The 144,179-nt window shown below is 47.7% G+C and overlaps 1 protein-coding gene across 3 annotated transcripts; it reads left to right on the top strand.

Moving 5' to 3' along the window:
* Nucleotides 1-38,967: 38,967 nt before the first annotated feature.
* LOC142311399 (protein-glutamine gamma-glutamyltransferase E-like) lies at nt 38,968-109,069 on the top strand. 3 transcript variants are annotated; one of them, XM_075349784.1, is made up of 14 exons: nt 38,968-39,078; nt 41,500-41,586; nt 53,619-53,792; nt 55,957-56,181; nt 70,566-70,684; nt 76,019-76,147; nt 81,824-81,995; nt 89,483-89,618; nt 94,175-94,278; nt 94,973-95,215; nt 97,014-97,328; nt 102,584-102,741; nt 103,222-103,355; nt 108,516-109,069. In XM_075349784.1, the coding sequence occupies exons 1-14, from the start codon at nt 39,060-39,062 to the stop codon at nt 108,664-108,666; spliced, it is 2,166 nt and encodes a 721-aa protein (XP_075205899.1). In that variant the 5' UTR covers nt 38,968-39,059; the 3' UTR covers nt 108,667-109,069. The 3 variants fall into 3 exon arrangements, with proteins under 3 accessions (XP_075205899.1, XP_075205900.1, XP_075205901.1); XM_075349785.1 differs by lacking the exon at nt 41,500-41,586; XM_075349786.1 differs by lacking the exons at nt 53,619-53,792; nt 55,957-56,181 and having other exon boundaries at nt 38,969-39,078.
* Nucleotides 109,070-144,179: the final 35,110 nt, after the last annotated feature.

Here is a 144,179-nt window from a genome sequence, read left to right as displayed (position 1 = left end):
CAGACAGCAGATAGAGTCGCACGCTGAGAATGAACTCGGGTGAACTTCACCCGACTTCATCCTCATACCGCAGCTCTGTCTGTGTCGCATACTGATTAGCGGTCACCCGTGAAGGACTCACCGGTGACCGCTAATCCCCTGAGTGACTGAATTGAGCAGCGCGATTAGCGCTGCTGTCACTCAGGTTACCCGCGGCTAGCTGGATCCTCCCCCCATGACTGCAACTCACCTGTGACTTCATCGCTGTCACTCGGGCGACTTGCTGTCACAGTTGGAGGATCCAGCGGTGTCCGCGAGTTACCTGAGTGACATCATCGCTGATCGCAATACTCACCTCAGTTGCTGCGTGGAGCTGTCAGGAGCGGCGGTCTTCTTCTTCCGCTCCTGTCACCTTCATGTAGCAGAGCTGGAAGCGACGCGTGACCTCCGTGGATTACGCCGGACATGGATGGGTATTTGGGGCATAATAAATTGGTGAACAAGGGTTTTTTTTAGTGTTTATTATTTCAAATAAAAGATTTTTCGTTGTGTGTGTGTTTATTTACTGTAATTTACAGATTAATCATGAAAGGTATCTCGGAGAGACGCCTGCCATGATTAATCTTGGACTTATTGGTAGCTATGGGCTGCCAATAACTCTTTATTACCCCGATTGTCAACGCACCAGGGCAATTCGGGAAGTGCCGGGTAGAGTCCCAGAACTATCGCATCTAATGGATGCGGTTATTCTGGGCGGCTGCTGGCTGATATTGTTAGGCTGGGGGCCCCCATAATGTGGAGCTCTCCATCCTGAGAATACCAGCCTTCAGTCGTGTGACTTTACCCTGGCTGGTATCAAAATGGGGGGGAGGACCACACGTCGGTTTTTTTTAATTATTTATTCATTTTTTTACTGCACAGTATAGACCCGCCCACCGGCGGCTGTGATTGGCTGCAGTGAGACAGGTGTCACTCAGCGTGGGGGCGTGTCTCACTGCAACCAAACATAAGCGCCGGTGGGCGGGGAAAGCAGGGAATATGAGATTGTTTAATAAGCGGCCGGCTTTTTCAAGAGAGGAAAAGCCGCCGGAGTTTAACGAACAGCCGTGCGGCGCCGCGCTGGTGATCGGGGATCGGTAAGTATGAGAGAGGGGGGAGGCTGACAGACAGTCAGAGAGAGGGACAGACAAGACAGAGAGAGAGACAGACATACAGAGAGAGACCGACTAACGGACTGAGGGAGATTGACCGACATACACAGGAAAAGAAAGAATGACCGACATTGCTAGAAAAATGCACAAAATGTACACGGAGCATACGGAGATGCATCCCTGTCACATACTTGTGCGCACATAACCATTGATTTTCATGGTGTCCGTGTGTGCGTGTTCCATGCAAATAACGGACATGCTGCCGTGCAAAACGGAAACACATACGGATCACGGACACGGACACACGGACATTATGAAATAACGCACCTGTGCCCTCAAACATACATTAACATTGGTGCATGTTTGTCCGTGTCTCCGGTATATACGGAAACGGAGCAAACACGCACGTGTTTAACGGATGTGTGTTTCAGGCCTTAGGCTGGTTTCACATCAGCGTTTTTCTGCCGGTCAGCAAAAATCTCAAAACGCATGTTGCCGGATCCTGTTGAATTTGACTTGAACGCATGCAAAGGCAAGTGTTATTTACTGGATCCTGTGACTTGAAGTTTATGAGTCATGTGGTCGGGAATGAGGGGGGGGAGAGAGAGAGAGAGATTCAGCCCACGTTTTGTAGAGAAAACCGGATCCTTCAAGCCGCATACAACCGCAACTGTGAAAAACGGATTCGGCACCCATTGAAATAAATTACTACTGCCGAAATGACATGCAGTTTTTGAACGGAGGTGAAAAACTTAACATGTTGCGTTTTTGATAAAAGGTAAAAAACTGCAACTCACCGGATCCTGACACTACTGCACGCAAACACATGCAAACGCATGTTGCCGCAAGTCCATTGAAAGTACATTGAGCAGACAACTGATTCGACAACATGTGTTTTGCGTTTTAAACTATTAAAACTATTATCTAAAAAATAACTAAAAACTATTATTAACTATTAAAAAAACCCTTATAAAGATGGTCTCTAACGCATTGCGCACACGCACGGTGTGTATTAGAGCTGGCACTAGGAATGGTGCCTTTGGCTGCCGCACTGATGTGACAGCGGCCACGTCATCTGCCAGTGTCTGGTTTGTCAGGGAACACATTATCGCATACGCCATGTAGGTATACTTCGGTTATTTCGACTGAATCCACGCACGTCAATGGGTGTGTGGCGCAACTGACATCACTCACAGTGCCTCCATTGCTTCCGCTCTGGCATTGCCTTGGCTGCATCATCTGCCCATGTATTGGCAAGGGTTAACTCTCCCACCTGCACAGTATTCCCTAATTTCCTTATACCTTATATAGCTGATCTGACCTCACCTCACCACTCCCTAAGGAAGCATTGCTGGGTGAGGTGCATGGGCAGCAGTGTGCAATTCCAAAAATGGGTTTGTAGCCAAATTTTCATCATTTTGGATTGTCATTGCGCTATGGATTGACGTTACATTTATTATTCTATTATGGATTGATCACTACATTGTTTATCATGCTCATTGACTCTTAGACAATTACATAAATGGACAACTATCTGTGCGCACTCTATACAACCGCTACCTGTTTAATTTCAATCTCTAGACTGTCAGTGGCTGTTTTTTGTCCTGTGTTGCAAGTCTCTGTGGTCTGTGTGGGTATCCTATTGAGGCTGGTGAGGAGCCACTATACTGTGGCGGTAACACACTGAGGAGCATACTATGTGGAAAATCTGACAGTATCATACTGTGAGCATTGCGCTATTCAGAGCACTGGGGGCTGCATACAGTTTTGGGGCTCTGGTAGCATCATACTGTAAAAGCTTACAAAAAACAAATATGTAAATCATTTAAACATTTGTTTTACAGTAAATCACAAAAGGTTAAACCAGGAAGGATTCCAGTACAAGAGGGAATTTGCTATGGGGGCCAAGAAAGGGCTATTGTCGTCAGTAAGAACAAACAGGCCTTCAGTAGTAGAAAAAGCACTGTGTGCGGCAATACATTTCCATAGTTTTTTGGTTTGTTTTTTTTTTGGGGGGGGTTGGAATTTTTTGAGGTATGACTTTGTTATTGTGCTTATATGTTCACTCCACATACTTTGCTAGTTTTTGTGCCCTTTTTTTTTCATATACAGTACACCGATTTGAGGCTCAATTAAAGGCCGCTTTACACACTACAATATATCTTACCATGTGTCGGCGGGGTCATGTTATAAGTGACGCACATTTCGGCATCGTAAGGTACATTGTAGTGTGACAGGTACGTGCGATTGAACGTTAAATCGTTCATCGCATGCACGTCGTTCATTTTTCATGAATTGAACGTCCGATTGTTTCCGGGGTAGCGCACACAGTGTGTGACACCCCAGGAACAATGAACAGATCTTACCTGCGTCCTGCGGCTCCCGGCCAGCTATGCGAAAGGAAGGAGGTGGGTGGGATGTTTACGTCCCGCTCATCTCCGCCCCTCCGCTTTGATTGGCCGGCTGCCGTGTGATGTCGATGTGATGGCGAACGTCCCTCCCACTCTAGGAAGTGGATATTCACCGCCCACATCTAGGTCGTATGGACGGGTAAGTACGTGTGACGGGGGTTAATCGTTTGTGCAGCACATTCAACAAATTGAACGTGCCGCAAATACGATGGGGGCGTTGCAAATCGCATACGATATCATATGTGAAATTGCAACGTGTAAAGCAGGCTTTACTTTTATGGGACTTGTGAAAGCGCCGGTTGCTGGTGCGAAACAGCTGTCTGTGTGGGGTCAGTCCCTCTCCCCTCTGTCCTGTATTTTATGCCTACTCCTGACAATCAATAAAGTGAGTTTTTTACTGCTTATATACGGTAAGTGCCCTCCGTTTTTCTACTGCTCATTTTACATGCGTCTTTGGCTTTTGGCATGGAGCACCCCGGTTAGCAGTGCTGTACTACACTTTTTTCCCTGCCTTGCTGACAGGCGTTTCCGTTGACATACTCTGCACTAATCACCACCTGGAGGCTTTAGTGCCCGGTTTATTTTCCTTCTCCTTATGTGGTATCAATTAAGACTTTGATTTTTCTTTGCTCATTTGTTGCAATTCCTTGTTAGGTACCCTTGCACTTGCGTTGGTTTTCCTTCAGTTGCAATCCGCCGTTTTGGAAAACAGCGGAATCCGTTATTGATTCCGCTGCTTCCCATAGACTTGTATGGACGACGGATTGCGAGTGATGGACCTGCGTTGCTTCCGCTGGCCGACGCTGTGTTGCTTCCGCTGGGCTGAAGGAACGCAGCATATAACGATAAATGCTTGCGTTAAAATGACGCCGAGCGGCGGATTCCGTTACATCCGTCAATAGTTATAATGGATCCCTATGGTGGCAGATTCCATTGCAAAGTGCTTTACAACGGAATCCGCCGCTAGATTTCGCTAATTTCTACTGAGCATGCCCAGAATGAAAAAATGAGAAAAAAAAGCAAAAAACTGAGCCGACACATTCCGTTAGACGGACGCCAAACGGATGCAACGGGTCCGTTATTTCACAGGAATCAGCTAATGGATTCCTGTGAAATAACGGACCCGTTACATCTGACAACACAAAAATAACGGATGCGTCAAAATGACACAGCAACGGACCCAGCGGATTCAACCCAACGAAAGTGTGAAACTAGCCTTAGAGATGGCCGTCCTAACTAGCAATAAACTTCTGTGACTCATGCACTTATTTAACTGTCATATTTGACTTTTATCCTAGAAAGGTATTTGTTACATAAATTTTCTATTCTACATTCTCCTTTGCATTCCAGAAATGGGTGACTTTTTTTAAGGAAATCCTTTTACATTGTGGTTTTGAGTTGATACTGATTTAGGTGGAATCAGGTGGGTCGTATAGACAGATCTGTGACAATGTCGCGGGTGGGGAGGACGCCGCTGCCGCGCTCGCAAACGCTCGGGTCCGGTGCTGCTGCTCGGTGGCTCGAGTGGTGGGCCGGGTCCGGGGACTCGAGCAGCGCTGTTCGCCCGTGATTGAAAAGGGTGGTTGGTTTGGGGGAATTAGTCAGTGTCGACACCCACGGGTTGTGGTGAAGATAGGCACCACCGCTGCTGGTGACGGGGATCCCGGGAGCGATGGTAGGGAGCAGCTGGGATGTTGTTTTCCTCCTCCGTGGGTAGGGGTCGGTGGTCCCGGGGCCCGGTGGTGTGACGGGGAGGCAGGGTTGGTGAGGTGCAGGGTTGCAGGGACAGCGCGGGGCGGTGCCGGATGGCACGGGTGTACTCACTCAGTAAGAGATGCACAAAGTCCTCGGTAAACCAAACTGCTGGATGGACGGGTCTCGTAGCCAGCTGCAGTGTCTCTCCCCGGACAGGTGATGGCGGCTGTCTTTCCCTGCACCTTTGTGTACTTGTTTGACTACGATGGATCCCCAATGGTAGTCCGCTCCCCGGTGTATGGATGCCGGAGGAGCCAGTTTGCCCGCAGGCGCTGGCCCTTGGGTCTCTAGCCTTAGGTGGTAGCTGTATACCCTCACGGTGTGGGCGGTTGCCTTCAGACGGGTCTTTGGCTGTTAGGAAACCCCTGGGGTTCCTGTCACTCGGATTTGACTGTTGACGGTGACTCCAAGCCTAGTCGGGGTACGATGGCCCTGCCTGTGTGCTGGCTTCACTTCGCTCCCCGGTCGGTGCCGGCGGGCCAACGCCCGACCCCGGTCCTACGGTTCCTCGTTGATTCACCACTCCTGCAGAAGGCCACCACCGTCTGCCAACCTTGTTGTCAGTGCCTGGGCCCCAAACCCAGACACTTTTCACTTCAACCTCCTCCACTGAACTCCTGAACTCCACTCTCACTTTTCCTGCCTCCAGGCCTGTGAACTCCTCGGTGGGTTGGGCCAACCGCTTGGCTCCGCCCCATCTGGTGTGGACTTCAGACCCTGGAGGGAGGCAACAAGGGTTTTATGTTTGGCTAATGTTACTGTCGGGTGGGGGTGTGTGCGTGTGTGTGTGTGTTACCTGTGACGACCTGGCTTGTCCAGGGCGCCACAATAACTCCTCTACTTATTGACAAGGCCTTTGTCATATCAGAGACTATTAGTTTATGGATTAATGTCCTCGTGTTTCAGCGTAAATGGCATCAAAATTAATAGTGGCGAATCTATGTTTTCTTATACTGGGGCAAGTTACTTTTTTGCCCACCCCCATACCTTTAACTAGTGGCTAATGAAAGTTGCATCTGAGTGGTGATCACTGGAACAAGCGAGCAGAGCCAAAGCCTGACATGAAGTAGGTTATGATGTTAGGACTTGGCATACTAAAGTGCTTAAAGGTAATGTCAGCACTCCGAAGGCTTTTTCTTTGTAACTGGAAAGCAGCAGTGTGTAGGGGCAGAGACTGATTAAAGTCATAAGGCTGCTTTCACATCAACAATTTTTTAACTGCGGCATGAATGGATTTTTTGTCGCAAAACCGGATCCTTTACAAATGCATTGTCACTTCAATTTATTTGCAATGGAGTCGTGGCAAGATGCGGTCACATGTGGTTGCGTGCATCATACACTGGATCTGTTTTGCGGTAGCTTGTCTTTTTTCAAAACAGATGCTTGTCTGCATGTCAAACTCACTCACACACACACTCCAGAAGTATGAGTCCTGGCTTCAAAGCCATGTAGTGCGTATGACCGAAAGTCCAGGATCATGCACACTGAGCAGAATTCCAGGACTTGGACGTGACAGCAGAGAGGTGAGCGTGACCATCCTGACGCTGCGCATTCATTAGCATGTTAGTACACCCGTGTGGGCATGCTAAGGGGCCGACTAACCATGGTAAATCATGCACTTGTCACAGGCCTCATTAGCATATCCCATGGGATCTTTAGGCTACTTTTACACCAGTTTTTTTCCATCAGGCACAATCCGGAAAAAAACATGAAACGGATCTGGCGCTGGATCAGTGTTATCCCCATTGATTTGTATTAGCACTGGATTGTGCTGGATGGCATTGCGTTGCATCTGGCTTTTGCCGGATCCGGCGTAATTGGCTAATGCAGCGGCCGTATGGAACGTCTCTTGTATTTTTTTTTTTTTTTCTCTCTCAAAAAAACGGATCCAGCGCGATTTACAATAGAAGCCTATGGACGCCGGATCCGGCGTAATGCGGCAAAAAACGGATGCAGGCACCGGATTCATTTTTTAAACTGAGCTCCAATTTATTGTAAAAAAACGGATCTGGCATAAAAAGACGAAACTGATGCAAAAACGGATGCACCGGATCAGTTTTTGACGGATCCGGTTTACCGGATCCGTCAAAGGAATCGGTGCATCCGTTTTTGCATATTCTGCGCTGGATCCATTGCATCAGGCACACTGATGTGTGAAACTAGCCTTAGAAATACTTTTTCCAAAGAGCTCTTTATGTATGCTACTATAGGTTGAGACAGTTTGGCAGAGATTAGCAATATGCACCCAGAACTGCTTGTGGTCCTGTGTGCATATTGCACCTGACAGGCTCCCTTTAAGTGATGTTACGGGGGCCGTGGTGCTTACTCGTCAGCGGGACGGTGTAGGAAGGGATGGATGTCAGTGGCCAGGTCCGGTTCTTTGACCCCGGCGGTGTCAATAAGGTCTAAAACACACTTCCGCATAAAAACGTCTGTGTGACACTGTCCGTTTTTTGGGTCCGTGTTCCGTTTTTTTGGGGCGTTTCTCCGGTACGTATGGCATCCGTGTGATGGCATATGCGAGCTGTGTGTACATGTAAAATGCCCGTGTATGTGTACGTGGAATGTCCGTTTGTGTGTTGCACAATGTCATTGATACATGTCGGCTGACAGCAGACAGAGTTGCGCGATGACAATGAACTCGGGTGAACTTCATCCGACTTCATTGTCATGCCGCGGCTCTGTGCCGCGTACTGATTAGCGGTCACCTGTGAAGGATTCACCAGTGACCGCTAATCCCCCGAGTGACTGAAGTGAGCAACCCTCTCTCATACTTACCGCTCCCTGATCACCAGCGCGGCGAGAAACAACTGTGCAGAGAATACGCAGCAACAATTACTTTGATTAATGAGCGGCCGGCATATTCAATCTCGTATTCCCTGCTTTCCCCACCCACAGATGCCTGTGATTGGTTGCAGTCAGACACGCCCCCCACGCTGAGTGACAGGTGTCTCACTGCACCCAATCACAGCAGCCGGTGGGCGTGTCTATACTGTGCAGTAAAATAAATAAATTAAAAAAACGGTGTGCGGTCCCCCCCCAATTTTAATACCAGCCAGATAAAGCCATACGGCTGAAGGCTGGTATTCTCAGAATGGGGAGCCCCACGTTATGGGGAGCCCCCCAGCCTAACAATATCAGTCAGCAGCCGCCCAAAATTGCCGCATACATTTTATGCGACAGTTCTGGGACTGTACCCGGCTCAACCCGATTTGCCCTGGTGCATTGGCATTGGGTGATAAGGAATTTTTGGCAGCCCATAGCTGCCAATAAGTCCTAGATTAATAGTGTCAGGCGTCTCCCCGAGATTCCTTTCATGATTAATCTGTAAATTACGGTAAATAAACACACATACCCGAACAATCCTTTATTAGAAAAAAAAAAACACTAACACATTGCCATGTTCACCAATTTCATAAGCCCGAAAAAGCCCTCCATGTCCGGCGTAATCCAGGATGGTCCAGCGTCGCTTCCAGCTCTGCTGTTTGAAGGTGACCGGAGCTGCAGAAGACACCGCCGCTCCTGTCAGCTCCACGCAGCTAATAAAGGGAATAGCGCGATCACCTGAGCTGTCACTGAGGTTACTCGCGGCCAACACTGAATACAGCTGATCGCGCTATTCCCAATATCAATAGGAAATGTAAAATAGAAATCAAACAAGCAAAACTAGCTACTGAAACAAAAATCACCAATGACATTAATATAAATCCCAAAATCTTTTATAAATACGTTAATGCCAAAAGGAAAACAAAGAATAGTATCGGCCCCTTAAAATATATTATGTTAGTTATAGAGGACAAACAAAAGACTGAGATTAAATAGGCATTTCTCATCTGTGTTCACCAAGGAACTGACTGTACCAGGGATCATTCAACAAATGAAAAATCAAAGTTCACCAGATGAAGTACGCCTACATCTAAGTAAATTAAACATTGACAAATCCCCAGGGCCAGATGGCATTCATCCACGAATATTGAGGAAATTGAGCTCCGTAATCGACAGACCGCTGTACCTCCCCTTTTTAGCTTTGAATGTAACTAGGTTGGTGCCTCAGGATTGGAGGATTGCTGATGTGGTACCAATATTTAAGAAAGGTAAGAGGGTAGATCCAGGCAACTACCGTCCAGTAAGCCTGACATCAGTATTATGCAAAGTTTTTGAGGGCATTTTAAGGGATGAAATGCAAAAATATATTGTAGAAAATAATATAATTGACAAACAGCATGGATTCATGAAAGATAAGTCGTGTCTAACCAACCTGTTGGGGTTCTGAGGGGGTAAGTGCAAACCTGGTTATCGGTAATGCAGCTGATGTGATTTATTTGGACTTTGCAAAGGCATTTGATACTGTACCACATAATAGCCTTATACTAAAGCTCCAGCAGCAAGGGCTAGGGGAAACTATATGCAACTGGGTAAGGAATTGGCTAAAAGATAGGAAACAAAGTCAGAAATGGTAAATTCTCTAAATGGGCTATAGTCAGCAGTGGGGTGCCGCAGGGATCTGTGCTAGGACCGATACTTTTTAATCTTTATTATTGACCTTGTGGATGGGATTCATAGTAAAGTGTCAGTCTTTGCTGATGATACAAAATTATGTAGGATATTAAAAACTGACCTTGATAGTACAATATTACAAAAAGATCTGGATAAGATGTCAGAATGGGCAGATACTTGGCAAATGAGATTTAATGTTGATAAATGTAAAGTAATGCACCTAGGACATAGTAATCCTATAACTGCGTATACATTAAATGGAAGTAAACTTGGGACTACAGAACAGGAGAAGGACTTGGGTATTCTCATTACAAATAAGCTGAGCAGCAGCACTCTATGTCAAGCAGCAGCTGCTAAAGCAAACAAGATTTTAGGGTGTATAAAAAGAGAGATTAGATCCCGTGATCCCAACGTATTGTTGCCCCTCTATAAGCCACATCTGGAATATGGGATCCAGTTTTGGGCTCCACATTTTAAAAAGGACATTCAGAAGTTAGTCAGTTCAAAGGCGGGAAACTAGACTACAAGGAATGGAAGGCCTCCCATATGATGACAGGTTGAAAAAGTTAGATATGTTTAGCTTAGAAAAAAGATGTCTCAGAGGAGATCTCATTTATATGTATAAATACATGTGTGGTCAATATTAAGGACTGGCACATGACTTATTTCTTCCAAAGACAATACTAAGGACCAGGGGGCATTCACAGCAAGTGGAAGAAAAGCAATTCCGACAGCTAAATAGGAAAGGGTTCTTTATACTTAGAGCAGTAAGACTGTGGAATGCCCTACCACAAGAGGTAGTAATGGCAGATACTAGAACAGCTTTTAAAAAAAGGCTGGATGATTTCCTCAGTAAACACAACATTGTTGATTATAAACGACTTGGGGACAAAATGTAGAACTGGTGGAGGAAGGTTGAACTAGATGGACCTGTGGCGCCCCAGGATCTGGTTGCCACAACAGTGTTGCCCCTCCAATGGGTTAATGCTAAGCCTAGAGGTAATTGGGGAAGTCTATTGGCCAGTAAGTACCAACATTCAACACCATTTCTCCCTCTGGCCAGCAGAGGGAGCTCTAAACCTGGAGTTCCAGGGAGCACTTCCTTAAGCTCTGACCTGAGGGAGGAATTAGGTAGTCTGTGAGGGAAGTTCAAAGAGATGAGCTGAGTAGTACGGTCTTGTGAGCTGGGGTTTGGAGCTAGGCTAGCTCAACCCAGAAAAGCAGGAGCCGTAGCGAGGCACGTAGAGAAGAGTCTAGAGGACCGGTCAGAACCTGTTCGCCTCAGAAGAGCACGCAACAAAACATCGGACGTCTGAGTCTGTGGCTGCCAGGGTGTAAAACCCTTTCCTGGTAGCCGAATCCGAAGGGCAGGAGGGCTGTAGGTCTCCTCGCCCCCAAAAGAACCCAAAGGTCCAGCTGCATCACAGGGGCTCGGTGTGGAATCCAGCAGAGAAGCACCAGAGAGGGCCTGTGCAGCTTACCACATGGGGAAAGGGACGTACCACAAGTCCCAGCAGCAAGAGGGCCATTGCTAAACCAAGATTGCAGGGTCCTGTAGAAGCAGAGAAAGAGCAGGGAGTAGGCTTCATTACTCGACTGGCCAAGGGGATCACCCCAGGTACTTCCAGGCCGACCGGATCGCCTTACCACCTGTGACGGTCTCCTTCAGGCCAGTATGCATAGGGAAGCTCCCCTCCAAATGGGTTCTTAAGCTCCCCCCTACTGGCCTTGAGTTAGGAAATGTTGTGTGTTGGTGAACCCAGCGTGGGAGACCCCCTCCTTGCTTCCAGGCATAGCATGACCCCCGGTGAAGAGGGCAACACTACTGTGGCTCCCGGACACTGGAGTGCCACACGTTAACCTACAACTACCAGTAAATCCTTAACAATGATGAGGAACTATTGGGATTTAACAGCCATTATCTGACTGAGGACCATACAGGAACACAAGCACTGATACTTGGTCTGTCAAAAACGTATATATCCAGGTACCTTTAGAGATTACTTATTTTCTGTTGGAATAGTTCTTTCTTTAATTCTCCAACTTGTATAGCCCATAATGTCTGGTTTTCTGCAGTAGATCCTGGCATGGTGCATTTAAAAATGTGTGCTGCTTCTCAAAAAAATCTGCCCTGTTCTGTTCCTCAAAAGTAAATGTCTCCCTGAGCTCCTGCACAAAATGACCCCATATACTGTTCCTGTGTATGATTCATGACCTACACATTTTCATCTCCAATATAAATACTGACACTGTCTGCACTTATGAACTATAAACACCATTATCTGTCCTTTATTAGCTGTAACCACTGTCCAGATCTAGTGGCCTCTTGCTGTACTTGGTCCTCACACTCACTTTGCCTATCCTAGCTAATCTGCTGTCCCCTCCTCACATTTCCTTTCTCTCTGCATGTGTCGCCCACCGCACACCCGGGACATCTAGCCACCTGCAGGGACGCCGCGGGGACTCACCCTGTGGTGCTTCTGGCGACAGGCAAGTCAGGTTTGTATGTAGGAGTCGTGACTCCACTCACGGTTTGTGGTCAGTCTTTGGGTGACAACCGCTGCTGTTTGTAATGAGCTTTTGGGGCTGATGGTATCAACTGGATGTTATGGCCTCCCATGAGTGAGGCAGGCCCCAGGACTCAGACGTGTATGTGGAACCACAGGTCGCAGAATAACTCAGTCTCAGTCCAAATTGTATTTTCAATGTTTACTCACTTTCAGTTGGGGTTGTGAGGTAACCCGGGCGATGCTGAGATGAACCAGGTATCTTTCAGGCTGATATAAGGGTAACCGTTAGTTCGCCTTCCTAGCACTGTTTGTTTGGGATAACACCTGACTTGAAGTACTGTGGGGTTCATCCAGGGAAGTCGCTGCTGCCTTTTCTCCCCTTGCTGGCAGCGTGGACCAAGGTGAATAGCTTCAGGCTCAATTCTCCTTATGGGCCCCTTGTTGCTGCGGATGCTAGGACTCTTGTTGGTTGGTGTGGTACTTTTGGTCCCGTCCCCACACCGGCACGTTTAGTAGGTAGTTAAACTTGAGCCTACTTCGGGAACCTGTTTCTGTTTTCGTGCCTAGTTCCCAGGAGTCTCCATACACGACCAGCTGATTCTTCAGTGTCCTCTTGACCAACTGACTTTTCAGCGTCTTTCTGACCGACTTTCTGACAACCGTTCTCCCCCGCACCTGGCTACCACACGTGCAGGGTCTGACTAGTGACACCGTGCACGTCCCCTTCTGCGACTGCACACTGCACTTGCTCACTTCAGACTGGCTCACTGCTCCTTTTCCTTTCAGTGAAAGCCTCTGCAACCTAGCTTCCAGCTTCTCTGCAGCAACCCTTGGTTGGATGTGGAGGCACACCCCCTCCTGGGTCTGCCCAGGGGTCCCTGCAATTTGTGTGTGTGTGTGTGTGTGTGTGTGTGTGTGTTTCCTGGTTGCTATGTGTCTGTGCGTACACACCCTATTAAGCCTTTTGGATTACCTGTAGGCACTGACCCAGCATGGATGCAGTACCCAGTGGCACCTGACCAGGTTAGGGGTGCCACACATACTGTCCCTCTCCTTCCTGTGCCCTCTAGCTGCCCCAATCCTGCATGCTCACCTTTCCCTCATACTGTATCTTCACTCTCCCCCATAATGTCCCCTCACCTTTCCCTCATACTGCCCCTTCACACTCCAACCCCCCAACCCATATTTTCCCTTTGTATGATTTCCTGCACTAAAACTCCTGTGTCCAGATTGTCCCTCAAGAGTGCACCACAGGAGGTTGCTCTTATAGAGACAGGAAGCACGTGAGGTTAAGTCCCCACCCACACTGTTTTTCCTCTTCCTTTGCAGGACAGATGCAGGAGGTTGTGCGGCAGCGTGAAGCAGCTACCCATGGATCAACGAGAGGATTGGAGGATTCACCTCTCCTTCCTCCTGCCAGGGGTCTGACACCTCTCTAAGGCTGTGTGCGCACTAGAAAATGACTTTTTCTTAAGGATAAACTGGAACCTCTGAAAGAATCCCGCACCTGCGATAAAAAACGCACCAAAACCGCAACGAAATCCGCATGCGGTTTTGCAGAGGTTTGGTGCGGATTTGCCCTGGTTTTTCCGCAGGTTGGTCCCTGCAGGTTTTTACCATGATCTATGGCAAAAACCGCAGGTATCTGCAGAAGAGTGACATGCTCATTAATTCTGCAGTGGAAATTCCGCAGGTAAATCCGCAAGTATAAAAAAAAAACGCAGTGTGCGCACAGCATTTTTTTATACCCATAGATTTTGCTGGGGAATGACTGGAGAAATGTTAGAAACCTTTTCTGCAGCAAATCTGTGGCAAATCCATGGTAAAAGCCTTAGGGAGGTCCCTCAGACTACACCAGTAGAGCTGGATATGATATGATGCTCCTGGTGCCAGCTGATTGCCTCACATGGGGGCTCTCAGTCATTCTCTGCCTGAAGCCCACAACAGGCGTTTGTGTTCTGTGCTTATGTGCTCCCACTTCAGATGTAGCAGGGCTGGAATCGTCATGCGACCTCATGTGGATTGTCGGACCTGGGTGTTTTGAGGGTTAATAAAGGAGTGAGAGAGTATGTATATTTAATTTCAAATTAATAATAATAATAATAATAATAATAATAATAATAATAATAATAGTTAGTTTTTTTGTTTTTTAATTTCTGGGGTATTTGTGTTTCTTTTCATTTACAGAGTTAATGCGGGGGGAGGTGTTCCTCACATTATTAATCTAGGTCTTAGTTGCATCTGTGAGCTGTTATTAATCGCTCATTGCCCTGATTGCCACAACACCAGGGCAATTGGGATGAACTGGGCAAAGTTCAAAGATTGTTGTAACAATTGTTCCGAGATGCAACAATTTGGGCGGCTGCAGGCTTCTATTTTTAGACTGCTGGGGGGCCAATAGACATGGGTCTCCCCAGCCTGAGAACACCAGCCCCAAGCTGTTGGCTTTGTCATGGCTGGTTATCAACAGTGGGGAGGGTAAGGGGGCTGCATGCCTTATTTTTTTTTTAAAGGAAAAAAAAAATTACTTGGGCTGCAAGAAGCTTTTTTTATATGGATACGCAGCCAAGATAAGCGCACAGCTGGAGGCTGCAGCCATATGCTTTCTGTGCTGGGTATCATATGGGGGTACCCTACGCCAATTTTTTTTAATACAAATATCGACAGTGTCTGAAAGCGGTCCCACATGCGGTCATACAGGGTGTGGGTGCCTCTGACTGCCACCAGAGATGCCAGGACTGCCGGTGGGAAGAGGAAGCAGTGCATATGCATGAAAGACTTATATCGGCAGTGGCGTCCAGCCGTATCTGTGTGCCCGGTTGGACCTGCTGATCTGGGGATCTGAGTGTCCACCCATTACTAAACATTACTTTCCTTTAGGTGCATCATAAACTAACAAAAATCAGATCTCCTAAAAACTACCAGCAAGACCTTTCTGGGTATCCAATTGGATTCCTGCAGGAGATTCTGATTTGAGGAATAAGGTACACAAGATTTTTCCCTTTCGCCCATGACTGCACCACCTGAGAGGTTCCGCCCACATCATGACAGGAAACCCACTGATAAAAAGGCGGTACCTCTCCTCCACATCAGTTTGGTTTCCTTTCCTGATGGGACAACCCCCGGATTCTCCCAGGTCTGACCCGGTGTGGAAGTTTGGTTTCTTACCAAAAGCCGGCATTCGGGCCTGGATGCACCTCCCAGCGCTTCGGCTGTCTGCGGTGGTGGGGCGCGGGCCTGGAGCAGGAGCTCTGCTCTGCGTCGCCCCAGGCTATGTGATCCTCACACGGAGACTCGCGAGACGGGCGCCCTGCTGACTGAATGCCAGGGTGAAGAGGAAGTGTCGCGGAACTCGGAAGTTCATCACCTGCAAATGCGCAAGGTGTTCCAAGATGGCGGCGCCCAGCGAACGGATTTCGGGCGGGAAATTTGAACCAGGGAGGTACGAGGAGTCACCTTCGCTGCATTCTGGTGAGTATGGCTTCTCCCCTATTCAGGATGGAAGAAAACTCTCCTCCAGAGCATGATGTGCTTGAACAGCATACAGATTCCCAGGGCAGCAAGGGGATTAGTGATTTCCATTGGGGTTCAGGTAAAGTACGGGTCCCAAAATGAACTTTAGAAAGTCTGGCTAAAGCAGCACAACTTGACTTCATGGGTTTGCTAATCTCTAAACATGAGGGCTTTCTTCTTGTTGAGATGCATTTTTTTAATATAATTTTACCACATAGTGTACGGCAGGATTGGCAAACCTTTGTCCCATGGTCTGTATTCATTAATCTTTTCTGTGGCCCCCAGGGCAGATTCTCAGGAACTCCAGTGCTGGGGCCAGCAGCCGTTCTAAACATTTTAAATCAACATATATGTGCAGTGATAATGAGCATGCAGCATTCACTACTGAACGTGGTGTAGACATAACATTGATCCTCATGCTGGCCAATGTGCTAAGGACATACTTTCTGGGAGTGGTTAGCACGCAATGCACTTCCATCCCACAGAAGAGCAGCAGCATCACTTTTTCCATTGCTGTAGGTTTCCCCTGCCACAGTGCTATGACAGTGCTATTTTTTCACAATTTTTTCCTTGGTTTCTCTTTGTCTCATGGCCAGTGTGAACATGGTCTCACAAGTACCATGTATACCATCTCATACTCCGGCTCACTTTTTTGTTTTTTGTTTTTTTTTGTTTTTACTTTTTCCATTGCTGTAGGTTTCCCCTGCCACAGTGCTATGACCCCCGTCTCCTGTGACGTATGATTCACCAATCTTATTATCCAAAGTTGACTGTGCTCCAAGCTGAGACAATCCTGCAAAAGCAGTTTAGAAGCAACATGATAAATATCGCCTAATATAGCTGCACCAAAGAGAAGCTGCTCCAACCACCACAGTACAAGTGAGGTTAAATAATTGATTAAATATACCAGGATAATTTCAAAGTTGACGGTGTGGCCTCCCACAACCGAAGGTGTGTGGAAAGTCCAAATGGCACTTCAAATTCTCCACCTCGGCATATGGTAAAATGGGGGGAAAAATTCCAAAAAAGGAGAAATTGTGGAGGAGGAAAAAAACACTTGACATGGTTATTTGGGTCCTTATGGTGTGTATATATGACCTCACAATGATTCACAGCAGTACAATTATGGCAATAAAAAATGTCATGTTAAAGAGATTTAAGGTCCTCATACCCCCCTCCCCACTATCAGCTAGCACAGAGATGGAGATCGCCATGATGACTATCTGATCAGCCTGAGGTTTTTTCGAATTTGCGACCTGGGGGAGGGAAGCAGCTAGGGTAAAATGTACGGAAAGACATCTTTGCTCTTTTGGAGCGAAATACTATTAACAGTTTTTACGTGCCACGTTAACGCTAGAAAAATTAAAAACATATTCCCAGAATTCATGCGGAGCGCTGAATCCAGCACAACGTTTGGCTTTGTTAGGAGATCGCTGTTATCGCGACAAATGAGTATTTACCAAAAAATCATGCTAGATGTGGTGTTTGGCATCTATACAAATGAAATATCGACATATAAAATACGATGCTAATATCTCACCTTTGAGGCCCAGGGGCAAAGATATGCGAGACACTAGAATTACAGAACTTTCTGACAATTTTGTCACATCCCACAAGAGATCGTAAAATGAGGTCACAGATGGGAGGGTTACCTGAGGGCATAAGAGCGATAAGCTAATTTCTGGAGGTTGTCAGTTCCGGAAGGCACAAACTGTGGTGCTGCCCATTGCATCTTATTCTGGGGACCTTTGCTCCATAAATTTGGAAGTCACATCTATGGCACGAGTTTAGTAAATGTCAAGTTTATCCCTTTTTCTTATAATTGTCTACACTGTATTTGTTTTGTTCCCTTTTGTGAAATCTTGTATATTTTATTAACACTGCTTATTTTCGGATTAAATATATAAAAATGAATAGTTTCCTCCTGTTCTATATCCGAATCCAAACCCGAAAGGCCGTATGCTATCTGTAATGGGTGTCTGGACTACCTGTGGCATTCATTGGTGGCAGCGGAATTGTGTAGAATTATTGGGGTGCAACCAGCAAGGGCTACCAAGGTGCATATATATTCCATTAGCGGGAATTGGTGATATATACATTACCCATGCTGGCAGACCTTCAATATTTGGCATTAATAGCTCAACAGCCTCATTTGTATTTGTCCGGCAGTACCAAAAGTGATCTGCCAACAAGAGGGGTGCTATAGAGTAGTCTGATTTTGACAAATTTGTGAACAGCAGGTGGATCTTGTTGTATCTTTTGGACTATAATGGCCGATTTTTGGCCAAATCCAAAATGATTTGGCTATGTGAAGTATTCTGGAAAATGGGAGGTGGGGGGACAGGGTTTAAAAAGTAGATGGTAGAAGGTTCAGTAAGGAGAAGCCTCCACAATACGGTAGTCCATGGGTGTAACTCATAGCCTATTATGGATATTGAAAAGCAGTGAGGTTAATTTCAAGACTACCATAAATGCCAGTACTAACTGATTCACTGTTCTGGGGCGGACATTATTTGTGCAGCTGCACAAGGGCCCAAGAGTTAAGGGGCTAATTTCTATCTCCAAACAGGTGGAACTGTCCATTTTGGTGAGTACTTTGACAGAAAAAGGCCCATGTACTGTTCTTGCACAGGGGCCCTTTTTTTGTCTGTGTCCGCCAGTGGTGGTTATGATCATATAAAGCCCTACACTTTCTAGCACTTTCAGGGATGCTGATGTTTATCTTCCCTTTCCTAGTCCAGTAGAAATGTTGAGCTTTCACCTAGACCAGGGTAAACTATTTTTTTTTTTTATTTATTTTTTTTTTAACTCATGTGCCCTAGACAAGCATGTCGGGGGGGATGTTGACTTCACTGTCCTGCACCAGCCATAGATGTTTGTATTAACTCCTTTCAATACCTCAGACTATTAGAAATTATTAATTTGCACAGTTTCATACTCAGTGGTTTACACTGGTAAAACAGTACATACTTGTAGTTTTTAATAACCATTCTACAACCTTAGATCTAGAGATGAGCGATGTTCGAGGTTCGCTAATTTCATGTTCGAGTGATTTTGGGGGTGCTCGAGATCGAACTCTGTGAGCTTTTTGCTAAAAGCTCAATAGCTCGAGTTACGATCGACAACGGCTTGATCAGCAAAAAGCCTAGCTAGTTACTAGCTGGCTTTTCACTGTAATGGTGTGAGTCACTGTGATTCACACTATTATCAAATTTCAGCGTATAGTGTGCGGGGGGGAACGCGGTTTAGATCTGTGATGCCGCGTGCTGTGGGGCGGGCCAGGATGTCAGCCAATCCCAGACACAGTGGAATTTTTGCCAGACAAGCAAGGGCATGTGTCATAGGCTGTGAATGTCACATGTCCTTGCCTTATAAATACGGCCATTTTCCCTCACGTCGCCATTATCTGCTTTCTGCGTGTGGGTGACCATCACCGCTCTCGCTGCTCCTGCCGCCGCTCCTGCTGTGTACGCTATACACACAGCGCTGTACAGATCAGGGACTACATTTTTCTTCAGCCCTTTTCAGGGCTGATTTCCAGGCACTCAGAGCCATATCTGCTAGGCAGGTCCGTGAAAACGCTGTATACAGCTTCAGATAACGTCTGTGTACCTCAGCTCAGGGAATTCCTTGCTGCATTTCATCATTAGGAGGGATAGAAAGTGAGGCTTCCTTTCCTGTCCTGGTACCCACAGAACCCGGCCACTGTACCCACCTGCACATTTTTGCCAAGCTATTTTTATAGCAAACAGTGCTGACACTTAAAGGCATCCACAAAGCGTCTGCAATACTAATTTTGTGTCCCACTAGTGCCAAGCAAGTTCCATCACCTCTGCTTTCTACCCTCCTGCACATTTTTGCCACGCTATTTTATTTGCACAAAGAGCGGACACTTTTTCTGCCATCCTAAGTGTCTGGAATACTAAGTTAGTGTTCCTTTTCTGCCAAGCAAGGTACACCACATGTGCATTCTACACTCCATTTCTGCTACGCAATTAACTGCAGGTAGTCCAGCCAACCTGTGACAAAGGTGCAGGTGTGGATATAATGTTGCATTCATCCAATGGTGGTTCTCTGTCTGACAGAGCTCAACAATACCATCTGTTTCCACTTCCAAAACAAGTGACGACCTGCAAATCACACTCCCTGTTGCGGGTAAAGGGGTGGAAGTTCAGCGTGAAAAAGCATGTGACTACTGTCCCCACAGTCAGAGGATGAAGAGCATGCAGATGCACTTGATGGGGCAGGCGGTGGTTGCACAACCCCGCTAGGCGGCATTGTAGCACAGTGAAATTCCCATTGCGACTTATGCTTCATTTAATGTCATGTACAGGGTGGGCTCCCCAGTATGCAGCAAAACCACGCAACAGGAAAAGGACTCTAGGCAGTTGGGTTGATTAACTCTCCCAAAACAAACAAGGACCATGCATAAAACTGAAAGAATAGAACAATCTGGCGCATAGCAAATGTGGTGCCAATATTCAAAAAGGGGACAAAAACTGAGCCGGGAAATTATAGGTCTGTAAGTTTAACCTCTACGGTTGGTAAAATCCTTGAGGGTTTCTTGAGAGATGCTATACTGGAGTATCTCAAGAAAAATAACCTTATGACAGAGTATCAGCATGGGTTTATGAGGGATCGATCCTGTCAAACTAATTTGATCAGCTTCTATGAAGAGGTAAGTTCAAGCCTGGACCAGGGAAATGCATTGGATGTTGTGTATATGGACTTTTCAAAAGCTTTTGATACGGTGCCACACAAAAGGTTGGTACATAAAATGAGAATAATGGGGATAGGGGAAAATATGTGTAACTGGGTTAAAAACTGGCTCGGTGATAGGAAACAAAGGGTGGTTATTAATGGTACGTACTCGGACTGGGTCTCTGTTCATAGTTGGGTACCACAGGGGTCAGTATTGGGCCTGCTTCTTTTCAACATATTTATAAATGACCTTGTTGGGGGCATGCGGAGTAGAATTTCAATATTTGAAGATACTAAACTCTGCAGGGTAATCAATACAGAGGAGGTTAATTTTATATTACAGGGAGATTTATGTACATTGGAGGATTGGGCTGAGAAGTGGCAATTGAAGTTTAATGTAGATAAATGTAAGGTCATGCACTTGGGTAGAGGAAATAACATTTATGATTATGTACTTATGTAGAACACTGGGTAAAACCGACACAGAAAAAGACTTGGGTGTATGGGCGGATGGTAAACTTCACTTTAGTGGACAGTGTCAGGCAACTGCTGCCAGGGCTAATAAAATAATGGGATGTATTAAGAGGTATAAGTGTTCATGAAAAAAATATAGTTCTACCTCTGTACAAGTCACTAGTGCGACCGCACTTAGAATACTGTGTACAATTCTGGTCACCGATATATAAGAAGGACATAGCTGAACTGGAGAGGGTGCAGAGAAGAGCGACCAAGATTATTAGAGGAATGGGTGGGCTGCAATACCAAGACAGGTTATTAAGCTTGGGGTTATTTAGTTTGGAAAAACGAAGGCTTAGGGGGGATCTAATCACAATGTATAAATATGAGGGGACAGTACAGAGACCTTTCCAAAGATCTTTTTACACCTAGGCCTGCGACTGGAACACGGGGGCATCCGCTACGTCTTGAGGAAAGAAGGTTTAATCATAATCACAGACGAGGATTCTTTACTGTACGAGCAGTGAGACTGTGGAACTCTGCCGCATGATGTTGTAATGAGTGATTCACTACTAACATTTAAGCAGAGCCTGGATGCCTTTCTTGAAAATTTTAATATTACCAGTTATGTATATTAGATTTTATGACAGGGTATTGATCCAGGGAACTAGTCTGATTGCCGGATGTAGAGTCAGGAAGGAAATTTTTTCCCCATTGGAACTTGTTTGCCACATTGGGGTTTTTTTGCCTTCCTCTGGATCAACATGTTAGGCTACAGGTTGAACTAGAAGGACTTAAGCTGGGTTTACACACTGAGACTTTCTAGCGATCCAACCTGCGATCTCAACCTAGCCGGGATCGCTACAAAGTCTCTGGTGAGCTGTCAAACAGGCAGACCTGGCCAACGACCTAACAGCGTTCCGGACCTGCAGAGCGACTAGCTGGTCGTTGGGGACGTGTCAAAAAAGCAGGTGAACTTCACCCGACTTCATTTAATGCTGCGCGGCTCTGTGTGCCATGTAAATAAATAATTAAAAAATCCGGCGTGTGGTCCCCCCCCCATTTTAATACCAGCCAGATAAAGCCATACGGCTGCAGGCTGGTATTCTCAGGATGGGGAGCCCCACGTTATGGGGAGCCCCCCAGCCTAACAATATCAGCCAGCAGACGCCCAGAATTGCCGCATACATTAGATGCGACAGATCTGGGACTGTACCCGGCTCTTCCCGATTTGCCCTGGTGCGTTGGCAAATCGGGGTAATAAGGAGTTATTGGCAGCCCATAGCTGCCAATAAGTCCAAGATTAATCATGTCAGGCGTCACCCCGAGATACCTTCCATGATTAATCTGTAAATTACAGTTAAAAAACACACACCCGAAAATACCTTTATTAGAAATAAAAAACACTAACAAATTCCCTCATTACCAATTTATTACCCACAACAAAGCCCTCCTTGTCCGGCGTAATCCACTGTCCTCCAGCGTCTCATCCAGCTCTGCTGCATGCAGGTGACAGGAGCAGCAGAAGACACAGCCGCTCCTGTCACCTGCACGCAGCTAATGAAGAGAGCCGTGTGATCGGCTGAGCTGTCACTGAGGTTACCTGGATCCAGCGGTGGATGCAGCGGTGGCCGCGGGTAACCTCAGTGACAGTTCAGCTGATCGCGTTACTCACCTCATTTGCTGGTGATTTCCCCCCCTCTCTCATACTCACCGATCCCCGATCACCGGCGCTGCACGGCGTTCACACTGCTCCGGCGGCTTTTCCTTTTTTGAAAAAGCCGGCCGCTCATTAAACAATCTCTTATTCCCTGCTTTCCTCGCCCACCGGCAAATGTGATTGGTTGCAGTGAGACACGCCCACACGCTGAGTGACAGCTGTGTCACTGCACCCAATCACAGCAGCCGGTGGGCGTGTCTATACTGTGCAGTAAAATAAATAAATAAATAATTAAAAAATCCGGCGTGCGGTTCCCCCTATTTTAATACCAGCCAGATAAAGCCATACGGCTGCAGGCTGGTATTCTCAGGATGGGGAGCCCCACATTATGGGGAGCCCCCCAGCCTAACAATCAGTCAGCAGCCGCCCAGAATTGCCGCATACATTAGATGCGACAGTTCTGGGACTGTACCCGGCTCTTCCCGATTTGCCCTGGTGCGTTGGCAAATCGGGGTAATAAGGAGTTATTGGCAGCCACTGTCTGGGCCCAGCCTACCGTACCCGGGTACTGTGGTGTCCAGTTTCCATAAATACAGACTTTATTCTCCTCTCATGGTAAACAGTATAGACAGCACCGGAAGAATGTCTCTGTGGCACAGGATGCTGCTCACAGGCGTTACAGTCCTCCTCACCAAACTCCGACACGACTCCCCTCACAATTGACGAAGTGTTTCCGCGGTGGCTCCTTGCTGTAACACACACCTTTTTAGCTTTTCCTTCTGTTCATAGACAGCATCTCCAAGTCCACAGCCGAAGACAGTTTTGCTATTGCTATAGTGACCAAACCAAGGCAGATGCAAAAAAACCAGCAGCCCCTTGTCTGTAGTCTGCAACAATGCATGCAATGAACGTCAAGCATGTTGCATTGACAGTGGATAAAGCTGAGCAATACACCCTCACGCTATCAATTCATATCCATGTGACACTTCATGGACGAAGTAGTAGTGACTCTTTTTCCTTCTACTTAGAGATTGTTGACAAATCTTACAGATTACATGATTTGGGTGATACTTTGCGATGTCAAAAAAGCCCCAGGCTAGGCAAGGCTTAGAGCCCATGTGACCTGCATAGCCAACACGATGTCTGCTCAGAGGCAGAGTTGTGGCCGAGGATTCAGTTGTTGACGTGCTTCCAGTACTTTGTCTCTGTCCAGGAAGACGCAACGTGACCTCGTTGTTAGTAGCATCCTCCACCTCCTCTGCTGACCTCGTCGACTGGGTGACTTTTTGGTTTGACAGTAAGTGGGGTCTCCAACCTCATCACCCTGTGTTTTCAATCCCTTCGTCCTGAGTCCTCCTAGACAACCTCTTGCTGCCCTAACAGAATAGTAAAGTTGTCATTCCAATCAGGTATGAGTCTCCTCATCATGTTCCCCATTGTCTCCACCAGGAGGATTTACAGTTTGTGACTGAGGGTGTAAATTATGCTCAGCACCTTCTTCATTTGGGGCCTGGATCTGACTCACAAAGCTTCTGGGAATCTGTGCAGATCATTTCCCCTGTCTCCTAGAACTCGCTGCCTCAACACGTTGGATTATCTGCTATACCTGCAAGCTTCAAATGGAACCTGAAATATCTGTTCAGAAATGACTATAACCTTCAATGACACCACCACCGTGCGTAGCTGCCGCCCAACCTACACCCCACCTACTGTCTCCTCCCCAAAATCCTTTAGAATGTAATCCCGCAAGGGCAGGGCCTTCTTCTCTGTACCAGTCTGTCTATTGTTACTTGTATATGTAACCCCCCTTCTCATGTACAGCACCATGGAAACAATGGTGCTCTATAAAAAAAATAGTAATAACTTCCTTGTCTGTACTCACTGCAGCTTTGGAGCAGACCTCTGATTCCCAGGCTATAGTGTGACTGAACAGCTTTGCAGACTCAACCATCTGTTACTCCATACTCTGCAGGGCTGGTGGAAACTTAAGAGCTGTTAGGAAGCAAGTGCGATTGGGTTGACACCATTGAGGAATGTAGTATTTGGGATATTGAACTTGAGGTGGAAGAGATCTTCAATGGATCTCAAGTGCTCCACTTTATGGAGCACTTGAGATCCATTGAAGCAGCTACTGTTTTGGTGCCTCAACTACATTTGTTAGCAATGGTTGTGTCCGGGAAAAAAGGGATCATATCAGCTTATCCACAGGAAGAAGTACACCTGTTATTTTGGCTGGTAGTTGGTGTTACGAATCGGGCCGCCTTAAACGCAAGCAGCCTGCTGCGGTTTCAGTTGCGCACAGGCGTCCGCTTCCATTTTGGGCTGTGCCTGGGGTCGTCCAGATGGCTGCTTTCTCCTCCATGTCTAAGTGTGGAGAGGCGGCTAGTGCGCATGCGTGTGCTGATTTAACCCAGCAGCAGCCCAAGTCCAGTGTTTCGCCTAGTGAGTATGCTCAGCCTGACTGTGCCATTCCTGAGGCAAAGTCCTCAGTTCGGGCTACAGCGCATGCTCCCACACTTAGTGCGAAAAGCCTCTTTGCACAGGTACTTGGACTCCGTGTGTGTGTGTAAGTCCTGTATTGTGCCTAGACAGCATGCTGAAGCTGATGGTCTTTTTTCTGAGACTGTTGTTCATGCTACTGAGCATGCTCAGGCACTGCATCAGAGGCTAGGTCCGGTAATTAACTTTTTGGCCCTGCCCCTGACGTGGCAGGCCCATATAGACCACAGGACATCAGGTGTCCTGACAATGTGGCCTGGCCACTCCGGACTGTCTTTCAGAGGCCCGCACCTATGACTTGTCACCTCATTATTGTTGGTCAGTCGACTGGTGAGGTGTTTGGGTCGTGGCGGCCATGAGGTAATCATTGAAGTGTCGGTTCCGAATAGGCCGCTGGTTATGCCACTGATGACGTCACTCTGCTTTTGTCTCCAGGAGGTCCATTGTGGTCCACCCTGGGTTGTGGCAGACCCAGGTTATAAAAGCGGCTGCAGCCAACAAGGAGGTGCGCAGTCTTCTATTATGCTCAAAGAGCACACCTCCATGTGTTGAACCTATTGCAGCTTTAGGCCAGAGGTAGGCAGGGATAGGGTGTCTGTGCAGGCCGCCACCACAGTTGGTAACGCAGAACGGTTAAGACCAGCTCCTGTCCTACCAGTCCTGCTAGTGCAGCCCAGTGGCATCAACTGGGCTGCTGCTGCTGCTGATGCTCCTGCTGTCCACAGGTGTGGCCTCAACGCACACGGACAGCGTACCCAATGGTCCCTGTTAACGGAGTTCCTGGGCTGGGTGTGTGTGTGTGGACCCTGTGACGCTGACAGGGATCCTAGTCTCCAGATCAGAGTGTCGTCTAACTCTGTTCAGGCTACTAATAGTTTCAGAGCCACCCAGCTCTGTATCCTCCGCCTAACCTTCGAGTTACCAACATCTCCTTTTCTATCTGGGAGCACAGTGGACACCGACTGGCGATTGGGATATATACCTTTCTTTCTTTTCTTGTTTTATTTTTTATATAGCGCTAACATAGTATATACCACCTTATCCAAATCTGCCAGTCCCCCCGTAACAGATGGTTTCTTCAGCAAATGTTACTGGTGGTTTCTTCAGCAAATGTTACTGGTGCTTAACCACCAAACCCACGGACACAAACTTTTTTTCCCCTTTCCAACACACCTGTTCCCCTTTCCACCAGCATCTCTCCTTTTTTGAACTCATTTTGTATATGACCAAATTTGCAACTCTGCAGGGCCACCCTATTCAAAGCCGTCTCAGCAGCCAGCCCTCGGTCCCTCAGATGTGGACAAGTAAATGACCCTTTCCTCCTATCCATGACAAAGCGTTGAGATTCACTCTGTGCAGCACTGGTGTTTAGTGGAAAAGCAGATCTAAGATTGCGTACCACCTTCTGCTGATACTCCTGCATACGTGCGTCCCTTTCTATGGCAGGACTTATTTCGCCAAATTTTGTCTTGTACCGGGGATCTAACAGTGTGGCAACCCACTAGTCAGTATTACTTCGAATTCGGTCAATCCAAGGGTCATGCTGTAGGTAGTGCAGCAAGAAGACGTGCATGTGTCTTGCGCATCCAGGAGGACCAAGTCCTTGCTGTGTTGGTGGCGGAGAGGTGAGAATCATGCCTCCTTCCTCTGCCCTCTCCCCCCAACCTCGCACAACCGAAATGTGAGCAAGCTCTCCCTCAACTGCTGAGTCTTCCATGCCCATCGCCAGTTCGTCCTCCATTTCTTACTGGGCTCCTGCACCTTCCTCAACAGTTTTGCTGATTACTATGCACCCTTGTTAATCCCTCTCCCCCACCGTCCCATGCCTGCCGCCTTGGTGCCGCTGACCGTCTGGACCTTGTAGATCTTGTTATCCCTTCCGCATATGACTCCTCCTGTACTTCCTCCTCTTCCTCTTGTCCCACCTGACTCCGAATAATGTTTACAGTGTGCTAAAGCATGTAGATGACCAGAATTGTCATGCTAATGGCATCGCCAGTGCTAAACATCTTCGTCGACATTTGTAAACTGTGAAGAAGCCTGCATAGGTCCTTGATCTGACACCACTGCAGCAACACGTGAACTGCAGCACCACCTCTGGATCTAGTTAGCCCAGGCTATACGTCATAATTTATTGCAGCAGGGGTCGGCGGGGCTGCCACAGACGCTGCAACATGTGCAGATTCAAATTCCTGCGTGTCGGCACATCGCATTTCAGGCGGTGAACCGGCAGACCAAAAGACTTCTGGAGCAATGCTAGTTGTTGAGCTGCTGGGTGTGAACGGTGGAAGTGAGCGCACAGCGAGTGTGCCTGCTGCAGAAGGCCATGTAGGCCGTGATGGTGGTTTAAAAATTGCTGGCGAACCAGGTTCAACATGTGAGCCATACAAGGCACGTGTGTCACATTGCCCTGACGAAGGGCCGCAGCCAGGTTTGCATTGTTGCACACTGCAGTTAAGTCGCCACCGGAGCCCGCTCCATCAATTTGTACTCCGGTCCCCAGGTGAAACATGTTCCTTTCGTGCATAGTGCTGATGATGGGAGAGGAGTCTATGCCAGCGCCGCCGGTGGACGCAGGTTATGCTCACCCACTGGGCTGCGTTACCTTGATATGCAGAACGACTGGCTAAATGTAGGTGGTGGGTGTCTCACAGATGAAGTACCATCATTCAGCTTCAACCAATGGGAAGACACCACACCGTTTTTTAGGCCCATCCTGTCTGCTGACCACTGCCAGACATGGCTCTCTGAACCTCTCTGGTTCCTGTTCCCCCCCCCCCCCCCCCCCAGTTCTGTTTTGTGATTGTGTGCTTGTTTCTTGACTACGTCTCCTGCCTGCTGTTTATGTACCACGTTGCCCGATACGCATTTGACCTCTGCTTGTTTTCTGATTTAAGTCCTGGCCGTCCCATTCTGTTCCTGTTCCTCAATTCATGGTTTGACCCTGCCTGACTGCAGCTTTCCACAGGTATTTATCACCTTGGGCCCTGTGTAATTCCAAATCCCTGTATAGGGGTTAAAGGGTTTCAGGGTTCTGGGGGTCCTGCTTGGTGAGTGGCTTCCCTGTAGCCTATCCTTTACAGCCTGTCTGAATGTGTGGATTCAGGCAGGTGAAACACCGTGCCCTCTGCAGAAGGCCATGTAGGCCGGGATAGTGGTTTAAAAATTGCTGGACAACCAGGTTCAACACGTGAGCCACAAAAGGCACGTGTGTCACATTGTCACAGCGAAGGGCCGCACCCAGGTTTGCATCATTGCCGCACCCGGCCTTCCCTGACTGCTGGTTGAGTGGAGACAATCATTGATGAAACTCTCTCACTCTACAGAGCTTACCGTCCACAAATCCTCAGCGGTGTGACTCACATTTCGCAGACATTTAAAAGTAGTCGACCGCCTGATGCCGTTGAGCTCTGCTGCCAGCATAGTAAGGAGGTGTGTGGCATTCCTTGTGCGCAGTTACAATGCGGGTGGCCTGACCACACCGGGTTTGGGCGGAAGTGGAGGACCCAGACGAGGTTGAGGAGGCAGAAGCGGTGTAGGAACTTCTACATACAGGAGAAGAATTGACACACAACTCGTGGGGACGGCAAGACTTGCACAGCAGACCCTTCTCCATCTCTCCCCATAGTAACACAGTGCCCAGTCAGCGACATGTAACACCCCTGTCCATGGTGACTGGGTCAAGTATCTGTGGTGAAATGCACCCTGTCAGAGTTTCTCAAAGAAGCGGTGATTTTTTTGTGCGACATGCTGGTGTTGCGCAGGCACGCCTTTGTTGGAGTGGCGACTGGGCATCGGCTCTTGGAGCACTGCAATGAGAATAAGGTCTCGCAAATCCTCTCTCAAAAGGGTGGAAAGGCAGCATTTCTGTAGCCAACAAGTTGCAGATGCTGAAAGTCATCCTCTTAGGCATGCCATGCCCTTCGAAAATCAGGTAAAACCCAGCGAGGGGACTCCAACCACAGTCTCCCTCGTTTCCAAAAATTGTGCCACACACACCACTTCACTGGAATCAGTTGTCCCCCAGTTGCAATCTTACAAAGATGCTTTGCATGAGGCACTCTCAAAAATACACCTGCCTTTTTGCCTCCCCAGGATGACACGGGGGAAGAAAAGTCTGCTGTGATCCATGACTTGTTCATCTTGAACGTTAGTCTGTCCACATTGTAACTTTACAGACGCGTGCGCTAATCTGTAAGCACACCCAGCAGCACTGAAGACACGTTCCAAGAGAACGCTGGTTCGGGACATAACAAGATCCCCAAGGCATAAGTGGCGAGCTCAGGCAATTTATCGTGATTGGAAGCCAAGAATGAGAAAGGCTCAAGTTGCACAGTAATGGCATCGATGTTCACTTGCATATACTCATATCTGTCTCCTCCTCTTTTTCCTCATCCTGCTGTTTTGTTTTCGCATGAATATTTGTCCTTGTCACTTTCCCACATGTGTTTTTGTTTTGGGAGTTTTGTCACCTTTTTGACACCTTTTGAGGGTGTTTTTGTGTTCGTGATTGCCTCTCATTGTTTTCAATGGGGTTTGAGAGGTTCGTCGAACGGCTCACTGAACCCGAACTCTGCCTCTGTTAAACGAACCGAGTCAAACTCGAGCCTCTAGAGGAGAGGTTCGCTCATCTCTACTTAGATCACTAGAACCCATTAAATTTTATTTATATTTTTTTACCCACAGGATCACCTTAGACAGATGAAGGCTTAAGGTTAACTTTTCCAACATTGAGGCTTTGCCTTTTTTTTCTCTTTCTAGGTGTCTTGACTCAAAGGCATTTTTATTTATTATTTTTAGGTGGAAATCTGGAATCTTATCAATTCAAGCTTTGTAACTTAAAACCTAATAGGACTTTATACTATAAAATTTTGTTTTCTTTTGGGTGTTAGGTTATACTCAAAGCAAAAATGTTTAATTGCATCAATGTTACTAGCCACACATTAGTGCATGAAAGTTTTACACCCTGAAATTAGAAACTTACATGATTGTCTGCCACCTAAATGCAATTAAGGTATACATTACTTAATCTAATTGTTTAATTAGGTAAATGCTCCCAAGCCTTGTGAATAAAACATGCAATTGTGTTATTGCACGTCTGTTCTTGCATCTGTCTTTTCAATATTGTTTAGTTAATTTTAAAAAACAAAATTTCCTAATTAAATATTTTGTAAATGCAAAATAGTCAAATTAAGTGTAGAAAGTTATTGTTGACCTGTTGATATGCAAGAGGATATTTACTGATCATTGTGACCCACAGTGATCCCAAGAACAAGGCTCCGCAAGATGCGTACTTCTACATTTTCTGTGGGTCCCAATGAATGGAGTAGAGGTGGGCATGCTTCATTCATTCATTCATTCATCTGTGAAGCCCCACTTTAAGGGTTGCTTGCAGTCCCAACTTTCAGCCACCCAGTGATCAAAAGTTATTCCCTATGCTGTGATACAAGACTACAACTAGGGATGCACAAACCCGAACTGTAAAGTTTTGGGATTCATTCCGAACGGGGTTCCAGGTGTGACCCAAACACGTACTTTTAACTGTACATCTGTTTCCTGTATGGGTTTGCTATCAGAATAAAGCTTATTGAAAGGCTATGCTGCGGCAAATCACCAGGCTTTTAACCTGTGGGCACTTTCAGAGTTATCGTAGCCATGTCAAGTAATTCTCCAGCTCAGTAAGTAACCTCTGGCTTGTATAAAGGCTGGATCATGGATTGCACAGCCATTTTGCTATTAATAGTGCAGGGATAGGATTCTATTGGCATGAAGGCCAGTGATTGGTTCCAGAGGGGTGAACTGTTACAAAAGGCTCTGTATGGTGAACCCACAAAGCTGGGTGCAGTCAATATCTGAAAAAGCTTTTAGTGCACTGCACCAGGCCCTGCGTGGCTAATCTATAAAAAGCTCTATTTGACCACTGCACCAGTTTTGGTGTGCTTGATCTCCAAAAAATGTGCTTACACTACTGCAGCAGCCCATGTGGGTACTCAGAAAAAGGTTCTGGTGTGTGTGTGTGTGTGTGTGTGTGTGTGTGTGTCTGTGTCTCTTTGGGGAACTCTACCGATCTTGGCTGTGTTTGTCACCCGTGGTAAGTCTGTGGGCATTTTGGAAAATTAGAGGAACTCTTAATATAGGCTATGGGGGACGTGTGCCGCCTTCCACTGCTTGTACTCCACAAACATGGTCAGCGCTGAAGATTCGCATCGGATGGTAATCTCTCATAACTCAAACAATAAGCTTTTTAAATGCAGCAGCTATATTGTAAGCTTCTAGAGCTGAAAACTTGGTCCTGTGGGGGAACCGATAAAATAGAAAGCCTAAGAATCTGTGCCCTGCTGAGAGCACGGAGTTTGCACCTAAGGATCATTCATGAGCATCTTTAACTTCACCCCTTTTAAGTGCAAACCTAAAGTCAGGCACTAGTCACTTTGGCATTTTGAGTACTCTGGGTGGTGGTCTGTGGTCCATCTTTGTTAGAATTTGGTGCTCGGTGGAGGAACATTAGCAATATTGGCTGTGTGGGAAAGCTCACATTCATTACAATGAACCAGCCATGCATCCGACCATACCTGTCCATACCTTTTTTGGTTGACATGACACCTATACCAGCCACACCCACACATTGGAATAGCAAAGTTTTTTTGTGGCCTAGCCCCCAAAAAAAAAAAATTACAAGTGTTGGCTACCTCTTCCACACACTGCCTTGTCCTCCTCCTCCTCCATCTGGCCCTCTGCCTTCTGAGTCAACAATTAGTTTAGGGTTTATTCGATCTTAGTTTAAAGGTGTTCTGGGCTCTGTAAGGGCAGTCCTCAAATGTGGTCTGACAGAACTGTCAATTTTTATTGTGCAGGTGAGTTAATAAGAGGCACTATAGGGACATTCTTAAAATTATTGCTCTGTTGGAGACTTCTTCCAAGCCTTGTAGCATAATGCCAGCTTGATCACAAATCTAGCTATATAAGCTTATTAACTATAGAAGCTGTAGTGTGCTCTTCTAGAGCTGAAATTTTGGATCTGTGTGGGTGGTGGGGGGGGGGGGGCGCGGTGAAAATGGGCAGTATACGAAGGGTGCGCTCTTATAAAGGCTGTAGAATACTTCTGCACTTTTTTTTGGGAGGGGGGTAAAACCATGTTGAGAACATCAAATTTGGGACGTGGCCATGCTGGTAGTGCAGGTGTAGCTTGCTGCAGGGAGAGGACGTGGTCAGAAAGCCATGGAACCCATAGGGTGTAGGGGCGACATGACAGCCCGGAGGGTAGGGAGTTGATGGGGTTAAACAGTGTTGGTTCATTTAGGAATGAGGAAAAGAAGGCGATTGGTTAGGGGGTGGAGTGTGGTGGTAGGAAAGGAGGGAGCTTCATGGTGTATATAATAGGAGGTGGGAGTCAATTACCTCCTCTTGCACTTCCTGGATGACAGCTTGGACGGGCTGGGGAACCTCAATCATGACATCCAGCCTGATGGATCCGGACATCGCAGATCTGCAGCTTGGACGGGCTGGGGAACCTCCATCATGATGTCCTGAGGAATCCTCGGATCTGGTCAGCATGGCGGTGCAGGGCGCCCAGGCAGTGCAGTCACACACCCAGGCTGCCTGGGTGTATCCTCGGCACCTTCCCCTCCCCCCACCCCCCTCTTTGCTGTAGTGCTGGCAGTTTCAGGACTCACCGGGGTCTTTTGGGGAAGGTGGGGGTGAGGAGGACAACGTGAGAGCCCCCACTCCTGTGGGGACCCTCCGCAGCTGGGCGGGCGGCGGTAGCTTGCTGCGCCCGCCTCTGGCTGTCGGGAGGAATCTCCTGCAGGGCCGCGACGGCCGAAAAGGGGGCGTGTCCAGCCTGGGGGCCTACTTCCAGTGTGAGGCCTCGGGCTGGATTTTGGAGCGATGCGGCCGCTCCCGGCCGGGAGCGCACCCAGCGGCGGTGGATGGACAACACCCCCCCCTCCCTCCACGGGGGGGGGGCGGAGGACGGCTGCCTGCAGGGTCACCTCACCTGTGTGGCTGGATTATCGGGACCGGAGGACTGGGCGCAGCAGGTGGCGACGAGGAGACATGAGGCCTGCTGTCTATCCTGGAGCAGGCATTGGGACAAGGGTGCAGCTCTCATTAGTAGCGGCTTCCCCCAGGAGGGGAGTGCCCAGCATTGTGGAGGCGACAATCGGCCCAAACAGGGCATGTGGACATGGTGCTCCTGGCGTCAGGGGGCGAACTAGGCGGGCATTCGGTGGCTGCAGCTTGAGGGACTGTCCCGGGATCCGCGACGGACGACTGGCAAAAAGGACGGTGATGTCTGATCTGAGGGCGTCCTCTGGAGGCAGCCTGGCGCGGTAATCAATTTAAGTTTCAGCCTCTTTGTAGTGGTGGGGGCAAAGTCGCTATAGTGTAGTGTCTGGAGATATGGGTAGCAGCTGGGGGGGTTTGGAGCATGTGGTTAGTTCATAGGTCGGTTGGTGCCGTGGTCCCTGGGGGGTGTGGGTTCATGTTCTGGAGGCCAGGGGCAGAGTTACGGATGGGGTGGTCTCATGGCAACGGGGCCGTGAGGGTGCAGGTGGCGTCAGGTCCGGTGGTTACAGTTTCAGGTTGGGGATGGCGAGGTTTGGCGTTTGCCGCAGTTTAGGTCTTGTGAGACTTGGTTAAGGGTGCTGATGATTGCGGCACATGTGAGCGGGTGAGACGGCACAGTTATTGAAGGTTTGCTGGGGTGTTTCATTATTAATCTTCTGATGCATGGTGGTTCTTATTGGAAGAATTATGGTGGGTAAGGTAAAGGGGCGAGGGGTCCCGCGGTACGGTGTGTGCGGGAAGTTTTCAGGGGGTTTTTCTGAGTGATGTGTAGGTGCGGGGCCCCGGTATAGTGCGAGGGTTGTTGTGGATAAGGGAATAAAGGAGAGTGGAAATGTAGGAGAAGGTGAGGTGTTGGTTGCTGTAATGGGTTTGTAGGTTTTCAACCGCATCAATGGTAACATGGGATTAATTTGTGGCTAGTCAGCATGTTATCCCATTGAGGAGGTTGGTACTAGGAGGAATATTGAGCCCAGCGTGACTGAATTGGTGTTAATGTAGGTGCTGGGCAGCTTTGGGCTGCTGTGGGTGAACTCTGTTAATCAGCAATGGTGGGCTGCGGATGGAATAATGGAGTTCTTCGGACAGGTGGGGACTATGCGAGGTTTGGTTTGGACTAGAGGATTGGGTACTTGTGGTGCATAGTGTAAGTCGGATAGCTTAGGGCCATCTGGTATTATTGGGTGTTTTGCATGGGTGGACTCCTGGTATCTGTGGGCTGGTGGAGTCTATTTTATATTCATATAAAATTTAAAAAACAAAAAAAAGGGAATGCTTGGCCCGGTGGTAGGTATGGGCATCTGGGTAAGGGTTTGCTTAGGGAGTCGTGGTGCTCCGGTCTCACGGCACGAAGGTATTTGGTTTGAAGGTGCAGTTGTGCGTTACGGGAAAATAGTGGTACGCCCCTCGGTGGTCTGCTTTGAGCGGATACTATGGTGTGGCCAAGGTTTTAATTTATCTTGGGGTGTAATATGAGAGCTCAAAGGGGGTTGTGTGTCACAAGGTTTTTCCTTGAGATCGAAAGGCCCGGACATGATGTTTGGTAAAGTTGTCTCCTGATGCCCATAGTTGCATAATGGAGTCAATCGGGCCAGTGGTGTGGCTGCAATTTTCCGGTGGGCATTGTAGTACAGGGAGCTTGTCGTGGTCCAGTTTGCGGAGGCAAGCGGACTATGCATTATGGTTGGAGGTGTTGTTGGGGACCTTGGGATCGAAGGTAATGCTTCAATATCTTCGCCTCAGTAAGGGGTACAGGGCGATGGTTGTGGTTGTTTTGTTTTTTGAGGCCGTGTTAATTTTGGGGTGGGGCATGGTTCCGTTACGCCGTGTGGGCATCGAGGAAATTAAGTGGGCCTGATTTCGGATGAAGGTCAATTAGTGTGGTAGTTGAAAATGTGGGAAGATTTTGGGATTTTCTGGGGAAGACAGCTCGAGCTTCTGTTGTCAGAGGGTGTGATGGCAGAATAAATCGGTCAGGGGAGACCGGTAGTGATATTTGGCTCTGGGGAAGCTGCAAGGTCAGCTATAGGGGAAATTTCAAGGCTATGGATTGCAGTCGTTTTACAGCGGGGTTTCCTTTTAGCGGTTTCCTGGGAGAACTAGGTTTGGGGTGCGAAGTGACCCAGTAGCATAAGCAGTGTGAGTGTCATCCTGTTGTTGTATCTCAACCCCAGTGGTGGTTGAATTCAGCTGGAGACAGGAGGAGCAGCAGGGTGACTACAGTGGTTCTTTGGTCGGTACTGGGGAGGACGATGGTACAGTCGGTACTGCATTTAATTCGTTATAATAAGGCCAGTGGGGCATGGTGTGGATTCCGGTATAATTTGGGAGCTTGTGGCATGGTGTGCCGGTGGGCCTGAGTGGCCGTCAGAGGGACCCGGTGGCTCCTGCCACCAAGGATCAGGGGAGTGCGGTGCAGTAAGGTGGACTGGGTACGCTGGCTGGTGCATATATTGGATGCTCAGAGTTTAAGTGATGGATGAAAAGGTTTTAATGGTTGGTTTGGCTTGCAAGTTGGGGGAGCAAGCATTGGGTGTGTGAGGGTCCAGGCCATGCAAGGTGTTCTGTGGCGTGGGTAGGTCTGGTCCAGAGTCGGTTTAACTGATAATGTTATTTGATTGAAGAGTCACTTGTAGGATATAGTGGCTCCGGTTACAAGGAACTTGCAGGCATGGGTCCTGCAAGGTGGGAGGTATTGATCCGTAGGTGATTCATACCTCATCTCCGGCCCGGTGTGTGTTGCGGCCAGGGATCATGTTTTGGTGGTGGAAGGTGGTTTCTGGACCGGGCCTACCCAGGGTTACGTATTCTATTATGTACTGTATTATTATTATGGTATTACCTATTGTTAAATGTTGGGGACACCCGTTGGACGGCGCCCCCTTGTGCTAGTGTGTAAATAGGCAATAAAGGGCTGCTGTGGCCATTTTTTTACCAAGTCGCAAGCAGTGTCCGTGATATTATTGATACCAGGGAGTCACAGGTGGCTACAGTGCCCCAGGTGATAGGTAATTGAAAGTACGGGAGTTTTTGGTTTGGGTAAGGGTATTACTCCTTTGACTTTTACCTCATTTAAATATGGGACCATTGTTATGGTCAGTGATCCATTTTGGTGAAATGGTAAAAGCAGGAGGAGTCATTGGTTGGGGTCATGGTTCTGGATCCAAGTGCAGTGCAAGCACGTGGTTCTGCAAGGCATAGGGGTTTTGATCCGTAGGTGATTAATACCTCTTATCTCCTGGCTGGTTGCAGCCGGGGATGTTGTTGGATTAAAGTCGCTAACGGGCTTTAAGGTTTTTGAGGTCACAGTTACTGTTATGCACATGGGGGATTGATCCGTAGATCATTGATGCCTCATATCTCTGGGCTGGAGGTTGCAGCCAGGGATAATATTGAGTTGGAGGTAAAGAGGAATGTAAGGTTTTGAGACACTGTTGATACTTGATGCTTCTTGGGGGGGGGTTTAATCCGTAGGTTATTAATGCCCCCATCTCTGGGTCGGTGTGTTGCGGCCAGGAATCGTGTTTCTGACGGTTGTGTGATTGAAGGGTCACTTGTAGGATATAGTGGCTTTGGTTACAGGGATCTTGCAGGCATGGGGTCCTGTAAGGTTGGGGTATTGATCCGTAGGTGATTAATGCCTCGTATCTCTGGGTCAGTGTGTTGTGGCCAGGGATTGTGTTCTGGTGGTGGAGTATGGCTTCTGGACCGGACTTATGGTGGGGGTAGGTCTGGTCCAGAGGCGGTTTAACGGATAATGTTATTTGATTGGAGAGTCACTTGTAGGATATAGTGGCTCCGGTTACAAGGATCTTGCAGGCATGGGTCCTGCAAGGTGGGGGGTATTGATCCGTAGGTGATTCATACCTCATCTCCGGTCCGGTGTGTGTTGCGGCCAGGGATCATGTTTTGGTGGTGGAAGGTGGTTTCTGGACCGGGCCTACCCAGGGTTACGTATTGTATTACGTACTGTATTATTATTATGGTATTACCTATTGTTAAATGTTGGGGACGCCCGTTGGACGACGCCCCCTTGTGTTAGTGTGTAAACAATAGGCAATAAAGGGCTGCTGTGGCCATTTTTTTACCAAGTCGCAAGCAGTGTCCGTGATATTATTGATACCGGGTAAGGGTAATTGGGAATAATACAGGAATCAACGACCGGAAAATACCTCCTGGAAATGTCAAGTCTGTGTACATTTCATGCATGAAATTACATAAGCTATCAACAAGAAAAAGCATTATTGTAGTCAATGTACATAATGCATAACTTGGCCATTAATTCTACAACTTCATACCTTTTTCTTTTATAGAAGCTCTGCAAATCTTCTCTGAAGCATCCAGCAGTAGTCCCACCTCCACCCATCATGTTCATGTTCAATCTACCTTTGTATCGCCGTTCTATCTCCTTAATATCTTGCTAAATCTTTTCCTTGATCTTTGTTAACAGCACCAAGATTTCAGGACAGTAGTCCAAATTGGAATGTAAAAAAACTTCAAATTCATCAGGTAATCCAAGGCATTGAGTATGTTCTCCGCAATGGACTTAAATTTTCAATCCTTGTTGCCTAGAAATTTCTTCATGACTTCTTTAAAAGAATCCTAAACCTTTTTTCTCAATTGCTTTTATTTTTTTGAACATTTCGTCCTTCATGAGTTTCCAAATATTTAGACTCAAATAGTTTTCCTTCAGGGTTTTTTTTTTTTTCTTCCAGTCCCTGAAATTTATTACACCAGGTACATAAGGACTTGGCCACAGTAGGGGACCGGCCTCTCCAACTAGTGAAGAACTCAGCTAGCTAACCGGAGGGGCAGGTTACTTCAAGTGCCGAAGCCAAATCCACACACCATCAGTGAAAAGGTGACCACATAGGGCGAAAAGGATGGAACTTCACGCCACCAGAGAGGGGCCACGGACACCGGCTCGGGGCTCTGTGTGTGAAGGCGCGTGAGGTCAGCGCAGGAAGACTACCAAGAAAGGGACACAGAAGGGTGTACCGGGTTGTGCCTCCAAACTATCCGGGATCGGCTGGAGCCCATCACAGCAGGACCCGGCACTCCAAAGGCAGCATTTGTCTGGACATGCTAACCTGGAACTCTAAACTGTGAGTAAAGATCTTGACTGCATTCATGTGTTGTCCGGTTATTTCCTGCACCTCTGGCCCTGCGCCCCGCTATTAGACTATTACTCCCGGCAGCCTTAGGGCGCAACTCTACCTGTGCAGAGTTATTCCAACTCTGCTGCATCATTGACCACCCCAGGGGAAAGCTGAACAGCGGCGGCACCTATCTTGCTACATACCACAGGTGGTGTCACGAAATCTCCCCTGTAAATATTCCCCTCCACCACAATCTGTTTTGAATGAAACCGCTGGGGTCACGGAACCGGGCCTTGCCACCACAGCATCCCAGAAACTGATCCGCAGCCCGGTAATGAGTAACACCAGGCCCTGGTGCAGGCGTGTCCCATCCACCAAAGGTCGCGCAAAGTATTGTGCAAGAGAAAGCTGGAGTCAGTGTTTGTGAAAAAACTGTAATGATGTAATTTTTTAAATATTCTTAGAATTGAGCAATTGAAAGGATAGAAAAATCACCAGCTTTTTCAGACAATTTTGCCCTTGGAGATCTGTGTAATAATTAATGACTTCTGAGTAATCACAATTTACAAACTGTCAAGCTTTATACTGCACACACCCAAGCTTGTGAAATCCTAAGTCAAGACTTAAAATGATTAAGGTGAGCCACAGCGATCGCATCTACATATTTGAAGGAGGATGCTGATGATGCTTGAGGATTGGGATATTAGAACACTGATAAACTGAAGAACCAGTCATTTGATCCAAGTCACCATCTGAACGCAATCATGGGAGGATGGTCGTCAAGTAAGTCTCGGTATAGTTCACTTCTTTATAAAGCATATTGCAGAGACCATGGATTATGGACAATGGCAGTTGCTTACACTTGCTATGGACTGTAGAAAATGTTATCTTTTAGTAGCATGATATTCTAACTACTACGCTTGTAAACTTTAGTAGGTGTAGGTGCGAAAGAGGGCTCCAGTGCTAAAATATTACTGTACCTTAACCCAGTCTTCTAATTTAATGTGATAGCCATAGCCATAAGTCATCTCATTCTGGCCTCTATAGACCACGCAATTGTCAATCTGCCAGTAATTATGGGGAAAGGATGGGAGTACTCCGTCCCTAAAAAGCAGAAAATTGTGTGTGGGGTTTTTATTGTCATGAATGGCTTTTCTCTGCCTGCAAATCCCTTATTCACCTGCGTATAGAATATGGTCTGCCTCTGCACTAGACCTTCAACTCGCCCATCGCCTGATGACTTCCATTGATTGCCATGAAACCAATGAATGGTTGATTCAAGTGGGGTCTTTGGATCAATGTCATTTTGTGGTATTTTTGAGTAAAGTCCTGAAACAGTGGATATGAATGTCATTCCTTTAAAGTTAACCTGTCAGGTGCAATATGCACCCAGAACAGTTCTGGGTGCATATTGCTAATCCCTAACTGTCCCAGCATCTAGCAGCTTAGATAAAGAGATCTTTTTAAAAAAAAAAGTTTCTAAAGATCCTTTGATATGCTAATGAGCATAGGGCTCACCACAAGTGCATTAGTTCCTGTACTCATTCTAACCTCTTGGCAGGTTAGCACACCCCTGTGGGTGTGGTGACGCACATACTGGTATCCGTTGTCACTGCCTCAGATTTCTGGTTTAGGGTCAGTGCGCATGATCAGAAGTCACCACATTTCTTGTCATGCGCACTAGACTGCTCTGAAGCTGGGACACATACACTTGGCTTCACAGTGCGCATGACTGGATTTGCACTGCGTTCTGATCATGTGCACTGACACTAAGCCTAGCGTCTGAGGTGGTGACACCGGACACTGTATGCGCGTCACAAACGATGACTCCAGGCAATTCTGCATTGAATAGCATGTTGGCACGCCCATAGGGCTGTGCTAAGGGGGTAAAATGAGCACAGGAACTAATGGCCTTGCGATTAGTCCCTGTGCCCCTTATCATATCAAAAGGATCTTTTAGAATTACTTTTCTCGAAAGATCCCTTTATTTTTAAGATCCTTCTGATATCCTAATGAGCACAGGGACTAATCTCAAAGGTGTTAGTTCCTGTGCTCAAAAGCCCTTGTGACTAGTCCGTGTACTCATTAGCATATCCTTTGGGATCTTTAGAAATACATTTTTATAACGATCTCTTAATGTATGGTACTATAGCCTGGGACAGTTAGGCAGGGATTAGCAATATGCACCCAGAACTGCTCGTGGTTTTGGGTGCATATTGCACCTGACAGGTTCCCTTTAAAGCTACATAATGGTATACTGCCCATTGTATAGATCATTGGTGCAGATCACAATTCTGCTTAATATACTCAATCTTCTATAGGAAGTCTATTTCTCTGTTCTGTAATTGAAACTATTAGTAAGTTATTATGCACACTCAAACCCTCAGAAAAGGGACAAGCCTCTAATAAATGATCATTCTAGTAACACTGTTAACCAGGTCTAAATGTAATTCCATGGCAGTATAATCTCATAATGACAAGCATTACTAATGTCAATAAAAACATGTGAAGACATAACTCCATGCAACATACTGTAGAAAATATCCTTTACAGACCAGGCTGAACTTCCTCAGTGCTTGCCCACAGAGACCCAGTTTTTATGCGAACTCTTCTTTACCCCATAGTGTGGGCCACCCACCACCATCCTCCATGGTTTTATGACTTTATATAAATCTGGTCTAAATACACATGTTGTGGACTAAACTTTGTTAGAACAGCAGTCTATCCAGACTCTCCCATACACTATGCACAAGAGCTCTCAGGTTGGAAGAGCAATCGTGTTTGCAACTGGGTGATGGGAGAAAATAAAAGGAAAGAATTAAAATATAAAACTGTTTGAACACTCTCTTCCCTGATGTCATTCCTGAGGGAATAGCCTGACGTCCCACTAAACATCAGTTGGCAAACTCCTCTTTTTTATGGGATACTTAGATGTAAATGATGGAGGACATTGTCCTGAGCACCTGTCACTGCCTATTTTTTCATTCTTGTATTCTACACCCAAGTGAAGGTATTGGTCATTTTAAGTGTCACACGAATCGCACACTGGTATGATCCATGTGACAGTGTGACACATACCGGAGAAAATGCGGGTCTTTTAAATATAAATATCTATATTTACCTGTATCCAGTGGTGCTGTCTTCGGCTCTGCTGCCTACCACTTCTGACCACTGCTCATTATATTCATTGATTATTCACTGTAGAGGAGCTGGAAACCAGAGCATCGCCGGAGACTTCAGTGCTGGGGACAGCATCGGAGACCGCATCGGAGACCGCATCGCTGGGGACAAGTGAGTATCCAGCTGTGTGTGTGTGTGTGTGTGTGTGTGTGTGTGTGTATGCTTGTTGTATCCATGTGTCTGTGTGTATGTGTGGCGCCCCTGAGGCTTCAGGCGCCACAGGTTATTGCACCTCCATGAGGGTGTAGTACTTATCCTGGGTCCAGGGAAGGTCGGTACCGGTTTACACACACATACAGTAACACTGGGTTGCCCTCCCCAAATGGAGACCGAGCCAGGGTAGGATCACAGTAGGGGGTCACTATAGCAGTAGGTTTACAGGACGCTACCACACCAGGGGCTCCCTGGATCCACTGGACCAGGGACTCAGGGACAAGTAGAAGCAACCACCAGGGGTAGTCAGGAGCACACAGTGGGAAGAGCATGTTGACCTGGTGAAAGCTGTGAACTAGCCAGTGGCAGAGGCTAGGGGCCAGGGGCAACAGCTTGGAACACACAACACCACATAAGAGAATAGCTGCACACACAAAGCAGAGCGGACGTGCCGCAAGCGGCTCTGTGGGCCAAGGCATTTAACACTGTCGCTGGGGAGAAGCGGGCAGCTGCTTCCACAGGACCGGCGCGGTTGGAATACAGAATCCTAGGGCAGATACACTTCACGTTGTCTGCCAACTGTGCAAGGGTCGCGGGGAACAGCTAGAATAGTCACCGGACCCATCCCAATGAATCTGCAGCTAAGTAGCATATAGGATCTGGGTTTGAGGACCGGCCCCACAACGGAACCACGCTATCTGCATACAGAACAGGACACTTTACTGACACCGGGATCCCCAAGTGCTTCATGCTACGGGGGTCCGATACTTGGCACTTCAAAGGAGGAAAGGGCTCACAAGCTGACACACACACCGGACTTGACCTTTCACGGATCCGGGATCGGCTGCAGCCCATTGTGGCAGAGAATGGTACTCTGGGGCAGCGCCTGAAAAACCTGTGAGTAAAAAGACCTGTAACCACAGACCCTGTCTCTGCCTCTCCAGTGGGGCGCCAATGGGGACTACCACCACCCCCGTCCTCAATCATCCTCCTCGGGGTAATCCCGCTACACCTGTGGGGAGTGACACCATCCCGGCTGCACCCCAACATCTGTCCCAGCAAGGGACACTGCAGCGGCGGCCGGCTACCTGGCCGCATACCACAGGTGGCATCACAATCATCCTAATAGACTTTCCTAACTGTCACCCCTGTCCTCCACCTCAAACTACCACCTTCATCCTCCATTCCTGCCCCCCATTCACCGCCATCCTTCCCTTCCTGTACTCCAGGGTGCAACAGAACATATACGTGTTCTACGTGTGTGTGTGTGTGTGTGTGGTGAGAAGCTGGAGCATTGCGGGGACAGTACCGCTGGGGACAGCGCCAGGGATGGCATCCTGGAGGACACAATTGCTGGTGACAAGTGTGTGTGTGTGTGTGTGTGTTTGTGTGTGTGAGACCTGGAAGCCGGATCATCGCTGGGACAGCATTGGGGACTGAGTTCCCAATGAACTCTGATGAACCAGTGAGGCTGTTGTGGGGGTGTCATCAGGATGTCATCAGAGTTCATTGGGAGCTCCAATGTTAGCCTGATTCAGCACTCTGCCCTAAAACCAGGCTATGTCCATTACCATTCTTAGCAGGAGTCTAGCTGTCCAGATATGGAGATTTTAACTTGGCATTTCGATCAAGGCATGGAGGGTTTTTTTTTCCAGTTAGTGGCAGTTTAGAGACGCACCTCACATGCATTGGCCAATACATAAGCGAAGTGTCTTTTTTTTTTTTTTTTTTTTCAAATATTCCTATAGCTGTAAAGCAATACTAGAGTTTCCCTTTTTCATTGTTAGCATTTTAGTGTGCAGCTGTATATATTTTGTAGTTATAAATGGCAGTCAAAAGCGGGAGGCAACAGTCGAAGAAAACCGCGCTGGATACAGGTAAATACAGAATCTTATTTCAGACACGTGTTTACTCCAGTACGTGTCACAAGTATGCAAACACAGATGTCACACACGTGACCATAACCATGCATGTGACTTATACCTGATTAAACACTGACATCTGAAACCGGCCGAACTCCAACTTAAAGGTTTACTGTTTGTTTCTGGCCTCTAATGGCCAGCACAGAATTAAAATAAGATGGTAGTCACAACCCCTTAGTTAGCAATGCCTCATCACTGCTCCAATCTGTCTACTGGTTGTAGTGGTGACGGCAACACTATTGCCCACTCTACTGCTACAGCTGCTTGCTGAACTTAGCGGCTCGTTCCATTTACATTCTCAAAACCGCTCAGCTTGCTGATGGGTTGCCATGGTGATTTGCGCTACAGTTATGGCTTAATCACTGCAGCCAATAAATTTGTAGACTCAACGCATAGGCAGTGGTGGACTGGGGGTGGGTAAATAACATCTGACTTATTTTAACTCTGTGCTGGCCATTAGAGGGCAGAAAACCTGTTTAAATCCAATTTACTCATGGCACATGTGTTTATAGCTTTTCTACTGCTGGATAACGTGGAGAAAAACAACTTTTGTTACTTTCTGTGACTCCCAAATTTGAGAAACTAAGTTTAACAGGTTTTCTTATTCCTAAAGTGAAAGGCAAAGATAAAAGCAGTCCCATGTAACAGCATACAGGAGTTCAACTGAGCCGTCAAGGCTCATGGTTCTCGATGGCAAGTTATCACAGGAACATATAGCTATTGTATAGGTCTCCTCTGCATGAGCCTTGAGGCAAATGTAATCCCCCTGGTTAAATATTTTAAGTGGTCATCCCGACTCGAGACCAAATTGATTAGACTGCTGAGTTGTGACAGAGTACATTATACAATAACCAGCGCAAATAGGTGGTCAAGTCACCATATATGCGATTTTTCATATTTGTAGTCACGTGACTACTAGTTGCGTCGGCTTCTTTCAATTTTCTTCTATAGAAATGAATTGCATGTGATCACATTCACTAGTTCAAGTGAACCACCGCTCATGCCAGTAATACTGGAAAATCCTGACCGCAGTCTGCAGAATTTTTTTTCTTCCAACCTAAACAACCCTTTAGGGTGAGGAGGCCATAAAGCAATAATCTAATATAAATTCATCAATCCATTTTGCTCTTTCATTTTCTATAAATCCAGACATGTCAAGGTCACACCCAGAAGCTCCATTAAGTTTCTGCTTAATAAGTAATCAAACTGTGTAACTTTCTTTCCTTACATTTATAGGGCAGTCGCCTCTAAGGCTGTGTGCCCAGGGTCAGGGTTCAGTGCTTTGGAGTCAGTGTGTTTTCACTGAATCTAAAATGCTGCGTTGTACAGTAGAAGCGCAGAAAATGGGATTTCTAGAAATCTGCCCACTGTGCTGTTTTTCCCGCAGAAAAAACTGAACTGGGATGCGTCTTCCCGAGTCACAGGTCAATTCTTTTGCTGCAGAGACATAAGCATTCTCCAGGGAGAACAGGGAGGGACCGTATGAGTCTGGATTGTGGGTACGAGCAGCTGTGTTCTCCTCTGGAGTAGACTTGTGGCCCCGCAGGTCAGGACCTAGCGGGTCCTGATTGTGTGCACATACCCTAAAACTCAAATCTACTTATACCGTCACATAGATTATACTTTTACTGCTGCAGTAAATTTTGCTTGCAAACACCACCACCGCTACTCCCCTAGGACTGTAGACGTTTGAGTTTTGGAGGTGACTCACTTTTTTAATATAGATGCATCAAAAATAAACTTGATCTGTACATTCTGCATAGAATTGTAATTACTTGTTTTGTTTAAATTTTTATCGCACATGTACTTTCAATGACATTTTAGGTTGGGTTCACATACCCAGTATTCATCTGTTAGAACATATCCTGCAGGGATCCGTTAGGGGAAAAATGTTTTGGAAACACCACTTTTGTCCATTAACTGCCTGCTGGTTCATTTTTTTTGGGATGGCAGGAAAAGTGTTAAATATCTGCACTGTTGATGGACAAGATGCAGAGTATGTGAAGAGGATAAGCCAGGTAGGTACGGTATAATCCAAGTAGTTTGTCTATTTTGAAGTCGCTGCTCAGGCCAAAAGACTACTTCTACTCCAGCAGGATACAGCTAAACCCCCACTAGGTGGAGCCATTCACACTCACTTTCAAATATGGAGGTGTGTCGCCCTGGGCAAGCCAGGGGACACGGGTCACAACACCACCACACCCCACACTCCAGGTAGGCACATCAATGCTAACCAGAAATCCTTGTTGCCTTCCTCCAGGAGTTTGATGATGCACACCAGGGGGTGGGCCAGGCGGTTGGCTCCGCCCACCGAGGAGCTCAACTCTGGAGGCGGGAAAATCAGGCAGTTGAAGTCTAGCTGAGGGCTAGCGTGGAGTCAGCTCAGGGAGGAGCAGGAGTGAGGAGCTAAGTGAAAGTAGTGAAAGTGGAAAAGGAGGAAAGCAAGTGAAGTGACAAGAAGGAAGGAAAGCCTGAAGGGTCCAGCTTTGTGTAGGGCCAGGTCAGCAAGGTCAGCAACGGCAGTGACTGTCTGGAGGGGGACCGTTTGGAAGTTCCTGGAAGGACCCCGTTGGCTGTGTGCCCGGTGGTCTGGAGCAGTGTTCCGAAGGACAGTCAGCACCAGGGCAGGGGCCTCTCGGACCCCGGCAAGGCTAGGAGTCGCCCAATTTGCCGAATCAGTCAGTGACGGGGACGCAGATCCCCCAACAACCAAGTCCCGATTGAAGGCAACAGCCCAACCTGAAGCAGAGAGACACCGCCACCGCCAGGGCACCAGTTTCTCAGGGCCAGCGCCTGCGGGCAAAGTGCAGAGCTCCTCCGGCCCAGATTGCAGTCGGGGAGCGGGTAACCGGAGGGAATCCACCGCTACCACAAGTCAAACAAAGGTGCAAGGAAGAGGGACATCACCGTCACCTACCGGGAGTGCAGGTGCAGCCATCTGTGGGACCGTCCTACCAGCCGTTTGGTTTACCGTACAAACTGTGTCCACGTCTCAGGCTGAGTGAGTACCACAGTGCCGCAAGGCACAGTGCTGCCGCCGCGTCCCTGCGCCCACCAGGCCCCGCATCTCACAAACCTTCACCGGGCCCCGGGATCACCAACCCCTACCCACGGAGGGGCAACATAACAACTGGCTGCTCCGCATCACCATCCCCGGGATCCCATATTGAGCAGCGGTGGTGAAATCACCACAACCGTGGGTGGCGTCACGAACTATAACAATCCCCACACCCAACCACAAAACCCCCTTTCACTCACGGGCGAGGAGTGTCGCTCGAGAAACCCCGGGATCCGGCCCACAGCTCGAGCCACCACTGAGCAGCTGCCGGACCCGAGCAGAAGGGGTGAGCGCGGTGTGCTGACACCCTTTTCCCCGCCCGCGACAGAGGAGGTGATGGCTGGATGGTAAAACTTCACACTAGTGGCTTGCATAGAGCACTGTTCACACTAGCAGACGCACAGTCACAAACCCGCAGCCTATTAGGTGACGCCCATACTATTAGATCAGGTGGGCTGCCAAGCCGTACCCCCACTGCGCGCTACGTAGGGACAAACACTAATAGCAAGGCCTAACAAAAAGGGGCCTGGCTGTATCCTGTACAAAAAGAGGGTTTTTGTTAGAGCTGTGGCCATAAGACGTAAGCCTACAACCCTCGTCATGGGAACCTCATGCTTGTAGGTCCCTACACTATATATAGTATAAAAAAGCAAAAAACATACATATACACACACTATATAATATATAGTGTGTGTGTATATGTATGTTTTTGCTTTTTTATACTATATATAGTGTAGGGACGTACAAGCATGAGGTTCCCATGACGAGGGTTGTAGGATTACGTCTTATGGCCACAACGCTAACAAACCTCCATATTTTTTTTTTTTTTTTTGTACAGGATACAGCCAGGCCCCTTTTTGTTAGGCCTTGCTATTAGAGTTTCTGTCCCTACGTAGCGTGCAGTGGGGGTACGGCTTGGCAGCCCGCCTGATCTAATAGTATGGGCGTCAATAGGCTGCGGGTTTGTGACTGTGCGTCTGCTAGTGTGAACAGTGCTCTATGCAAGCCACCAGTGTGCAGTTTTACCTTCCAGCCATCACTTCCTCCATATATTTGGAAGTGAGTGTGAATGGCTCCACCTGCACCTGTGTTGCCTCCACCTAGTGGGGGTTTAGCTGTATCCTGCTGGAGGAGTAGTAGTTTTTTGGCCTGAGCAATGTACAGCTGCAATTCCATCTTGCTGTAAGTAATGATATTCTTTTGCTTTTTTATACTATTTCGAACTCTAAACCTTCAGGATTTTTATAACTGACAACCATTAAGCAGTAACGCTTGTCATTTATAGCAGTTATTGTGTTAAGTGGAATATTCCAGGTAAATCTCAAAACATCTGATTATCTTGCTCATGAAGAACAAATATCTGAATTATACCTCACTTTGCCTTACTTGAGACTAGTTGCATAATACTTGTTGAACCAGTTTGTGAATGTTCATTTTGTAAATATTGTGTGGGTACTGAACATTGTTCACCTTTAAAATTGCCCCAGGTATTCCTTTTTATTTAACCATTTTTACAATGAAGCCTCTATAGATTTTATTTGTAATACCCGCCCCCCCTTCCCGAGCTTTGAATTGTTTTCCATGAGAAATGGAGACACTGCGATGGGTATCTTTGCCAGCTTCACCAATGGCTGTCTTTGAAGATGCATATATTTTCTCAGCAGTATCTCATTCATACAGTAAATCAGATCTATGCTATATGGATGTTCATAACGTGGGCAGATTCAGAAGAGCGATTCCACGGGCCTCTCTTCTACAATGTATAGAATAGTGTGACTATAAAGTTTAATTCTCTGGGGATCAGCAGTTATGGGAATATAAAAATGGAGACACTGGGCCGATTCATCAAAGCTTTTATGCCAGAACTGCAATAATAACATTTTGGTGCAGAGCAAGGCTGTGCTAAAATTGTGATTTGTGCCAGAACAAATGGCATATTGATTTGTACGTCAGATAAGGGTCAATAATTTGAAATGAGTTCTTATGAGAGCTTATTCCTCAATGATTATACTACAAAATCTGATCCACACATCCAACAAGTGTGACTAGGTGCTACCTGTAAAAAACAAAAAGTAACTTCAAAATGCATACAGCTGCACACTAAAAAGCCAACAATGTATAAGGGAACTCTGGTATTGCATTACTGCTATAGGAATATATAAAAAGATATTTTGTTTATGAATTGGCTAATGCATGTAAGCCCGGTCACCACAGCAAGGTATATCTGTGCAAACCGGGAACCTAACTTGAAATGCTACTATCTGGGTTAAAAACATCTGTCTGGGCAGCTAGACTATAAATCTAACTTGGAATGTGCCTAGCTGGGTTACAAACCTCCATTTATGGGCAGCTAGCATACATGGAGGATATAGCAGTAATGCAATACCAGAGTTCCCTTATACATTGTTGGCTTTTTAGTGTGCAGCTGTATGCATTTTGATATTCCTCAATGATTGACCTGACCAAACAAGTCTTTAGTTCCTAGGGCAGTATGAGATGTAAACACTGTCCTGCAGGTAAGTTGTTTTGTGTTGAGTCAACATGTAATTATTTTGTCCTTGGCTTATTACAACAGTGATGTGGTTACATTCAGTCAGTATTTTTCCCTTTATTTGATTATTTATTATACCAAATGCTTACAGACCACTATATTCCACCAACTCTAATTGATATTTTGCAATAGCCACAGTCTAGTTTAATACGTGAAGTGATGGTGCTGGGGGTGATAGTCATAGGCGAGGGTGGAAAGTTCAGCTTGCTGCTTTTAAATGAGGTTTGGGTGTGTGCTGGGGTTGTTTCTTTAGTTACCTCCAGGGCAGTCTTGTTACTCCTCACCTGGTCCATGGGGGTCACAGATAACAATGACACTCTTAACAAGGCAGACTTGCAGCAAGGCAGTACACTTCATTGCGTCCTCTACGTAACAGAGGCACCAACGTACTGGTTACTGGCGACAGCACTTTCTTATGAACGGTTTAATGGCTAGTGAGTTAAGCTAGTCCTACTTCCAATGGAAGCCATGGGTCAATATGTTGCGCAGGGTTCCCTGCCCAATACCAATATCCTTTAACACCTTCACGAACGTCCGATTTTTTATGCTTTCCATTTTTTTAGACCTTCTTCCGAGAGATACGTAAAAAAAATTTTGATTCAATGAATCTGGTCATTTGAGGGCTTTTTTTTTTTTTTTTTTTTTTTTTTTGCGGAACAAGCTTTACTTTTAAATGCAACCATGAGTCTTGCCATATAGAAAAACTGCAAAATTTAAAAAGCAGAAAAATTGCAAAAAAAGTGCAATTTGAGATTTTAGTCACTGTTCACTATATGGTAAATCTGATGTGTCGGTGTGATGCCTGAGGTCGGATTGAGTTCGTAGACACCAAACATGTAGAGGTTTAATTTTATCTAAAGGGGATAAAAAAAAATCAGAAGTTTGTCCGAAAAAAGTGGAGTACGTTTTGCACCATTTTCTGCGACCTGTAGCATTATCATTTTTTTGGAGATCTCTGGCTCAATGACTGCTTATTTATTTGCATCTCGGGCTGCCTTTTGTTAATGGCACTATTTTTGCGCCATTCCTACGTTTCGATCGCCTGTTGCATTTTGCGCAAAATATGCGGCGACCAAAAACGTAATTATGGAGTTTGCAATTTTTTGCCGATTTACGTTCAGATTAATTGATCTTATATTTTGAGTGGGCATTTCTGAACGCGACGATACAAAGTGTGTATTTTTATTTTTTTAACACTATCTTTCAATGGCACAAAAGAGGGGTGATTTGATTCGGGTGTCCATCTGCAGAAAGTGTGTGTGTGTGTGTGTGTGTATATATATATGCAAAAATGGTGCAAAACAGAGCACACGCTAACAGTGTGCTCCATTAGTCAATGGCCCTGCCGGCGCATGCGTCCGAAACACTCTTTGCAGAGTGGGGGAGGGGTGGTTCGGACGGATGCTCCGACGAGAGCTGTGAACGTAAGACAAAACGCAATCTGAAAGGAGCCTAAGCTCAGGACTTCTGCAGTGTTTTGAGTGACTGGTAAGTATCTTGGTATCCTGACCGCCACAGTTTTTAAAGTTCTTCACTCGACCAGTTTTTTTATGGTTAGTTATTCATATATTGGCTGCAGGTCTCAACCTGAAAAGCAAAGTTCAGGTTTGCTATGAAAATCTGCAGTCCTAATGGCTACACATGTGAATCCTCACAACATGTACACTGTGCAATGGCAGGATTCTCTGGTGCCGCCACTGAGAGCACCAGTTATGTGACCACAAGTATGGGATATGCATACTCCTGACACATTCCGACTAGACATACAGACCCTAGCTCAATACGCCTGAATTGATCAAGGCTGTGCACGTCTAGTCGGAATCCTGGCAGAAGTATGAATATTGCAGTCTCCTGACCCAGGACCAGAGAATGCCATCCATTCATGTGATATGAGGATTCACAAGTCTGCCATCAGTGACTATAGACTTTTGTACCAAACCTGGTCAGCCTCTTAAACTGAACAGCCTCACAGGCATATGAGGCTGTCTGGCTGCAGGTCTCCTGACCAGAACTAATCTGTGCATCACGATCTTACTCAACACAGTTGAGTATCGGGTCCTACTCTTTAACAATTTTAACCTTGCAGTCAGAACCAGAACAGAATGACAAGCTAAACAAAGTGAAATAAGGCTCTATATTGTATAATGTAGAGGAATATAAATGATGCTCAACTAGTTTTATGTAAATTGTGACTACATGATAGGACATGGCAAGAGATTGATAAATGAGATACTGATATTTTCATTAGCTTGTTGGGTTGTAAATTAAGATGTTTTTGATATGCAAAATAAAAACTCTTAAATTCATAAAGGCAAGATCAATCAGTGTTGCTTAAATAAGCTGGAAAATTCCAGATCAGAATTGTATGCTAGACTTAAGTGACTGTCCAGTCATTGGGTACGGGAATAAAACAAGCCAGCATGTGTGATTGAACGGCACCAGTATTTTACTGAGTGTGATCATGCTTGCTTTTATTATAAAAAGAAAAAAATATAGATATACAGATATATATATAAATAAAATATATATATTATATATTTATATATTATGCTCTTCACTACTGTATGAACTCCTTGACCAAAAGTGATCACGTCCATGGTACCTTACCGAGAAGGCTCAAAATCTGTTTGCATCCACTCCCCGCACTACTAGGTTCTAGCTTGGTGTTTAATAATTGCCCCGGGGTAAAGTCCTTATCGCACTCAAGTAGACTATCTTTAATACTTCACTCCAGCATGAGTGTCTTTTACTGCTGTATAAATTGAAGTCCCCAGTCATATGCTCTCCTTTCATTGGCTTCACATTTTATAGACATTGCTCTGATCACGCTATGCCATCTTGTGACTGCAATTTTTGACTTGCTGGAAGTCGGAAGTTGTCACAAGCTCCCAATGCATCTCTGTGAAAACCAAAATGAGTTGTGACCTCGGCACGCTCTATGAAACATCAGAGCTGCAGTCAGGTCACAGACTGACAGGAGCGCAATGATAGGTGAAGATGCCGGAAGGGGAGTGTGCCTCCCCCGTGCCAGCAGCCGTGCTGCTCTGATCCGGATCTGCGGTATGGCTCGAGGGACTTTACCGGACCTGGGGGTCACGCGGGCACTTTGAATAAAAGGGGAATGTATTTGTATTGGGGTTGTTGAAAACTGTGACGCCACCTACGATGTGTGGTGAGATGTAGTACCACCGCTGCTGCTGTGGGGTCCCCGGGGGCGATGGGCTGGCAGCTGGATGTTAACCCCTCCGTGGGCAGGGATGGATGCCCCGGGGCCCAATGTCTGTGCAGGGGATGATAACGGCAGGGGCCGGCGCACCCGGTTGGGCCGGGAAAGTGATTCAACAGTGAGTAAATCACACAAGTCTTTTGGTAAACCAAGGTGATGGTGGTATCTGGTCCCACACCCGGGCTGGTGGTCAATGCCCTTTTCCTCTGCACTATGTGTTTTCTTATGTAGACTTCCCGGTGTGTAACGCAGGAGTCCGCTCCCGGTCCTCTGGTTGGGAGCTGTGCCAGTCAGACGCTGACCCGTGGAATCTACTGGGCCCTGTTGGATGCCCTATCCCTCTGTGGGTGGTTGTCTACTTTTCGGGACTTAGGTTGGGACAGGACCTGGAATCCTGCCCTCAATCTGTTAATTAGCTAGGCCGTCGGTGCCGGTCCTGGCTTCAGTGTCAGAGTACCCCTTCTGTTCACGGTTTCTGGGTCAGTTCTCCGGTGTCTGTACCGGCGGGCTACAACCCTGCCCCGGTCCACCTCCGGATCTGCCGAGCAGTCTTCCTGTCTCCTACTGGTGGTGACCACAGTCTGCCACCTAGCCTATGTGTCAGGGCTCCGACCCTGACACCTGTCAATTGGCACCTCCACTCCAGTCTTAAACTCAGACTAAACTGACTGTTTTCCCGCCCCGGGCTCTCCAAACCCCTAGGTGGTTGTTTCCTTCCCGCCTGTTCATGCCCACTGGTGTGCCTATCCTTCCTTGGGGAGGTAACTAGGGTTTTGTTGGCCGATTTAACCCTGTGGGAGAGCAGTGTTATGCGGGGGCCTATTCTTTGTGGCTACCTGGTTTTGCCAGGGAGTCACAGGAGTATAATAAAGGAGGCAGGGGACTTGCATTTAAAGCACCAGTGGTGCTTTAAAATAAATTTTGTAAAGGATTACATTAGGTTTAAAGCTAATTCCTGCTGCGAAGCGTATCTTCCAGACTGTATGCTTGAATTGGAGCACTGTAAATTTAAAGAAAACTACAGACAAAACTGGTTAGGCCAAGTATCAATTCCTAAGGGAATCATATTTGATAAACGGTCATTCATGGACCCCTCAAGTCCTCTACAAATTATAATTATAATGCAGTGTATCAGTAATGTCCAAACTTTTAGCAAACCTACTCAACTTGTGTGTTTTTTAACTGATCTGTAAAATTGTAATGTGGTTTTTATTTATTTTTTTTTTTGCCTAGCAATCCATCTGGAAAGTACCAATCTCCATAAAAAAACAAATGCGTTTGCACACCGAACCAGCAATTATATTAGCGAAGAACTCATTGTAAGGAGAGGTGAACCATTCTCTATGGACCTCACATTCAACAGACCGCCTCAATCTTCAGACAATCTCAAAATAACAATCAGTTCAGGTATATTTTTTTTTTCCCATTATTTTGAAGGTTCAATTCTGTAAAGCCACATGTCCTTATTACATTTTATAAAAATATAGCAGCTTTACAACATAAATTAAAACCTTTATTCCTAAATTAAAATATTGTCTTTTATATGGCCTCCAGTGTAAAATATTAACAACAAAGGGAAATGGGTATGTGATGTAACGACCTGGATTTATATATTAAATGTAGTGGTTGGAGTCTACACCTTGAACATATTGCTCCATGTTTACACATTAGTGGTGTCTTAGGCCATTGGCTTTCATATGTAGACCTATGGTATAAACTGTACTTTGAAGCTTAAAGCCTATGTGAACACATTAGGCATAGTGACTGAGTCTCCAGTACAATAAAGGTTAGTTTAGATCTACACAAAGCGAGTAATAGCCCTGGTTTACATTATTAAAAAAAAAAAGATGGCCAGAAACTACAAACTAGAAGTAACTAGTGATGAGTGACTATAGCCACAGAAGCAATGTCTGGAGTTAGTGTTGGGGGAGCTTGTCATTAAAGGGACAGATTTTTGGCTGCATTTTTACACCTGCTGGTACCATAATCAACCAAACAGTCCTAATTTACAATCCAGTCTAGTGTGGATTAATACAGCTACTCATAAAATACTGGAGGTGGCTGACCATATCCCACCCATCACATGCCCAGGAAAAGTAGTAAAATGTTAACCTCTTCACGACACATGACGTACTTGGTACGTCATGGATCGTGTCAGGGTAATCGCTGACGGCTGCTGCAGGCAGCTGGAAGAGCTCCATGCACATGTCAATGGATTTGAACAGCTGATATATGTGCCTCCCAGGCACAAGTGGATTTGCGATCCACCTGTGCCTATTAACCCCTTACAATGGGCTGCCAGACACTAACAGCGCACTGTACATGCCCGGAGCGGTAATCACGTACTCACGGCTGCCATCGGAAGTCACATGACGTGATCATGTGGTGCCGATGGTTGCCATGGTAGCACAGGGTCATGTGATGACTTCTGTAGCTATCATGAGTCACTTCCTCATTGCCTGCAGAGCGCCGTGTGTGAGGGAAGCTTTTCTTCAGATCTCAGCTGTGCAGCTCTGATCTACAAAAATGAATGAGTGATCTGACTGCTGATCCTTAGTCCCCTAGTGGGACTAGTAAAACAAAGTTTTTAAATTAAAAAAAAATAAAAAAACTAAGTTCAAATCACCCCTCATTCACCCCATTGAAAATTAAAAGGTTAAAATATACATATTTTGTATTGCTGCATTCAGAAATGCCTGATCTATCAAAATATAAAATCAATTAACCTAATCTGTAAACTGTGTAGCTGCAAAAAAAATTCCAAACTACAAAATTACATTTTTTTTTTTTTTTTTTTTTTTTTTTTTTTAATCGCTACAAATTTTGCACAAAATGCAATAACAGGCGATCAAAATGTAGCGTCTGCGCAAAAATGGTACTATTAAAATGACAGCTCGAGACACAAAAAATAATCACTGAGCCACAGAGCCAAAAAAAAGAGAACACTACGGGGTTTGGAAAATTAGTGACACAGTTTTTCTGCACTTGGAATTTTTTTTTTTTTTTGACGTTTTACAGTACACTATATATTAAAACCATGAGGTTTTTACTATAAAAAGAAGCCCTTTTGGCAAGGTTGACGGAAAAACAAAATATATGGATCTCTGAAAGGGAGTGCAACAAAAACAAAACAAAATATTGCCTGGGGGTGAAGAGGTTACTTACATTTTTCCGGTGTATGGTTGTGTGTTTTTTTTTTTGTTTTGTTTTTTTTTATATAAAGCTCTTGTCACTCTGTAAAAGTGGCATAATACTGACATTTATTTCTAGAAAAACTGTCAGAAATGCATGGTAATCTTCCCCATGCGCTTCCCATTCAGTTACAGCACTTTTCCATCCATTGACTTGCATTGGGTTCCTTTTTCGGTACGATTAGTACAAGTTATTTGGTACGACTAGTCCGAACCAGGAGATTTTGCTATTCGTCCATTACTCTAAGGCCTTAAAGCCATACATTGACAATAATATCCTAAAATTACACACTGTAATGGTTTGGTTAAATTATAAAGGATAAATGTATTTTATTAACGGTCTTGCATTTTTCGCTAACTTTTTTTTTTTTTTTCTTTAGCGTCTATAAATATAGAATTGCCAGTTACAATTCCAAATCCCAGCAATGCCGTGCCTTGGAGTGCAAGTAGTACTTTGAAAGTTAACACCTTGACAGTCACAATCAACTCCCCCTTGAATGCAGTTATTGGATGTTACACAATGGCACTGAGTTTCTCTAATGGAAGGAGTACCAGTTCTGCAAGCCTAGGAAAATTATATATGCTTTTTAACCCTTGGGCTAAAGGTACTGTTATATCTGCAGCACATTTAACTAATCTAGTTGAATTATACAGTACATCGTAACGTTGCTTACATTTGTTTCTTCCTAGAACAGAATAGCCCAGAATGAAAGTGGCAGTCGGAGTATAATTTGATTTAATGGAACTGGTAGCTAAATCTATAGAACTCCTTGTTACCATTTTTACAGGGTGGGCTCCCCAGTATGCAGCAACACCACGCACCAGGAAAGTGACTCTAGGCCAGTGATGGCGAACCTATGGCACGCGTGCCACCAGGGGCACGCTGAGCCCATTCTGGTGGCACGTGTGCTGTCGCCCAACCCTGCAGTTTTGATCTGCTAGTGCAGTCGCGCCGGCAGATCAAACCTGTGTTGGAGCGGAGGAGACATTTCTCCTCCGCTCTGACACTCCTCCTCCCCTAGGCTGCAGTGGGTTGCCTAGGAGACGGAGGAGCGTGAGAGAGCAGCGCCGGCGCCGTCTGCTGGCCGCGTGGGAACTGAGGACCCAGCAGCGCGCAGCGGGGGAGCGTGTGCAGGTAAGTTGTGTTGCTTTTTTTTTTTTTTTTTTTTTTTATAACTCGTGTGCGGCAGCGGCAGCAGCAGCATGGGGTGGGAGAAGAGGGGGAACGCACATGGCAGCAGGGGGGTGGGAGAGGGGGAACGCACATGGCAGCAGGGGGGTGGGAGAGGGGGAACGCACATGGCAGCAGGGGGGTGGGAGAGGGGGAACGCACATGGCAGCAGGGGGGTGGGAGAGGGGGAACGCACATGGCAGCAGGGGGGTGGGAGAGGGGGAACGCACATGGCAGCAGGGGGGTGGGAGAGGGAACGCACATGGCAGCAGGGGGGTGGGAGAGGGGGAACGCACATGGCAGCAGGGGGGGTGGGAGAGGGGGAACGCACATGGCAGCAGGGGGGTGGGAGAGGGGGAACGCACATGGCAGCGTGGGGTGGGAGAGGGGGAACGCACATGGCAGCGTGGGGTGGGAGAGGGGGAATGCACATGCCAGCGTGGGGTGGGAGAGGGGGAACGCAAATGGCAGCGTGGGGTGGGGGTGGGGGAACGCACATGGCAGCGTGGGGTGGGAGAGGGGGAACGCACATGGCAGCGTGGGGTGGGAGAGGGGGAACGCACATGGCAGCGTGGGGTGGGAGAGGGGGAATGCACATGGCAGCGTGGGGTGGGAGAGGGGGAATGCACATGGCAGCGTGGGGTGGGAGAGGGGGAATGCACATGGCAGCGTGGGGTGGGAACATACATGGAGAAAACATGCGTGCCAGGATGGGGGAAACATGCGTGCCAGGATGGGGGAAACATGCGTGCCAGGATGGAGGAAACATGCATGCCAGGATGGGGGAAACATACATGCCAGGATGGAGGAAACATACATGCCAGGATGGAGGAAACATACATGCCAGGATGGAGGAAACATGCATGCCAGGATGGAGGAAACATGCATGCCAGGATGGAGGAAACATGCCTGCCAGGATGGAGGAAACATGCATGCCAGGATGGAGGAAACATGCATGCCAGGATGGAGGAAACATGCATGCCAGGATGGAGGAAACATGCATGCCAGGATGGAGGAAACATGCATGCCAGGATGGAGGAAACATGCATGCCAGGATGGAGGAAACATGCATGCCAGGATGGAGGAAACATGCATGCCAGGATGGAGGAAAACATGCATGCCAGGCTGGAGGAAAGCATGCATGCCAGGATGGAGGAAACATGCCACGATAGGGAACATTTACCAGGAAGGGGTACATTTACCTGGATGGGGTACATTTACCTGGATGGGGTACATTTACCTGGATGGGGTACATTTACCTGGATGGGGTACATTTACCTGGATGGGGTACATTTACCTGGATGGGGTACATTTACCTGGATGGGGTACATTTACCTGGATGGGGTACATTTACCAGGAATGGGGTACATGCCGGGATGGGGGAACATTTACAAGGATGGGCAATATGTCAGGATGGGGTACATTTACCAGCATGGGGGAACATGCAAGAATGGGTAACATTTACCAGGATGGGGCCATGATGGGGACAAATATACCAGAATGTAGGAAATCTATATCAGGATGGGAGACATGTTTACCAGGAAGTGGCCAGGAAGGGGGACAGAACTACACAATGAAAGGGGAGGGGAGCAACTCGTACGTCTTTATGGGATTTCGAGATGTTCAGACTTTGAAATGTAGATGTGGATTACAGGTGACATCTGAATCCATTCCAGGCTAAAATCTCTGTCTAATATGCTGCAATTTATTTCCAGAAAGATCAATCCAACTGCTGTGTCTGGAAAGGGCAGGGGCTCAGCGTCCATGTGTGGTAAGCATGAGCGTGATGCCCCCTGCTGAAGAGAAGACGGCAAAGGTAAGATTACAATCAATTCTTTATATAATAGGATTAGTTGGCACTTCGGAAAAAAAATTGGGTTTAGGGCTACAGTTTGGGCACTCGGCCTGTAAAAGGTTCGCCATGACTGCTCTAGGCAGTTGGATTGATAAATGATTGTTTACAAATACAGACATACACCCATAGAGCAGAACAATATAAATACAAGGACCAAGGCAGACATCCCTGTGCTGCTTCACCTGTAACTGCGATTTGTCACTTTCTCACCAACCTTTACCTAACCAAGCAACTGTCTGAACAGTCACTTAATACCTAGTCATCCCTCTGGGAAGTGTGTGTGTGTGTGTCCTACCACTGGTGCAGCACAAGAGCTTACAACTTATCCACCTAAACACAGAAAATCCCATAAACCCCCTGAATACCCTTAATTGCTGAAGCCTTACAGAGAAGGCAGATGGTGAAAGTGGGAAGGCGAACCACACAGCTCAGCAACACAGTCCTGGAAATCTTAGAGCAACAGTCACTGCAAATGTGTGGCACTGTTCCTTTCAGGTTTCTAAATATAACTGCAAACTGACACAGCAGAGCCGGCAACTCTTTTTGTGTGTTTATAGTTGGCCTATGTGCGCACTAGAAATGTGAATTTTCTCAAGAAAATTTCTTGAGAAACTTCTGGGAGTGAAAGATTTCCGGACCTCCGGAAAAAATCCGCATGCGGATTTGCCGCGGATTTGCTGCAGATTAGCCGCGGAATAGCCACGAAATTGCCGCGATTTTCCCGTGGGTGGTTCCCTGCGGATTTTTGCAGGCTGTACTGCCGAAATCCGCAGGGTACCTGCGGAAATAATGGACATGTTCATTTTCTCAAGAAATTTTCTCGAGAAATTCTTCTCAAGGAAATTTCTTGAGAAAAATCCGCACAAGTGTGCACAGCTTTTTTTTTTTTTTTTTTTTTTATAGAAATTGCTGGGAAATATCTGCACAAAGATTGCAGACATTTCTCAAGAAATTTCCGCGGCAAATCCGCGGGTAAATCCGCGGGTAAAAAGGTCTAGTGCGCACAGAGCCTAACCAGAACAGTTAGATCAGGGGTCTCAAACTCAGCTGGGATGTTTGGGCCACACATAAAAAAAAAAAATTGAGGGGGGCCACATTCTTTTCAGGACAAAAGTGACATTTTTAATGATTCCATAAGTTTTTTCTATACACCTTTTTGGATCACTTTTTTGAACAGTTTTTTTTTGCTTATTATAACAAACCTGCACTTTTTTGTTAAGTTTTAATATAAAGCCCTTTTAACGGCAAAAAAATTCATGCTTTATTTTGACTTTTTTTTTTTTTTTTACATTTTATCACCTTGTAATATTTCACAATTAGCAGCATATAGTAATCTTAGCCAACATCTTGTAATGTCCCCCATCTGTGTGTAAAATGCTGATCCTTGTAGTAGTGTGCCTGTCCTTGTAGTATTCTGCCTTGTAGTACTGTGCCCATCCTTGTAGTTTTGTGCCCTGTAGTATTCTGCACAGTAGTATTCTGCCCATCCTTTACGCAAAAAAAAATTCTCCACCTTTCCTACTTTTCAAGGCTACTGCCCTTGATCAGTGTTTTCAGCATTTTGGATGCAGCGTGTTTCTGCTGCATCCAAAACGTTGCATTGTACAGTACAAGCATAGTGGATGAGATTTCTAGAAATCTCGTAGCCACTGCATGTGCGGCCTGCAGCAAACCCTGACCTGCGGTGTAGCTTTCAGAGACTGCCGCATGTCAGTTCTTTGCGACTGAGCCACATGCATCCTCCCTAGGGAGGAGACCGCAGCACCCCCAACTCTGATTGTGGGCATGGGCCGCTGCGGCCTCCTGCAGAGGAGACTTGTAGCCCCGCAGGTCAGGACACAGCGTGTCCTGATCATGGGCATGTACCTTACCTGCTTGTTGCAGCCCGTGACTATCGCGGCCCTATGCTGGGGGTCGGCGCCGGCAGGACTTTACTGCAGTTGACTCATTTGCGGTAATGCGCAGAGGAGCGGTTTTCGCTGTACAAAGGGCTGCCGCCTGCCAATCAGATGCAAGGAGGTGATGTCAGAGCGACGTCACCTCCTTGCATCTGATTGGTGGGCGGCAGCCATTGAAACAGCGCAGACAGCTCCTCTGCACGTTACCGCAAATGATTCAACTGTAGTAAAGTCCGGCCAGTGCCGAGCTCTAGCATAGGGCCACGATTGTCAGGGGGTCTGCGGGCCGCAACAAGCAGCCTCAGGGGCCGCTTGTTTGAGACCTCGGAGTTAGATGCTTTAGTACCAAAGCATAGTGTAGCGTGCATGCAGTCTTGGGCCCAGCCTACTGTACCTGGTACGGTGTCCAGCTGCCATAACCAGAGAATTGGAGATCCTCTCAGTGAACAAGTATAGCCAGCAACTGCAGAATGGTGATCTCCGGCACAGGATGCTGCTCATACGCGTCGCGGGCCTTCTTGCTAAACTTCAAAACAAATCTTCTCACAATTCACTTAAGTGGTTTCTGCGTTGGCTCCATTCCGTTACTTACACCTCTAGCTTTCCCTGCAGCTCACACCGCCTCCTCAGCCTTCAAAGTCTGGTAGAGAAGTCCATTGAGACGTTGCTATAGTAACCAGTTGAATGCCGATGCAAAACAGAGGCCTCTTGTGGCTGGTCTGTAACAATGCATATAATAAACAGTAAATAAGCGTTTTGCAGTTCACTGTGGATAAAGGTTACTAATATACTTTCACCCTCTCATACATTTATAGCAATGCCATTGGTTGCTACAATAGATCTCCATTGCAAAATCTCTATAGATTCATATAGTTTTGGCTGTAGATTGGACCAGTTAACTCCTATTGCCAAGTGTTCCTTGTCAAGGTGTCTAACTCTGAGATGAGCTTAGACAAATCCATCCTGGAAGGTCAGAGGCATTAGTAAGTAGGGTTACCTTAGGTTAACAAGCAGTTCTTTCAATTACGAAATAGTCGGTTCTTTTAAAACAAAGCCAGTTTTGCGAAGCCTTATATTTAATGTGATACATGCTGGAAGCTAAAAGCAAATGCCAACTTCTCACCAGATAGCATAAAGGGAAGGGTAATGGGAACACATGTGCTGCCAATAGGTGGTTCTCCACCTAAAAATTAATATGCAATACTAAGTAACAGCATTTACATAGCATCTTTTTCTTAGTAAAAGAAATTGTCTGCTGATTCATATTGTCAGATATTGTAATTGTGCCTAATAAAAGCTGTAGCTTAATTCATGACCTCCTGTTACTTGGTGAAACCTTTTCGGGTCCCAGACTAGTTTAGTTTGGGTTCAGTAGCTGCAGTCATGCCTCCTTGGGTATGATTGATCCTGCATTGCTGTGTCTTAACTCACCTGGAATCCTCTCCTGGTCTAGGCAGTGTTCTCTTCAGGGCATCTGATGGCCTCTAACAATCTTTATCGCAGGAGGTCCCAGTGGTTAGACCCCCAGCTATTGATGGGGGGGGGGGTTGGGAGGTAACCTAACCTTGTGGTAATAGTCCTTTTTAGTGTGTTAGGCTCTTTTGAACACAACTTTCCTTGTGTTGGCTGCTTTGCATAATTGCTCCTATTTACTGTATAGTTATCATATTTACAGCTGATCGATGTGAAATGTCATCTCACATGGGATTCAACATATTTCAAATGAGTGGATCGAGTGCGGGACTAATAATTTGAACATATCTTTCATCATCTGATGTTATCATTCATGGACCTGATGATGATCCCATGTGCTATGAAGATTCCAACTAATATATACTATGGACCATAGAAATCTACAGAACCATGGACTTTTTTTATTTACACTTTAACAAGGATCACAAGGACGTGTTGTCACCGCCCCTTTCTTATGTGATTGTTACCTCATTCTTTCAGGTCACCTGACTTCCCTAACTACCACAACTTGGCACCAGAATTAACAGACCAAGGAAGAAGTGAGAAAAACACCAAATTTTACTATGAAATCTTAAATATTTTATTTTCATTAAATTCATTCAATTAGTATATAAACAAGAGCGACCTGGGGGGGGGGGGGGGCGCATGATTCCAGATACATTACTCAATCATATCTATCCTAAGAATAATAAATGATTGCTAAACATGGCAGAAGTTGACCACACATCACAATGGTCAGGTACAAATTTGCATATCATCTCATCTCAATGGTTTTATGCTGATATAAAAAATATAACGCATGTTATACTATCCAATCCCACTGTTTAATGTGCCTACCCTATTTTTTATATCAGCATAAAACCATTGAGATTGATATGATATGCAACTTTGTTACCTGACCGTTGTGATGCGTGGTCACTTTCTGCTATATTTAGCAATAATTTATTATTCTTAAGATTTGATGATTGAGTAATGTATCTGGAATCATGCGCCCCCCCCCCCCCCAGGTGGCTCTTGTTTATATACTAATTGAATGAATTTAATGAAAATAAAATATTTAAGATTTCATAGTAAATTTGGTGTTTTTCTCACTTCGGTTAATTCCGGTGCCAAGTTGTGGTAGTTAAGTTTGATCGAAGTGTGTACAATTGGACGTTTGTGATTAACACCTGACTTCCCTGTCCACCGCCCCCTGATCATGCTCAGTAGCCAAGTCTGCCTCTTTCATCACCTTGATCGCCGTCACTCCTGGCCGTGGGATATGGGTGACGCATCCCTATTCCCTCGCGTGTACGCCTGGGCCTGACTGCGCTCGCGGTGGTGTTTGGGGGCAGGGCCTCTCGGCGCACGTCACCGTGGGGGCGGTGCACCCGGAAAGTCTGTTAGCAGGCATTATTTAATGCAGCCTTCCTAAGCCTCAGCATTGCCTCTCCCTGATAAAGCTAGAGCCACTGTGACTCGCCGTTTAGGGAAATCTACGTAGGAGGATGGCTTTAGGGCAGGTTGGGTGATATCCCTCTGGGGGAGCTTCTTTGTCCCTGACATTATTTGATTATGGTGATTAGCCTCTAGAGCAGGGGTGGGGAACCTTTTTACTGCCGGGGGCCATTTGGAATTTCCTACTAACCTTTGGGGGCCGCACAACATTATCAACTTGAAAAATTTGGTCAAACGATTGATTAACTCACCCTTACTGTGGAGGCAGGAGCTGCTTCTGTTTGGTGTGACTGTGTGTTCGGTGATATTGATCATCTTGTTTCTCACAGCTGCTTTTCCAGGTTTGTCTCGGTCTGGAGATGCTGGGGGCATATACATCACAGGAGGGGCTGGGGCATATACATCACAGGAGGGGCTGGGGTGCATAAATTACAGGAGACACTGGGAGTACACATCACAGGAGGGGCTGGGGCATATGCATCACAGGAGGGGGCTGGGGCATATACATCAGTAGGGGGGCATGGACAGCCTTGGCTGTGGCACAGACAGCACTAGGTGGCTGCACGGACTGCACTAGGTGGCTGCACGGACTGCACTAGGTGGCTGCACGGACTGCACTAGGTGGCTGCACGGACTGCACTAGGTGGCTGCACGGACTGCACTAGGTGGCTGCACGGACTGCACTAGGTGGCTGCACGGACTGCACTAGGTGGCAGCACGGACTGCACTAGGTGGCAGCACTAGGGAGACACAGAAGTCTGGGGGAGCATAGACATCAACAGGAGGGCACAGACAGCAGTAGCAAGTTCAGAGCACTGGGGGGTACATAGTACTGAGGGGTGGCACACAGCACTGGGGAGCACGGACAGCATAAGGGGGCACAGACAGCACTGACCGTGGCATGGACAGCACTGGTGGCAGCATGGACAGCATTAGGTGGTGCGGACAGCACTGGGGGGGCATAGACCTCACCCAAGGGGTACAGACATTACTAGGGGAGCACACACAGTACTAAGGGGTACACACTGTACTAGGGATGTACTCAACATTAGGGGGTACACACTGCATTAGGGGGTACACACTGCATTAGGGGGTACACACTGCATTGGGGGGTACACACTGCATTGGGGGTACACACTGCATTGGGGGGTACACACTGCATTGGGGGGTACACACTGCATTGGGGGGTACACACTGCATTGGGGGGTACACACTGCATTGGGGGGTACACACTGCATTGGGGGGTACACACTGCATTGGGGGGTACACACTGCATTGGGGGGTACACACAGCACGAGGGAGTACACAGCACTTTGGCGGGGGGGGGGGGTTGGTAGCGATGGGTTGCGTACTCAGTGAGGGGGAGGAGGAGTCACGCAGACAGCAGGTCCGGGAGGCTGGTAAATCTGCTGCAGCTCTTCTGTGACATATCGCAGCGTGCTGCTTACCCCGCCCACCAGAGCAGAGAGCACACTAGCACAGGCCGGGGTTAAGCCTAGAATGTATGGGCTGCAGTCAGGTCCTGGAAGTCAGGATCTGGATAGAGCCCGTACATTCTAGCATCTACCCTCAAGGCATCAGGCAGTGAGATTTAAAGGGCCGGCAGCCGGGAAAAGCGCGGCTGCTGCCAGAGCACAGCGGTCCCTGGGAATGTGCCTGGGGGCCGCATAAAAAGTCGTGACGGGCCGTATACGGCCCGCAGGCCGGAGGTTCCCCACCCCTGCTCTAGAGGCTGGCTCATCTCTAGTAATGAGGCAGAGTTCGGTTCAGGTCGTCGAATGGAGGCCGCGTTAGAGTTCGGTTCGGCGAGCTGTTCGACGAACCTCTCGAACCCCATTGAAAACAATGGGAAGCAATCACAAACACAGAACACATTATAAATGTACACATACAGTTAATAAACATTGCCATAACACTTACAGGTCCCTGCGATGTGTCCTGCACTCTGTCTCCTGCCGCTTTTCCTTCCGATAATCGCTGCGTCCTCCCGGTAGCCAGCACTGATGATAGGACCTATCGTGAAGTCAAAATAGCCATGTGACCAGTCGTGTCTATTATTTCATTGGCTACAGACTGGTCACATGGCTATGATGTCATGCTAGGTCCTGTCAGTGCATCTCTCCGGTACTCTGTGCTAGTTTGAGCATGTCTGTGTACCGGCAAAATGCTCTGGTACATGGTCGACTCCCCGTTCCTGCATGGGGCACTCTTTAGAGTCAGCCACATGCAGGGACTAGCTGTGACAGCTGATAAATAGCGGCATCGGGAATCACGTGTTCGGAGTACCGTTGCTATGATAACCCATCTGTCAGCGGTGACGTCACCGCTTGCAGCCAGCAGACTCTGGTCACATACAGAGTGATTACTGCATGGGAAGCAGCAGCGTCCTCCTCCCATGCAGCGCTGCTGTAGCAGAGCTGCATGGGTTGAAGGAGAAAGAAGCCAGAAGACCATGGATCGTGGAGGGATGAGAGGAATTAATAAGCATAAAGTCTCTAATGTGTCTGTGTATTTATTTCTATTAAAGTGTATTTTCTATGTGGTCTTTTTTTAACCCTTTATTGGAGATTCTTAATGGCCGGGTCAAACTTGCCTGACATTAAGAATCTCTGGCTTAATACTAGCTAGTAAAACAAAGCTAGTATTAACTCATTACCCATCGAGCCACAGTTACCAGGGCAGCTGTAAGAGTTGGATACCGCGCCAGATGGCGCTTCTATGAAAGCGCCATTTTCTGGGGCAGCTGCGGACTGCAATTCACCACAAAGGAGCCCAGAAACCTCGGGCTTAACCTGTGCTGCGGATTTCAAACCCCAGCTGCCTAGTTGTACCTGGCTGGGCACAAAAATGAGGCGAAGCCTACGTCGTGGGTTATTTTTTTTTTTTTTTTGGTTTTTTGGTTTTTTTTGTTTTTTTTAAATTTCATGAAATAAAAAAAAAAGCTTCCCTATATTTTTAGTTCCCAGCCAGGTACAAATAGGCAGCTGGGGGTTGGGGGCAGCCCGTACATGCCTGCTGTACCTGGCTAGCATACAAAAATATGGCGAAGCTCACTTCAATTTTTTTTTGGCAAAAAAAATAAATGCTTCCCTGGATTTTCCATTGCCAGTGAAGGTAACACCAAGCAGTGGGGGTTAGCAGCCAGTATAGCCAGTAGCTGCTTGGATTACCCTTAGCTAGCAATACAAATGGGCTTTCCTGTATTTTGAGTGCCTGACAGCAGTGCTGTAAAAATAAATCTTTAAAAAAAGTAGCGCTCCACGGTATTTTTGATTCTCAGCGCACAAAGCAGACAGCTACGGGTTGCCACCTCTGTTACCTTGGCTGGCAATCAAAATACAGGAAAGCCCATTTTTTTTATTTAAAAAAGTTAAAAAAAAAAAAAAAAAAAAAAAGACGTTGAGTCCACCCACTTTTAATAAGCAGACGGCTGTAGCCTGAAAGCCACAGCTGGCAGCTTTACCGTGGTTGGGGATCCAATGTGGAGGTCACACCAGGCTTTTTTTTTTTTTTTATTTTATAAATATTACAAAAAAAAGTAGGGTCCCCCCCCCCCCCCAAATTGGATCACCATCAAAGGTAAAGCGGACAGATGTGGTCTGGTATTCTCAGGGTGGGAAGGTCCATAGTTATTGGCCCTTCACAGCCTAAAAATAGCAGGCCGCAGGCGCCCCAGAAGTGGCGCATGCACTAGATGCGCCAATCCTGGCGCTTCACCCCAGCTCATCCCGTGCCCTGGTGCAGTGGCAAACTGGGTAATAAATGGGGTTGATACTAGCTGTAAGGTCACCTGACATCAAGCCCAGCAGTTTGTGATGTCATGACGTCTCAGATACCCGACATCACAAACTGTCAGTACTAACAAAACAAATGGACAAAAAAAATATATTTGAAAAAACACTCCCCAAAACATTCCCTCTTTCACCAATTTATTGTAAGGAAAAAAATAAGGGGGTCCCACGACTACTCTGGACCATCTAGAATATGGGGGGACACGCTCAGGGAATGTAACCCCCATTTTCTAGGAGTGCAGACCCTCCATGTGAGGAGTGTGGGTGCAATGAATCTGCACCCACTCTCCCCGGGTCCACAGCAGCAGAGTCCATGTCGTAACTGTTGCTACCAAAGCTGCAATGCCCTGCTCATGAGGTAAGGGCATGCCTAATCAGGAGAACTATTCTACATTTCCAAATCTTGGTATTTGCTGATAGTATTGCTATTCCACCTACTATATATTGGGGATAGGATCTTGGAGATGGAATACCCCTTTAAGTCCAGTTATCCAGCTGAATGAATACTAAACAGAGCTCGCTATTTAGACGTGTTTCTTGTGGCGTATAACGAACGCTCATGTTTGGTAGTCGTTCAGCAGTATAAAATCAAATCACTCCATTTGGAAATGTAGTATAACTCTCCTGATCAACTATGTTCCTTACCTCATGAGCAGGGCATCGCAGTAGCTTACAGATGCATGGTTACCGCCACTCACTGTGTCTGAACACAGGAAGCTGAGCTGACAGCTGCTCTGTGCATGCGGCAGCGTCTATTGTGAAGGAGGGGGCCGCAGGGGATCAACGCTGTACAGGTACCGTGGGACACCGGGGAATACCGGTGGGGTTATAGGGAGTGCCCTGGCAGGGCCTGAGGAGGAGTTTGATTTGTCGCATGTGCCATGACACATGCGACAGAAGAGTAGGGTGAATGCGGCCGGCGCGCTTCTGTGCGCGTGGCCATCTTGGATTTCCGCGAGGGAGTCACGGGGGGGGGGCACTTTGGCGACAGCGGGGGACCGGGGAGGAGATTTATCTCCCATCTGAGATGTTTGTTCATGCCAGATGCGAGAAATAATTTTTTACCGGCGCTGTAATTTACTGTAACGTGATCATCGGTATACGGTGTATACCGGTGATCACATGAGCGGAAAAACCGGCTGAATCATGATCTCCAGGGTCTCAGCTACCCCCTGAAACCCCGGAGATTTTCTGACGCTGGGGGGCGCTATTCACTTATTTCTGCCTGCTGTTTATAAACTGCAGATCAAAATAAGGCTACATTCACACGACTGATCAGTTTTTGCGGTCCGCAAAAAAAGGTCAGTTTTTTTTTTTCACTGGTACATCCGTGTGGCATCAGTTTCTGTTCCGTATACGGTCCGTATGTAATCCGTTTGTCATCCGTGTGCCTTCCGTTTTATTTTGGCGTACTTCAAAAAAACTGAAGGAGGGAATATACATAAATTTACCCAGCATCCATAGCTTCAACCTATATGAGGTGGTCACATCACTCCAGTGCCATTTTCTACTGCTTTTCACAGCGTAGAGCGCTCTGGTGATTTTCTTGTGCTTGTACACTTCATATCAGTCTTTTCTGTCATTATAATGGCAGACACAATGTCCCACTCTCCTGCATTTTGAAATTTTGCACCCTTTGGTTCCTTTCATGTGGCACTAAGGGGTGCTTAGCCTTGTATTTAGCCAAAAAAAAAAAATAAAAAAAAACTGAGGGCACCCCACGCTGTTTTAAATTGAATAAGAAAACCGTGGGGGTCCTCCTAAAATTGGATCACCAGCCAAGGTAAAGCGGACAGCTGGGGTCTGATATTCTCAGACTAGGGAGGTCCATGGTTATTGGACTCTCCTCAGCCTAAAAATAGCAGGCCGCAGCCACCCCAGAAGTGGCGCATCCATTAGATGCGCCAATCCTGGTGCTTCACTCCAGTTCATTCCGTTGTCCTGGTGTGGTGGCAAACTGGGTAATATATGAGGTTAATACCAGATGTGTAATGTCACCTGGCATCAAGCCCTGGGGTTCGTGATGTCAGGTGTCTATCAGATACCCGACATCACCAACCCAGTCAGTAATAAAAAAAACCACATTTTTATTTGAAAAAACACTCACACATTCCCTCATTCACCAATTTATTAGAAAGAAAAACAAATCCAGGTCTGGTGTAATCCAAGGGGGTCCCACGACGATCCATACCATAGTCAATGTCCCAGTCAATGAAGAGCAGAATGTTCCATATTGACTGGGAGAGCAGTGCAGTGACCTGAGCTAACATCAATGTCAGCCCAGGTCACTGCAGGGCAAGAGGAGTGCTGCTGTCAGGATAGCAAGGTACATTACCTGCGGTGATCGCTGCACTCCTGATAGAGCTGTCACTGAGTTCAATGACCGCTGCCTTCACAAAGTATCGCGGGAGCCTGTGACGTCACCACTAGTGAGTCTCTGGTCAGCAGCTTGAGGAGATGACAAGCGGCGGCCATAGAGGACAGTGACAGCGCTGACGTCAGGAGGGCAGGACGTCGTCATCGCAGGTACGGCTAGGTTCACATTTCCGTTATTCCAGACACAGGCCTGACCTCAACTCTCCTTAAACTCTACAAACTGACTGCTGAACTCTACTCTTTCCCGGCTGTCTGAGACTCCTCGGTGGGCGTAGGCAACCACCCGGCTCCGCCCCCTGATGTGTCCAAGCACCGAGTGGCTAGGGTTTAAATTGTTTGGCTGCTGTCATCTTGTTGGGGGACTAGTGTAATGCGGTGCCCTATCTGTGACTACGTGGCTGGCCAGGGCGTCACAAATCCTCTCCTGGTCTAGGCAGTTTGTTCTCTTCACGGCATCTGTTCCCCTGTAACAATCTCTATTGCAGGAGGTCCCAGTGGTTAGACCCCCAGCTATAGATGGGGAGGATAACCTAACCTTGTGGTAATAGTCCTTTTTAGTGTTTTAGGCTCTATGGAACTTCATTTAACGAGATGGTGTGGTGATTGTGCCACATTCAATTGTAATTGGTTGAAAAAAAGGTATATTTTCATACTACTTCTTGATTTAGCTTAAACATGTCTAAAGATGGATCAAATTCTCATCCAACATGAGCCACTGGGATCCATTTGATTTACAATCTAATACTAAGTAGTCTGAATATAGGTTTTAGTAAATTTGTCCAATGGTTTCTATGAAGAGACAGTCTAGAATGCAGACAGTGTTGTCCAGTGATACATATATTTAACCTGGATTCAAATACAGACATCCAGATATTGCAGGTGCACTAAAATGTTTTCAGGTTTCTTAAGATAGTCCTCTTACACAGGGCAGCTCTATATTAATTACTGTGAGGTCTTTAATTTAATATGTTCTCCGATTTTAACCCAGGTGACGCAGTGTACATGGAAAACGAAGCCGAGAAGAAAGAATATGTTCTGAATGAAACCGGGATCATTTTTTTCGGAAGTGCCAGCACTATAAGAACAAGACCTTGGGATTTTGCACAGGTAAAGGCCACCACATTTTAGACTACCAGGTTTGTAACTTAAATGGAACTGTGACTATATAAAAGTATACAGTGACAATGTAGAGTACTTATAATGCTGCATTTGGTCCTTGTTACGTTTGTAGGCATATGGAATATACAGTACATTCATACTTCATCCTGCATCGCTGGTATAGTTTAGCAAACCCAACATGTAGATTTAATTAGTCAGACCATATGTGGCTATACACATTATGCAAAAGAAAGTTATTGCCGAAAAGCAGGGTCTTGGAGTCTGAGACAAAGTAGAGCAAAAAAAAAACAACCCCCCCCCCCCCATACAATCAGGGTAAAATGACATACTGGTGTCCGGGTGCATGGCCGTGGGCCAGGAAGAGGAAGTGATGTAAGCTCAACGCATCCCTGTTGTCATGGAAGCTGAATGCCCAAAATGTTGTCAATACACAGGTGCAGGCCGTTACAATGGGAGCAAACACTGCAGAAACATTGTGCGCGCTGACGGTCAGTGCACAGCCAGTAATCATAGATATTGTACAACAAAGGATGTAGTATAGCAGTGCGCAGCATAGAAAAGCCCAAGATAGATGAAGCCAATACAAATAAGAGGATGGAGTGGTTATAATACCTACTGTGGATGTTGGAGAAGATATATGCAGTAGCATTGAGGTTAGATATTCACTCAACAGAGAAGTATAGATTAGCAGTAAAAAAAGAGGCAGGAACTGTCCTAATATAAAGGATGAGTGAATTGCAAAGTCAACATCTATGTGCACAGATCGTTGAGCACCAAAGGCCAGAAGAAAGCCATGTTGTTGGCCGTAACATGCTGGGCAATCAGGTGGAAGTGTTGGAGGATGATGACAGTTGCCCTCAGGTCAGCCTGAAACCTCCATTCCCAAAGATGTTGACCTTCAGGAATTTGAAGACGACCAGGTCGATGAGGTGACTGATCCAACATAGATGGGTATCATGGATTGCGAGAGCAGTAGTGCAGAAGAGCATGTGCCCATAGTCCGCAAAAGGCTATAAGAGATAGGGTTTCGACCACTGCCAGAGGTCCATCAACTGTGCACATGACACCACCACCTGTGGCATCTAAGAGACCAAGGGTCCGTGCTGTTTGTGTGGGAGTTTTTTTTCCCAAGAGTCCTTCGGACCAAACGGTTGCCATTTGTCAAATCTGTCAGACCAAGCTTAGCAGAGGCAGAAATACTTCCAGCTTGGGCACCTCCACCTTGAGAAACCATGTTAGCCAAGCACACCACTAGGTGGTTGAAAGCTCTAGGTGAAACACTATTTTCCAGACTCAAAACTTTGCCACTTCTTCTGGGCTGCCTGCTTCCCAAACTGGTGTGCAAGAAGGTGGCACTGATGCCTCCTTCTCCCAACATTATTTTGGCCAAACTCAATCAACGCTCACATCCGCTTCGGTGTCCCAGCATTCCGTTCAGTTGTCCATAACACAGACCTTCAAAAAGAAGTGAAGATGCCCTGTTACGCACTTAAGGGCAGAAACCATAACTGCACACATTGCACGATTGATAGCCCTTGAGATGTTGCCATATCTGCTTGTGGGAACAGAGGCTTTCCACGACCTTTTGGCAGAGTTAGAACATTGTTACTCTGTGCCTAGCCACCACTATTTTATGTTGTACCGTCCCCGCACTCCACAATAACGTATCCGTAAACGTCAAATGGGCTCTCACCAACGCCATAAGCCATAACAGGGAAGGTGCACTTAACCACAGACACATGGACAAGCGGAAGTGGACATGGACCCTACAGCTCACTGACTGCACACTGGGTGAACCTGGTGGCGGCTGGTACAGAGTCTGAGCCGGCAACATCCCATATAATTCCCACACCCAGAATAGCGGGCCCCACTTCAATCACAGTTTCAGTAGCCGCCTACACAGCAACAAGTCCCTCCTCCTACTCTTCATCTGGCTCCTGTGCATCCTCCTCAATTAGCGCTCATTTCCGCAAGTCATCTCCCTTTTGCTAGCCTGGCAGTGCTGCAGCAGCGCTTACATTTGCCTCGTCTTGCACTAATGTGACCTCCCTACAAGGTGGAATTCAACCTATCATATGTTGGCCAGGATCCATGAGCAGTAGAGGACAGTATCCCAATTCCAGCTGGAACATGCCCATCAGATGCAGCTGCCAGACATAAGTACTGCAGAGTGGGTGTGGATTGCAGACATTTGTCAGGTCCTAGAGAATTTTGATTACTGTACCAACATTGTGAGCAGTGATGCTGTTATCAACATTACCATTCCACTGATTTGTTTATTGAAATGCTCTCTGGATGGTCTGACTGACCAAAGTATTAATGCACCCGAGGTGTCTGTGGATCCAGACTTCACAATGGTTGCTAGTAATCCGCACAACCTCTGCCAACAGGCTCAGGCCACTTTTGGTCAGAATCATGAGGATGATGAACAGGAATGCTTTGAAGTTGGTAACCAAGGGATTGACAACCCAATCTTCAGGGCTGTCCAGCAGGGATTGCCTGAGGAGGAACAGGAGGAGGAGAGAGAAACTGAGGAGGATTAGGGAGACAGGATTTATTCTTAACCATGACACCCAAAGGAATCCAGTTTGGAGTTTGGGACACATTGTCACACTGCCTCTCATGACTGTCGGCTAGTCCACATTTTGGCAGACAACAAATACTGGTTATGTACCTTCCTTGACCCACGCTACAAAGACAAATTCACTTCGCTACTTGTCGTGACAAATAAGGATTGCACTACGGAAACATTAGAGGCCTGTAGTGGAGCAGTTGATGAAACTATTACCCTCAGATCATGCTGGCGTCAGAGGTAGCACATCATCTCACGCAACACTATTACAAGAGGGCTGCGCATAGTAGGAGCAACACAGGCACTAATGTGCCAAACCTGGTCCATTTTCCACAAACCATCAACTCTGAACCAGATCTCGGTACGGGGAACTATGACAAGGAGGGAACAGTTAAGGAAGATGGTGAGGGACTATGTAGGTGACCATATCTGCGTGCTTTCAGAGTCTACTGTTCCCTTTTAACTATTGGGTTTCCAAGCTCAACACTTGGCCAGACGTCGCCTTATACGCTTTGGAAGTGCCAGCTTGCCCTGCTGTGAGTGTGTTGTCTGATCGTGTTTTCAGCTCAGTGGGTTCAATAATAACAGATCCTCACACACAACTATCCACGGAAGGTGCAGACAGTTTGACGATTATCAAAATGAACCATAGATTGCCCCAGAGTATCTCAGGCCGCCTGTTAACAATACCAAATAATAAGTGTAGCCCCAAAATTTGGATTTCTTAAGTTCAAATAAGTTCCATTGTTTCTCATTCAAGACTATTTTGCCTTCTATCATCTGAGACCGCATGACTAATCTAACTTGTGATGCTGCTGCGTTGTAATTGTTTGGCCCAATCACCCAGGGCAATATTTTTCAAGCATTTGAACATTATGCACTGGCACAACCACTGTGGAGGCTACTCTGTCTATAACAATTGGTCAGGCAGTCTCTATTTGTGTTCTTTATTGATGGTGTACTTTATGGTGTTACACATGGCCCCTGCGGAATCAGAATTTTTTTTTAGCTCCTTGGCATGTTATGCCCTGTGTATCCTACCAATTTTTAAAAAAAAAGCTGTTGAGAGCTATTGGGAGTACCTTTTGATGCTGTGCTCCATGGTGTTTGAACCATTCCCCACTGGGGAAACTGAATTTTTTTTTTAAATCCTCAGTGTTAGCTAGTGGAATAAAGCCTGAGTTCCAGAGTGAAACAACTGCCACTTCCACGGTGCTGCATGCTTAACAAACTGCGGTCAATGAAGCAGGCGATGATGCCTTTTGGTCAGATGCAATAATCATCGACATCAACTTTGATGTCCCAGCGTGGCATTCATTTGTCCATAAAACATACATTACTGAATAATTTGAATAGAGGGCCACTTTAGCTGGTGGTGTTGGTTGAGGAGGAGGGCAAGGCCAACACCCAAATGGCCATATTGGCAATAGCATTGAAAGTGTTATGGAGTACGTATTCCAACTTTCACACTAATGATATAGGGGACGCAGAAAACTACAAATGACTGCCATCCCTCCCCAATGTATGTTACAGGGCCCACTTGAGAGCCCTAAGTCTGAGATTTGAGGACAGCCAGTGGCCCTTCCTACATTTGAGTAGAGGGCCACTGGAGCCGGTGGTGCTGGTGGAGGAGGGCAAGGTCAACATCCAAACGAGCACTTTGTAGCTGACCTTTTTAAAGTGCTGTCAAATATGTCCCAAAAAAGGTGAGACACACCAATATAATCTAGAAGTTACAGCCCTTTCTAATAAAAAAGGAAAAATGTAAAAACTAAACGCATGAACATATGCTAAAGTGTTTTTGGTTTTTTTTTGTTTGGAGGTCGGGGCTTGATTTGACGTTTTAAATACAGTGATTAGACACTAGAAACTGTTTCTTAGCAATTTCTCGTCTTTTACTTTTTGTTTGAGAGCTGTTCTGGCGACTACGTAAACGCAGCGTTCTTCTCTGACCACATTATTCCGAGACACCCGAAATGCATGCAGGCACCTTCTACAGACTGTGCCCATACTGTTTCAGCCTTTCCCCATCCATTTCAGCCTTTTCCTCAGTCACCACAGGTCACCGTTGGGTCCAACATAAAAGTATTCTGGTTTCCCATAGACTTACATTGGGTGTCAAATAATCGCAAATAGTCAAATAGTGGCTAGGTACTTGCCGGATATTCGTCGAAGTGAATATTTGGGTATTCGATCATCCCTAGTAATGATGCTAATGAGCAGGTGCAGTGAATGTGATGAGGCTAATGAGTGGGTAAGTAAGAAGGCGAGGCAGTGACAGCCCTGCTGCGCCGTGACCGGTGAGTATGAAGCGCTTGGAGAGAGACACTGGCAATGTAATGTCACAAAATGACGTCCGGCATTACTGTGATTAGTTAAGAAGCACAGCATGTTTATTGGCTGCAAATCCGGCACTAAAACGGCTGGACGAGACATCGAAATATAGCGAGGCGAATACACAATTACTCGCTATATAACGAATACCCCAAATACCGTACTATTCTACAAATAGCGAATACTCGCTCATCACTACATGTGATGTTAAGATTAGTATTTGAGGGGAAAAAGTGACATATGTTCTTCAGAGCACTTACAGGCGTAAATATAATATTCGAAAACTTGATTAGCCGCAAATTTGAATTTTGACAGTTGCTTTAATTTCTACTCAGGACCTTGGGCATTTTATTTATTTTTTTCTGTAACTGTACTGCTTCTCAATCATTGCAATATTTATTTTTGTTTTTATTTAGTTTCAAGAAAAAATATTGGATATTACTTTAAAAATTCTAGACCACAGTACTGAACACAGAAGAGATGCAAAGAAAGACATGAAATTGAGAAATGACCCAAGTTATGTGGGAAGAATGTTAAGTGGCATGGTAAGGACTGCTTTATTTAAACATAACCCACAGTGGTCAGTGCTTTATTCATAAGAATCTTAACATTTCAAATATTCCTAATTTACATACAATTACATTGATATCCTAAAAACAAAACTTTCTTGGGCCCACTGGCCTAGCAACGGGCCTAATATCCCTTAATTTCTGTCGTTGCTCATTCCACTAATATGGTGCCACTTGCAGCTGTCCACATTCTGCATAGGTTAAAAAAAGTTAATCTTACTATGCCAAATAGTAAATTTAAAGAGAACATGTCACACCAAGTTTGTGCTCTTCTATTCATTTCTTCACTGAATACTCTGCTTTTTGTTTTACATCCACTGTATGGTTTCAGATGCTAGTCTTTGGCTGAAGTCACATTAGCGTATGGCATCCAATGCGAGAGCAACGGATGCGATATTGTCGCCCAGGGTTATGGGGTACTCTGTCCCGGGCGGTTTATAACTAAGGAATGTCACTTTGGTGGCCGTTGCCCGGTTCCGTACCCTGGGTGCTTTTTGAAAAGGAATATTTACAGGGGATTGTTGAATAAAGTTTATACATGACGCTACTTGCGGTTTTACGGCTATAGGGATTGAGCCGCCACTGCAAAAAGTCCACTACTGGGGCTAGTGTTAGTGGCAGCCTGGATTTTAGGCCCTCCGCAAGCAGGGACAGGCCCCAGAGAATAGGTGTTACAGATGGGTGTTGAAAGAAGGTAGGCCACAATGGGAGTTAAGTGTAACTGGTTCTTTTTACTCACTGCAAGCTGGTAACTGGTCACCGGAGGCCGGCTGGTCTTAACCGCAGGTCGCCTAGTCCCAGTGCCGATTTAGTTACCTGGTGGCTTCTTTCCCCTGCACCTGTCTTTGGTTGGTGGGTCCCTGTGGCGTAGAGTGGCTGGGGGTCCACTCCTGGTTGTCTTCTTCACCAGTCCGTGTGACTGTAACGTGAACCCTGTGGGGTTGGAGTCTCTGGTCCTATCCCCAGTTCTTCCTTTGCTACTGAGTCCCGAACTTCAAGGTCAGTGAAGTCCTTGATGGTCCCCTCACTGTCCAGATTTTCAGATCTGCCTGGAGCTTTTGCCTGACCTAGGATTCTGTACCCCGTTGCTGCGTAGTCCCGGGAGTACTCCACTGTACTCCACCGGCAACTACCTGGGCCCTCAAGTCACTGTTCACTCCTGTCAGTCCATCTGCTCACTTTCACTGTCTCAGACACACTCTCCTCAACTACCACCATTACTGTCTCTTCTCCACTGTCTGCCCCTCCCACCTGGTTGTCTAGTGGACTGGAGTGGCTCCATCTCTAGGCAGTCATCCATTGGTTTGATCCTAGCCTGGTACCATTCTATGGGGGATAATTTAAGGAAAAACAGGGATTTCCTGGAGTTTGTGTTACCGGCACTGGTTTTCTGGGTCTCTAGGGGGTAGGCCCTGCATCCCGGTGGGGATGCAGTACCTTGTAGCTCCTTGATGGCTTCTGGGGCGTTGCAATATGCTAATGACCCCCGGCTCAGGCTCTGCTGCGTGCATGAACAGTGTCATGAGACTGTGACCGAATATTGCAATCTGGCCACAGCTGTGAAGCTGAGGGCAGGCACTGTGAAGGAGAGGAAGGGGTTAACATTCAAGTGCAGTCTGATGCTTCTCTCGCACCCATATACTTGAATGGGTGCGAGTGATTCGGCTCTAGTAGAAAATCGTAGCATGTTGCGACTTTTCTCACATCCAGATTCTCACATACAAATTGACAGTATTTTAAATATTTAATTTTGATTTAAAAGATGAGTAACAAACCTAAACCATATGCCCACTTTGCTGCACGTTTTTGTGACAGTTTTTTATATGCAATAGCTAGATATCGAATGGTGCACCCTCGGATCTGGGTGGTTATTAGTCAACGGGCCGGTGTAGGGGGTGGGATGTCACAGCAGCCAGGCCTGGTTTTGTGACCCCTGCGGGGTCAAGAAATTGGAGATGATGATGGGGATAGTAGTTATTCGTGACGCCACCTGTGGTGTGCGGCTAAAATAGGAGCCGCTGCTGCAAGAGGTTTCCTGTGAAGGCAAATGGTAGTGCAGCTAGGTTGGTACAGCTCTCCACAGGCAGAGGTCAGGCCCACAGGGAGGTTGGGAGTAATAATAATCTTTCAGCGGAGCGCAGGGTTGGAGGTGTTTAAGAAAGGGAGCAACACAGGGGTTGACATCAAAGTTCTTTACTCACTGAGATGTCACTGCCTTTGGACTATCGGACTCCGCTGTCATGGGCTCCAGCCAATCCCGGATAGTTCGGAGTTCAGAACCGGTGTTTCTTTCTGTGAGTCCTTTCTACTTGCGCTGTGTTGCGTGCATCATACACAACCGCATGTGACCGCATCTTGCCGCGACTCCATTGGAAATAAATAGAACAAACGCATTTGTGATCCGGTTTTGCGGCAAAATACTGCTGTGAGCGCTGCCTAAGAAACCAACTTCAGCATCATCTATTTGGGGTACTTGCCTATGCTGACGTTTCCAGGAACAGCAGGACCTTCACACTGCTACCCCATCCCTGCACAGCAGCCATTACAAGGTCATTGGTTTGGTGGGTGGGAGAGTGAATGCACCACAGGAAAGGACTGAGAGCCAAACTATTGTCACAGGGTCTGTAGCCCCTAAAAAGCTGCATGTCCTCTCCTCTGCTCTGTCCTAGCTGCCTCTAGTGATAGAACACTGGAGCAGAAGGATTCACATTGTAAGGCTATAGTCACACACAGGGCATCTTTCATGTGCGTTTGAGTGAATCTTATTTTCTGAAAAAGCACCCGCGGCAAAAAGGCATTTGTTTTTACTAATGCATTCTGTAAATGAAATCTATTAACTGGAGGACTCAAAAACGCGGTAAGGCTAAGATCACACAGGGCATCTTTTGCTGATTTTGGTGCGTTTGTGAGGTCAATAAGATGTTCCTAATTGCATGCATTTCCTTCTCCAAGCAAAATCTGAGATTTTGATTTTGCTGACCACACTGGGCATCCTTTGTTGGCTGCGTTTTTGAAGATGCAGCCAAGAATGCAGCATGTCCATTCTTTTTGCGTTTTAAGGGTGTAATCACACACGCGTCTTTTTTTTTTTTTTTTTTTTTGTTTTTTTTTTTTTGTTTTTTTTAACCAGACTTTGCTGGGAAAAGGAAAATCATGCATTTTGGTGCATCTGTGACCTCAAAAACACAGCAAAAGATACCCTGTGTGAACTTAGCCTTAGGCTTGGTGTGACTTACTCCCTGCAGTGGTTCCGGCCTCTGTGTTGGCAATTGATGCCATTGTGCCGCTCCCATGCCCAGCAGCCGACGCTGCTCAGATCCGGACCTTCTCCGTGGGCAGTGGCTTGAGGGTCTCCGGACCTGGGGGTCTCGCGGACACTCCAAATAGGGGGGGACGTAGTTATACGGGCTAGACCGTAGTGAGTTCAAGACGCCACCCACGGTGTGTGGTGAGGTGGGACACCACCGCTGCTGTTGTGGGGCGCCCGGGGGCTGATGTTGTGCAGCAAGTTGTTTACCCCTCCGTGGGTAGGGATGGTGGCCTCAGGGCCCAGTGGTGCAGTGCAGGGGATGGTGACCACAGGAAGTGTAGTTGTACTCACTTTTAGTAAACACACGAGTCTCTGATAAACCAAGGTGGTGGTGGCTGGTGCCGCGGCCGGTTGCATTCTGGTCCCCCACCCGGCTGGTGGTCTCTATCTTCTCCATGCACTGTTTGTTTGTGTGTGTGTGGTGGACTGTCCTTGTACAAAACTCAGGAGTTCGCTCCCGGCTGGATGTGGCCTAAGGGGCCATGCCCGCAGACGATGGCCCCTGGGATCTATGGGCCCTTGCGGTGACCTCTTATTTCTAATCGGTGGGCTGTTGTCTTCTATGAGGAACTTTGGGTGGGACAGGACCTCTAGTCCTGGCCTCAATTGGTTAATTAGCTGGTTCCAGTGGTTTCTGGTGCCGGCTTCAGGGTCAGAGTACCCCCCCGCCTTTTGTGCTACGGTTTCCGGGTCGGTTCAGTGTCGATACAGCCGGGCTACAACCCTGTCCCAGTCCACCTCTGTTCTGCCGAGCAGTCTTCCAGTCTCCTGCTGACGGAGACCACCGTCTGCCTCCTAGCCAGTGGTACCAGGGCTCCTACCCTGGTACCGTTTTTAAATTGGTCTTTCCTGCTGGAGCTAGCTCTAGCCCACACTCCTCTCCAAACTGAACTTTACTTCAGACTTGACAGCCTAGACTGACTTTTCCCGCCCCGGGCTCTCTAGACCCCTGGGTGGGCGTGCACCAACTACCTGGTCACGCCCACTGGTGTCTATCTGTCCCTAAGGGGGTGACTAGGGTTTACTGGTTGGTGTGTGTTGCTTTTGTGAGGGAAGGTGTTGTGTAGGGGCCTATTTGTGACTACCTGGTTTTGCCAGGGCGTCACACCATCATAGGGCCCCTGCAGCGCCTGCTACTGTTGGTACTGCCACTTCACTCAGTGATGGCCTATTACAAAAGTGTGCAGGTTTTTACAACACACTGTGCGAGGTATAGTTTTTTTGAATGTTGAGATTTTACTTTTGGTCTTGGGGAAAAATTATATATATATTATGGTATTAGACCCATAAATGCCACCTTAATATTGGTTACCATCTGTTTTCCCCTAGCCAGATAGGTACAGGTTACTTCAATAAGGCTTTGCTTGTATTAAAGAGCTCCAAAGGGGATCAGTACAGTGTTTTCAGAGCTCACTGTTCATGTATTTTTGAGCAACTTCTAGTTATGCCTAAATTGTGAAACTTGTTAAAGGGAACCTGTCACTACTTTTTTGGACTATAAGCTGCGGCCACCACCACCGGGCTCTTATATACAGCATTCTAACATGCTGTATATAAGAGCCCAGGCCAGGGGTATAACATTAAAAACACTTTAATACTTAGCTAAGGGTCGTGCTGTGGGCCTTATGGGCGTCTCCATTGTCCGATGCCGGCACTACCTCTTTTGGCCATCTTTGCTCTCCTTCTCTAGCCGCTGTGCATGACTGGACCAACATCATCCACACTCGCCAGCATTCAGGTCCTGAGCAGGGCAGATAAAAGTATTGTAGTGCGCCTGCGCAGGATCGGCGAGTGTGTATGACGTAGTCGCGTCGTGCACCCAGGCTTCAGAAAGAGGACGAAGATGGCCAAAAGAGGAGGCACCGACACGGACAACGGAGACCCCCATAAGGTCCACAGCACGACCGTTGGGTAAGTATTTTAAAGTGTTTGTTGTACCCCCAGCCTGGGCTCTTGTATACAGCATATTAGAATGCTGTATATAAGAGCCCGGTGGTAGTGGCTGCAGCTTATAGTCCAAAGAAGTGGTGACAGGTTCCCTTTTAAAGTAATTGATGCAAGATTTGTCTAAGTTGCGTTGAATCGGGGACATTTAGTATTTCTGGATCAAAGCACTATATACCAATTTTACATAATTAATCTTTGTGGATGGATCCAAAATCTGTCCAGGTTTAGTAATTGTCCATGAACTGAGCAAATTTATTTTACCTTTTGATATTGAGGATCTGCCTCTATATTTGTCCTATATAACCGCACCAATGAAATTCAATATACAGCGCGGACATACCTAGAACTCTCTGTACTTGTGTACTCAATGCAAATCATGTGCATATTGTTTTTAGATTAATAGCCAAGATGACAATGGAGTACTTGAGGGGAACTGGAGCTCGGATTATTCTGGTGGAGTGAGACCTACGAAATGGAATGGAAGCAAAGACATCCTCACTCAGTGGGCGGATAATGGATCTGTCCGATATGGGCAATGTTGGGTCTTTGCAGGAGTTCTCTGTACAGGTCTGTAATATACATTGCTGTTTATAAGCTGTAAATCGGGAAGTCCTTTCAACATATAGGTCCATTGGAAAGTTCAAAAATTGAGCAGGATGAGTGATAATCGGGATGCTTCCTGTAAACCCCACTGAACATCTGAATGGGATACTTATCTACATTAGAATGCAGGTTGAGGTCAGCTGCTTCTTTCATTTTCTGTAGGACTGCCATGTGCTATACGCAGTGTTCCAAAGTATGCAAATGCTATATTTTGGGGAAGAAGGGTGTCCTAAATGGTCTAATATTTTTTTTTTTTTTTTTGTCTGGCAGAAACCTTCCTCATTGTGCCTTTATCTGCTCAAACCCATCTCTGCTGTGTATACATCACAAATCTCTCCACAGTATGATCACGTTTAAGTTTCATAATTTTTAAGGTTAACTGTAGACTTGAGTCCATAGTTTAACCTACAGCCAAACTATTGATTCAGAGGAAGGCAAAAACCAATGGGGCAGACACTGAGCTCCATATTAAGAGAAAAATTCCTTCCCAACTCCACATATGACAATCAGACTCATGAACATAACCGGTAATATTTTTTCAAGATGGGAATACAGGCCTTAAATTTTAGTAGTGAGTCAATGATTACAACATAAGGCAGATGGTTCCATAGTCTTGCTGCTCTTACAGTAAAGAATCTGCATCTGTGATTGATTTAAAACTTTTCTTCTAGAAGTAGAGGATGCGTCCTTGACCTGGTCACCGATCTAGGTGTAGAGAGATCATTAGAAAGGTCACTGTACTGCCCAATCATACATCTGTACATTGTAATAAGATTGTCACCTAAGCCTTCATTTTTCCAAATTGAATACTCCAAATTTAATATCCTGTCTTGGTATTGCAGTTCACACTTTTGTTTAATAACCTTGCTCTTCTCTGCACCCACTATAGTTCAGCTATGTCCTTCTTATACACCGGAGACAAATTGTTCCCAGCATTCCTAAAGTGTGGTCGCACCAGTGACTTGTAAAGGGGGAGAACTGTTATGAGCAGTAATTCTTCCCATCATTAGATTAACCTTGGTGGTAGCTACCTGACACTAGTCAGTAAAGTTGAGTTTGCCGTCCACCCAAGTCTTTCAGTGACCGTTTTACCCAGTGTTTAACAATGAAGTACAAAATTATACATTTTATTTTCTCTGCCGAAGTGCATGACCTTTTTTATATCCATATTAAACTTCAATTACCATTTCTCAGCCCAAGCCTCCAGCTGCCTAAATCCTTCTGTAACCTCAAATTTTTTTCCTCCTGTATGAATTACCCTGCAGAGTTTAGTATCTGCAAATATTGAAATTTTACTCTATGCACCCTTTAAGGTCCTTAAAGTTAAAAGGCCCAATACCGAACCCTGTGGTACCCCACTGTTAACTATGACCCAGTCTGAGTGTGTTCCATTAAACTATCCTTTTGTTTCCCATCACTGAGCCAGTTCTTAACCCAGTTACAAATATTTTCCCCTATTCCCATTACTCTCATTTTATGTAACAACCTTTTGAATGGCACGGTCTCAAACATCTTTGAAAAGTTCATATAGGAAACATCCACTGCATTTCCCTGGTCTGGAACTTGCCTCATCACAGAAGCTGATGAGAATTTGATAGGACCAATCCCTCATAAACCAATGTTGAAACTCGGTCATGAGGTTATTCATGATTCTCCAGGATAGCATCTCTTAAGAAACCCTCAAGGAATTTGACCCAAAAGTTAAATTTACCAGCCGATAATTAGAATTTCCATTCTGATTGTTCCCTTTTTGAATATAGGCACCACACTTGCTATGCACCAGTCCTGTGGTACAGACTGTTATTGAATATGAAGATTAAAAATAATGGTCTGTCTATTATGGTGCGTAATTGCTGCAGTACGTGGGGAAGTACTGTATGCCATCTGGGCCTTAGGAATTATCTACTTTAGTGGCATTGTACTTTTTGCTGGGTTAAGCAGGTGCGTTCTAATGGGGAATTTATGGTATCCCTGATCAAGTCATCTGTCATGGGATTTTCCTGTATAAATACTGTAGAGAAAGACTCTTAGCAAATTTAATGACATGAAGAGGATGGCGGAAAGGCTAGACTAGTTTTGAGGGGCTTAACACTATCATTTTTGAGTTTCTAACGGTTTTATGTAGTTAAAGAATATTATTTTCTATTACGTTCTCTGGTAATGAGTCTTTCTATAACTTTTTTTTTAGAATTATTGAATGCCTCCTCACTAAACTCATGCTTTAATTCTCTAAACACTATCTTTTTGTGATTTTATTGTGCACCTTACAGCTCTATGTAGTCATAGTGATGTCCTCCAATTTCTTGCTTGTTTAGTTCCATAGGGTATATATTGTGCACAGGTCTTATTCCGGATACTTGTGTCATTTTTCTTTATGTAATTTTTAAATCTCAAAACATTGTCCCAGTTTATGGCATGACGTTCATCTGAGATGTTGGAAATTCGCCTTCTTGAAATTTAGTTTCATAGTAACCCTTCTATCATAATTCTTAAAGGTTGCATGAAGACCTCCAACCCCTACATTTGATATGTGGTCCAGCCTATTGCATCATTAGCTCTCAGTGCCCCCCTGCTTGGTGGGTCCTGAACCACTTGTGAAAAGTAATTTTTTCATTTGTCAAAAATTTGTTTGCTTTGTTGGACCTGCAGGTTTCTGCTCCTAAATTTATTTCCGGGTAGTTTAAGTCCCCTATACTAATGATGTCTCCCTGATTCGCTGCCTAATCTATTTGCTTTGAGGATATTTTCTGTTGCTTCCATTATGTTTGTAGACTTGTAACAAACCCCTCTAAGTATTTTATTTTATTCTTTTGCCCTCTTATCTCCATCCATAGGGACTCCACATTTCCATTAGCCTTTCATACATTTTCACTTAGGATGGGTTTTAGGGACGATTTTACATATGACACCTCCCACCTTTCTTTTTTGTATGGTCATTTCTGAACAGACTGTAGACCTGTAAATTAATAGTCCAGTCATAGCTCTCATGTAGCCATGTCTTCATTAGTCCCACCATATCCTAGATTTTTTTTTTCCCCAACAATATTCATTCTAATACCTCCATCTTGTTGGTGTGGCTTCTGGCATTAGTGTACAAGCGCTTTATGTATTTACAGTGCCAACAAGTAGTATTCAACACTCTGCAGATTTAGCAGGTTTACACATTAGGAATTAACTTGGCATTGTGACATTAGGACTGTAGATCAACCTGGAAGTGTGAAATGCACTGCACCAAAAAAGAATGTTATTTCTTTTTTTTATTTTATTTTTTTTTAAATTGTGAAGTGTTTATTCAGAGGGTCATTTATTATTCAACCCCCTCAAACCACGAGAATTCTGTTTGGTTCCCCTAAAGTATTAAGAAGTATTTCAGGCACAAACAACAATGAGCTTCACATGTTTGGATTAATTATCTCTTTTTACAGCCTTTTCTGACTAATCCAAACTTGGTCAACATGGGAAAGACAAAGGAGCATTCCAAGGCCATCAGAGACAAGATTGTGGAGGGTCACAAGGCTGGCAAGGGGTACAAAACCTTTTCCAAGGAGTTGGGCCTACCTGTCTCCACTGTTGGGAGCATCATCCGGAAGTGGAAGGCTTATGGAACTACTGTTAGCCTTCCACGGCCTGGACAGCCTTTGAAAGTTTCCACCCGTGCCGAGGCCAGGCTTGTCCGAAGAGTCAAGGCTAACCCTAGGACAACAAGGAAGGAGCTCCGGGAAGATCTCATGGCAGTGGGTACATTGGTTTCAGTCAATACCATAAGTAACGTACTCCACCTCAATGGTCTCTGTTCCAGACGAGCCCGTAAGGTACCTTTACTTTCAAAGCGTCATGTCAAGGCACGTCTACAGTTTGCTCATGATCACTTGGAGGACTCAGACAGACTGGTTCAAGGTTCTCTGGTCTGATGAGACCAAGATCGAGATCTTTGGTGCCAACCACACACGTGACGTTTGGAGACTGGATGGCACTGCATACGACCCCAAGAATACCATCCCTACAGTCAAGCATGGTGGTGGGAGCATCATGCTGTGGGGCTGTTTCTCAGCCAAGGGGCCTGGCCATCTGGTCCGCATCCATGGGAAGATGGATAGCACGGCCTACCTGGAGATTTTGGCCAAGGACCTCCGCTCCTCCATCAAGGATCTTAAGATGGGTCGTCATTTCATCTTCCAACAAGACAACGACCCAAAGCACACAGCCAAGAAAACCAAGGCCTGGTTCAAGAGGGAAAAAATCAAGGTGTTGCAGTGGCCTAGTCAGTCTCCTGACCTTAACCCAATTGAAAACTTGTGGAAGGAGCTCAAGATTAAAGTCCACATGAGACACCCAAAGAACCTAGATAACTTGGAGAAGATCTGCATGGAGGAGTGGGCCAAGATGACTCCAGAGACCTGTGCCGGCTTGATCAGGTCTTATAAAAGACGATTATTAGCTGTAATTCCAAACAAGGGTTATTCCACAAAATATTAAACCTAGGGGTTGAATAATAATTGACCCACACTTTTATGTTGAAAATTTATTAAAATTTAACTGAGCAACATAACTTGTTGGTTTGTAAGATTTATGCATCTGTTCATAAATCCTGCTCTTGTTTGAAGTTTGCAGGCTCTAACTTATTTGCATGTTATCAAACCTGATAAATCTGCAGGGGGTTGAAGACTACTTGTAGGCACTGTATCTGTACCTCTATTCCTGCTTACTGTATGGTCTGTCCTAACTAGTGATGGGCAAACCCGAACTGTAAAGTTCGGGGTCTATACAGCACACATATTCGTGCACACGATCCCGAACACGAGCTTTCCTGGGAAGCTCATGTTACAGTTCAGGTCTAGTTCGGGTCCTGGGACTGTAAAAAAAAAAAAAAAAGCACATTAAAAACATTATGATTAGATTTACAGGTCCCGTGACGCATCCTGCAGACCCGCTCAGCCGCTATCTCCGGCAGCTTCTGCTTTTGGGTCCGATCATTAACTTCCGGGGGTATTCAATGCACTTTTCGTCACTCTGCAATCTTTGACTGTTTTCGGCCGTATTCGTGATGACATCGGGGTTCGCCCGAGTCCGTGGCTCATGGACTCAATTGAACTTTGACTGTCATTGTGCGAGTCTCGCATCAGTTGTGCGCCATGATGGGCAATATCTCCTGACAGGAGCTGGTCGGCTGCATGTATTTCTGTGCAGCTGAAGCGCTCCTGTTGTACAGCCATGCCATGTGATGCAATGTGAGACTCTTGAGTCATATGCAAGTGGAATCCTACCCTCAGTGTCAGCCTGCTTCTCGCTCTGTAGAGACTCTTGTCTATACAGAGTGATGAAGCAGAGCTGACATTGCTTTCCCTGTGGAATACGTCGGACTATGGATTTTTTTTTCTAATAAAGATGGAGTCTCTAAATGTGTTTTTCTAATAAAAAAAATTTTTTTTGTTTACTAGAAATTCATGGTGGCCATGTGTAATTTGGCATGACACCATGAATTTTGGGCTTAATGGCAGCTGAGAATACAAAGCTGGTATTCACCCCCTTATTACCCAGCAAGCCACCACAATCAGGGCCGCTGGATGAGCCAGGTAAAGCGCCTGGAAATGGCGCTAACAATGTGCTATTTCCTGAGGCGGCTGCGGTTTTTAGTATGGGGGCTCAGAATGCTTGGGCCTTTCCACGCTGAGAATCCCAGCCCCAAGCTGCCTGGTTTTACCTGACTGGCGATCAAAATACGGCAGAACCTCATGCATTTTTTTTTTTTTTTATTTTTAAATTAAAAATTAATGGGCTTCTCTGTATTTTGATTGCCAGGCAGATGAGGGTGGCAGCCCGTAGCCGTCCGCTTTATCTGCGCTGAGAATCAAAAATACTGTGGCGTGCTGCGTCATTTTTTTAATTTATTTTTACACTATGGCTATTCGGTCCCGCACACAATCACGCTGTCACACAGAATGGGTGTCGGATTGGCTGTTGGAGTAACCTTGCATCTGCCCATATATTCTAGATGCTAGAATGTATGGGCTGGTTTCAGGTTACTCCCGCATCCAATCACAGATGCCCACTCAAAGCGTCTGTGATTCTGTTATTTTAACAGTAAAATAAAATAAAGAAATATTTTTTTTGAAATAGAGAACTCCTCTATTGATCAAAAAAACCCTCCGATGCAGTCCAAAGGCAGGTGGGCATCTTCAGCTCTGCTACATCTGTGCATGGAGACACACACAGCACTGCTCACATACTCAGCTGAGGACAGTCAGACTTCACCCGAGTGCATAGCTGCGGCCAGTCAGCTGTGCCCCCGGGTAATCTCCACTGACTACAGGACCTTCCATGACTTTATAGCCATGTGACCATCTGTAACCCAGGAGGTAAAATAACATTCACACCAGACTGGTCACATGGCTTTGACGTCATGGAAGATCCTGTAGTCGGTGGTTACCCGGGGGCACAGCGATTATCGAACCCAGAAGCAGAAGCGGCCGGGAGACAGTCTGCAGGACGCGTTGCGGGACCTGTAAGTATACTGACAATGTTTATTAACTATATTCTTTATTTTACAGCCACCCCCCCCCCCAACCCATCATCCTATAACTGTAAATTCCTGTTTATCTGCTTATGTAGGTTTGTGTTATCTCCGACCCCAAACTTTACACATTATATGGGCGAGGCTCCCTATCCTGAACATCGGGGGGGTTCACCCATTACTAGTCCTAACCCCTCCCCCAATTAGTGAATGACCTGGGCATAACTTCTTTACAGTAAGACGTCTTTCAGCCAGTCTTCAGAAAAAAAATCTGTTTTCATATCTTGTCCAAGGTATTGCATTATTTGACACTTTTTCAGCATCAGAAATCCTTTTTCTTTCCCATATTGCTTAAAACCTGTTTCTTATGCAATAATGTGGAACATCCTTTAATTAGTTTTTCCTCTAATTGTCTCACCTAATTATCACAGGTGTTTGAGATTGATTTGTGATCCAAAGAACCCTGATAAAAAAAATTCCATCAGTTTATTTGAAAAACAAAAAAAATGAAATCTTTGAAATGTAAATCCATTTGCATCATTTGGAACGTGTGCATGGCTTTTCTCCAGACTTCGCATAGCGGGTTAATGGAGCAGCGGTTGAGCATGTGCACTGCCACTGCATTGTAACGGGAATAAATGTGTTTTGACTACATTTACATTTCTGTAGATATCAGAAAAATCCTTTACCAGTGTTTCATATGCTGGTCTTATTCCAAGAATAGAGGGTACATCACCTGGGATGCTCCTACAATGTTCTCCTGCCAAATAGAAGAATATTGTTGCACGCTATGCTTTGGTCTCCCCCAGGTCATGGATAGTCAGATAGTCAGGCGATATTTTATTAAAATTCTAAAAGCTGTTTTACTTGAACTTCTACTTGGGTATCTAGACGAATGACTTAAAAGTTAACCCATTTTATACATATTCTACTTTTATAGTGCTGAGATGCCTGGGTATACCTGCACGGGTCGTCACAAATTATTCCTCAGCCCATGATACAGATGAGAATCTTGTGATTGACCGGTATTTTGATGAGGATGGAGTAGAATCTGATGAAACATCTGACAGTATATGGTAAGAACCAGAAATGTGGCGCATTAAAGGGGTATTCCCAATGTTTTGATCTTGAGGGTGAAGGGAATGCAAGGCTGCTGTAGCATTATCTCCAGTTAAAAAGGTGTTTGCCTAATTCAAAGGTTGTCAATGAGGGTCACAGGATGAAATGAGAAAAAAAGAATATACTCTAATGCCAGACGCCAATAAAAAAAATGTGTTCCCTGCAGGAAATGTGCCGCCCCGGTGTTAGTTGGGCTGCTCGGATCTGGGATCGTGGCTCGAGGGGGGTCCAGACCTGGCTTAGCGGACACTTTGATCCGTATAAAGGGGGTATTTACAGGGGATAAGTTTGTGACGCCACCTGCAGGTTGCGGCAATGTGAGTACCGCCACTGCTGTAAGGAGTACCAGGGCAGATGGGGTTAAGCAGCCAGATGTCAGTCCCTCCGCAGGTAGGGAAGGCTCCGGGCTCAGGGTGTTGGTAGTTATTTGGGGAGAGCAGGGTGCAGAGGACCAGGGTACTCACTGTGGGTAGTCGTGGTGCTGGATGAGGATTATAAAGGAGACGCATGCTACAAGTAAACCAAATTCTCTGTGTGATGCTGCGGGAAGACTGTCAAAGTATCCGGTCCCACCGGTGTCACACAGTAATCCGGAGTCTGCCTCCGTGCACAGTTTTGTGTTCGTGTGGGTCCCTCTAGCTTGAAACTACAAGGTCCCGCTCTTTAGTTTTTAGGTGAAGATGTGCTCCCAAGGGCCGGCACTTGGGACTTTAGTGGGTTGCTTTCACTGGAAAACAGTGTCCCCCGTGGTGTGCTGATGCCCTCAGTCTCCGAGCTCTCTGGGAAGGTCCCTGAAGGTCCCCTTACTCTGCAGGTTAATTGCCAGGATGTTGAATCTGCTCCTGACCTAGGGTCCTGTACCCTGTCGTGCTCGATACCGTCAACTGTGGGTCCCTCTGGTGCCTGCAGTCCCTCTTAGACAGTGTTGTACCCCAGACTGACGTCCCTGAACCCGGTCACCGACTCCTCTGGTCCCAGACCACGGTCTGCGACCCAACCTCAGTCTTTCTAGCTTCCCAGGAGCTAACGCTCAAGCTCTTCTCACTTTGAGGGCTCTCTGTAGACTCACTTCGTCCCTCTTGCCAGTCTGCCTGACCCCTAGGTGGGCGGCCCTGTTCCAGCTAGACCAACCCACTGGTGTGCCTGATGATGTGAGGTGTTGGTTGGGGTTTGTGGTGCGGATGGAGGTGACACCAGTTTCTGGGAACTTGAAACCATGGGGAGGTAGGTCCTGCATCCTGGGGAAAAGGATGCCGTTCCCTGTAGCACCCTGATGTATTCAGGGGTGCTACAGAAACGCCGTAACAGGTGTGGTGGCAGCACTGGTAAAGGAGCATTTTTTTTTTTTTTTCTTACCTCACCCTGGGTACATTGACTAACTTTTAAAGTAGAGGGAAAAAGAGCACTTTGACTAGGCTGGCAGCAATTCACTGCACAGTGTTGGTCAACAACTCTGACAAGTTGGAGATGGAACGTGGACAAAGATCTCGATCAATGTGGGTCCCCAAGGGTGGCTTTCAAAAAATGAAGCCATGACATATTTTTCCAATATCCTATCTTTTATATAATTGACGGTTATGTTTATATATTGTGTTTTGCAGGTATTTGGAATAAGAGATGGTGTGTGTGTGTGTGTGTGTGTGTGTGTGTGTGTGTGTGTGTGTGTGTGTGTAAATAAAAACTTAAAAGGGTAGGGGACACTTTGTTGGTTGGGGTCCCCTATTATACCATACATGACAGAACTGATTTAAACATTGCATTGAACCGTTAAGTTGGAATTGCTGTTTGTATAAAATTCATCGCAAGAGACTTAACTTATAGTTGTCAATATAGTAGTTTAGCTTTTTATATTCAGTTTCTGCAAAGTTATGAATCTTTGTAATCTACTCCATTACTTTTTCTTCCTACCCACCTTCACGCTGAAAGGGCCATTTTTTCACTTGTTAATTCCCTTTTCGAGAGGCTGTTTTGAACTGCATATAAAGGTCCAGTCACACTAAGCAACTTACCAGCGATCCCAACAACGATAGGGATCGCTGGTAAGTTGCTAGGAGGTTGCTGGTGAGATGTCACACTGCGACGCTCCAGCGATCCCACCAGCAACCTGACCTGGCAGGGATCGCTGGAGCGTGGCTACACGAGTTGCTGGTGAGCTCACCAGCAACCAGTGACCAGCCCCCAGCGCCGCGTGGAAGATGCTGCGCTTGGTAACTAAGGTAAATATCGGGTAACCAACCCGATATTTACCTTTGTTACCAGCGCACGCAGCTACACGTGCAGAGAACAGGGAGCAGCGCACACTGAGCGCTGGCTCCTTGCTCTCCTAGTTACAGCACACATCGGGTTAATTACCTGATGTGTGCTGCAGCTACATGTGCACAGAGCAGGAGCCGGCACTGACAGTGAGAGCGGCGGAGGCTGGTAACAAAGGTAAATATCGGGTAACCAAGGACAGGGCTTCTTGGTTACCCGATGTTTACTGTGGTTACCAGCCTCCGCAGAAGCCGGCTCCTGCTGCCTGCACATTTAGTTGTTGCTGTCTCGCTGTCACACACAGCGATCTGTGCTTCACAGCGGGACAGCAACAACTAAAAAATGGCCCAGGACATTCAGCAACAACCAACGACCTCACAGCAGGGGCCAGGTTGTTGCTGGATGTCACACACAGCAACATCGCTAGCAACGTCACAAAAGTTGTTCGTTAGCAGCGATTGTTGCTAGCGATGTTGCTTAGTGTGACGGGGCCTTAAGTCTAGCAAATACCCACAGGGTTGTCAGCTGCTCTGCTCCCCTTTCTCATATGCAGACACTATTTACAAATTTTCATTGTCTGAACATGGGGGAGGGGAGCAGGGAAGCTGACACCAGTGTACAAATATTTGCAATACCTGCAGTTCAAAACAGCGACACTAGAGGGTGCTTTACACGCTGCGACATCGCTAGCGATAGCACGCGCATTAGCACCCGCCCCCGTCCGTGCGACATTTGGTGATCGCTGCCGTAGCGAACATTATCGCTACGGCAGCGTCACACGCACATACCTTGTCAGCGACGTTGCTGTGACCGCCGAACAATCCCTCCTTTAAGGGGGAGGTGCGTTCGGCGTCATAGCAATATCACTGTGGCGTCACTAAGAAACCGGCCAATAGAAGCGGAGGGGCGGAGATGAGCGGCCGGAACTTGCCGCCCACCTCTTTCCTTCCTCATTGCCGGTGGACGCAGGTAAGGAGATGTTCGTCGTTCCTGCGGTGTCACACATTGCGATGTGTGCTCCCGCAGGAACGACGAACAACCTTGCTACTGACCAGACAACGATTTTTGGTAAATGAACGACGTGTTACAGACCGATTTTTTAACTCTTTTGCGATCGTTTAAGGGCGCTCCTAGGTGTCACACGCTGCGATGTCACCGTGACCCCCGACAATATATAGTTAGCGATGTCGCAGCATGTAAATGGCCCTTTAGTGCATGGACAAGGCAGTTGAAACAGCCTTTTCAGCATGGAGTTTGGCAGAAAAGGAGGCAAAATAAGGTAAAGTAGATTATAAAGATTAATAATTCTGCACAGACTGCCTTAAAATTTCATTATAACCTATTAGTCTAAATATTGTCCATATAGTAGACAACATAGTGACTAACATCGAATAATCATTTGTTTTTTTTTTTGTCTTGTGGTATTAGATGGTAGTTTTGGGAACCAAATTCATCAAATTGGCACACTATTAATTTAGTGCAAAATCAAATCTTTTATTTTTTTCTCCCTTAATGTTTTAGACTTTTGGTGTCAAAAAGTTGTTGTAATTTGGCCGAAAGTCATAACTTGTGCCAAGTTTTGTGGCAAACACAATTTGCCTAAAGGGCAACTAGAGGCACCCTAACTAAAGATCAAAACTTTACTTTTATTCCTAAGCAATTAACACAGATCAATCTAAAATAAATAGCAGGTAAAGCAACCTAGCATATACTAAATCACGTATCCGGCCGCGGATCGGACACTATGAATAAGTGGACAACTGTCCTACAGTATTATCAGTGATTATTGCCCTATCCTGCCTAGTAAAAGCTAACTGATAGCCTCCCCAACATGTTTCACCATGTCTGACTTCAACAGGGGGCTAAGGCTATAGTTTTGTGGCATACTCATTAATGTACCAAGTGGGACAGGAGTGAAGTTGTGCCAAATCCGGTAACATTTTAAGTCTCAATTGCTAAATTGGGCAAAAACATCTGGAGTTGCTTAACTCCCCCTACAAAGCAGAAGAAAAACAAAAAAGTGTGCACATATTAAATGATTTCAAAATGTGCACACAACTGTACAAAAATCAAGGTACAAAGGCAATGATGAATTTGGGCCTATAGCTACAAGTAATATAATGGCTGAAATGTTGTCCTGTCTTTTAGCCTGCATGGTATATGAAAATTGAAGGACTTTCCATGTAGGCAAAAAGCTGATATTTCAGTTTGTATGGCAGTCAATGACTTTATATATCCCTGAAAACTGTTTCCTTGATAGGAATTTTCATGTGTGGGTAGAAGCTTGCTTTGCCAGATTTGACATAGGACCCCCTTATGATGGATGGCAGGTTTTGGACGCCACTCCACAGGAACCAAGTGAAGGTACAATAATGTATGTTGCTTAATTACACAGGGCACATTAACCACATTTGCTATTGAGGGTGTTGTAGTACACAACCATTGAGACCAGGCCTTCTGTAAGTCTAGCAGTAATATTTATATGTGGCACTGTTATATATGGAGCGGTTAGGTGCCCACTGCAGTCTATCATTATTTGAGCGCTGAATGATGGTTTTACATTATGCAGCACTGTATAGGTAAGTTTTGCAGTATGTTGCAGACTATATGGCATTCTTTAAGACAACTACCCCCCCTCAGTTTGCATAGCACAAACCTATTCTGCAGTGGCATACAGAGCATTCACATGAGACCTATACGGAGGTCAATTTCATTGGAAGTTACTTGGCCACATTAGATAACTAAGCAATATACTAAATGTCAACGTTCAGTCTTATGACTTTGTTCCTTAGGCAACATACTGTTTGGCATTTATAGTTATGCATTATATGGCCTGGTTATTTATGACCATACACCACTCTTTGTATCGGGAGGTCACGAAAGATGGCACAAGGATATCATTCACCGTAAGGCAAGTCACTATTTTTCAACGCCCTTATTAGCCCTTTGAGATGCCTTTTAGTTGGGAATAATTTAGTCTTAGTTCAGCCGTCATATTCGTCTTACTACCGCCTTTTAACAAGTGATAATTGAACCTTCGGTCTCATTTCCGTAATAGGGTTATATCGTCTTGGACCCTGCTCTGTGAATGCTATTAAAGAGGGCGACGTGGACCTGCCATACGATGCACCTTTTGTATATGCGGAAATGAATGCTGATGTCATAGATTGGGTGCTCTCCTCTGATGGGACCAAGAAAAAAATTAAATCAAACACACGCACAGTAGGAAAATTTACTAGCACGAAGGCTATTAATTCGGATGAGCGTGTTGATATCACCAACAATTACAAATATGCTGAAGGTAAAGACTTATTTCTTTTTACATAAACCACAAAAGGGAGTTTTTAAATGTGGCCATTTACTTTTTAGGTTTATTACAGCTGAATATCTGCATTCCTGTTTTAACTAGTAACTTTCCAACAAATCTCTATGGATAATTGACACGTCCGCACCGGGGCCTGGGGAGACTCGTTACCAGGCTGCTGTTCTGTTTGAGATGCTGCGGTGGTGAGGCCCGGCTCCGTAACCCCGGCGGTGTCGTTTAAATATGAAGGGAATGATGACAGTTTATTCGTGACGCCACCAGTGGTATGCAGCAAGTGAGGTGCTGCGGGATGGGGATCTCTGGAAAGCTGCACCATCTCAGCTGTGTCACCAGCAGCCCCACAGGCAGAGCTAGGCCCCAGGGCAGATGGGGGTAGTAGTAGGTGATGGCAGTGCAGGTGAATAACTGAGCAACACAGGGATGCAGTCTCAAGGTTTTTACTCACTGCAGCAGGTTCCAAGCCACAATAAATCAGTGGCTGCCTTTGGAGTGCTGGGGTTTTACTGTGATGGGCTCCAGCCGATCCCGGGTAGTTCGGAAGACAAGTCAGTGCACCTTTTGTATGTGCCTTCCCTGGTAATCTTCCTGCGCTTAGTTCTCTCCTGCCTGTCCTACGCCAGAGTGCCCTGAGCCAGTGTCCGCAGAACCTGTAGGGGTGGCTTCAAGCTTTATCCCGTGGCCCTATGTGTTCACCTTCCAGCAGATTCACGTACGGAGTTGGCTTTGGTACTAAATGGTCCTCAGCCTCTGGTTTTACTAGCTGAGCACATTGGTTTTTCTCCTCTAGCCTAGGGACCAGTCCCCGATTTGCGGCCAAGTCCTGCCACTCCATTGCTGTATGTGAAACGAGGGCACGGGAGTATGGCGCACTTCCTGTGGTCTCTAGGACCCCTTCTGTCATGCGCCCGGGCTGAGCTGCACCAGCTCCAGGCCACAGGTCTTCACTCCTCCACTTCTTCAAACTCCCTCACTGACACTTCAGTATCCTCAACTCACTAGACTCCACCCCCAGGACTTGTCGGATTGGGGAAAGGGCGGAACCATCATTAGTGGAGGTTATACATCGCATTAATGGAACAAAGCCCTAACCCTGACCCGGTGGAGAGCTGCTAATAGAAGTGGTGGTTGTGTTTAGTGTGCATACCGGTGAATGACCTCCTCCGTACCCAGGATGGAATACCACACCTCTGGCTGAGGTACAGTAACTCTGTGGCGACTGAAGCCTCAGGGACACCACAAACACCATAGGGGAAATTAATTCCTTCTGAAATATCAATGCGTCTGTATGATGCATGCATGTATTGTCCTCTAAAGCAAGACTCCCTCGTTCCCACTTTCCCTTTTTTCACCCCCACCCCCGTTCTCCCTTCCCCCACCCCCTCCCACTCTGGTTAACAAATGAGGGTCTTGATTGGGAGGTGAATAGGAAGTGTAAACTGTCAAAAAAAAAACAAAAAAACTTAATGGTCTTGAAGGTGCCAAAGTAATAAATACTTATACTGGTATTATCTTGGTGGGAAAGCTGGTAATCAATATGGTTAACTCGGATGGATTCCAAGAAGTCATACATGGTAAAACTGCTTTGTAATACAGCCGCTAAAACTATGGCAGCCATATTGGCCGTAGTGCCTGGTATGTACACAAATCTAACAATTTATTTTGTTTGTCCAGACATTTGACTTTTGTAGTTGATTTTAGCCTGGGATCATGCAGTTTGCTTACTAAATGTTACCTTACGATATACCATACCTGTCAAATTTCTGTGTATTTTCAGGCACTTCCAAAGAAAGAGAAAGCTTTAAGAAGGCTCAAAGTAAATTGTCAGGTAGTGGTCTTAGAAGAGGCACAATTCCATTTGCAGCAAGTAGCACAGAAGCAGCACCGACGCTCAATTTTAGTGGCAATTTTACAAGCAGTAGTGACATAGAGATTGGCCAAGATGTCACATTCAGCCTGAATCTAAAAAACACAAGTACTAATGAAATGAGTCTTCAAGTAAACTTGACTGCATCTGCTATTGTATATACCAATGCCACAGTCAGTGACCTCCTAACCAACGCTCAGTCTGTGAAACTGGGGCCAAATGAAGGTAGGTTTATCTATATGTAAGGTTATTTACAAACAAACTGAACAAAAACCATTATATTGGAACTATGAATCTCAATGAACTTTAAAAATTTTAGTGATCAGAAGTAATTTTATGGGAAACCTAATGCCAACATCCCAAACTATTTTACACTGAGCAAAAGGGTAACAATGTTTTGACCATTTGACTTTCAGGCTCCATATCTTCATCCACTACAGTTTTGAGCAAGACACTACCATCATTTTATATGTAAAGAGTATAACCACACATTGAAGATGCAAAATTGTGGTTTATTATACAAAGCTGCTGGACAGAAGGGGTAAAGGATTTGCAAAAGCAAGGGACAACCCTCACTGCGTCCTGACCAGCCAGACAGGTGCGGCAGCGCCCTCTACCCCTCCACCATTAAGCGACGTTGTGAACAAGGCCCGTGAGGGTCAAAACTTCCCTTGCTGTCGCAAATCCCTTGCACCTTGTAATGTCCAGCAGATGTTTATACAATAAACCACAATTTTGCATCTTCAGTCTGAGTGCGGTGAAATTCTTTACATTTAATGTGGAGTTCGCACATCCCATCTACCTGCACCTCACCTATTGGACAGAGTGCACGCCTGTGGTATCCTACCTTCATGTTCTAGACAATCATCTTGGGTATCTCATTCATAAATTAGACTTGCAACTATTTAGCATATGATTAGTTATGCAAATTCTTATCACCTGAATGCACTGTTTTTGCTCCTGGTGGTGGATTTTTTTTTTTCTTCTTTTTTGAATACTACAAATTACAACCTGTTCTAGCATAACCTAACACACTGAGCTATTAGGGAGATTCCCAAGCAAAGCGTCACTGGCTTAAATCAAGGAGCAGTCATGAAGATTTCCCCAAAAAAGAGGAAGTGCATCATCCAGGTCGTTAATTTTGCCAAACTGCAACATGTGATTGACATGACAGAGGAATATGAAATAAGTCCCTCCGCCCATTCAAAAGGTGGATGTCCAGGGAAAATATTTGAGTCAACAAGTCGGCTCATCACAAGGTCTCACTACTGTAAAGATGGATCGTATGCATCGTTATAGTAAGTTTTCAAGTCCATGCAAGCACCATGTGACACACGTTATAAAAGTCTGGAATGGCGGCCTGAAAAAGCTGAAGAAACTTTAACTTTAATACAACTGCAAGAAGCATCGGCTCGCATTTGCAATTAGTACGAAAAATGAACAGTACAAGATTGGAAACAGGTGATTTGGAGCAATCTAAGTAGTCAATAAACTAGGCTCTGATGGGTACAAATGTTTCTGGAAGAAACAAAGGAGAAAAGGGGCTAATCGAGAAATTGAAGGAACTGTCAAGTTCAGTGGAGGTAGACTGATACAGGGCTGCTTCACAGCCAAAGGATAGCATACTTGACTGGGATCAATTGTTTCCCCAAAGGTGAGCAATGTGAGTTTTCTAAAAGACTAGTTACTTCGTACACTCGAGTACTATGGGTATGAAAAGGACATGGTTTTCCAGCGGGAAAATCACCTGAAGCATACTTTGAGATTGGCAAAGAAATGGTTCAATAAAAAAGTAGAGGTGCTGGATTAGCCCCATAGTCCAGACCTCAAACCAATCGAACACTTGTGGGTAGAGTTGGGGAAAAAAAAGCTATATACATACAGAAAGTAAGTCGACCAGTACGCACCAAAATTAGGACTGTGTAGAAGAGACCCAAGATCAGATTTTGGTTGATAAATGCTTGAACCCTATCGAGAGCATGGATTCAGGCAGTGTTGAAAGCAAAAGTTGAATTTACAAAATACTAACAAATTAAATATTTAAAGTTTTAGATCTTTAGGAGAAAAACAGGAACAATGCAGTGACATGACAAAAATCTACATAACTGATCATATGCTAAAGAGTTGGAAGTAAAATCTGTTTGATGGCCAAGATGGTCTATAAAATGAAGGTAGTCACACATTTGAGATATGGTACCTGAAAGTCAAATGTTCAACAAGTTGACCCTTTTAACTTTTCAGTATATACATAGGGTTTTTAAAGGAAAGTACAGCAATGCCTTTATATAGCCAATCCATCTCTCCATTATGAAGAAATCAGCATTTCAAGTGATAAGCAAATGGCTATGGTAGATCTGAAGCCTGTCACTCGCATTGCTCTGGGAATCCCTCTCCAGTGCCATCTTGAAGGCCAATTCTTTACAAAACCTCAACCATTTGCTCATTATTACACAACTTCTGTAATACTTTGTTGTGGGCTGCGGTTCTCCAGTCTGTCTCCTATGATCCCACCACTGCCACCAGTTTGTGACAGCAGGCAGTGAACAATCCAAAAGACCTGTATTGAGACTGGCAGAATAGAACACCAAATATACAGTGTGTCCACCCATATCCTGTCCACCACCATTAACTTGATAACGGCGGCAGCTATAGGCATAGAAGTGGTGTCTAGGTATAGTAAAGTAGCCATGTGCTACGCAATGAAACCACCTATAGCGCCATCTGGTGGGAAACAAAGGAGTTGGCATCTTTTATCTCGAAAACGCAAAGAGAAAAAAGTGAATTACAAAGTTGCAGGGCATTATCAATTCAATACAAATCGACACCTTGCATATAGAAATGCTATGATATGAAATCCATGGAAAAAAAAAATTGAATGCTGGTCACGCATATGGCACTCATTTAACTTTGATGCTCAAAGTGGCCACCGTCAGCTGCAATCCAAATCTGGACTCTGGACAGCATACTGTATCTTGCTGCACGTTGTTCAATATGGTAGGTGGCACCTTTGCCCTAGTATCTCTGATAAGTCGTAGGTCCTGCAGTGTTTGTGGAGGGGGGGGGGGGTCACATAAACCAGCTGTTTGATGTAGCCTCATAGAAAAGTCCAATGGGGTCAGATCAGGTGAGCGTGGAGTCCACTCCACGCAGCCACCATACCCAATGACTTGTAGGAAGGTCTCCATGAGGTATCGCTTAATGTCCGCAGCCTTACGAGTTTTACACGTTCTAATCATTGCATTTGTGCAAGGTGTCGTTTCGTAGTGAATTGATGATGCCCTACAACTTTGTAATTCACTTTTTTCCTCTCTCGCGTTCCGTTTTCAAAATAAAAATGCTAACTCCTTTGTTTTCCACCAGGTGGCGCTATAGGTGGTTTCATTGAGTAGCGCATGGCTACTTTACTATACCTAGACACCACTTCTATGCCTATAGCTGCTGCCATTCTCAAGTTAATGGCGGTGGCCAGGAACGGTGGTGAATCGACACCTTGTACAAATTGAAAAGTAGATCCACTTAATTTATTTATTTATTATTATTATTATTATTATTATTATTATTAATAATAATAATAATAATAATAATAATAATAATATAATATTATATAATTTTTTCCCTTTAAAATGTGTTCATTTGGTGTATTATATCTCTGAATATAATAGAAGTCAAAGGGGACTCTAGTTTTTTTTTTTTTTTTTTCTTCAGAAACATTTCCTGGAAAAAAAAAAACTTGTCCCTCATTGACTTCCATTGCAATTTGAGTACCTATCTGCACGTTAGGAGTACCAAATGCCCGAGCATGGTAATCCTCACTCATCCCTATTGAGGGTTTCCTTCATACACGTGTACCGCCCTGCGCTCGGCTGCAGCCGAGCCGCTCGGATCCGGCTCGTTGGTGGGTGGCTCGAGCGTCTCCAGACCCGGGGTCACTTCGCTCTGAAAGGGGATGCTGGCGCTTTTGGTGGGGGTTAGGTAGGTGCATGGCCGGAGCCGCGCTTGAGTTTGTGACGCCACCCACTGGATGTGGTGAAAGTAGACACCACCGCTGCAGTTACGGGGCACCCGTGGGAGAGGTTTATGCAGCAAGTTGTTAACCCCTCTGTGGGCAGGGATGGTGGCCCCGGGACCCGTCGGGGTAGCTGGGTGGCGCAGGGCGGTGCGTGGCCAGATGGCACTGTTGTACTCACTGTTATTGATACAAGTCTCTGGTAAACAAAGTTGATGGTGGTCGGTGCCCGCAGCCGGCTGCGTCTGGTTCCCCACCCGGTTCGGTGGTCTTGGTCTTTCTCCTGCACCATGTGTATTTGGGCTGCCTGCGCTTCAGCGACGGGAGTCCACTCCCCGGCTTTGTGAATGTCGGGAGAGCCCTTTTGCCCAAAGACGCTAGTCCGTGGGATCTCTCTGCCTGTACGGTGGCTTTCTATCCCCCACGGTGGGCTGTTGTCTTCAGTCGGGACTTGGGTGGGAAAGGACCTATAGTCCAGACCGCAATCGGTTAATTAACGCAGTCTAGTGGATTCTGGACCTCGTTTCAGGGTCTGAATACCCCGTGTGCTCCGGTTTTCGAGTCGGTTCCCCGGGTCGGTACCGGCGGGCCACTACCCTGTCCTGGTCCACTACCCTGTCCTGGTCCACCACGGTTCCACCGAGCCATCTTCCCGGCTTCTGCAGGCTAAGGCCACCGTTTGCCTTCTAGCCAAGGTACCAGGACTCAGACCCTGGCACCTGTCAGACTGCTACAGACCTGCTACCCAGGCCTGCTTCCACTCTCCTTCACTCCTGTCAACTGTGTTTTCCTGCCTCAGGCCCTCTGAACTCTTCGGTGGGCGTGGCCAACCACCTGGCTCCACCCCCTGGTGTGCTCATCAAGCACTGAGGGAGGTGACTAGGTTTTAATGGTTGGCTGATGACACCTTTTTGGGGGACAGGTATAACGCGGGAGTCTGTGACTACCTGGCTATTCCAGGGTGTCACACTTGCATTGAATTTTAATTCAGAAGGAGGAACCGGGTATCTTGCCAAGCTACCATCACACTGGGATATAAGAAATTATTCTGTCTATTATTTATGCACAGGTCAACATGTTTCTGAGGCTGCAACCTCCTCAGATCAGGTAAGAACATAAATATGTTCTTGCCTGTTGTCCTAAGGAAGGAGGCTGCGACCTCCGAAACGCGTTGACCTGTGCAGATATAATAGACATGGCATAATTTCATATCCCGGTGTGGTGGTAGCACGGCAAGATACCCGGTTCCTTCTGAATTGACTCCACTCTGCTCGGGGCTGCAGCTGTTCGCCTTTTATATATCGCTGATAGGAGTTGTGACTTGCACAACTACTCTAGGTGAGTTCCTAGTTCCTTGTTATCTCGGTAAGACCCTATTGCGCTTCTCCTCCCCCAGTTTGATCCTCTAATGCATAGAATTTTAACAACGCTTAACTGCTAATTTTTTTAATTTTATTTTATTCTGTACTTTCAGAGACAAGCATACCATACAATGTCCCTTATGCAGAGTATGGAAATGTCATCACTCCAGACAAAATGATTAAAGCTGTGTCAATGTGTGAAGACGAGAAAGGAAGAAAACTCCTGGTGGAGACTGTGATTTTACTGAAGGATCCAACCATTATGATGAAGGTATTCTAATCAAAAAGCTTCCAATCATAGGAAACATTAATTTTGTATAGTTTAGAGTCGGACAATCCCTGTTTTTCCTTTGCTAGAACCAGTGCTACTCAATAGATGGGGTCTCAAAATAAGCAAATAGTCATATTTTCATCACATTGTATTCTTTTCTCCTTTAGGAAGCTATTCTAAACAACCAGTCTAGAAGGCTTCTTTATGGTCCTGGGCAATCATTTCTTTTGATGATTACATTTTCTTTGCAATTTTTCTTCTTTAAGAGCTTTAGCAGCTGGCCATAAGCAGATATTAGTTTGAGGTACTGTAATACACACTTTCTAGGGACTTTGATGCTAATATATTAAAGTATTTCAATTGATAGTCATAATTTTTGTTTGATATCAACTTTAATCTCAAATTAGGATTTGATTTGTCTTTTGAAAAGTAATATGAACATACCCTATGATGTTTGATATTTTGTGTTCTGCATTACAGATCCTAGATCAAGCTCACCTAAATAAACCTCTAAGTGTAGAGATCGCCTTCACCAATCCCACTGCAGAAGAAGTCCATAACTGTGTTCTGATTGTTGAGGGGAGTGGGCTCGTAAAAGATAAGATCATAATTGAGTAAGTATTTAATATAAAAATAATTGCACACTGCGTACCATGCTACATGGAGAAAAACTTAATGCATTTATGTAGCACCCACGGGGCAAGGGGTTAAACGTACTTGTTGCCTGGTTGGTGATGTCAGGTCTGGGATGTCACAGGTGGCCCTTGTCCGGTTTTGTGGCCCCAAGGTGTACAATAAAATGGATGGTGGGAATAGTAGTTGGTCTCGTGACGCCACCTGTGGTACGTGGCCAGGGATGAGCCGCTGCTGCGGGTGATGTCCTCCGGGGCTGGTGGTGTCGCAGCAAGGATGGTTCTGCTCCCCACAGGTGGAGCAGGCCCCAGGAAGGATGCTGGAGGTTGTAGTCGTGGCCGTTGGCACTGAAGCGCGGGGCGATTGCAATAAGAGGCTTAGTCAGCTGCTGCAGTTCCAGGTCTTTTTACGCAGTTCAAGTGCTGCCTCAGGGTATTGGTCTCTGCCGTTATGGGCCCCAGCTGATCCCGGCTAAGTTGGAGATAGCCACCGGTATTTGGAAATGTCCTTTCCTATGGGTTGCCCCCTGTGGAAGTGAGGAACCCGGGCTGAGCTTCTCGCTCCAAGCCACAGGCCCCGTAAAGGAGAAAGGTTGGTGTCGTGTTGCCAGAACCGTAGTCCCGACTTAACTGAAGTTTGTGTAAGAGTTGCTACTTCTACCCAAAGTGGTACCGGCCCCCCAGATGGTTGTCCTAGTGGCTGGGAAAGTCCCATGCTTCATGATGGCCACACCTCATGTCTACCCTAGTCCAATCCCCAGTGAGAAGGTACCTAAGCTGTATATAAAGTGAATTGTGGAAACACCGGTGGTTAACCCCCTCCTTACCTGAGATGAATACTGCACCTTAACTGAGGTGCAGAACCCTGTGGTGACTGAAGCCTCAGGTGAGACACACTTACATAATAGGAATTTAGTGGATCACATCTGACATGGAGCAGGGGCAACCCTTTTAAGATTATATCCAAATATGAAGTAGGCATTATATTAGCAAATGCCTCAAAATTAGAAATGTAGTATAGTTCTCCTAATATAACAAGGTCTCTTGCCTAATGTGCAGGGCATTGCACCTTGGGTATTCATGGTTATTTCCACAAGCAACTAAATGTCACTGAATGGATATAACCATGAATAACTAAGCTGCAATACCCTACACATGAGGTAAGAGACATGGTTATATCAGGAGATTTATACTACATTTCTAATAGATGAGGATGAGATTAATTTTGAGATGGGAATAACTCTTCATTACATAATTAAAGATGAGGTTAGATGCATTAATACACATCAATGAGAACATTTCATATCAAGGTTGCCTACCAAATTTTACAATGGTAATCAACCATTTCAGAATTCCTTTTTTTACTATATGTAAAAATACAAAAATTAGGCCAGAGTTGACTCAACTTTTCCTTCCATAGATTGTGGGGTTTTTTTTTCCATTTTCCTTACAATTTGCATTACAAATTAACCTATATTATAGTATCAAGGATATTAGAAGAAATTTAATAAGCAGTCCACATACAGATCTTTTCAAAGGTAATTTAGAAATGAGCAATTAATTTCAGTTTGTCTAAAACAAGCCACACACATTACACCATTCAGGCAACAACCATCTTGGCCAACTCTCTAATTCACAGCAGTCCTTTTGATGGAGTTCTCCTGTGTTCTGAGAAAGCTGTCACCCGACATGTCTAGTGGTGGCTTATCTCCAGAGGAATTAAACTGGTAGTCTGAAATTGGATATGCCCAGTAGACCTCTCTAGCGACAATCAATTGTCCGGGGCCTTTCTAAACAATACACTGACTGCCATTACATTAATGTGTATGGTGGACCTTTTGGTGTCTCAAGAAAATCAGTCTATTGTCATTGTCCTGCCCAATAAAAGCCTTTTTAATTTTTTTTTGTACAGAGTAGCAATCTTCAATGCATCTGTGGCGCCCTGGAGGATCAGTTGCCACAGGGTACTGAATCTTTTAAGATGATGTATTCATTCCGGGTAAGAGGTTAATCACTGGTGTTTGTTTCACTTACACAATCCCCAGCCTATGAGTCAGCTATTTATACAACACAGGAAGCCAGGCAGCCTGGGGAATTCCCGGTTACCAGAGCAATAATCACAAATTAGTCATCCCATAGGGGAGGGCTGCCTGAGGAAGTGAGCAAACAGTTTCTAGTCAGATCAGTGTGGGATAGAGAAGCAATAACAGGTCCTTGGGGGGTGTGCGACCCAGCTCCCCTAAGGTAGACTGCCCGGGATGCGTGCTTCAGAGCTATCTCTGGAAAGAGTGCCAGAACATCATGGGACTTGTAGTACCACGGCTGCTATAGAGTGCTTAAGAGCTTCTGTAGCTAGAACCAAGCAGACTGGAAAAAGGCGAGAGGCAACCAGTAGAGATGGTGAGACAGAGAACATGGTAGCTGGAGGTTGAGCCTAACCGTTCCCACAGTGACAGTGCTGAAAGGGTGCAGAAGCCCTAGGACAGATTATACGGTTATCTGCCAAAATCTGCAGGGGATGGAGGTTTCAAGGCCCATCGCCCACCACACATTTTCCCGGCGCATAGTGACACATAGGATCCGGGGTTGGGATTGCAGCCAGGCCCCACGATGCGGCTCCACGCCACCTGCATACAGGACGGGACACTTAACGTTAACAAAGACACTGGGGTTCCCAAGCCGCTTCAAGTCACGGGGAACCACAAGCAAGCGTAAGGAAGGGAGATCTCACACTCCAGACACCTGTGATTGCCTTTGATTTACCCTGGAACGGCTGAGACCCATCGTGGCGGAGAGTGGCACCTTAAGAACTGTGAGTAAAGAGAACTTTGAACCGCAGCCCCCTGTGTCATCCTTCTTTGTCGGTGCCCCGCCCGTCGGCACTCCAGTGACTAGTAGGTTAACCACATGCCCCGTGGGGCGCTACACATCAATCTTCAGAATTGTACTAATGGCATCCATGTTTCACCCCAATAACTTTATTAAGGTTGTATCATTTAGACAATCCATTTACAGATGTCCTAGAAGAGTACATGGATGTCACAGTGGGAAAGCCATTCATTTGCAAACTCCCTTAAGGAGCACTTTTGGCTTCTAAAGACCGCTTTACACGCTACAACGTCGCTACAGCGATCTCGTTGGGGTCACTGATTTTGTGACGCACATCTGGCCGTGTTAGCGATGTCGTTGCGTGTGACACCTATTAGCGATTTTGAATCGTTGCAAAAACTTTAAAATCGGTGACATTCCCCCAAAAGCTCAATTATCGTTGCTGCTGTAGTAACGATGTTTGTTCCTCGTTCCTGCGGCAGCAAACATCACTAAGTGTGACACCGCAGGAACGAAGAACCTCACCTTACCTGCATCCCGCCAGTAATGAGGCAGGAAGGAGGTGGGCGGGATGTTCGTCCTGCTCATCTCCGCCCCTCCGCTTTGATTGGGAGGCCACTTGGTGACGTCGCTGTGACGCCGAACGAACTGCCCCCTTAGAAAGGAGGCTGTTCGCCGGTCACAGCAACATCGCTAGGCAGGTAAGTAGTGTGACGGGTTCACGCGATGTGCGCCACGGGCAACGGTTTGCCCGTGTCGCACAACCAATGGGGGCGGGTACGCACGCTAGCGATATCTTTAACTATATCGCAGCGTGTGAAGCTGCCTCTAGAGTAGCTCCTTTTGTTCTCATTCAAAATAACTATTTATAGCTTATTCTTCCATTTTCACAATGTGATACCACATAGATCCCACAGCAGAAACTGAGAGACTTGTATGCAAATGCCTTCAGCTCCGCTAGTAGAACACAGCTATTGCTGGGGGAGATGGCCTCTTAACCACTTGTCCTCTGACAATGTCATAAATAACTAAAATCGGGCACAACTGTACAAAAAAATCACATCTCTAAAAATCACCATGTCCTCTAAATTTCATGGTGTTTATCTTACTGGTGAAAGGTAGTCTGTTTGAGGCCTAAAGAAAATCATATATGTTACTTTGGTAAAAATTACAATAGTGTTGCAGCGAATTAAAATACAGCTTATAGGAAGTATACTACCTTCTCCCTCCTCATAAACAGATCAATCCTCCCTATGTTGAACTGCAGTTGCCAGAAATGAATTGATTACATATCTGTCACTTTATTTAATTTTTTATGGTTAATAAAAGAAAACAAGAAAACTTAATATAAAAAAACTAAATTAAACAAAAGTAATAGTGAGGCTGTTTTCTTTTTTTGTTTTTGTTTTTTTTTCATTCCTTTTTTTTCCATGCATATTTTAATAATGCAAGGGAAAAAAGCATCCCAGCAAAGTCTGAGAATCCGGACTTGCTCTGCACACAAATCTTTATTTATTTATTTTTTCCCTGCAGATTTTGCTGCTGAAAAGACATATTCTTTCCGGGTTTTGTTTTGAGAAGCATGAAAAAAACCCTGCATTTTTCAGCAACTGTTTTTTTCCTGCCAAACTTGCTTTTTATTATGCTGAAAAGCACACTAAAAAGCAATGTGTGCAAATAGCCTAATATTTTATATATTTTATTTTTTTTATTTTTTTTTTTTTTAAGAACTCAGTGTTTTATTCATCCTTCTCGCATGCTGATGCATTGTAACGGGATTAATGAAGGGCACCTAATAAGTATTTTCTGTTCCACTACTTAAAAGAAGTCTCCACACATTTTGCCCATCCTGTATTGGGTGGGAACATGTCACCTCCCTAAATTGTTATAGAATGAATTAGTTTGAGGAGTGAGAAGGCAGTGTACCTCCTATAGCTACAGTACATCTTAATTAGAACCGCAAAACTATTGTTATATTCCAGGTAGACCTGCAGTTGATGTGGTGGAGATGTAAATGGAAACAAGTTAACACGCTGTAATAAAGGTTTTACTTTTTAGTAGTCTTGCGTCAGTGATGGTGCTATTTAAAAAAAATAAATTAAATAAATTTAGTGGATTTACTTATATTGTGTTCGTATACTGTGATATCTGGTAAGTCAAGTATGCACCTGTTTAAAGTAATTTATTCTAACCATAGAAAAAGTAAGCTTTTAAAGATTAGAAAAATAGTTGACTAGTTACGGTGTCTTTTTTTTCGAAGTCGGAGGCAAAAAATGTTTCATTTTTTAACAAGGTAATTTTTTTCACCTACAGGGAGCCCCTTCTGAGCAAGAACCAAAGATCTGTCAGCAAAGTGGACATTGTACCTTACCAACCTGGAAAACGATGTCTCTTCGTGGATTTCTCCTGTGATAGTGTCTCTGATGTTAAAGGGTCGTTAACAATTGATGTTGCTCCTAATTAGATAATCCACAATTCAGTATGAAAAAATAAAAAAATAAACCATTTAACGTATAATGCACCCATGAGTAGAGCGGCTGTACTGAATTTTTTACTATTCTTGTGTGCTTGACGCTCTTATAAATTAAGTGCAATGAGGATAATTTTATAGGAAATTAAGTTCACGTCAATTATGTATAGAACACTGCAAGGAAGCTGAAAAGATTTCGCTGGTGTATGGTACTTATAGCAATTACTTGAAATGTTTGTTCCTTTTGGATATGAAAACGGGGCTTTTGTCTGTACATATGTGATTATTGTGACACATTTTGTAAAATTGAGCATGAACTTAATTCTTTTTGATCATTTTTATTGCATTGTGTACTGGGTGCAATTAGAAAATAAAATCCTAAAAGCTCATTATATAAGTAATGTAACTGCAATGTTTCATTTTGCTGTCTTTATCATAGAAAAGTTATAAATCCATATTGCTAGTTCATTAGGACAGATTTGTCTTCTAGCAGCCATTAATTCTGGCCACACTCCAATCCTCAAAGCCACACTTGCTTTGGGATCTCAAGGTTTTTGTTTTGAAGTCACCAGTGTAACGGGGGCAGGGGGCACCTCAGGGGGTGTAGTCTGGTCCCCTCGCCTTGTGGGCCGCAGGCTGAACCCCGGCCCGGCTGTTACTTGCAAAACAGGTGTGTTGTTGGGGCAGAGTGTGGATTCATGGGGCCCATTCATGACAGCGTTCTTTCTGTGCTCTCCAGCTCCTTCACTTTCAGGAAAGAGACAATTGCAGGCAGCGGGTAAACCAAACACCGTTTTATTAAACAAAGCTTCCATCTTTCTGTTTGCAGCAGGCTTACTTTAGTACGTTACAAGTTACAAGTCCTTTTCTACGAAAACTGTTCCTTTTTCTCTACGGGCACTTTCCTTTGCCTGCAGGGGCCAATTGTTATCCCCCTAGCAGTGGTACTCCTATCCCGATTTTAGTCCAGCCCTTTCCCAGGGATTTGTATTGAACTAGGGGACGGCTCCAGTACTCACTACCGGCTCTGGATTAGCTCCAACTTCTTCGCTCCACTGCCACAGCACCCACTCCTGCACTCTGCCCCGGCACTTCTCCTCAGCTCTCTCCTGTTACATTCCCAGCACACTGCCCTGCATTCAGAGCCCAACCCCCCTTCTCTTCCCTCCTAGGCTGCCCTGCCCCTTCCTTCCCTGTCACTGTTACCAGGGGAACCACTCACTACACTGGCACCTAGGGGGGGAGAACCGTACATAACACATAACATGGTACAATGTGCCACCATACTCCTGTGGCGTCTTCAGGGGGGGAAAAATGTCTTCTGCACACTAGGGGTCCGTCCACCCCTTACACCAGCAGTGGTTTCAATTGGCATGTGCTTTACTACTAGAATTATTTGTCAAGTATGGCATATGATTGATTTGAAGAGGCCATGTGAATCAATGAATCTGACAGGTAAAGCATAGGGGAAGGGGAATGGACAGTGTTTGTTAATGCAACTAGCCACTTCAAAGAGGAGGAATTGGGGTCTCTAGTGCCACCTACTAGAAGCAGCAATTGTAGTCCCATATTGACGCTATAAAAAGCTAACAATATACAGCCAAACCAGAACTTCAATTTGCAGACACATGTTTTGGAGTCTTGCTTCTCATCAGTGCTAAGCAAGAGCGTTTTCGTTTTTGTTTGTTTTTTGGGTAAGAGACCCTTTACCTCTACATTCCTGTCAAAGATGGCTGCAAATATTTTATAACACAAATCAGATATGCTCTTATTTTCTTAAAAAAAGTGTTAATTTTTAAGCAATTGCTATCCTGGAGCTTAAAATTAAAAAATTGGAATTTTGTTTGGCTAAACCCAATTCTCACTAAAAATATATTGAGTAAATGTTGCCAGCAGAATTCTGTTACAAATAAGTGGGGGACTGGCTAATAGGCAGTAATAAGTAGCAATAGCTATTTAGATCATTGACTGGGAACTCTTTATCAGGCACTGACAAGTACCTACCCCTATTTCTATCATTAAATGTCGATTTGTGACACACCACTTTCCCTACACTGCACGTTTCTATTGTACACTATTGCACTCCTATCTATCTCCACTACCTATCATGAAACCCCTAGCTCAGCTGTCTGTCAGCAGTGGCGGCAGTACCTTCCCTAAAGCTTTAACGTTCACAAAATGGCACAGATGCCACATGTCCGCATTTTATCTGCAGATGGACATCTGACTTAGGCAGCCAATCGCACGAGTCCTTGTGCCAGAACCTTGTGGATGTTTGCGGCCTCGTGATTGGCATGAGGAACATCCGTAAATAAGGTTAAGAAAAAAAATGGCACCATCCACATCTGGCTTATCCCAAGTCCCCACCCCCTCCTTTCATTACACACGTTCCCCCCCCCCCATTCATCATGCAGCACCACAATCCTATCCAAAAGCATAACGTTAAGAAAATATATATTTTTTAAGTGCAATCAGTGATCAAACAAAACCAAACATTACCAATTTTTGGGGCAAGGGCTCAGGGTTACCAAGCCTGAACGAACAAGCTAATTCTCGTGCCGAATTTGAAATTGATGAACCTTTATTGAACATGTTCGCTCCTCTCTACTTGCAACAACTTCAACAAACAATTGCATGTCTCTTAAGGCCACGTCTCACTAAGCAACATCCCTAGCAACATCGCTGCTGAGGCACGACTTTTGTGACGCAACAGCGATGTTGCTAGCGATGTTGCTGTGTGTGACATCCAGCAACAACCTGGCCCCTGCTGTGAGGTCGTTGGTTGTTGCTGAATGTCCTGGACCATTTTTTAGTTGTTGCTCTCCCGTTGTGAAGCACAATCGCTGTGTGTGACAGCGACAGAGCAACAACTGAATGTGCAGTGAGCAGGGAGCTGGCTTCTGCGGACACTGGTAACCAATGTAAATATTGGGTAACCAAGAAGCTCTTTCCTTGGTTACCCGATATTTACCTTCGTTACAAGCGTCCGCCGCTCTCATGCTGCCAGTGCCGGCTCCCTGCACACATAGCCAGACTACACTTCGGGTAATTAACACGATGTGTACTCTGGCTAGGAGTGCAGGGAGCCAGCGCTAAGCGGTGTGCGCTGGTAACCAAGGTAAATATTGGGTTGGTTACCTGATATTTATCTTAGTTACCAAGCGCAGCATCGCTTCCATGTGTCGCTGCTGGCTGGGGGCTGGTTGCTGGTGAGATCTGCCTGTTTGACAGCTCACCAGCAACCCGTGTAGCAACGCTCCAGCGATCCCTGCCAGGTCAGGTTGCTGGTGGGAGTGCTGGAGCGTCGCTTAGTGTGTCGGTACCTTACAATGTGGTTCACACAATGTTTAATCAGATTTTCTTAGTACATTTTGGCTCTCCCATTAAGGCTGCAGTCAGAGTCCCACCAGCTACCAAGGAGGATAAGGGTTTGATATTTTGCTGTTGCGCGCTGTGCTATTTCCTGGATGGCTACGCTACTTTCATGAGAACTCCTAGACTCATATTCCCGCAGTGTCTTTGTGTAAGTTGGGTACAGGGTGGGTTCCTCAGTATGTAGCAAAACCACGCACCTGGAAAGCAACTCTAGGCAGTTGGATTGATAAATTGCCTTACTTTACCAGAACAGAACAATATGAATACAAGGCTAAAGGTCAACACCCCTGTGTTGCGCCACTCGTGACTGTGATTTATGTCGCTTTCTCACCAACCTTTGCCTAACCAAGGGACTGTCTGAACAATCGCCTAATACCAAATAATCCCTCTGGAAAGCAGGAGTAATTGTGCGTGAACACGCCCTACCAGTGGTGCAGCACAAGACCTTACAACTTATCTATTTAAACATAAATAGATCCTATAAACTGAATACCCTGAATTGCTGAAGCCTCACAGAGAAGGCAGATGGTAAAAGTGGGAAGGCAAACCATGCAGCTCAGCAACATAGTCCTGGAAATCTTATAGAGCAACAGTGAATGTAAACGTGTGGCGCTGTCCCTTTAAGATTGTAAATGTAACTAATTTGTGTCGCCCAGGGATAAGGGGTACTCAGATCCGGGCCAAGGGGTCACTTTTGTAGGTGTACGGTGGTGTGATCCCAGGCTCCACAGCAAAAAGGGATTATGTACAGGGTAATTGTCCGTGACGCCACCCGTGGGTTGTGGTGATGAGATGGTGGCACCGCCGCTGCCTCTGGGGACCGTGCCCAGGACTGGTGGTGTGGGGCAGCAAGGTGGAATCCCCTCCACGGGTAGGGGAGGTGTAGTCCCTGGGCCCAATTGGGAGTTGTGGTGGTGGCAGGGATTGCAGGGAATAGTACACTCACAGTTCGGTTATCGTGGTGCTGGATTGATGTGGAGGGTCAGGAACGCAGATGAAAGAAATACTCAGTCTTTTGTAAACCAAATTGCTGGTAACTAGTGCCCACGGATGCTGTGAGGACGGGTCCCACACCCGTGTGTGTAATTCAGGTGGTGTTCTCCTGCCTGAGGTCTCTCTGTGTCTGCTCCGTGCACAGGTCCCGACAGCTGGCACCGGGGGAGGCCACTACCCTCTCCCAGTCCACTTCAGGTCCCCACAAGCGGCTGGCCTATTCCTGAGGCCCTTACTGTCACTCTCCCTAGCTCCCCACTGGAGCTGCATCCAGACTTCTCTCCTCCTGTAGACTGACAAACTAAACTCTGCTCTCTCCAATCTCATCTCTCCCCCTCCCGTTTTCCTAAGGAGGGGGGTGAGTAGAGCCTGATTGGCCAGTGTGTATTGGTGTGGGAAACTCCCCAAGGGAGAGTGAGATCTGCACCAAAAAGATGGATGCAGACTTCTGTGACACCCTGGTTTTGCCAGGGCGGCACAAAATTGACACAGCAGAGCCGGCAAGTCTTACTGTGTGTATACTGTATAGTCATCCTGACCAGAACAGATTGTTTTAGAAGTGGTGTCTATGTATAGTAAAGTAGCCAAGCGCCACGCAATGAAACCACCTATAGCGCCACCTGGTGAAAACAACGGAGTTCATTCTCTCTAGCTCGTTCAGTTTGAGATAAAAAATGCTAAGTAAATTGTAAGGAATCATCAATTCAATACTAGGGCTGAGCGAATCCAGACTGTTTCAGCACCAAATGTGCACCTCCTGGCAAAAATCGTGAGAAAAAAATGCGGCAAAGAAACGCAGCAAAACACCCACGTTTTTTTTGCCAGGGGGTGTTTGCATCCATTGGATGCAGGATATGGTGTAAAAATTTCAGCAAAAAATCTGCATCTCTTGGCCAAAAAAAATGCGATCTTCTGCTAGGAGATGCTGGTCTGTGAACTCAGTGACCTCCACCTGAGGTTAGGTTACCTGCGATCACAGATGAAGGACCATGGGAACCTCCAGCTGTGCCCGCAAATGATCTGAGTGACGTCACCGCTCATTGCGCAGCTCATTCATTCTCTGGAGCTCACAGAGAGAGGTTGTGTTCTATGGCCTCTCTCTGTGATATTCAGATGTAGCAGAGCTGAAGCGGCGTGGGACCTCCTGTGGATTATGTCGGACCTGGAGGGCTGTGTTTGGGGTTAATAAAGTGATGAAGGAGGGGGTGTTTGTATTTTATTCCAAATAAAGGATTTTTCTGTGTTTATCAGATACCTGCACCACACAAACCTGTAAGTGAATGTAAATAGACGCCTGTGCCATCACAAACCTAGGATTTAGTAGCAGCTGTGTGCTGCTATTAAAGGGATCGGTCACCCATATTTTGTCTAGTTTGATATTTTATTGAGAAACAATGTTTCTGTCAAATACCTTATGTTGGCAATAGTGCCTGTGAGGGGTGCTATTGCAGACCGCTGTTTCCCGCTTCGGTGACGTCATGTCGAGTTCTGCACATGTCACATCCCTGCGGCCTGCTGCAATCTTCCTGACTCACTGAGCTGTGGGCGGTGTTGCACCGCTCGTCACAGCCCATCTGCTCCCTCCTCACTCACAGCAGAACGCTGCAAGCAGGAGACGCGCTGCACTGTGACAAGTGCCAAAACACCGGCCACAACTCAGTGAGTCATGAATACAGCAGCCGGTCGCAGGGATGTGACGTGCAGAACTTGACGTGACGTCACCGGAGCGGGGAACAGTGGTCTGCAGTAGCGCCTTTCACAGGCACTATTGCCAACATAAGGTATTTGAGAGAAACATTGTTCCTCAATAGAATATCGAACTAGACAATAAAAAAATGAGTGAACCACCCCATAACCTCTTGTGATGCCCTGGTAAAACAGTCACAAAGAGTTAATCCTCCTTGGCAGCTACACAATCCCCACACAATGTACAGCAGCCAATCAGGGCCCTACTCCCCCCACCCCCCCCCCCCCCAGGAAAAGGGAGGGGGCGAGAGGTGCTAAGGAAGTGACAGAGCTGAATTCAGTTCAGTTGTACTGTAGTCAGTGGAAAGCTGGCAGGGGAGGCTTGCATCTCCCCGTAGAAGGTGGTAGCCGGGGTTGGAATCCTGGACTACCGGACTAGGTTGCTGTGAGGGCCACAGGCGACGGAGATCCTGCAGCAGGGAACCTGAGGCGACCGGGACAGGATTGTAGCCCGCCGGTGCTGTGAGAGGGACCCAATCCAGAGACCGTTCAAACGGACTAGTCCAGACAAGAGAGACAGAGTGTGGAAGGAAGGGCCCCTGGCTGTACATCTGGGTGTGGGACCCGAAGACACCCGCCAACGGTGACCGGCCATTTGGCAAGTTGGTTTACAAAGGACTCTGTTTTCTGACCGCACACATCAGCCTAGCTTCATCCAACACCAAGACAACCGAACTGTGAGTTTCCTGCTCCCTGCAATTGACTCGCCCACCCCAGGGCTATGGGACACCCGGTGCCGGGCCGGACTAGTCCGGTGGTGGCTGGGCCCGGCTCCGTGGCCCTGGTGGGTGTCAGTAGAATATGTGGCTTGATGAATAAAGTTTGTGTTCGTGACGCCACCTGTGGTCTGTGGCTATTAAACCGCCGCTGCTGTGTGAGGCCTCCGGGGTGATGTTATAGCAGCTATGGTGGTACTGCTCCATACAGGTGGAGCGCAGCCCCGGGGACACTGTTAGTGCTCGTGGAAGTCTATGGGGTTGTGTCGCTAACACGGTGCAGGGCCGACAGGCAATGAAAGAACCAGGCACAAACAACAGTCTCTCTACCTTTTCCTCTTTTACTTTGGAAACAGTCCAGTCCTGGGAGACCGTTACAGGTGGTGATGGGGATCCGGTCGGCCTGGAAATACTTGGGGTGATCTTTCTGGCCAGCTGAGTATGAGGCCTACTCCTGTACTTTTTTTTGTTATGATAGGACCCTGCTTCTCTGAATCCAGCAATGGCCCTCTTTTCTGCTGGGACTGATGGTGCGTCCCTTTCCCTCTGTAGCAGGCTGCGCAGGCCCTCTCTCTGGTGCTTCTCTGCTGGAGTCCACACCGGGCCTTGATGCTGCAGCTGTACCTTTGGGATGTTTTTGGGCCAGGTGCTTGCAGCTCTCCTGCCCTTCGGATTCGGCTACCAGGGAGTATGTTTAAGCCCTGGTGGCCACAGACTCCGATGTCCGAGTCTCTCCGCTGCCTCTCAGCTACTCCTGCTTCTCTGGGCCAAGCTACTCTAGCTCTAGGCCCCAGATCCACAGGACAGCTCACTCTGCGTCTGTTCACTTCTACTGCTCTCTAGAGACTGACCACTACTTCCTCCCTCAGATCAGACTTAAGGGATGCTCCCTGGAATCCCAGGTTCAGAGCTCCCCCTGCTGGCCGGAGGGAGAACTGCGTTGGATGTTAAACTTGCTGGCCAATGGACCTCCCAATTACCTCCAGGCTCAACATTAACCCTTTGGGAGGGCAATGCTGTTGTGGCAACCAGGTCCTGGGGCGCCACACTCCCCCTTAGTTAAACTCAGTACTCCCGGACTGTGGAAACAAACATAACATGTTACAACATTTCATCCCATTATGGGAGGCGCATTACTTAAACGTTACAAACTTAAACACTACTATAAAAGTCCAGTGTGGCTCCTTGCCGGGTGTCCATTACACTGCTCCATGGGGGACCCGCCGCGATCAAACCCCCAACGTAGGCTCTGGGCGTGCGTCAGAGCATTGATGACCCCACTCTATGCACGCCGGACGGGTTTTTCTTCAGGGGTGTTGAGCACACTGGTGCTAACTATGAACAATTTGGTGTTGGCCACCCATAGTCCAGTGGCCCAATTGTCCATTTACTTAGTCGCCTAAGACAAAAAAGCATTTTATACACAACATTACAGACATTTCACATAACTATTTACATTCTGTTAGGTATTTTACTTTCTATGTTCTATACCTTGGAGGGGGCTGTCCCCTAGTGCTACGTTGGGACCGGCGTAGCTCTGGGGTTTGTCCCTGACTACTTAGAGTGTCCGCTCCCCCCCCGTGTGATTGGTAGGCCTAACCCTGACAGGGATACATGTCGGTTGCCTACGGGATCTCAGATTCGCCAAGGGTACGGCAGGTTCACCACTGGCAGGGGGTTGAACCTCCTGTTCCACTGCTGGCGAGTCACCTCGTGTTGGAGCGGACGGTTCTTTAGGTGGATCTGGAACCTCTTCTGTTTCTGGCTCGACCAACTGCGGGAACGTCAAGACTGGTACCACTATGGCATTGTTTATTCGGGTCCAAGTTTTGGGGAATTTTCCAAGGATTGTTTGGATCATCTCTTCCTCTTTTTCTTGACTTTGGGGACTTTCTTGTACTTCTTCTACTTCTTTTTGGGTTCTGCATCGTTCAGGGAACGCTTTCAGGCGGTCCCGAGAAACTGCTTGATAGGTCTTGCCTTCATCCTTGCTTATGAGGCATACCTTACTATTGTCAAAGTTGGAGGGGATAATGGTGTAGGGCTCGTTCTCCCACTGATCATCCAATTTATGCATCCTCCGCTTCTTCTTGAGGACTTGTTCTCCAGGTGCTAAGGGAGTTGCTGGGGCTGTTTGATTGTAATGCTGCTCTTGTCTCGTTCTTGCTTGAGACAGGCTCCTCTCTACGCATTCCTGGACCTTACGGTACCGCTGCTGCCGCTCTGTATCCCAATCCTCTATTTCCTGAACCGCCTCAGGTGACACAGTCCCCATCTCAAAGTCTACAGGTAACTTGCCAGGTCTGGCTCGCATCAGGTAAGCAGGGCTGCAGTTGGTCGAATTTACCGGGATATGGTTGTACAAGTCTACCAGATCTGGTAACTTTTCTGGCCATTGGTTTCTTTCTTCCAAAGGTAGAGTCTTGAGCATATCAATAACCACATGGTTCATCTTCTCGCACAATCCATTGGTTTGGGGGTGGTACGGTGTGGTTCTGATTTTCTTACAACCGTACATGTTACAGAACTCTTGGAACACTTCTGCCTCGAATGCAGGACCCTGATCAGTCAGTATCCTTTCAGGGTAACCGTGAGGTCGACAAAAGTAGGCCTGAAATGCTCTCGCTGCTGTTCTGGCTATCTGGTCCTTCACGGGCACTACTACCAGGAAACGAGAGTAATGGTCCACAATGGTGAGGGCGTACACATAGCCTGACCGGCTTGGTGTTAACTTCACGTGGTCCAGGGCCACCAACTCCAGGGGCTGCTTCGTGACAATTGGCTGTAGGGGAGACTTCTGGCTGGCATCATCTTTCCGCCTCAGGTTACACGGACCACAGTCTCGGCACCACTTCTCGACTGTCTTTCTCATGTGCACCCAGTAGAACCGATCACGGAGTAGGGTCTCCAACTTCTTCCACCCGAAGTGTCCTGCATTATCATGATAAGCTGCTAGGACCATTGGAGCATCCCTCTGCGGGACCACTATCTGCCAGACGAGTTCATTCGTTCGCCAGTTGACATATCTCTTGCAGAGCTTGCCTTGGTAGGTGAACAGTCGTCCCCTCTCCTTCCACAACTGCTGGGCTTCTTCTGGAGCATCTGGGCCAAGATGAGTCTCAGCTTGTGCTAGCTTTTCTTTGACCAGTAGCACGGCCGGGTCACCGTTCTGTGTCTCTTCCCAATTATGGTGGAGTAATGGGTTGACCGAGACCTCGTGCTGGCTCGAGCGCTTCCCTCCTACAGCATGCTCACACTGGGAAACACCTTGGTGATGGAAAGCCGGTAACTCTATCTGTTCGAGTTCATCCAGGTCTTCTCCAGACTCGGGTAAGTGAGGCATTCTGGACAGCGCATCAGCATTGTTATTCTTCTTGCCAGCCCGATACTTGATGGTAAAGTCAAAGTTAGACAGCCGGGCCATCCATCGCTGTTCCAACGCACCTAACTTGGCTGTTGCCAGGTGTGTTAATGGATTGTTGTCCGTGAAGATGGTGAACTTGGCCGATGCCAGATAGTGCTTGAAGCGTTCAGTCACTGCCCAAACAATAGCAAGGAACTCCAGCTTGAAGGAACTGTAGTTTTCTGGATTCCTTTCTGTGGGCCGAAGCTTCCTACTGGCGTACGCTATCACCCTCTCTCTGCCTCCCTGCACCTGGGACAGAACTGCTCCCAGTCCCACGTTGCTGGCGTCTGTATACAGTACAAACGGCTGGCTGTAGTCAGGGTAGGCCAGAATTTCTTCTCCCGTGAGAGCCCCTTTCAGCCGGACAAAGGATGTTTCTAGTTGGCTGCTCCATTCAAATGGAGGGCTCTGCTTCTTAGCCTGCTTTGGCTGGCCCACCAGGAGATCTTGAAGGGGCACTCCTATCTTGGTGAAACCATCAATGAACCTTCGGTAGTAGCCCACCAGCCCAAGGAACTGCCGCACCTCCTTTACCGTGGTGGGTCTTGGCCAGTCCTTGATTACGGTGACTTTCTCCGGATCAGGTGCCACACCTTCTGTGCTGACCACATGACCCAGGTACTGTACCTTTGGCTTCAAGAGGTGACATTTGGACGGCTTTATCTTCAGGCCATATTTCGACAAGGACTCAAACACTTCTGCTAAGTGCCTCAGGTGGTCTTCATAAGTCTTGGAGTAGACTATGACGTCATCCAGGTACAACAGCACGGTTTCAAAGTTGTGGTGGCCCAAGCAGCACTCCATCAACCTTTGGAATGTCCCTGGGGCGTTGCAGAGCCCGAATGGCATACAGTTGAACTCACAGAGGCCCATTGGTGTCGTGAATGCAGTCTTCTCCCTGTCCGCCTCTGCCACGGGAACCTGCCAATATCCACTGGTGAGATCCAAGGTGGAGAAATAGTTAGCTGACTTTAAGGCTGTTAGTGACTCCTCTATTCTGGGCAGTGGATAAGCATCTTTATGTGTAATGCGGTTAATTTGCCTGTAATCTACACACATTCTCATTGTACCATCTTTTTTCTTTACGAGCACTAGTGGAGCTGCCCAGGGGCTACAACTATCTCTGATAACCCCAGCCTCCTTCATTTCCCGTAACATTTCTTTGGCAGGCTGATACTGGGCAGGGGGTACAGGGCGGTATCTCTCTTTAATGGGATGATGATCACCCGTGGGGATTTGATGTTTAACCCCTTTCACCTGCCCAAAATCTAGGGGGTGTTTGCTGAAGACCCGCTCGTACTCCTGTACCACCCGGTAAACCCCATGCTTTTGGTGTGAGGGGGTGGAGTCGGTGCCCACATGTAATTTTTGGCACCAGTCTTCCAGCTGCCCCTTGGAGCCATTGTCTTCCGCCTGGTCGGACGGGATCAAGGGTTCCACTGCTTTGATGGTATTGTTGCTGACAGTGTACAGTTTTGCTACAGTGGCGTACCGGGGCAATTTGGCTTCCTCCTCCCCACAATTCAGGACACGGACGGGCACTCTCCCCTTGCGGACGTCTGCTACCCCTCTGGCTATCAGGACTCCTGGCCTACTGTCTGAATACACCGGTTCTACCAAGGCATGGTAGTCCTGACCCTTGAGGCCTATTGCTGCCCGACACCATATCAACATTTCACTTCTTGGGGGTATTGCAATGGGGAGGGGGTCACTTACCCTCACACTGCCAATTTCTCCTCCGGCCAGCTCTACCTGCTGCCTCCTCATCAGGGCTCTGATCTCCCTCTGTAGGGCACGCTGCTGCCCGGAACTGGCAGTTTCAGACGCCTGTTGCAACAAAATTATCACTTCGGCAATACAATTTTCTATCACATTTGTACCAATGGTTAGCAGTGGGTCAGATTCTTTGCGATCAATATCTACAATTATCATCCCCTGACATGGCAATTCTACCCGCCCCACTTTAATGGTTACTTCTTTGTACCCAATTTGAGGTAAGGGCTGACCATTACTGGCCACAATTGTTAAATCATCATCTGGGCCATGGTCAATGTCTGAATCAGCCCAATATCTTTTGTACAGTTTATAGGGGATGGTTGTTACCTGGGACCCCGTATCCAGGAGGGCATTCAAAGGGATCCCATCCAGCACAATAGGAAGGACCGGTCATCCTCCCACATACTTGCTGCGGCTGGGGGTTGAGCCGGGCTTCCTTACACCTGGGGGTCGGCTCCTGGCCCCAGGCTCGGCCCATTTAAAGGACAGTGTCGTGCAATGTGGCCCGCCTGGCTGCAGCGGCGGCAGATCGGTTGTCCCGTTGAATCATACCGGTCTGTGTCTCAGCCTCGGGTCGGCGGAATCCTCCTCTGTCGCATCCATGGGACGTCATCTCGGCTGGAGGCCAACTCGATTCTTGCAGGTGATGGGGTCACTTGTAGAGACTGCACGGTCTTGGCCAGGGCAGCTACAGTCTTGGTCAGCTCCCGGACCTGCTGTCTGAGCTCTGCAGTGGGATCCTTTTCCAGGGACTGCGCCTCGGCCCCTGCAGCAGCTGGTGTTGCAGGCACCACCCCGGGGTACGTGATAGCAAGAGGCCGGAGGGATACTGGGTCATTCGGTGTAGATTCTCTCAGTACCCGGATGGCCTGGTCCTTAAACTTTGCAAAGTCCAGAGCAGGGTTCTGCAGGACCATGATACGCAGCTGGGTCCTGTGGGCATCTGACAGGAGCCCCTCTATGAACTGCTCAGTTAGGAGTTTGTGTTCTTCACGTACACTCTCTGGGTCCACCTGTTTAACTGCTTTCAGGGCCTCCTGCAAGTTTAAGGCATAGTCCCGTATGCTGTCTGTGGCCCGCTGCTTGCACCCAAAGAATCTCATCTTTATTTCTGCTGCGGTGCGGGTGTCAAAAGTACTCTTTAGCTTGGCCAGTATCTGGGTTGCTGTCCCTTTATCTGTATCAGGCCAGGACTTCACTTCACGCTGGGCCGTGCCGGCTAGCTGCCCCATTAATATGCCCACCTTCTGGCTCTCAGTCAGAGGATACACCCGGAACAAGCTGTGCAGACTTTCTCTGAAGTCGCTCAAGGTATGGGACTCCCCGGAGTACTGCGGCAGCCACTCCGCTCCCAGGATGTACGGCATCGTGATCGGCATTACCGGCACTACAGCGGGGGCTGGGGCGATGGCGACTGGGATTGCTTCGGCTGGTGCTGCGGCGTCTCGGGCTATGGCAGCCACCTGCCCTCCCTCCGAGTCGGATATCTTCCTCCCCCTTAGTGAACCTTACCAGGCGCCGTTCACTTTTCAAATTCCCTTCTGGGTCGCGCGGGGTTAACAGCGCTCTGCTCTGATGGCGCGCTCCCTTCGCGCTCTTTGTCAGGCACGCCCCCCTTCTTCCTGCGCTCAGTGGCTTCAATGGCGGCAATTTCTCACAGTAAAACACAGGCTATTTCACGATTCTTCAGGCGCACAGTACCCGGTGTGACCGGGCACGAAATCCTGTTCGTGATGCCAAAGTTGACTCGCCCACCCCAGGGCTATGGGACACCCGGTGCCGGGCCGGACTAGTCCGGTGGTAGTCAGTGGTGGCTGGGCCCGGCTCCGTGGCCCTGGTGGGTGTCAGTAGAATATGTGGCTTGATGAATAAAGTTTGTGTTCGTGACACCACCTGTGGTCTGCGGCTATTAAACCGCCGCTGCTGTGTGAGGCCTCCGGGGTGATGTTATAGCAGCTATGGTGGTACTGCTCCCCACAGGTGGAGCGGAGCCCCGGGGACACTGTTAGTGCTCGTGGAAGTCTATGGGGTTGTGTGGCTAACACGGTGCAGGGCCGACAGGCAATGAAAGAACCAGGCACAAACAACAGTCTCTTTACCTTTTCCTCTTTTACTTTGGAAACAGTCCAGTCCTGGGAGACCGTTACAGGTGGTGATGGGGATCCGGTCGGCCTGGAAATACTTGGGGTGATCTTTCTGGCCAGCTGAGTATGAGGCCTACTCCTGTACTTTTCTTTGTTATGATAGGACCCTGCTTCTCTGAATCCAGCAATGGCCCTCTTTTCTGCTGGGACTGATGGTGCGTCCCTTTCCCTCTGTAGCAGGCTGCGCAGGCCCTCTCTCTGGTGCTTCTCTGCTGGAGTCCACACCGGGCCTTGATGCTGCAGCTGTACCTTTGGGATGTTTTTGGGCCAGGTGCTTGCAGCTCTCCTGCCCTTCGGATTCGGCTACCAGGGAGTATGTTTAAGCCCTGGTGGCCACAGACTCCGATATCCGAGTCTCTCCGCTGCCTCTCAGCTACTCCTGCTTCTCTGGGCCAAGCTACTCTAGCTCTAGGCCCCAGATCCACAGGACAGCTCACTCTGCGTCTGTTCACTTCTACTGCTCTCTAGAGACTGACCACTACTTCCTCCCTCAGATCAGACTTAAGGGATGCTCCCTGGAATCCCAGGTTCAGAGCTCCCCCTGCTGGCCGGAGGGAGAACTGCGTTGGATGTTAAACTTGCTGGCCAATGGACCTCCCAATTACCTCCAGGCTCAGCATTAACCCTTTGGGAGGGCAATGCTGTTGTGGCGACCAGGTCCTGGGGCGCCACACAATCCCTGCCACCACCACAACTCCCAATTGGGCCCTGGGACTACACCTCCCCTATCCGTGGAGGGGATCCTACCTTGCTGCCCCACACCATCAGTCCCGGGCACGGTCCCCAGAGGCAGCAGCGGTGCCACCATCTCATCACCGCGACCCACGGGTGGTGTCACAGGCAATTCCCCTTTACATATTCCCCTTTTGTTGTTGGAGCCTGGAATCACAGACCGGGTCACGCCACCGTGATAGCTCTAGAAGCGACCTCATTGGCCCGACTCTGAATACCCCCTATCCCTCGGCGACACACTCTATTAGCCCAATTGGCACTGCACCAGGCCACCGTGAGGGGCCGGTATCTCATCAGGATTGTCACATCTATTAGATGCAGCAATACCGGGCGGCTGCGGGCTGAGAATACCAGGCAGAATAGCAGAATATTTTGGCTGGGGATGAAAATTAGGGGGGGGGGGGACCGCACGTTTTTTTTTTTTTATGTTATGCATTTAAATTAAAAAAAAAAAAAAAAAGCCGCATGCGGTTTCCCTTAGACCGGAATCGCACTTATGAGGGAATCGCACAACTCTGCTGTACCGCCCCCGTGTCAGCGGCCGAGCTGCTTGGATCTGGAGCTGCGGTGGCTCGAGGGGTCTCTGGACCCGGGTGTGGGGTCGTACGGATACTTGAATTTTAAAGGGGAGTTATATGTACAGGGGCATTGGAAGTTTGTGACGCCACCCACGGTGTGTGGTAAAATGAAGTACCACCGCTGCTGTTGGGGACACCCGGTGGCGGGGGTATGGCAAGGTGTTTAACCCCTCCGTGGGTATGGTTTTTTTGCCCTGGGAGCCCGGTGAAGATATTGAAGGGGTACCGATGGGGAGGAAAGGGTTATCTGCGTACTCACTCAGTCCAAGAATACTGACAACTTGTAAACCAGAATTCTGAGCACCGCTGCAGCAGGGAGGGAGCATGCGTGGATCCGTGCCCCTTGGCGTTGCCTGTTAGCCTGTGACCTTTTCCGTGGCCCTTTCTTCACTATTTGGACCCTGTAGTGTGGAACTAGTTGGGTCCCGCTCATCCGTATGGCTAAGTGAGTGAGCTTGCTCTCAGGGTTCACGCTTGGGATTTTCTGGACTAGACACTGGGAAGGTCCTATCCCATCGTTGCGCTAGTACCCCGATTTTGGAGCGGGTGGAGGATGAATCTTGAAGACTTCACCCTCGTCGGGTAAATTATCGGGCTGCGTGAAGCTACTTCCCGACCTAGGGTCCCCGTTGTGCCCTGGCCCCTGCCCGGAGATGGCTCAAGGCCGCCGGCTGCCCTCCTCGGCAGTTCCGTGCCCCTTGACATGATCCCCTGCGACCGGGGGTCCAGCTCCTACCAGGCCCAGACCAACGTCTGCCACCTAGTATTCTCCAAGGAGCCCAGCTCCTGACCTCCTCTCGCTTCTCCTCTCCTCACACTTCTATCTCTCTAACACTTCTGACTTCCCCTTCCAACCCCCCAAGTGGGTGGCCCTATTCCCTTCAGGCCCTCCGATGGTGTGTCTGGTGGGTGTGGTGCAAACTGTTCCTAGGGTTTTGACTCGCTCTGCTCTTAGCAACACCGAAGGACAGGGATCCATAACCAAGGAGGACTTGGATACTGTGCTGAAGGGCAGATTGCACAATACCCTGTGACGACCTGATAGGCCAGGTCACACTGCCATGGCATCACCCGGCAAAGCCTTGCATGTGTGACTGGATACATAGCACAGATATAGCACGACAGCTGGGACGGCAGCTGCGCGTTATATCTGTGCTGCCAATTGTTTTCTTTTTACCACCATACTGACCGGCAGACACTTGCACTACTTTCCCCGCCCACTGGCCATCCTGGCATCTGTGATTGGTTGCAATCAGCTGACACGCTTACACTCAGGGTGGGGTGCATCTACCTGCAACCAATTACACGCGCTGGTGGGCGGGCAAAAAAATGAATATTGAATTGTCGGATCCGGAAGGGAAAAGCGTGACCCGGAAGGAGTGTGCCGCCATCACAGCGCCTCGGTGAGTACACCGCACTCGCTCCTACCCCCCTATCCCCTCCACATACGTTTTTAATCTCCGGAGTCCGGTCCCCATTGACTTATATGGGCACCGGATTCCAGAGCGGATTGGACTCTTTTTAAAATTTGGCAGTGATCCGCCACTCCCGGATTTTTGGCCGTTCGATCAGCTCTATTCATTACGAATCGACACCTTGCATACAGAAATGCTATGATATAAAACCTATGACCCCCCTACCCCAAAGCATTGAATGCTGGTCATGCATATAGCGCTCATTTAACTTTGATGCTCAAAGTGGCCAACGTCAGCTGCAATGGACTCTGGACAGTATACTGTATCTTGCTGCACGTTGTGCAATATGGTGGGTGACACGTTTGCACAAGCTTCAGTAATACGTCGTCGTAGGTCCTGCAATGTTTGTGAAGGGGTTGCATACACCTGCTGTTTGATGTGACCTCACAGAAAGAAGTCCAATGGGGTCAGGTCAGGTGAGCGTGGAGGCCACTCCACGCAGCCACCATACCCAATGACTTGTAGGAAGGTCTCCATGAGGTATCAGTTCACGTCCGCAGCCTTGTTTTACACGTTCTAATCATAGCATTTCTGTATGCAAGGTGTCTATTCGTATTGAATTGATGATGCCCTACAACTTTGTAATTCACTTTTTTTTTTCTCTATCTCGCTCCGTTTTTTAGATAAAAATGCTAACTCCGTTGTCCTTTCATTGTGTAGTGCATGGCTACTTTACTATACCTAGACACCACTTTTATGCCTATAGCTGCTGCCGTGATCAAGTTAATGGTGGTGGACAGGATATGGGTGGACACACTGTGTATAAATACACACATATATACATATATATACAGTATATACATACATACATACAGCATATACATACAGATATATTATAAAACTTGACAGTATAAAACATTTTCTTGGCATCATGTGATGCCCTGGCCAGGCCAGGTAGTCACAGATAGGGCCCCGCATTACACCCTTCCCTCACAGGTAACACACAGCCAACCTCAAAACCCTAGCCACCCCCCTCAGGGCTTGATAGACACACCAGGAGGCGGAACCAGGCGGTTGGAAGACGCCCACCGAGGAGTCCTAGACAGCCTGGGGCGGGAAAGTTCAGACAAGTTTCAGAGTTCAAGTTGGAGAGGAGTGTGGGCTGGAGCTGTGTCCAGCTCCAGCAGAGACGAGAACCCAAATTGAACAGGTGCCAGGGTAGGAGCCCTGGTGCCTTTGGCTAGGAGGCAGATGGGGTTCTCTGTCTGCAGGAAGTGGGAAGACGGCTCAGTGGAACCGAGGTGGACTGGGACAGGGTAGTGGCCCGCCTATACCGACCCGGGGAACCGACTCGGAAAACGGAGCACCAAAGGGGGGTACTCAGACCCTGAAGCTAGGTCCAGAACTAACTGGGGGCTAGCTAATTATCTGATTGCGGCCAGGACTAGAGGTCCTGTCCCACCCAAAGTCCCGACTGAAGGCAACAGCCCACCGAGGGGGATAAAAGGCCACCGCCACGGCTCAGAGATCCCACGGGCCAGCGTCTGCGGGCAAAGGGCTCCTCAGGCGACCACAAGCCGGGAGCGGACTCCTGAAGTTGCAAGCACAGGCAGTCCACCATCTTACACAGGTGCAGGAGAAAGGCAGAGACCACCAGCCGGGTGGGGGAACCCGAATGCAGCCGGCTGCGGACACCGACCACTATCACCTTGGTTTACCAGAGACTCGTGTGTGTTTCTAATCGTGAGTACATCAGCACCCTGCGGTCGCCCATATCCCTGCACCGACAATCCCCAATGGGTCCTGGGGCCACCATCCCTGCCCACAGAGGGGTTAACAACTTGCTGCACAACATCTTCCCCGGGGTGCCCCATAACTGCACCGGTGGTGTCCAATATTACCACACACCGTGGGTGGTGTCATGAACTCCGTACGGCTCAGCCCGTACATATACGTCCTAAATTCACCATCCGATCACGCCCCCTTTTCACTTGAAGTGAAGATTTCCAGAGAATGCCGTCTAGCCGCCATCTTTTGGCGAGAAAATTCCCGCCCAAGGTCTCCTTCCCCAAGAAAGGGCGCGAAACTGAAGCCCCACCCCCTGGGAACATGGCCGAAAAGCGAAGCCGGAAGTCGCAAAACGAAACTTACCGGCCAGAAACAGGAGTGCCAAGAAAAGACCAAAGGGGAGAAGCGGGAAGATGTCCGCGCCTAACCCTGACGGCGGACTGTCGCCGGCCGCTGAAGCGGCGGCGACTTACGACGGGAATTTGGCGGCGCTCCATCCGGTCGCAGGAGTGGGGAGGCCGCGGCTCCGATGGTCACCCAGGTAATGCCAATCTCCTTGCCCTACGTGCCCGGTGCTGCCTGGCTACCCCAGTACGATGGGAAACCTGATGCCTTGCAGGTGGTCCGGAAGAAAATATGCACGATCCTCGATTTGTACGCCATGACCGGCCAACAGCGTGCAGCGGTAGTCCTAGAGCAGCTGACCGGCGCCACCGAGCATTAGGTGGAGACTTGGGCAGACGCGGACTGGGTCTCGGTGACCACCATTTTTGACAAGCTCCAGATCACTTTGGAAACTTGCAGAGAAGCGGAGTTGCGGATGCAGTTTTACAATTGTCGGCAGCAGCCGCAGGACAGTATCAGAGACTACGCCTTGCGGCTACAGATGGCCTTGCGTACGATGAGGCGGGTGGACCCCATCAATGAGACTGACAGTAACAAGATGCTGGTAGAGCAGTTCCTGCAGGGGCTGGGGTCCGCCGAAGATTGCAAACAACTACGGCTGTGGTCTCTGGAGCACACTGACCTGAACTTTGCAGTTCTAAAAGACCGGGCCATCAAAGCCCTCCAGGCGTCGGATGCTGGTGCGCCCGACCCGTCACCTTGGCTGGCTGACACCGCTCTCGTCTCAGTAGCAGCCCCCTGTTGGCCCCCCTGGCCCCTACGGCAGCCATCGGAGCTCCGGAAGATCTGTTGTCGCAAGTCCAGCACCTGAGTGATGACGTTGCCAGGATCCTCGCCGCCCTGCAGCTACCGATGAAAGTCAAGCCAGCAGAGAAGATACAGCTCACAGACAGCCCAGAGGACGTCCGATAGATGCAGCGGAGGAGGAACAACGCCACCCGGTATGGACCACCTGTCTGCTACAAATGTAACAAGACCGGGCACTACTCCAGACGGTGTCCGTTAAACGAGCAACCCCTGAGGCCAAGGGCCAATCCTCAGGAGTAGATCCTCAAGGCCCAGCTGATTGGCGGGACCGGTACGTTGTAGGTCGCCCCATCATCTCCCTGGCGGTGGTCGGTATCCCGACTATGGCCTCCCGTTAATTCTCTACACCGATGCCAGCAATGTGGGCTTGGGTGCTGTCCTATCCCAGATGCAAGATGGCAGGGAGAAGGTGATTGCCTACGCCAGCCGGAAGCTTCGGCCCACGGAAAGGAATCCTGAGAACTACAGCTCCTTCAAGTTGGAGTTCTTGGCGCTCATCTGGGCAATAACAGAGAGGTTCAAGCATTACCTGACATTGGCGAAGTTCATCGCTTACATGGACAACAACCCTTTGACGCACCTGGACACGGCCAAACTGGGAGCCCTGGAGCAGCAATGGGTGGCTCGGCTATCCAACTATGACGTCACCATTAAGTTCAGGGCTGGCCGCAAGAACACCAACGCAGATGCATTGTTTCGAATGCCACACCTACTTGATGAAGGGATGGATGAAGACAGTCTGGAGGAGATCGAGCTGCCCGCGTTCCATCAGCCAGGGGACGAGAAGCCCTATGTTGGCCAGCAGCAAGCAAACCTCGACCCGATGCCCAGCCAAGGGTGGCAGGAGGCCCAAGATCAAGAGCCCGTGGTTCAACTCATCAAAATGTTGATTGCCCAAGGTGCTTCCAGACTGGAACATACAGCCCCCACTGAAGCTCAGCAGCTGTGGAAGGAGAGAGACCGCCTTTACTTGCGACAAGGAAAGCTGTACAGGGAACTGATTAACCCGAAGATACATGAGAAAGTCCGCCAGCTGGTGGTGCCGCAGGCATGTGTGCCCAAGGTCATGAAGGCATACCATGACGGCGCCGGACACTTCGGCTGGAGGAAGTTAGAGATGCTGCTGAGAGAGCGCTTCTACTGGAGTGGGATGCGAGAGTCTGTAGAGGCCTGGTGTTGAGAGTGTGGCCCCTGTGCGCTGAGAATACGGGCCGAAGCAAGTCAGAAGGCACCGCTACAGCCGATTGTCATCCGCCAGCTGCTGGAGTTGGTCGCTCTGGACCATGTCAAGCTCACGCCCAGCCAAAGCGGATATACATATGCCCTGACCATCGTAGACCACTACTCGAGGTTTATGGTGGTGATCCCCGTCAAGTATTTAACGGGCTGCACTGCAGCCAGAGTCTTTCAGGCATACTTCTGCCGGCCGCATGGCTATTCGGAGAAAGTGCTCACGGACCAGGGCCCGGCCTTCGAAGCGGAAGTGTTTCAGGAGTTCTGCAACCTGTATGGGTGCAAGAAAATCTGGACCACAGCCTACCATGCCCAAACTAACGGGATGTGTGAGAAGATGAACCATCTGGTCCTTAACCTCCTCAAGACCCTGCCCCTGGAGGAACGGAACTTGTGGCCAGAGAAGCTACCCGTCTTGGTGGACATGTTCAATAAGATCCCTTGCAGCTCCACCACATGCACACCTACGTACCTAATGAGAGCCCAGCCGGAAAGGCTGCCGGTGGATCTAGAATTGGACGTCGAGGTGCCTGAAACCCTTCCCTCCACTGCCAATTGGGATTTCAAGCGACAGAAGCAGTACCGGCAGATCCAAGAGTATGCGGAAAGGAATCTGCGCCAGAGCCGGGAGAAGCAGGAGCAACGCTTCAACAAACAGGCTCAGGCTGCCCCTTTTGGACCCGGAGATGTGGAGGTGAAGCGGAAAAGGAGAACGCACAAGCTCGGTGATCAATGGGAATGACTCCCTATGTCATCCAACCTACCGGATGGGAGGATAGGAAGATGTATCTGATCAGTCGTGATCAAGGGACGACCACAGCCACTGTTTCCAGGGACTACCTGAAGAAGTGCCCAGCGCCCCTGAAGTTGGTAGAGGAAGTCCCTACTCCTACGCCGAGCATGGAAAAGAAGAAAGAGGTGATCCACACAGTGATGAGTGATTTTCCAGCTGACTGGCCTATGCAGAATGGATCGGTGATTGTCCCCGTTATCATGTTCCCACAACCCGTGGAAGAAATAGAGCCAGAGAGGTCCGTCAGCGAGCTACCAGAACGAGCGCCCAGGGATGCACCTACACCATGCCCCCGCAGTTCTCTGCCAGCCATACCTGACATTCGAGAAGAGGGACCTGTCGTCCCCTCTCCTCCACCTACCCCACACGAGAGTATTGGGGTCAGAAGGTCCACACGCCCTAACTTCGGTCAGCCCACGCTCAGATACAGGGAGACCGCAATCTAGGGGTGTTGTATGTTGATTGTGTAAATAGATGTGTGAATGAATGCCAATTAACCGAAATTCTCACCAGATTCAGAGTGTTAAGTGGTAGCTGTTCCCGTTTTACAGTTAAATATTGACATGGCTGAGAACTTGCAGGCCAACCCAAAAACTATTGGGTCTTGTAAATAGCCCAAAAGCACCCTTTTCACCGTCCTGCAGTCTCTGGAGAGGCTGGTTGGAGGAAGGGCCTGCGGCAGAGTAGGCCAAGGTCCCGTCACCATGGAAACCGGTGACTACCCTCCGGGTCAGGGGTCCCCTAGACGTGGGGCCTCTGAGAGAGACTGCCGGGTAAGGAACTTATTACCCGGCCCGTGTGGGCAACACCCGGACCCGAACCTGTTTCCTGGACTGGGGAAAAGGGGTGCTGACCTACTTTTTAGAGGCAGCACCAGGGCTAGGTTTGCTTGCGTGGGCAAAAATGGAAAGGACCCGGTCCTGTCCCGTTCTCGGTTAATAAAAATGTTTCAATGCAACGTTTAAGCAAACTGCCTCCCGTAAGGGAAGAAACCAAGCTTTCATATAATAATAATATTTATTCATTTATATAGCACTATTAATTCCGCAGCGCTTTACAATGTAAATGTTATTATAACTGTAAACATGTTTTATCTTTTTCAGTTAAAAAAGAAAAATAAACCGGTGGTGGTTAGACAGCCTGTGGACGGTCTGTGTTTAACCAAGGGGGAGTGTGACGCCCTGGCCGGGCCAGGTAGTCACAGATAGGGCCCCGAATTACACCCTTCCCTCACAGGTAACACACAGCCAACCTCAAAACTATTCACTCCCCTCAGGGCTTGATAGACACACCAGGAGGCGGAACCGGGCGGTTGGAAGATGCCCACCGAGGAGTCCTAGACAGCCTGGGGCGGGAAAGTTCAGACAAGTTTCAGAGTTCAAGTTGGAGAGGAGTGTGGGCTGGAGCTGTGTCCAGCTCCAGCAGAGGTGAGAACGCAAATTGAACAGGTGCCAGGGTAGGAGCCCTGGTGCCTTTGGCTAGGAGGCAAACGGCGGTCTCCGTCTGCAGGAGCCGGGAAGACGGCTCGGTGGAACTGAGGTGGACCAGGACAGGGTAGTGGCCCACCGGTACCAACCCGGGGAACCGACTCGGAAAACGGAGCCCCAAAGGGGGTACTCAGACCCTGAAGCTAGGTCCAGAAGCAACTGGGGGCTAGCTAATTAACTGATTGTGGCCAGGACTAGAGGTCCTGTCCCACCCAAAGTCCCGACTGAAGGCAACAGCCCACCGAGGGGGATAAAAGGCCACCGCCACGGCTCAGAGATCCCATGGGCCAGCGTCTGCGGGCAAAGGGTTCCTCAAGCGACCACAAGCCGGGAGCGGACTCCTGAAGTTGCAAGCACAGGCAGTCCACCATCTTACACAGGTGCAGGAGAAAGGCAGAGACCACCAGCCGGGTGGGGAACCCGAATGCAGCCGGCTGCAGGCACCGACCACCATCACCTTGGTTTACCAGAGACTCGTGTGTGTTTCTAATAGTGAGTACATCAGCACCCTGCGGTCGCCCATATCCCTGCACCGCCAACCCCCAACGGGTCCCGGTGCCACCATCCCTGCCCACGGAGGGGTTAACAACTTGCTGCAAACATCTCCCCCGGGGTGCCCCGTAACTGCAGCTGTTGTTTGCTGGTGTCCAATATTACCACACACCGTGGGTGGCGTCACGAACTCCGTACGGCTCAGCCCGTACATATACATCCTAAATACACCATCCCATCACTCCCCCTTTTAATTTGAAGTGACCGTGAGGCCCCCGGATCCGGAGACCCTCGAGCCACCCACAGAAGGGCCGGATCCGAGCCGCTCGGCTGCTGAGAGCGGGGCGGTACAATCATGCTCTTCATCCAAAGTTATTATGCAAAGTGTCCTTGCACCGCTCCTCTTATGTGCAAAATTGAATAGAAAAAGAGAACAAAGTGGGGAACCTGCCACCAACAAACCCCCAATGTAGGCTCTGGGTGGGCGACAGAGCCTTCCTGGTCACACTTTGTTGCTTCTGCTGCACCAGACAGGTTTTGTCTCCTGTGATCAAAGAATTCTGCTAGAGGGCACTGTAATCAGCGCAACACACATATTTACACAGGAAGTCCTGGCCACACATAGTCCAGTGGCCCAGTTGTCTTTTTAACTCACACACATAATGCAGTATAAAAAAAAAAAAAAAAAACATTTCAAAACATTTAAATTATCAGATGAAAACAATCAATTTAGCTGGCAGCCTCCCAGTCTGATGCACACTCCATTAATTGGGAGGTAGGATCTTGACATATAGGGCGTGCCACTCTCTTTCCTCTTTGTGACAAGCATACATTACTGCTTCACCCGGGTACAAGTCGCGTCCAAGATGACCTTTCTGGAGGTGGGCTTCGACATCCTGTCGGGAGATGAAAATGGCCTTCCTTAGACTGGGCTCACTGATGAAGCCCCATCCCCGCTCCAGGTCAAACTTAACGAAAAAGTCCCGTACCTCAGCGGTCCCCACTTCAATGGTCGCACCTCGCAGAGCTTTTTGGCCATATTGCGGGCTTCCATCTCCTCCCACCAGGCCTGTTGTTGCTCCCGTTCCGCTTGCAATTTCAACAACTGCTGCTGACAGGACTCCGCGATGGCACTGGTAGTCAGGGTAGGAGTTAAAGGAGCCGCCAGTCCTTTTCCACCGCCAGCCATGACGTTCCAGGCCAAGCGCGGCTACTCCTGACTGGGTGTAAGGGCAGGGGAAGCTGAAAGAGGTCCCAATAGAGTGTCTTCCGCAATCGGGGCAACAGGGGTTGTCGTCTCCATTACCTCTCTGGTGCTCGTCTTTTCCTCCTCAAGGGCTGGTGATGCATGGTCCTTGAAGGCACGTTTCTCCACCACCACCTCCATCATCGATGCCTGCCATTGCTGGATCGCACCAGTTTGGAGCTCCAGCACCCAGCGTCCCAGCCTCTTTACCTCTCCCTGGAGGACGTCGGGTTCCAGGTGTGGTGACGGCACCGGCGCTTTCTCCAAACAGCCAGGGGAGCTGGTCGCTGCCACCCCATGCTCCCGGTTGTCCCGGTTTCGACTTGCCATGGTGCACTCCAATTCTTTCTGCGCAGTTATCCCATCCTTCGCCTATTCTTGGGGATGCGGGACATCTGGGCCCTTGGATAAGTTTTATTTCTGCTCTGGTGCTGCAGGGAGTGGGCACGGCTTTTCGCACCATACCACTACCCAGCCCACGAAGGGTGGATACACTCAAGCTATATGGTTGCACATGGCGCTTGTTCTTTTTCAATGGCCACCAGTGCATAGTTTTTTTGCACAGTCTGTAAGGCACACAGTACCCGTTTTAACAGGCATGAAATCCTGTTCATGACGCCAAGTTGACGCGTCCACCGGGGCCTGGGGTGACTCGTTACCGGGCGCTGGTTCTGGCTTTGGGGCGCCATGGTGGCATTTCCCGGTTCCGTGACTCCGACGGTGTCATTTAATAAAGATATAGGGGATGATTATTAATTTGTGAAGACACCTGTGGTATGCGGCACGGGTTGGTGCCACCGCTGTGGGATACGGACTCTGAGGCAGATTGTGACGCAACTAGGATGGTATAGCTTTCCACAAGTAGAGCTGGGCCCCAGGACTGATAGGGGGTGGTAGTAGTAGTCTATGATGGCAGGCGAAGGCGAATAACAGATTGACACAGGGGTGCAGTCTTAAGGTGTTTACTCACTAGAGCCAGTTACACACATGCCAGGGACCACCGATGGAATGCCGGTATTCACTGTGATGGGCTCCAGTCGGTCCCGGGTAGTTCGGAGGTGGAGTCCAGTGCATCTTTCTAAACTGTACCCTTTCCTGGCCGACTCCTGCGCTTGCTTCTCCCTCCTGCGTTGTACCTTCGCTCACTGAACCCTGTATCAGTGCCCGTGAACCCTGTGGGGTGGCGTGAAGCTCTATCCCTTTGGTCCTTGAGGGTCACCTTCCTGGGGATTCATGGGCAGTGGTAGCTTTGGTGCGTACGGCCACCTCAGCTGCTGGTTTTGCTAGTTGAGCCCGTAGGTTGTACTCCCCTAGCCTAGGGAGCAGTCCCAGTGTTGCAGCAAAGTTCTTTCACCCGAAGATTATATGTGGAACTAGGCCACAGAAGTTCAGCTCCCGCGGTCTCTAGGACTCCTTCAGTCTGTACCCGGGCCAAACGGTACCTGCTCCAGGCCGCGGGTTTTAGCTCCTCCACTGCTCCTCTGACTGAACCCAAACACTTCACACTCTATTCCCGCTTGTACTATTGTGTTCCTGTGCCACCCCCATGCCAGGAGCCGCCACTGCTCAGATCTGGACCCGCTGTGTGTGGCTTGAGGGATCATCCGGACCCGGGGGTCACGCGGACACGCCGAATGAAAAAGGGGGACGTAGTTGTACGGGCTTGGCCCGCACTGTCTTTGTGTATTGTGGACTCCCTGGTCTGGAACTCAGGAGTCCGCTCCCAGCTTGTTGTGTGCCTGAGGAGCCGTGCCCACTGACGCTGACCCGTGGGATCTATGGGCCCTGGCAGTTGCCCTATCCCTCTCTGTGGGTGGTTGTCTGCTTTTGGGACTTTGAGGGCAGGATTACAGGTCCTGTCCCAACCAATCGGTTGATTAGCTAGGCTGATGGATCCGATCCTGGCTTCAGGGTCGGAGTACCCCCTCTGTGCACGGTTTCCAGGTCAGTTCTCCGGTGTCGGTACCGGTGGGCTACAACCCTGCCCCGGTCCACCTCGGATCTGCCGAGCCATCTTCCCGTCTCCTGCTGATGGAGACCACCGACTGCCAACTAGCCAAGGAACTAGGGCTCCGACCCTGGCACCGTTCAACTTGAGCTTCTCCTCCTGCTGGAGCTACACGTAGCCCCAGCTTCCACTCCTCTCTCCTTGAACTCTAGACTTAAACTGAATTTAACTGACTGTTTTTCCCGCCCCGGGCTGTCTAGGGAGGTGGGCGTTTCCTAACAGCCTGGTCCCGCCCACTGGTGTGTCTATCTTTGCCTAAGGGGGGGTGACTAGGGTTTCAGGTCGGCTATGTGTAACCCTGTGAGGGAAGGTGTTCTGTGGGGGAGGCCTATGTGTGACTACCTGGTTTTGCCAGAGCGTCACATTCCCCTTGGTTTAATACAGACTGTCCGCGGGCTTTCCGACCACCAACGTTTATTAAACTGGAACTGTAGAAAAATTAGAAAAAGGTAAAAACATAGTACAATTATAATAACATATATACATTGTAGTGTTTTCTTATTCTTCCCTTACGGGAGGCACATTACTTAAACGTTACTAAACTTAAACCAGGACGGGACGGACCGGGTCCTTCCCACCGCACCCCCACCCAAAACAACCTGCCCCCTGGTGCCACCGCTAAGCACTGGTGCGCACCCCTTGCCCAAGTCCAGGACAGGTCCGGGTGATGCCCTTTACGGGCCGGGTAAAAAGTTCCTTACCTAGCAGTCTTTTGTCATGGGCCCCAAATCCGGGGACCCCCGGCCTGGAGGTTAGTCACCGGTTTTGGTAGTGACTGGGCCTCGGCCGACTCTACCCCAGGCCCTTCCTCCAATCAGCCTCTCCAGTGACTGCAACGGAGTGAGAAGGGTGGTCAGGGACTATTTACAAGGCCCAATAGTTTTTGAGTTGACTTTCCAGTCCACCCCCACCATGAACCTGGAATAGTGGTCTACGATGGTAAGGGCGTACGTGTAGCCGTTCCGGCTGGGCGTGAACTTGACATGGTCCAAGGTAACCAGCTTCAACGGCTGATGGGTGACAATCGGCCGTAACGGGGCCTTCTGACTGGTTTCGTCCCGTCTTCTCAGTGCACAGGGACCACACTCTCTGCACCATGCTTCAATGGACTCTCTCATCCCGCTCCAGTAGAAGCACTCCCTCAACAGCATCTCCAATTTCTTCCAGCCGAAATGTCCAGCCCCGTCGAGATAAGCCTTCAAGACCACAGTTACATACGCCTGTGGCACTACAAGCTGGCAGACCTTCTCGTGCGTCTTTGGGTTAATTAGCCCCCTGTACAGCTTGCCCTGCTGCAGGTATAGGCGGTCTCTTTCTTTCCATAACTGCTGCGCTTCTGAGGGGGCAGTGGGCTCTCACCTGGAACCATCTTGAGAAATCATCTTAACTAACCGGACCGGGGCTCCTGATCTTGGGCCTCTTGCCACCCATGGCGGGGTAAGGGGTCGAAGTTGGCCTGCTGCTGGCCAACATACGGTCTTTCGGCCCCTCTGTCCCCTGGCTGATGGAACACGGGTAGCTCAATTTCTTCCAGGTAATCCTCATCCAATCCTCCATCAGGTAGGTGCGGCATCCAGAACAATGCATCCACATTAGTATTCTTGCGGCCGTCTCTGTACTTGATAGTGAAGTCATAGTTTGCTAGCCGGGCCACTCAGCGTTGTTCCAGGGCCCCTAGCTTTGCCGTGTCCAGGTGAGTCAGAGGATTGTTGTCCGTATAGGCCGTGAACTTTGCTAATGCCAGATAATGCTTGAACTTCTCCGTTACCGTCCAGACAAGTGCCAAAAATTCCAACTTGAAGGAGCTGTAATCTTCGGGATTCCTTTCCGTCGGCCAGAGCTTCCTGCTTGCGTAAGCGATTACCTTCTCCCTGCCATCTTGCATCTGGGACAGGACAGCACCCATGCCCACATTGCTGGCATCTGTATAGAGAATGGACGGGAGGCCATAGTCGGGGTAGGCCAGAATCTCTTTTTCGGTTAGGGCCGACTTCAGTTGCTGAAAGGATTCTGCGTGCTTTTCACCCCAGGCAAGTGGGGGTCCAGGAGCCCTGCCATTCTTAGTTTGCCCCACTAGGAGGTCCTGCATGGGAGCTGCCATCTTGGTGTAAACCTTAATGAAGCGAAGGTAGTAACCCACCAGGCCCAGGAACTGCCCACCTCTTTAACTGTGGTAGGCTTCGGCCAACTCTGGATGACTGTGATTTTCTCGGGATCCAGGGCCACACCTTCGTCACTCATCACATGCCCGAGGTACTGCACTTTGGGCTTCAGCAGATTGCACTTTGAGGGTTCCAGTTTCATCCCATATTTGGAGAGAGCTTCAAACACTTCAGCAAGGTGTTCCAAATGTGCTTCATACGTCTTAGAGTAGACAATAACATCATCCAGGTGCAACAGAACCGTCTCGAAGTTGCGGTGTCCCAAGCAGCCCTCCATCAGCCTCTGGAAGGTTCCTGAGGCATTACACAACCCAAAAGGCATGCTGTGGAACTCACAGAGACCCATCTGGGTAGCGAAAGCAGTTTTCTCGCGGTCTTCTTTCGCAACAGACACCTGCCAGTAGCCACTAGTGAGGTCAAGAGTAGAGTAGAGAAAAAATTAGCTGTTTTCAGTGCAGCCAGCGATTCTTCAATGCAAGGAAGATGGTACGCATCCTTATGCGTTATCTGGTTAATCTTCCAGTAATCCACACACATCCTCATAGTGAAATCCTTCTTCTTTACCAGGACCAATGGAGCTGCCCAGGGACTAAAACTATCACGGATGACCCCTGCCTCCTTCATGTTCCTCAATATGTCTTTGGCGCACTGGTAATGTGCAGGTGGAATCTGCCTATACCTCTCTTTGATAGGTGGATGTGTACCAGTGGCAATGTGGTGCTGGACCCCTTTGATCCTCCCGAAATCTAACAGGTGTTTACTGAATACCTGCTCATACTCTCGCACTACCCTGTACACCCTCCCTTGTGGTGTGCAGGTGTGGATTCAATGCCTATGTGCAATTCCTGACACCACTCTTCTAACTGCTCTGGTGAGTTGTCACTGTCTGGCTGTGATGCAGTGATAGTGGAGGCTGCTAGTTGGATGGCGTCTGCATCTACGGTGAATAATTTAGCAATGGTGGCGTAACGGGGTAGCCTAACCTCTTCCTCTCCGCAATTTATCACTCTCATGGGCACTCTTCCTTTCTTTACATCAATCACCCCTCTGGCTGCCATTACTGCGGTCCAATGCTCAGAAGACAGAGGCTCTACCACTGCCGGGTAATCCTGTCCACGAGAACCTACTGCTGCCCTGCACCAAATCATCATCTCACTCCGTGGAGGCACTATGAGAGGCGCCACATCCATCACCCGCATGCTACCAATCTCTCCACCTGACATGTTCACCTGTTGTCGCTGCAGGAGAGCCCGGATCTCATGTGCGGCCCCCATGCCAGCAGCCGGCGCTGCTCGGATCCGGACCTTCAGGGAGTGGTGGCTCGAGGGTCTCCGGACTCGGGGGTCTCATAGACACGCCGAATAAATGGGGGGGGGGGGGCGTAGAAGTACGGGCTAGGCCATAATAAGTTTGTGACGCCACCCACAGTGTGTGGTGAAGGGTGACACCACCGCTGCTGTTATGGGGGCACCCGGGGGAGATGTTGTGCAGCAAGTTGTTAACACCTCCGTGGGCAGGGATGTTGGCCCCAGGGCCCGGTGTACTCGGTACAGGGGATGGCGACCGCAGGGGGTGCTGGTGTACTCACTGTTAGTAAAACACGCAAGTCTCTGGTAAACCAAGGTGTTGGTGGCTGGTGCCGCGGCCGGTTGCGTTCTAGTCCCCCACCCAGCTGGTGGTCTCTATCCTTTTCCTGCACTGTTTGTGTAAGGTGGACTTCCCTAGTGTGAAACCTCAGGAGTCCGCTCCCGGCTGGTGGTGGCCTAAGGAGCCGTGCCCGCAGACGCTGGCCCGTGGGATCTATGGGCCCTGGCGGTGACCTCTTATCCCTAATCAGTGGGCTGTTGTCTTCTATGAGGGACTTTGGGTGGGACAGGACCTATAATCCTGGCCTCAATCGGTTAATTAACCAGTCCGCTTGATTCTGGTTTCTGGCTTCAGGGTCCGAGTACCCCCCCTTTGTGCTCCGGTTTCCGAGTCGGTTCCCCGGGTCGGTACCGGCGGGCTACAACTCTGTCCCAGTCCACCTCGGTTCCACCGAGCTGTCTTCTCGGCTCCTGCTGATGGAGACCACCGTCTGCCTCCTAGCCAAAGGCGGCTCCTACCCTGGTACCGTTCAACTTGAACTCTCCTGCTGGAGCTACACTTAGCTCCAGCCCACACTCCTTTCCACCTTGAACTCAGAATTCAACTGAATGGTCTACTTTCCCGCCCCGGGCTGTCTAGACCCCTGGGTGGGCGTGTCCCAACTGCCTGGTCACGCCCACTGGTGTGTCTATCTTTCCCTAAGGGGGAAGTGACTAGGGTTGTTGGTTGGCTGTGTGTCACCTAGTGAGAGAACGGTGTAATGCAGGGGCCAAATTGTGACTACCTGGTTTTTCCAGGGCGTCACACTCACGTTGCAGAGCCCTCTGCCAGCCTACTCCTGCTGTGGCAGACAGTTGCTGCAATAGGTGCAGCACTTCGCCCATACAATTCTCAATCATGTTGGTCCCTAGGACTATCATTGGGTAACGGTCACTGTGGTCATTCTTTACTACATCCAGTCCTTGATGTTTCAGCTCCGCTCGCCCCACCTTCAAGGTTACTTCCTTAAACCCAACTTGGGTCATGGGGTGTCTGTTGGCCGCAATGATGGTCAAACTGGCATCAGGGGGGGTGAGTTCACTGTCAGACCAATAACGTTTGTACATTACATAGTGTATAGTCATTACCTGTGAGCCGGTGTCAAGAAGGGCGATACCGTCCACAGCAAGAGAGATGATGGGGCGTCCACCAACGTATCGATCACGCCAGTTAGCTGGGCCTTGAGGATCTATTCCTGAGGATTGGCCCTTGGCCTCAGGGGTTGCTCATTTAAAGGACACCGGCGAGAGTAATGACCAGTCTTGTTGCACCTATAGCAGACGGGTCTCCCATTCCGGCTGTCGATGTTCCTCCTCCATTGCATCCAAGGGACGTCTTCCGGGCTGTCGGCGAGCTGTATCTTCTCAGCTGGCTTAGCTTTTGATGGTAGCTGTAAGTCGACGAGGATCCTGGCGACGTCATCACTCAGACGCCGAACTTGCGACGATAGCGCCTTCGGAATCCCGGCCGCTGCTGCGGGGGCCGGCAGGGCCAACAGATGGGCTGCTACCGAGACAGGAGCGGTGTCAGTCGGCCAAGATGACGGGTCGGGGGAACCAGCCTCGACTGTCTGTAGTGATTTAATGGCCCGGTCTTTTAGGACCGCAAAACTCAAGTCCGAATGTTCCAGAGACCACAGACGTATGAGCTTCAGCGGACCCAAGCTCCTGCAGGAACTGCTCTACCAGGATTTTGATGCTCTCAACCTCATTAATAGAGTCTACTTGTTTCAGCGTACGTAAGGCCGTCTGCAGCCTCAAGGCGTAGTCTCGAATACTGTCCTGCGGGCGCTGTCGGCAGTTGTAAAAATGCATCAGCAACTCCGCTTCAGTACGGGTTTCAAAAGCAACCTGTAGTTTGTCAAAAATGGCGGTTACCGAGGCCCAGTCAGCATTCGCCCAAGTCTCAACCGTCTGCTTAGCGGCGCCGGTCAGTTGCCCGAATACCACAGATGCACGCTGCTTGCCGGTCATGGCATACAAATCAAGAATGGTACATATATTCTTCTTGAATACCTGCAGGGCATCAGGCTTCCCATCATACTGAGGTAGCCAGGCAGCACCAGGCACGTAGGGCAAGGAGATTGGCATTACGTGGGTGATCGCCGGAGCCACGGCTTCCCCCGCTCCTGCGACCTGGGCGAGAGCCGCCACATTTCCGTCATCTGCCCGATCTGCAGGCGCCGCTAATCCAGCGGCCAGCGCTCCTCCGCCATCAGCGTTAGGCACGGATATACCGCTTCTCCCCCTTGGTCTTTTGCCAGCACTCCTTCGTGCCGCTGGTTAGTTTCGCTTTTGGCCTCAGGGTCCTCCTTCCGGCCGTGTTCCCAGGGGGCGGGGCTTCGTCTTTGCGCGCTTTATCGGGGAAGAAGACGCTGGGCTGTTGTTTTTCGCGCCAAAAATGGCGGCGAAAATGGCGACTTCCACAAATTTTGCAACGGATCACCGCTGACTGTCCAAATCAAGGCGCACTTCCACCAGGTAGGGGAATGGGTTACAATCCTGTTCGTGACGCCAGGTTTCGGTGTGTGCCACCCCCGTGCCAGCAGCCGTTGCTGCTCGGATCCAGACCCGCTGTGTGTGTGGCTCGAGGGATCCTCCGGACCCGGGGGTCACGTGGACATGCCGAATGAAAAAGGGGGACGTTGTTGTACGGGCTTGGCCGTATTAAGTTCGTGACGCCACCCATGGTGTGTGGTGAAGTGGGACACCACCGCTGCGGTTATGGGACACCCGGGGGAGATGTAGTGGCAGCTGGATGTTAACCCCTCCGTGGGTAGGGTTGGTTGCCCCGAGACCCAGTGTCTCTGTGCAGGGTATGGCAATGGCAGGGGCCTGCGCGCCTGGGCGTACGAGGGGATGTATGGTTATTCACAAGTAAATGAATCACACGAGTCTTTTGGTAAACCAAGGTGCTGGTGGCCGGCCGCCGCAGCTGGTTGTATTCCGGTCCCCCACCCAGGCTGGTGGTTGCTGTCTTTTTTTCTGCACTGTCTTTGTGTATTGTGGACTGCCTGGTCTGGAACTCAGGAAACTGCTCCAGGCTTGTTGTGTGCCTGAGGAGCCGTGCCCGCTGACGCTGACCCGTGGGATCTATGGGCCCTGGCAGTTGCCCTATCCCTCTCTGTGGGTGGTTGTCTGCTTTTGGGACTTTGGTTGGGACAGGACCTGCCCTCAATCGGTTAATTAGCTAGGACGATGGTTCTAATCCTGGCTTCAGGGTCCGAGTAACCCCTCTGTGCACGGTTTCCGGGTCAGTTCTCCGGTGTCGGAACCAACGACCTAGCTAATTAACTGATGGAGGGCAGGCTTATAGGTCCTGTCCCAACCAAAGTCCCAAAAAGCAGACAACCACCCACAGAGAGGGATAAGGCCACCGCCACAGCCCATAGATCCCACGGGTCAGCGTCAGTGGGCACGGCTCCTCAGGCCCACAACCAGCCGGGAGCGGACTCCTGAGTTCCAGACCAGGCAGTCCACATCAAACAGAACTAGTGCAGAGGACAGGGACAGCGACCACCAGCCCGGGTGGGGGACCTGAATGCAACCAGCCGCGGCGGCCAGCCACCAGCACCTTGGTTTACCAAAAGACTCGAGTGATTAATTTACTGTGAGTAACCAAACATCCCCTCGCACGTCCAGGCGCACCGGCCCTTGCCATCGCTATACCCTGCACAAAGACACTGGGTCCCGGAGCAACCATCCCTACCCACGGAGGGGTTAACATCCAGCTGCCACTACATCTCCCCCGGGTATCCCACAACAGCAGCGGTGGTGTCCCACTTACTTCACCACACACCGTGGGTGGCGTCACGAACTTAATACGGCCAAGCCCATACATCTACATCCCCTTTTTATTTGGCGTGTCCGCATGACCCCCGGGTCTGGAGGATCCCCTCGAGCCTCATACACACACAGCGGGTCCGGATTCGAGCAGCGGCGGCAGCTGGCATGGGGCGGCACATAAGTTCCGTTGTTCTCCTTAGTTATTTTCATCTCCTGCACATATTTTCTGTTGGTTTCAGATCCCCCCTTTCTGTTTTCTTTCCTTTCTATTTTGTCTCAAGCTTAAAGTGTCAACATTGATTTAACATCCATGCCTGTGAAAGAGGGGGCCCTCTGGTACCAGTGCAATTTTTTTAACTGAAGGTGCAACCTTGGATGCATCTCCATTTGAGAATTTTTGCAGAGGAAAGAGCCACCAGCTCCCTGCGCTACACTTTTTTTACAATTGGAAGCCTATTAGAGGCCCACATCTGCAGAACACTCTAGCACAGTCATGGCGAACCTTTTGCAGGCCGAGTGCCCAAACTGTAGCCCTAAACCCATTTTTTTTTCCGAAGTGCCAACCAATCCTATTATGTAAAGAATTGATTGTAACCTTACCTTTGCAGTCTTCTCTTCAGCAGGGGGCATCACGCTAATGCCTGCTTACCACACATTGAAGCTGAGCCCCTGCCCCTTCCAGACACAGCAGTTGGATTGATCCCTCTGGAAAAAAATTGCAGCATATTAGACAGAGATTTTAGCCTGGAATGCAATCAGATGTCACCCTGTAATCCACATCTACATTTCAAAGT

The sequence above is a fragment of the Anomaloglossus baeobatrachus genome, chromosome 5 (assembly GCF_048569485.1).
Source record: "Anomaloglossus baeobatrachus isolate aAnoBae1 chromosome 5, aAnoBae1.hap1, whole genome shotgun sequence".
Classification (NCBI taxonomy): Eukaryota; Metazoa; Chordata; class Amphibia; order Anura; family Aromobatidae; genus Anomaloglossus; species Anomaloglossus baeobatrachus.
This window is presented reverse-complemented; position numbering and strand designations above follow the sequence as displayed.

Coding starts and splice junctions, on each gene's coding strand:
- LOC142311399 (XM_075349784.1), top strand. Junction 53,793..55,956: donor CAAAATAACAATCAGTTCAG/GTATATTTTTTT, acceptor TTTTTTCTTTAG/CGTCTATAAATATAGAATTG. Junction 94,279..94,972: donor TCCACAGGAACCAAGTGAAG/GTACAATAATGT, acceptor TTTCCGTAATAG/GGTTATATCGTCTTGGACCC.